At 39.7% G+C, this 144,179-nt stretch overlaps 1 protein-coding gene across 2 annotated transcripts; it reads left to right on the forward strand.

Moving 5' to 3' along the window:
- The first annotated feature begins 20,607 nt into the window (after window positions 1–20,607).
- On the forward strand, window positions 20,608–110,907 carry LOC100032849 (hexokinase-2). Of its 2 annotated transcripts, none has more exons than XM_007476316.3 (18): window positions 20,608–20,806; window positions 53,794–53,956; window positions 80,174–80,322; window positions 83,839–83,958; window positions 84,895–84,990; window positions 85,938–86,037; window positions 87,209–87,392; window positions 90,894–91,049; window positions 94,379–94,612; window positions 95,751–96,055; window positions 96,680–96,828; window positions 97,434–97,553; window positions 102,414–102,509; window positions 106,128–106,227; window positions 106,333–106,516; window positions 107,711–107,866; window positions 109,493–109,726; window positions 110,629–110,907. In XM_007476316.3, the coding sequence occupies exons 1-18, from the start codon at window positions 20,702–20,704 to the stop codon at window positions 110,771–110,773; spliced, it is 2,796 nt and encodes a 931-aa protein (XP_007476378.1). In that variant the 5' UTR covers window positions 20,608–20,701; the 3' UTR covers window positions 110,774–110,907. The 2 variants fall into 2 exon arrangements, with proteins under 2 accessions (XP_007476378.1, XP_001381777.1); XM_001381740.4 differs by lacking the exon at window positions 20,608–20,806 and adding an exon at window positions 34,596–34,727.
- The last annotated feature ends 33,272 nt before the right edge of the window (window positions 110,908–144,179 follow it).

Below are 144,179 nucleotides of genomic sequence, written 5' to 3' on the forward strand. Positions count from 1 at the left end.
AGATGGAAATGGTAAACCATTCTAATATGGTTACCCAGAAAACCCTAAAGTTTTCATGGAGTCATGAAAAATCTGACACAACTGAATAATAATGATATACTTTCTTTATTTTTTCCTTAAAAAACCAAAACAACTTTACCTTCTGTCTTAGAATCAATACTGTACATTGGTTCCAAGACAGAAGAGTGGTGAGGGGTAGGCAATGGGGGTTAAGTGACACAATACTACATACTTTCTTATCAACAGTTCTGAGAATTCAGTGATACAGATATTATCATCTCCAGTTTACAAAAAGTAAAATTCAGAAAAGTAGAGTAATTTGTTCACAGAGCTAGCAAGTTTCCAAAATGGGATTGGAACCCCAAATCTCCTGGTAATGAGTCCAAGGATCTTTCCATGATATCATGTCTCCCCAGGCAGGAGACTAAGGCTCTAACACTAGCTGGGTAACCTTGGGCTACTTCTATCTTCTCTCTGGGCCTCACTTTCCTCTCTGTAAATGGAGATAATAATAATAGTTCAAAACTGTATATAATCCCAGCAGAAGTTATGCAAATTAACCTGGAAGGTTTATAGGAATCCAGAGGGAGATCAGTAAGAGTAAAAAAATACAAGAAAACTTCTAGGAGGAGGAGAGGGAAAAGGAGAAGGAGGAAGAGTTAGAGGTGGAGGTGGAAGTAGAGGTAGAGGTGGAGGGAGAAGGATTTAAGGTTTTTATAGGGGAAGACTTTTTTTTTTAACCCTTACTTTCCATCTAGGAATCAATACTGTGTATTGGTTCCAAGGTAGAAGAGTGGAAAGGGCTAAAAGATGGGGGTTAAGTGACTTTCCCAGGGTCACACAGTTGGGAAGTGTCTAGTGCCAGGTTTGAATTTAGGACCTCCCATCTCTAGGCATGACTCTCAATCCACTGAGCTACCCAGCTGCCCCCTATAGGGGAAGGCTTTGAAAACAATTTGAATTCTTTTGCTACTTGAATTCTGCCCCCACCATTGCTTTCCAGGTGAACTATTCATGTATTGACTCATTCAATAATTGTTTATTTGTGTCTTTGGGGAAAAAAAAGTTTTAACTGAAACCTTTTGACATCACTTATTACTTAATCTAGTCCCTTTCCTCCAAGGGAGCCTTGCTTTACAAATAAATCAGTTAAGCAAAAGACCAAGACTATATCTACAATTCAACAATCCACACCCAGTCTCCAATTTTTCCAATTACAAAGGGAGATTCATTCCCTCTTTTGTTCTCCAGGGCTAAGATTTCTTATTATATTTTATTTACGTGTCTGAATTATCCCTATGATCTGTGAAGTCAAAGTCTATGTCTTTCATGAATTTTCTAATCTCTTTCCTAACAAACTACCACTCCCCCCATTCTTCCTAGTTACTAGATCAGATCTCTGAACATAATAAAGATTTCATAAATGTTGGCTTAAATGAAGTGAATCGAAAGTGAGTCAATAGATTTCACTTGATCATTCTAGTTTTGGCTTGTGGAAGTAAGGAAGCATTAACAACCCTGAAAATTATTTCCCAGGGAGCATGCTAGTTTGAAAAACAAAACTCTCTAGTAGGGCAAGCAAAGAGCTTTTTGGCAAGGCCTGGCAGACCTGAGGTGATAGGAGAAACAGAGGATATAGTACCCAGACGAATCTAGCCCATTCTTTACCTCTTTGGAAAAGTACTCTTCCCTCCCTCCCCCACATCCCATAGTTTCAAGATGAAATTAGCCCATAATTCTACAATCTCACAACACTCAGCTAGCTAGAAGCTTCGATGAAAGATAACAACTAATTGTATGGCCTATTTTCACTGAGGGGCTTTGATCTAGGTCTCAATACGGAGCTGGACAGATTGGAATAGAGATAAGGATGGAGGCTTTGTTATGTTTTTCCATTGGCCAATCTTACTATCTAGTTTCCAGGGGCCTATGGACAGGGTGGGGACTTCAGGGCCCCTGTGTGGGGAAATAGGTTTTTCTGGGTTCTTCATGTCCTCTCCTCCCATCTGTCCTCAGTAATATTTCTTTCCTTCTCAGGAACTTAGATCTCTCAAGGGTAAAATGAAGAATAATGACACCACTATCCTGCCTAGGAAACAAGTGCATGTGGGAGCATTGAAGGAAAAAGGGAAGCTGTGTGGGACACCCAATTAAACTCTTTAAATTAAATCACTCTGATCATCAGATAAATGATGCCATCATAATAAATCACATTTCATTAAGTGTTTTTTAAACCTCATGTTGACCAGTGAAATCAATTTTACCTTCTTTTGACAGATGAGGAAACTTGGTATCAGAAAGATAAAGAGAATTGTCTGTGGTCATATGGCTAGCAAATTTCATAACTGAGTCGGAACTCGCCTCTTCTGATTCAATTATACCATTTCCATTGTGCTAAATTTCCTCTGTAGCTTTTTCCAACTTGCCATATCCTAATAGTCCCAGGATTCTCTGTAGGCCTATATAACCAATCTACAGAAAAGAGGCAGAAAGACAGACATGTATCTATAGTTTCTCCTTGACACAGAAATAGAAAGGCTTCCTCAGGTTCACTGGCCATTTATCTCTTGGTCTGTGCCAAACTCTTGGATTTGCCTTTTATAAAGCACTTTTCCTGAGGGGTAAGGAAAAACACTTCCACCTAACCTCTGGGAACTTGGTGGAAACTATCCCTAGATAAAATCTAGTTTTCCTAGCAGTTTTTATCAAATAGTGACTGAGTCCTTCCCCTAATAACTCAAGTCTGAATTTGTCACAGATTTTTTCTATACATTGGGCACCTTATCTTTTCTACTGGTTGACATCTCTTAAAAAAGCAAAAAGCAAAAGAGTGTACAAAAAATTTTTTATACATTTTTTTAATTTAGAACATTTTTCCAAGGTTACATGATTCATGATTTCCTCCTGGCTCCCCTGGTCTTTCCTCCCACCCTCCTTAAGCTGACAAGCAATTCCATGGGTTATACATGTATCATTGTTCAAAACCCATTTCCATGTTTTTCATATTTGCAGCAGAGTGATACTTTAACACTAAAACCCTAATCATATCCCCACTGAACCACGATCGATCGTGTTTTTCTTCTGTGTTTCTGCTCTCGCAGTTCTTTCTCTGGATGTGGATAGTGTTCTTTCTCATAAATTCCTCTGGGATTGTCCTGGATCATTGCATTGCTGCTAGTAGAGGAGTCCCATTACATTCTATTGTGCCACAGTGTATCAGTCTCTGTGTACAGTGTTCTCCTGATTCTACTCCTTTCACTCTGCATTGTCAATATGGAATCTAGAAACCCCAAACTTGTAGCCTAGCAAGATCTGATGAACCCCAAGTTTTAGGACTAGCTTGTAAGTTGGAGACCCCAAAGCTTGTACTTGTTCCCTATTCCTGTGAGAATCCACCCTGAAGGGAATCTCAGACTAGCAGTTTCAGACTGAATCATGGACCCTAAGGTAAATTACAATCCACTTTAGGTGGGGGCTAAGCCCAAGTCCAGTGACTCTTCTTGTCTCCAGAAGTCTCTCCCAGTATATCATACCCTCCTTCCGAGGATCGAACTAGGGACCTTCAGCTTAATAGACTTCCTTACTTAAGGCTACCTACTGAGCTAAAGAGTCACTCCCCTTGGGCTTAGCCCCCACCTAACTGGGATTGTCATTCACCTTAGGGCACAAGATTCAGTCTGAAACTGCTAGCCTCAGATTCCCTTCAGGGTGGATTCTCGCAGGAAGAAGGAACAAGTACAAGCTTTGGGGTCTCCAATTTATAAGCTAGTCCTAAAACTTAGGTTCGTCAGATCTGACTAGGCTACAATTTTGGGGTTTCTAGATTCCATGTTGATAGCATCAATTCTTGGAAGTCTTTCCAGTTCACATGTGCCAAATATTGTTAATGATTATTGCTTACTAGACTGAGATCTGGTTCTGAAAGACCCCATTCCTTGCTATTTTTTGTCATATTACCCCAGAGGACTCTTGTTCTTTTCTTCCTACACATATGAATTTTTTTGAGCCTTATTATCTGACTAATTTATACAATACAAAAAATACAAATAGAATAAACATTTACCCAGTGCCTATTTTTGGTAGAACTCAGTGCTACCCTGGGGAAGACATAGAGTTTAGCTAAGATTCAGTCCTAGCCCTCTAGAAGATTAGAAACCAATAATGGGAATGAGACCTAAAAGACATACCCATAAGATATAACATGACCTAATAAGCATATTAAAGAATTCCAAAACAATACTTTCTAAGGTGAGATGGGACATTTGTCAGTAAAAGTAGTTATAAATATGTTATGAACCTATATCCACAGAATACCTTAATAAGCAAATACTTTCTGTTTTAAGGGTTTGAAGTCAGAATAACGACAACAGATCATATTTCAAAAGCTCTTTACTTTCTTAACAACTCTTAAGTATAAGTATTAGAGCAGCTAGGTAGCATATTGGATAGAGTTCTGGGCCTGGAGTCAGGAAGACTCATCGTCCTGTGTTCAAATCTGGCTCCAGACACTTACTAGCTATGTTGTATAACCATGGGCAAGTCACTTAACCCTGTCTGCCTCAGTTCCTGTGTCTGTAAAATAAGCTAGAGAAGGAATGGAAAACCACACCAATATCTTTGCTAAGAAAACCCTAAATGGGGTCATGAAGAATTAGACGCAACTGGATAACAACAAATGTAGATATAATAATTCCCATTTTGCAGAAATTGGAATTCAGAAGTAAAGTCACTTGTTAGAGGTCACAAAACTAGTAAATGGTCAAGTGGGAATTTGAACACAAATTAGGTGGCTTCAGGTCCAAAGCTCTTTCCCACACTTTTGATATAAATACAACATACCTGAGTAAGGCCATTAGAAGTACATAAAATAAAAACCTCCCCAGTCCATAAAATTAAATCCTTCCCAGTCCCAAGTTGAGTGACAACTTGTTATTTAAAGTTTCACAGACTTTGGTTTTATGATGCTTTCCATGAGAATCTGATTTCTTCCTGTACTGTTCAGATTTTTACCCAATAAAAGAACATGAGGCAAATTCTTTGAGGATAACAATTTATTAATGGGGGCATGCAATTCACACGGACAAAGAATGGATCCTTTTTGCTAGCCTCCTTCCTCAAAAAAGAGACCTGGTGAGCCCTGCCTCTTGCTTATAAAGGGTGTTGCATCTTCTAACTGGCTTGACAGCTCATCCTTAGGACCACCCCAGACAGTTTCCATTAGCTGATATTTCAAAAGAAGTGGGCTTAGAGACCTCAACTCCTCCCTCATTACTTTATTACAAGATAGGTATGTCCTTCTTAGGAAAGCTAGCACAAGCTTTCCCCAGCCATACAAATTGATCACTATTACAATTCAATATTAATTTCTCATATTTCTGACCCAAGAAGAGAATGGCATCTTCTTCTCCACAAGATTAGAGATTTAGAAGTAAAATGTAAAATGAGCCGTAGCCTAATCCAACTCTCTCATTTTGCATATGGAGAAACTAAAGCCAAGAGTGGGGAAGGAGTCTTCTCAAGATCACAGAATCAATATTCAACTAAAGTCCTCTGACCTCCTCAGTATCCTTCATACTGCTCTTCTGATTTGAGGACTAGAGGGTAGAACAAAGAACTCCTCCCCAAACCACCATTTAAAGAGGGCTCACAGTCTGGCCAGCTCCTCATTACAACTTGTTTACTAACTTGACCCAAGTCATACTAATGAAATAAAGGGATTGATATTAACTGAAAATAGATCTCTAATGGAGTGATATAGGGATTCATCATTGGCTCTGTACTGTTCAATCTTTTTATCATTGACTCAGTTCAGGAGTTCTTATCAGTTTTTTGTGTCATTAACCCCTTAAGCAAGCCAGTGAAGCCATGGAACCCTTCTCAAAAATAATGTTTCTTTCAATGCATAGAACAAAATATTTAAACTGCAAGGGAAATTAATATAAAAAATCGTTATATTTTAAAAAAAGTTTTAAAGTTCCCAGACTCCAAGTTTAGAATTCCATTCTTAAATGAAGACTAAAATGAAAGGCTTGTCAGATTTGTAGATGATAAGAAGTTAGAACCTGATAAGGACATTATAGTGGGAATTCTTGAAATAGTTAATTTTGTAACTTCCTAAGTACTTCAGAATACCTGCAGTCCCTTCAGCTGGGTACTTCCTCTGTTGCTGGTGGAGTGGAATATTAGTCCAACCACACTGGAAAATAATTTGGAACTATACCCTAAAAGTTACTAAACTGTGCATACTCTTTGTTCCAGCAATATCACTCCTATGCCTATACCCCAAAGAAATTAAAGAGAAAAGGGGACCCATATATGCAAAAATATAAATTTCAACTCCTTTTTTTTTATAGTATCAAAGAACTAGAAACTAAGGAGAAATCCATTAATTGGGAGTGGCTGAATTATGGTATATGAATGTCATCAAATACTATTGTGCCATAAGAAATTAATATTTGAAAAGATTTTTATAAACTGATACAGAGTCAAGTGAGCAGAATGAGGATAATTTATACAATAACCAACACCATAACAATGTAAAAACAACTTTGAAGAACTAATAAATACTGATCAATATAATGACCAACTATGATTTCTTGAGGACCAATGATGAAATATAATACCCACTTCTAATACAAAGGTAATGGAAATAGGGTACAGAACTACATGGCCAGTGTAGGAACTAGTTTTCCTTGACTATGCATATTTCTTACAAAGGCTTCCTTCCTTCCTTCTTCCCTTTCTCCCATCCTTTCTCTTTCCCTTCCTCCCTCCTTTTCTCCATCTCTTCCTTCCTTCCTTCTTTCCTTTCCTTCTCCAATTAGTGGGTGGGTATAAAGGAGAGAAAATACATTTTTGCCAACTAAAAAAATTAATTGAAAATATGATGTTGGTAGTCCATGATAAACAAATGAAGAAGATAAGTAAGTTTGAGGAAGGAATCCACTATCTAAGAAAGCAACTTTGGAGGTAGCTAAGTGGCTCAGTGGAGTGAGAGCCAGGCCTGGAAATGACAGATTCTGACTTCAAATCTGACATCAGATACTTCTTAGCTACTGTGTGACCCTGGCAAGTCACTTAACTCTCTTTGCCTCAGTTTCCTCATCTGTAAAATGTAGAAAAGGAAACAGCAAACCAGTCCAGCATCTTTGCCAAGAAATCCCCAAATGGGATCTTGGAGAGCCAGACACAACTGAAAAGGATGCAGCAAACTGACACAATGAGACTGGGCTTCAAGAGTATCAGTTTGATGGCTGTGTGGACAATAAGGGAGAGGAGAAAGCCTGTTGAGGCCATATAAAGACATAAGCTCTCTGAGGCTTTATTCTTTTATCAATAAAATAAGGAGTTAGAGGAAATCATCTTTAAGGTCTCTTCCAATTCTAATGCTTATTTATGTAATTAGAAATTGCAAAAGTAGGGCTTGGGATAGACCTTTTCACAGAGAGAAGAAATGCAAAACTATAACCCAACCATGTCACCTTGCAACCCTCTCTTTCCCTAGCCCCTTTCATATGACCAACTTTTCCTGGGTGATATATCCCAGTATCTAGTTGCTCAGGATCCTGGGTGTCTCTTGTCTCATTTCTGGAAATAGAAGCATTAATATATAACCTATATCATATTACCTGCCATCATGGGGAGGAGGAAGGGGAGAAAGGGAGGGAGAGAACATGAATTACAAAAGGTCATAAAACAATTTTGAAAAATTATGAAAGAAAGAAACAGAAGCATTAAGACAGGGACCTCTTCCCACCAAACAAGAGAGGATATTATTTTTAAAGGCCAGGACAAAAAACAGTCTTTGGATGGATGGGGTCCATGAGTCTTGTTCAAGTTAAGCTACTTTTTCCCAAGTAAAGAAAGCTGCCAGTCTTCACCTTCCTCAACCACCCGCAAAGCACTCCATGTACCTCTTAAAAGATGGACATTACAATCAGTCCTGTCCAGAACCTCAGAATGGGAACTTTATCTCTACGGCAGGCCCTGTTCACTGTTCCTTGCCCAATCTCCTGGAACAGGGCCTCCTCCTACCCATTCTCCTTGACAACTATAGTAGAGCCAAATTCCTCATAGTTTCATTTTAGATGATAATCTGTCTTCTGCTCTGTTATTCCCAGCAATGATGGACAAACTCCTCTAAACTAAGATTAGATTTGTCACTTCAAAAACAGCAGATTTGCCACTGCTTGGTATGTAGGACAATTCCAAATTTTCAAAGTTCCTTCAATTCATTATTCATGGCCTGATAAGAGTCCTTAAGAGAAAATCAGTGGGAAGACAATGACATTTCCCTTACAGGATACTGACTTCCAAAGGGTAGAGAGAGATCTTTAACTTCCCCATGATTCCCTATTATTAATATATGCTCAATATATTCTATTATGTGTATATAATAAAAGATATTTCAAATTAGTAATAAATCTATCAGAAGTTACCAGAAACAAGTGGAAAGAGTGAGTAGTAGTGAGTGACTTCCAGGGTTTTGACCTCCAAAGGTTACAGAAAGATCCTTAACTTTCCCTTAACTATCTATTCGCCCTGTGTCTTCTAAAATACTTCAATAGCCTAAATTTAGTATCCCCATATTATTGAAATTTTGGACCTCAGGCCAGATTAGTATCAGAGGTCCTTCTACAAATGAGGACCTTTTATCTGAAGAGCTTAGGGCTTCACTAATCATTAATTCAGATGATCTTCAACACGCAAAGGAGGTCCACCCATTTAAAGATGAAACAGTTGGTCCACTAAGAGAAGGAATTTAAGTAGTGGTCATCCAAAAGGCCCAGGATAACCTTCTTAATAATAATAGTAAGTGGCATTTATATAGCTCTTGGACAGTACCCTTATCCAGTCCCTCCTCCCATTTATTTACACATACAAACACATTATCTCATTTGATCTACACAATAAATGTTTGAGGTAAGTATGGTTATTATTTCCACTTTGCAGATAAGAAAATGAAGGCTCAGAGAGGTTAAATGATTACTTAGGGTTACATGGCTTGTTAGATAGGAGTAAGGTCAGAGGATTTAACCCAGGTCTTCAGCAATTCCAAATTCGACACTTTATTCACTACACCACACTTTCACTTTATGCCCTTAAATAGACCAGAAGGTCAAATAAGCCATCAGGACCTCTCTCCTGTTCAGTACTGTTTCTGTAAATTATCCTTGTAACTCCTACACCGAAGCTCTCAAAAATAGTGGGTGCTTCAAAAATGTTTGAATATCATTGGAATAGAATAGACTTTTTTTCAGCCGATTGTTCAGTCATGTCCAACTCTTCATGATCCCCACGTACCGCAGTTATCCATGGGCTTTGTCTGAGGCCAGATTCGGATTCAGATTTTCCTGATTCCAGGTCCAGCACTCTTAACCACTGAGCTCCAGCTGCCTCTATGCTAGTCCAGGCAAGGCTTAACTCGGAAGAGAACCAGAATGGGGTGAGAAAAGAACAGCCAGATGCTAGAGGAACTGAATGAAGACAAACTATTCAACTTAACTGGAAAAAGAGCATGAGATCCCCTAAACTGGGAGGAAGGGAAAGAGACACAAGACAGCCCTGGGGCTCAGAAGTACAGGAAGAAAGACAGAAAACATGGCTTGTGTGGAGGGTGAAAGATGAAATGACTGAGGTTCAAATCCCAGTGGACTCTAAGGACTAGGGAGATCAGAACAGGATTCACAAAACTGGTGGCATCTAAGCCTAGCTTCTAAACCAGCTGGGTGACCACTCAACTCTCTGAGCTTTTGTTCCCTAATCTGCAAAATAATGACAAGGACACCAGTATTACCTGTCCCACAGAGTGGCCATGAGGATATGATAATAGCAGCCACCATTTATAAAGCATCCACTGGGTGCCAGGCACTTTGCAAATAGTATCTCATTTGATCTTTACAACAACCTGGGGAGGTGGGTGTTGTTATTATTCTCACTTTACATCTGAAGAAACTGAGACAGACTCAGTGACTTGCTCAGGGTCATATAATTAGTATATATCTGAGGTCATATTTGAACTCTATTCTTCCTCATTCCAAGACCAGCACCCTCTCCACTGTACCACCTAGCTGCCTCTACATAAATAAATGAGCAAAGGATATACAGTATTTTAAGAGTTGTAAAGCATTACAAGAATATCTGTTTTTATCATTATCTTGGCCAATATCCTCATTTTATAGATGAGAAAACTGAGGACTAAAAAGGTTAAAGAACATGCCTAATGTCCACGAGCTAGTCAGAAGCATAGTTTAAAGGATGAATGCTAACCTCTGGGTCCAAAGACAATGTTCTTTCCTGCTTTAGAGAGCAAAAAACAACCATACAAAAACATTATGCCAGGTCTAAGGACTGGAATGATATACACTACCAATTATACCACTTTAGTTTTACTCCTGACTTTTGTTGTTGTTTAGTCATTTTTCAGTCTTGTCCAACTCTTTGTGACCCCTTTTGGTGTTTGCCATTTCTTTCTCCAGCTCATTTTACAAATGGGAAATGGAGGTAAACAGGGAGCCATCCCAATATAATAAATAATAATTTTAGATACCATAAAAGAAAGAAAATAAAGATCAGCAAAACTTATCAGTACGTTTAAAAAGTATGGAAATTTCAGTTTCATGTAATTGATTATTTGCTTTATCCTGTGTATTTAAATTCAAACCACTATCTCTTGATTGAATAAGGATATATCTCTGAAGTGCATCTGAGTGGTTCAGTAGATAGCCAGGCCTAGAGACAGTAAGTCTTGGGTCCAAATGTGGCCTCAAACACTACCTAACTAAAGCTTCCCGAGGCGAGAGAAGCTTTAAGGTAGGAAGATAGAGGAAGGATAGAAGTTTTGGATACCACGAGGGAGATGGCGGAGCCAAATTATAGATATGAGGTGGCAAGAATGAGTCAGAAATGCAGGCCTTATTAATTATCAATGAGCCACAGCAATACTCCAATAAGTGGACTACTCAGAAGGCTTGTACCGTCCAGTGATCCAAACTTAATACCACACAGGTCGGAGAGATGATAGAGAAAAGAAAGTGCCTGACCGAAGGCCAGGTCCCAGGTGAGAGAGATAGAGAAGGATTAAAGCAAGGACAGACATCAGTGGGAGCTGAGATCCAAGTGAGGAAGAGAGAGAGAAGAGAGGCGGAGCTTGCTGTGGCCTGGTATTTAATCTCTTTGATATGCAAATATACACAATACATAGGGATGATTATCATTGGTTAATGACAAGGTATAGGTGTGGTTTCTCTTAGCCAGGTGAACACAAAGAAACCTGTTTTCCCGCCTAACCTGGGGGAAGCTGGGGTCAAGGGTCAGAGGCTTTCCTAGCCATGAGCAAGACTGAGCATGCTCAAGACTGAGCATGCTCTCTTCTAAGCCACTCTGTACACACTGTTTCCCTTGCCCATAGCTAGTGGTGGACTGCTACACTAACTGTGTGTTCTGGGACAAGTCACAACCCCAAATGCCTACCTCTTACCGCTCTTCTGCCTTTGAATGGATACCTAGTCTTGATTCTAGACAGAAGGCAAAAATTAAATATATATATATATATACAAATATAATTTTATGAGCTACCCCCTCACTATTCAAGGTGTTTAATCTACTTCTCTTCTAATTATTTTTTTATAGTGTGATCTTTAATATTAAGGTCATGGGGACAGTTGGGTGGCTCAGTGGATTAAGAGTCAGGCCCAGAAACATAAGGTCCTAGGTTTAAATCTGGCCTCAGACACTTCCTAACTGGGTAACCCTGGGCAAGTCACCTAACCCCCATTGCCTACCCCTTACCACTCTCCTTCCTTGAAACCAATACACAGAACTGATTCTAAGACAGAAGGTAAGGGTTTATAAAAAGAAAGAATGTAATATTAATGTCATGTATCCATTTGGTATATATTTTGGATTACAGTATAAAGTGTTGGTATCTATGCCCAATTTCTGCCAGACTGTTTTCCAGTTTTCTCAGAAGTTATATCAAATGTGGAGTTCTTTCCTAAGTAATTGATATTTTCTGATTTATTGCACCCTGGGTTCTTGAGTTCCATTGTTTTTGATTCTCCCTTTTCTAGTCTATTCCACTGATCTATTGCTCTATTTTTAACCACTAGCTGATGGCTACCACAGATGACTTTGGAGTCCAGGTTGAAGTCTGAAAGAGTTATTTCCAACTTTGTCCCTTTTTTGATTATTCCCTTGATATTATTCTAAATCTCTTATTTTTCCAAATGAATTTTGTTATGATTTTGTCAAATATTACAAAGATCATTTGATCGATATGCATTAAAAGCATAAAATAACTTTGGAAGTAATAATTTTTATTGCATTAGCATGGCCTAGCCATGAGCACTGAATATTTCTCCATTTAAATTGTTCTTTATTAAGGGCAGCTAGGTGGTACAATGGATAGAGTGCTGGACCTGGAGTCATCTTCCTGACTTCAAATCTGGCCCAACACAGTTATTTTGTGACCCTGAGCAAGTCATTTAACTCTGTTTGCCTCAGTTTTCTCATCTGTAAAATAAGTTAGAAAAGGAAATGACAAATCATTTTGTTATCTTTGCAAAAAAAAAACCAAATAGGGTTATGAAGAGTTGGATAGGACTGAAAATATGACTGAATAACAATAATGTTATACTTAAATTGATACAAGTATTTTGTATGCTTTGATAGACTGATCCTTTGATATTTTATGTATTTTGTAGTTGTTTAGAATGACATTTCCCTTTTTATTATTATTCTTTGGATTTTGTTATCATTACATGGAAATGCTACTGATTTTTGAGGGTTTTAAGCTGCAACTTTATTGAAGCTAATATCTCAATTAGTATCTTTGCTGATTGCCCATGATTTTCTAAATAAACTATCTTGTCATCAGCAAATATTTTCTCTTTACCTGTCTTTATACCTTAAATTTCTTCTCTTGTCTTACTGCTAATGCTAACAATTCCAGAACTATTATAAAAAAATAGTAAGGAAAGTAGACATCCCTGATTAACTCCCATTTTTATTGGGAAAGCTTCTTCTGTATTGACATTGCATATGACACTTGCTTTTGATTTTAGGTAGTTTTATAGCATTAAAAAAAAGTCCCTCTATAGCTATACTTTGTAGAGTGTTTAGCATAAATTAAAAGATTTTTCTGCAAAAAAAATTATATGGTTTTAGATGTTTTGGTTTTTAATAAAAGTATGTTGATTGTTTTCCTAACACTGAACCATTTTTGGTTCCTTCATATAAATCAAACTTGATCATGATGAATGATTTCTTGGATGAATCTCTTTAGTCTGACAGAACTAAACATTTTCTGTCTTATTACCCTGTAGATCTTGCCCTCTGGCTCCCTTTTTCTCTTGTGCCTTACTCTTAAAAATATTCTTGCAGATTGTAGAGAGGATGTATATATTTCCCTCGGGCAGGAATTCTCTTACATTTCTGATTATTTTCTCCCCTTTGTCATGAAATCTCCACTCTGGATCAATGCCCTCCAACAGTTCTAAATATCCCTTCCCTCCAGGAGCTCTGATTCCATCTCTCCTAGGGCAGATGAGTTGTCTCTAAGCAACAAATCTCTACAGGTGATAAACATAAGGCCCTTACCTCCCATTATAGAATTCCACTGTTTTCCATGAGAGCTTTCATTAGTGGACCTCCATCCTTTTTTTCACATTGTTTCAATTCCTCCCATTATTTCTCCATCTATTCTCCTTTAGGTCCTCTTCTTCCAGAGAGACTAAAGTAGTCATTTTACATTCATTGTCAACCTTTAGTTTGATTAAATTATATATTTCCCTCTATCTTTCTTACTCCCTGCTCTCCTTTTAGATTCTCTCATTCTGCAAATTTAGTCCCCCACACACAAAAAAAGCATTGATTCACCTGTAGTCAGGTTATTATAAGCTTTAGCTCAGGAAGTTTCAGGCCTATTTGACTTCTACTCTCACCTTGCTTACTTTTAGAAAGAAATCTCTTAATGGTCTTTTTGTTGTGATGGTTATTTGTAAACTCATATGCATTTTTCTCTTTCACGTGTTGCCCCCTGCCCCCTGCCTTTTTAGGGTGAGGTGGTAATTTATTTTATTATCTGTGCTTTCCTTGGCTGTTATTTTTGTTTGCCTTTCTTGTATTTCTGTTTTCTGGGGAGTTTGCAAAGAAAATAATATGCCCAGGGCTGGTTTTCTTTGGAGGAATGCTTCAAATTCATTTTTTAAAATTGAAAATCTTTTATCATTAATGATTATTCTCAATCTGCTGGGCAAGTTACCTTGAGTTGTAGCATTGAGCTCTTTTGCTCTCCAGAATACATTATTCCTTTCCTTACTGAGGTTTCTGATAAACATAGAATATTAAATTTTAAATAAATTTTAAATTAAATTTTAAATTAATTCTTTAATTTATATTTGAAGCTCTTTTCCCTAGTCACTTGAATAAGTTATTGTTCGTAATTTGAAATGTTAAATTTAACCATGATATGCTTTGTTATTTGTAGCATATGGTTTTGTTTTAGGTTTTTCTTTGAGACAATCTATGTATTCTTTTGATTGGCACCCTATTTTCTGTGTTTGGAAGTTATAAGTAATTCTCTTATAATATTTTTTTCATTATAATGTTCGCTTTTTTAAACTTGTTTTTCTAGGAGGACTCAACAATCTCTCTTCCACCATTCACTATACTTTGTCAGTACTGCCCAAGCTAACCCACAGTCTTAAAGCAATTCTTCCCTTTGCACCTTTATCCTGGAAAAAAAAAAAAAGGCCAATCTGGCTCTGTGTAACCTATCTCCAAGATCAATATGTTTTGCTTGTATATCTTGCTTTCTTTTAATATTCTTACTTTTTGCTTTTCTTCTTCCAGATTGTCTTTTACTTCTACATGTTTGTATTTCCAATCTGTTGTCCTCTTTTTTATTTCTTGGTGAGATTTGCTAATGTAGATTCAAGTTTTTCTATTCTGCCAATTATTTCTGTTGTTCAGGCCATCATTTTTCCTTTCATAATTTTTATTTCTCTTTTGAACAATTTAGAAACATTTTGCTGTGGCTCCAGGCTCTCTTGGGAATCCACTATCTCATCAAGAGTTGATTCTTTTGCCCTTCAGTTTTTTTCATAGATGTTTCAACTTACTTAACTGATCTGGAAATTGTATTCCTTATTATTAATATAATTTTTTTATAAGTTTGTCTGCTTATTTTTAGGTAATTAAATGATCTTCTGAGATCTTTGGTAAATTCAGTCTTCTTTTCCTTATGTTTCCCTTTTTCCTACTTTGTGACTTTTTTTTTAAACCCTTACCTTCCATCTTGGAATCAGTTCTGTGTATTGGTTCCAAGGCAGAAGAATGGTAAGGGCTAGGCAATGGGGGTCAAGTGACTTGCCCAGGGTCACCTAGCTAGAAAGTGTCTATGAGGTCATATTTGAACCTAGGACCTCTGGTCTCTAGATCTGGCTCTCAATCTGTTGAGCTACCCAGCTGCCCTCTCTGACTTCCTTTTTGATGGTGGTTTCTCAAGGGGCTGAATCTGGGGATCACATTTTCACCAGCCTTGGTCTCTGCTGCAAGTGATTTCTTGTGGGAGATAGGCTGACCATAGCTAACTGTTAAGCCCCTTTTCTCCAGACCTCATGGAGGGTCACTCATGCACTGGCATCCTGCCCCAATTCCCTTTTCAGAAAATTATGAAGAGCCTAGGTTGCCAGGTAAAGAAATTTAGACTAGAGAACAATTGAAGGTTTTAGCAGTGGTATAAAGTGATCAAGAGCTGTATCCTTGGGTATCCAATATGGCAACAGCACACAGAATGGACTAAAAGTTAAGAAGCTAACCAGGTACATTATTGAAATAGTCTAGAGGAGATTATTTGGAGATTCAGAACCATATTTTATTGTTAAATAAAACTCCACAAGGATTTTATGTTAAACATCAAAGTACTATAAGATTTATTATTTATATTTCAATCCATTTGATTCTATGTTCTATTTCCCTTCTACCCCAAACATACCTTTGGTGATGCAATTTTCTCATCTAATATGTAGCACTCTTGGGGCAAGTCCATCTCTGGTCCCCTGGAAAGACCTGGATCCAAAGGAACTCAGTGGGTGTGAATTCCCTAAATAACGCAAGACCCAATTTTGTTTGTCTTTTAGGTAGTTAGTCAATTAACATTTGTTAGGTGCCTGTCACGTGCCAGGCACAATGCCAAGTGCTTGGGGTATAAAGAAAGGCAAAAGAAAGTCCTTGCCCTCCCTCCAGGATACATAAAAAGAAACCAAAGGAAGGAAGTCAGGCATGATGAAGTCTGCCCAGGGGTGGGCACCATCTGCTTAAATCGAATATCTCAGAAGAGTTCTCCAATGTCCACCCTCCATCTTCCCAGCCAAAGGGAGTAGCAGGAGGTACTGAGGTGGTGTGAATTTCAGAGCTGATGTTATCTTGCAGGAATGTGTGGTCTTCTGGGTTTCAGCCTCGGCTTCACCTGAAGCCTTTGGGTGGGATACTGGCAAATTCTTTCAAGAAGAACCAAAACTCTTACCCTAGGAAGGAGGGGAGAGGGGGTTGCCTTTTGGACTTCTACCTCCTCAGCATTAGTCCCTTCCCTTTTTAATAGGCAGTTAGCTCTCTTTTCCAAACATTCCTCCAGAGTGGGTCCCTTTTTAAATCCCTGAATACTACTCACTTCTAGGACACTACACTGACCCTGCAGAACCTGAAGCCTTTCCTTAGGTTTTCATATGCAAATGTAGGGCTCTTAAACTTCACGCCCTGCCACTTAAGGTAAAAAACTACTAAAGAGTCACTCAGTCTTGGGTCCTTACAGGAGCGTTGTGTAGATCATGTGATGGTGAAGCCCTCAGGATTTCTTTGAAGGAAGGTAATACAATCAAGCCTTACTCTTTTAGAGCTTGTGGTAATACATACGTCCACTGGGAATCTAGAAACCCCAAACTCTTCCTGTCTGCAGAAGCCTCTCCCAGCATATCACACCCTCCTTCCAAGGATTCAAGACCTTCAGCTTACAAGACTGATGCACTGCCTACTGGGCTAAGGAGTCACCCAGCTTGGGCTTAGCCCCCATCTAAAGTGGATTGTTATTTCCCTTAGGGTCCGTGATTCAGTCTGAAACTGCTAGCCTGAGATTCCCTTCAGGGTGGGTTCTCTTGGGAACCAGGAACAAGTACAAACTTTGGGGTCTCCAACTTACAAGCTAGTCCTAAAACTTGGGGTTCATCAGATCTTATTAGGTTACAAGCTTGGGGTTTCTAGATTCCGTGCCAACACATAAAATGTGCACATGATTTTCTTCCTTTGAAAACTGTATAAATTATAATTGGTAAAGTTTTATGCTTTCCAAAGTTTGCTTCTCATAATAACCCTATGAAGTGGCTGGGGTCCTGTGATAGTATCTTTAAATTTAGACATCTGAGAGGGACTACTGTAAAATCATAGAACAAGTGATTTGGAATCCAGCTCTCCAGACTTCTGCCTGCTCTTTCAACAGAATCCTGAAGTCTCAAATCTCCAATCAGAGACTTCTTCCAACCAAGAAATTAAGAAACAAAAGTTGCCTTTTCACAAGCCTTTAACTTCTGTAAAGCCTTCAAGTGCAATTGTGAAGTTGCTACACTAGAGGCCTTTCCTGTGGTTAGTATCCATTTATATCTTACTCTGTAATATGTACTGGACTAGAAAGTAAGAAGATGATATTTTCTTTCAAATGTTCCATAATGTACACTTTTAACAGGGTCAGGTTGGCCTCCCCCTCCCTTGCATGACACTCCTGTCTCACCCAACAAGCAAGTGTTTTGTTAGTAATACTTGTTTTCTCTGGGTGACTTCTACAGACTTTAGGAGGAGGTTGGACAAGCAGGCATCTAGATGGTACAGTTTGGTTAGGACACCCTGTTCCAAGACCTCCAACTAGGGTATAAGAGTAGCCACAAAAGTCCATTTCATGGTTTTATTGTATTTCTTTGCATTGTACTGTTGTCAACCTGGGAAAAACACAGAACCACTAAAATAATCAGTAAAGGAGGCAGCTGAGTAACTCAGTGAATTAAGAGCCAGGCTTAGGGATGGGAGGTCCTGGGTTCAAATTTGACCTTAGACACTTCTAGCTGTGTGACCCTGGGCAAGTCACTTCACCCCCATTGCCTAGTCCTTACGACTCTTCTGCCTTAGAACCAATACTCTAAGACAGAAGGTAAGAGTTTTAAAAAAAATAGTCATTAAACCCAGTCTTTAATCAAGAAGGAAATAGTGCTCAAGATCTCTTTCTTGATTAAAGGGATAGTGCCAGCACACAGAGTCAAGCACCTAAAAACCACACAGAGCCAAGGACTCTGGGACTCTAGGAATAGTATATCTGTGAGAATCACCAAGGGAGACGATTCCTCAAAGAACAATAGAACTTGGGGACTTATATGCATTTTGGGGAACTGAGGACAGGGAAGTATGACTGATTAGCTTTACAATGGCTATAAGGAAATTCAAAGTCCAAGGCAGTATTATCAGGAAAAGGCTGATGCTTTACAATGGATACTAAAAGAAAGGGTCCAGCCTAGAGCTGGGCTACCTGGGAGAGGAATTTGCTACAATGGGAGAAACTTCTAAGACAAGGGTACTTAACATTTGATTATATTCACTAATCTCACCTAAACTGGGATCATTCAAGGACACATGTAAAACCTAGTGAAATTACACTTTGACTACAGGACAGGGGTGGGAGGAGGGGACAGAAAGAACATGAATCATGCCATGGAAAAATATTCGAAATTAATTAATTAAATAAAATTTAAAAAATAAAAATAATAAAGTAAACTGGGATGATTAAGTACTTTAAGGTCTATTCAGTTTGCAACAAAGTCAGTCTGGGACTCCCTGAAGGCATTTTCCCAAGGGATTGGGGAAAACTTGGGGTTCCCAAAAACTCAATTGATCCCCAAACATTTATAACGTTCCTAGCACATTTAAAGCACAGGGGTTTTTTTGGTTCACATTGTCCCTTTAGGCTCTTATTGCAAGTGTTGTTTATTACTGTTATCTGTGTTGGTGTTGTAACTAGCAGGAATTTGTGGAGGACCAAGACCATGTGTTACTGAAATTTGTGAATTCCACAGTCCCTCAAACAGTGCTCTGCAGTATTAAATAAATGGTGTAATTAATTAGCAGCAAATACTTAGGGAAGAGGATCTCTAATGAAGTCACCAACTATTCACATGAATTAGTTTATCTTGGAATCCAGGTGAATTGGGAGTTGGAAGGAACTTCAAAAGTCATCTAGTCCAATGTCTTACCCAAATGGTAAATCCCCACTACAATATCCTTGAAAAGTAATCATTCATACCTTGCCTAAACCCTTTGGTGCCAGAGAAATCTGAAAGCAAAACAAAACAAAAACCCCATTCCCCATTCTTGGACAGCTGTGCTTGCTAGGAAGTTTTTCTTTTACATTTAAATGAAATCTACCTCTCTCTTCTTTCCACTGTCGGTTCTCTGGAGTTACAAGGAACAAGTATAATCTTGCTTCTAGCTGCTTGTTATTCAGGCATTTTAAAATAGACAGCTGGACCAAAAAAAGTCTCCAGGTTAAATGTTTTTTTTTGTTCCTTCTTCATATGACATAGTTTCACATTTCCTTACCATCTTGGCTGCCCTCTTCCCAATGCCCCCTCCTTTGCCACTATTTCTCTGATCCTGTGGAATCCAGATATGGACAACATGACCCACATTACCCTGTCCACTTATGCCACCACCTCATTCATCTTAGCCACTACACATCTATTCATATTGCCTAAATTTACATTATTATATTTATTATAGCTTTTGGTGCCTGATGAACAACACCATCGACTTTCACTAGAAGCCCAGACTATTTTCCTATAATTTCTTTTTTTTCCTTTTATTAAAACCCTTACCTTCTATCTTAGAATCAATACTAAGTTCCAAGACAGAAGATGGATGAGGGCTAAGCAACTGGGGTTAAATGACTTGCTCAGGGTCATACAGCTAGGAAGTATTTGAGGCCAGATTTTAACCCAAGTCCTCCTGGCTTCAGGCCTGGCTCTCAATCCACTGAACCACCTAACTGCTCCCCACAACCTATTTTCTAAGCAAATTTTCTCTACACTTCTCTGGATGAAAGAAGAAACTTGTCAACAGAAAAGAACCATGGATCTCAGCAAGAGAAACTGAGTCATGGACCACTGATTATAACGTTTAGAATTGGAGGGAAAATTAGAAATCATCAAGTCCAATAACCATAATTTACAAATGAGGAAACAGAAGGTAGAGTTATCTAAGGTCACACAGGTAGTAACTTTAGAGAATCTCTAAATGGAAAACAGTACTGATAGGAGAGTGGTGTTCCCCAAGACAAATTTTGGTTCACTTGGCCAAACAAGTTGGCTCTGGATATTTCTTTCAGTGTCCTATCAGAGATAAGAAGTATCTGTCTTAAACATTTTCAGAGAGTTTGCTGTGGCTTTGGATTTGACACTTTGTCTCAGCTTCCAAAAAAGGCACAAATCTCTGAGCTCATCCACATTGGCAGATTAAATCTTAAGAAGCCAAATCCTCTAGTTATCTTTCCAAATAAGCAGCCAGTGACCTCTGCTTGGTGGTCAGAGAGCCAGCCTCTTCAAGGCAGCACACATAGAGGGGAAGCTATTTTGATCCATTAGACAAATCTCCCAATCAGCCTTTGACCATGGACTCCAACAGCAAAACCAGCACTGACTTTGTCAACCCCAGAGATATCCCTGTGGCTGAGGAGCACTTTGATAGTTGGAAAGATGATCTTGACTTTACAAAGGTGAGGGGATTCTAAACTTGATTTGCTTGGTTGTGGGAAACTGGATTGTGAAGAGAGAAGAAAGACTGTATTCCTCCAGGTGTACATACTGGGCCCTTAATTAACTGGAGAGAAAGAGAAATAGAGATAATTAGAGCTAGGTGAAACCTTAAGACATAGAACATAGAATGGGCTTTAAAAAAAGAGATCTTTATTGATGTCTTTTGTTTCTACATCACCTAGTTTCCCCCATATCCCATGCTTCTCTCTTCTCAGAAAGCCAACCTTTCTGACAAATCTTTGTATGTGTATGTGTGTGTGTGTATACACACATATTTTTTAAGAGGACAAAGATCTGATTATTGCATGTAATATTCCAAGCCCATAGACCCCAAGTTCAAAAAAGGAAGGGGGATACTATGGGAAGTTATCTTCTAATTGCTCTTCTTCAAGACCAAGTATGTTCTCTGTAATTTTACAACACTCATCTGTTACTGAATGTTTTATAGTAGTTGTTCTTTCCATTTAAATTAGTGTAGATATTAGATATATTGTTTTCCTGGTGATGCTTACTTCGTTTTGCATCAGTTTGGTTAAGTTTTTTTCATGCTTCTCTGTCATCATGTTTTTTCATTTCATTTTTTAAAAGCTTATTTATTTTTCCATAGTTACATGCATCATGTTCTTTCCCTCCCCTCTCCTCCCCCATATGAGCATACCCCATAGCCAATGAGCAATTCCAATGAGTTTTACATGTGTCATTGATCAAGACCTATTTCCATATTATTGATATTTGCAATAGGGTGATCGTTTAGAGTCTACATCCCTGATCATATCCCCATCGAATTATGGGATCAAGCTTTTTTTCATGTATTACTGCATTGCAATATCCCCTTACATTCATGTACTATAATTTCTTTTAGCCATTCCTTCAATCAATGGCATCTGCTCTGTTTTCAGAAAAAGTACCAAAAAATATCCTCAAGTTAAATGTTCTGAGTTCTTCATTATTATATGGTTTTAAACCCCATGTTAACATGGGAAGAGAGAACATAGGATGTTAGAGCTAGAAGAGTCCTGTGACTGTCATGTACTTCTGAAAGTTAGAGGCTTAAGGAGCTGCAGTAATTCTCTTACCCATTACTCTCATTTTGCAGAGGGAGAAAGAGATGAAATAACTATGTTAGGATTCTTAGTTGGACCTTATTCTAAAAGTACAACTTGTCCATGAAAATAAGGCTAGTTATATATCCTTAGGGATCCAGAGACCTTATATTAATCACGACTATACAGCATCTAATATAGTTCTAGGCACATAGTAGGTACTCAATATTTGTTCAACATTTGCTTATGTTAGTTAAATATGTCTCAGTTATAGTTTCCCAGAACACAATGGATACTTTATACATGCTGACCAAATCAACGAAAGGATAGATACATGAATGAAAGGATGAATGGATGAAAAAGCATTTATTAAGTTTTTACTATGTTCCACGTATCATGCTAAGCACTGGGGATACAAATACAAAAATAAGAATGTAAGAATTAAAAAAAAACAAAAAAACCAGTTGTCCTCTTACACAAACTGCAGACCTCTTTCCACTACTCCATGCAGTAACCTAATTATTTTATGAGAGCTAATAGTAAGTGAATACATGAGGATCAGTTTTGAGATCCCTATCTCCTATATTTAGACGAGGACAACTAAGCCATATTCAGCAAAGGTTACATGCAATCATGATGATCATTGCCTTCATGTCTTTCCTGATTACTATTTGCAGAACTGAACTTGAGAGTTCAGAGAACAGTCCTAAGAGATAATGAAATATTGTTTGAATCCCTACTTTCTGCTATCTGTATGACTTGTAGCAAGTTATTTTCCATCTCTAGACCTCAGTTTCTTCAACTAAAAAATCAGGTTAGATTAGATGATAACTAAAGGCCCATCAGTTCTAAATCCTCTAATCTTACCTTTGAGAATTGAATTTAGATCTGCAAACAAGAATGAAAGGAACAAAGAAAGTGACAAGGGGTAAGATCCCTTCCATACTAGGAGGTAAGAAATCATTATTGCCCACAAGGAATGTATAATCTTATCTTTATCAGATCAAGGGTGGAGGAAGAGATCTTAGTAATCTTTTACTCTTATCTCTCTTATTTTGAAAATGAAGAAAGAGGCCCTAAAGGCAAAATAATTTGCCCAAAGTCAAAGTAAAAAATGGCAGTCAGGATTCAAACCCATCATCTTTACACTTTGCAAGCCAACACTAACACTTAAATAGTCAACAATACAAGTAATAAGTATACAATTAACTATGCAATGAATAACATAGGAAAATTATTAGAGGAGTTTAGAGGAAGGCGAAATCACTGTGAGCTTTGGTGGTCAAGAAAAGCTTCATGGAGAAGGGACTTGAAGAACAGGAAGACTCTAGAAATAGTCCAAGAAGGAAAAGGTCCTCAGGATGAGAGGAATGCTGTGAAGTGAGGCTCAGGATTAAGGGAAACATACTTAAGAAGACTAACTTGCTTGAAATAACAACTAAATATACAAGTTGGTAATTATTAAAACATAAAAAAATGGAAGAAACTTATTAGAAAGTTCTCCAACTCAAAGCATTCATGAGTAGAAGGAGGCACTGTCCTTTCTGAGCACTAATTTTATTGTATAAAGCACTGTGCTTAGTAATGATAGTTAATGGGGGAAAAAGCATAAAGATGAATGAGATCCAGTCTTTGGTCCCTAGGAGTTTGTAGTCAATGAAGACAAGACAATATAGACTATGCTACCCCTAAGCAAATAGTAATTTGTATTATTATGGTTTATTATTTTCATTTTATTCACCTAGTTATTATAATAATTATATTATTACCTTGGACTAGACGTGATTTTTTTTGGTATGGTATTCACTCTGGTGATCCCCATGCCTGGAAATGTTCTCCCTCTTCTTTTCCAACTGTAATCTCCTTGACTTCTTTTAAGTCCCAACTAAAATCTCATCTTCTTCAGGAAGACTTCCCAAACCCCTCTTATTTCCAAGTGCTTTCCTTTTCCCAACACCTTTTTTTCCTTATTTATTTTTGAAATTATCCTTACCTTCTGTTTTGGAATCACTACTGTGTTTTGATCCAAGGCAGGAGAGTGGTAAGGTAGGCAATGGGGGTTAAGTGACTTGCCCAGGGTCACACAGCTAGGAGGTATCTGAGGCCAGATTTGAGCCCAGGATCTCTTATCCCTAGCCTGGGTCTCAATCTACTGAGCCACCTAGCTGCTCTCTCAACACCTTTTAAAGCAAACAAACAAAAAATCCTTAGCTTCTGTCTTGGAAGTGATACTTGGTTTCTAGGCAGTATAGAGCAGTCAGGGCTAGGTGACTGGGGTTAAGTTACTTGCCCAGGGTCATACTGCTAGGGAGTGTCAGAGGTCAGTTTTGAATCCAGGACCTCCTGCCTCCAGGTATGGTGCTCTGTCTACTGTGCTACCTAGCTGCCTCAATATAACTACTTTTTGAGAGTGAATGAAAGGAAATTCTGTTAAAGAAAGGCCTCTCCTAATTCCTCATTATGACATAGAGATGACCTTTTCAAGGCTGGGGACAGGAAGGGAGAAGCAGCTCCTTTCTAGAAGCAAAAGCTTTAAGATCTTCAGTGGTAATGGTCAGAGACTGCTGATGTTGGACCAATCTAATGTTGCTCCAGTAATTCATAATGAGGATGGGCTGTGAATAGTGTTGGTAGAAAAAGTGACTGCATCATTGAAATTATGGGTCCTTGAGATGTTCAAGTAATAAAAAGAAATGAAATCTATACAGCTATGATTAAAATAAAGTGACTGCTAAGACCACATATATGCCTGTAATTGTCAGACTCTTTGTTTTAAAATTGCCAGTTCTTACAGCTTGGTTTAATAATGCGTTAACTGGTGCAATGTGAGACATATTTAGCCTAGAGAAGAAAGACTTGGGGCAGATTTAACAGGTATGTTCCACTTTTGTAAGGGTTGTCATGAAAAAAGAAGGATTAGACTCCGTCGTCTATTTGGCTCCAAAGGGTGAAAGCCAGAGGCAAATGGCAGCAGCTGCCAAAACAGAAGCTTGATTTCAGGAAAACTTCTTAATAACTCAAAATATCCATAAGTAGACTGGGAAGCCTTGAGGTGGCAGGCTTCCTTTCCTTGGAGGTCTTTAAACGGAGGATGAAAGGCCACTTTCAAGTAGGTCCTCGTAAAGATTCCTCTTGGATATGGAGTTGAACTAGATGGCTGTTGTAGTCTGTGCCAACACTCAAATTCTGTGAGATCTGAGATGATCTCACAGGAGGCAGTGAGGAAAGAGCAGCAGTCTCAGAGTTAGAATAGCAGGCTTTGAATCTGGATTTTAAGTTCAGCCATCTTCTCATTTGTTGCTTCTTTGCCTAGACCTGGGACACTGCCCTGAAGAACTTAACCCTTTAAACTCTGGAATTCCCCCTCTGGGATCCTTGCCATCCTGATTTCTAAGTGCCTTATGTGACCAACTATATCTAAGCTATCTCTAACTTCCATCTTCTTGCCAGCACCTTGCTACCTGCACCTCCATCCCACCATTCAAGTCTGTCTTTTTCTTATATATTCTACCCAGATATCAAAGTAATTTTCCTAAACCATTGGTCTGACCATGTCATTCTCATTGTCAGTAAGCTCCACTGGATTTCCTACTACCTCTGTGAGCAAATATAAACTCTTGTTATTCATTTAAAAAGTCCTTTGCAATTTGGGTCCATTCTACCTTTCTAGTCTTATTACATGTAGATAATTTCTCTTTAGGAACTCTAAGCATGAACTGGGCAAACTGGCCTGTATTTTCCTTATTTGATATTCCACATCTCCTTCTCATTGCCTTGTCACATTCACAGAGAGGCTATGAATACGTAGGTGTATACTGGACCTTTCTTTATGTCTTTGTCCTCCTTGAGGGAAAATATGCCAACCAGTTACCCCTTTTCTTCTCACCCAGAGGTGGTGGTATGTAGAAAGGGAGAAAATGGGGAACATTTTGAAATCTTTGCTCCTCTGGTAGGAATTCTAACTGATCTGTTTTCTATTAAATATATAAAACCGTGACACCCTATAATTATCACCCTGTAATTTTCTTTCCAGATGATATACTGAGAGGTGAAATCTTAAGCAAAAAAGATATTGAAAAACTTGTTCCTTAGATAAAATCCAACCAGAAAGATGCTCTCTTGTGCTATTTGATGAAGTTTTTTTCATATCAAGAAAAGTCAACAAAAGAGTATTTGTGTTCTCTTCTCCCCTGAAATCCATCCATTATGCATGCTCACTTACAGGTCTCTTTATAGCCAACTTAATTTTCTTCTATGCTGGAAACTCTAGACTTGACTCCTGGGTCACTAATGTATTATGATGGAAAAGACTCTGAACTGGAAGACAGGAAACCCATGACTTTTTCCAGATCTGCCATTTATTTGATGGGTGACCTGGGCCTCAGTTTCTACATTTGTAAACTAACAAAGCTGGGTGACCTGATGTTTAAGATCCTACATTATATTTAACATTTGGGGATAATCTTTTTACTGAAATAATTTTGGATTTATGCCCCAGAAATCCCATTATAGGTGTGATGAAGTAGAAGGAGCACTGGAATTAGAATGAATAAATTAAAAAACAAAAACAAAGCAAAACCATTTAATAAGTGTTTATTATGTGCAAAGGCATCTAGGTGGAGGCACAGGGAAAGATCTACCCAGCCTGGAATCAGGAACTGAGTTCAAATTTGACCTCAGACACTTCTCAGCTGTGTGACCCTGGGCAAGACACAACTCCTATTTGCCTCAGTTTTCTCATCTTTAAAATGAGATGAAGAAGGAAATATCAACTTACTCCAGTATCTTTGCCAAGAAAACCCTAAATGGGGTCAAGAAGAATCAGACACAACTGAACAACAGAAACAACACTATGTGTAAGGCACCATTCTAAGGCCTGGGAATCTAGAAACAAAAAGACAGTTCCTATCTTCAAGGAGCTGACACTGCAACAGAGGAGTGTGTGAAAATTGTATCTTGTTCTGGCCCCCTGACCATTTGCCCCTTCTAGACCGTGTAATAAATAAGTATATAAGCAGCCAGTATAAAATAACATTAGAAGGAAGTAAGCTTGCAAAGTGGAACCTGTCATGTATAGACTATGCCAAAGATCAAAGGAGTTCTTTTGCAAACTGTTATCATATATTAGCCAAAAACGTTATCCTGGTAATATGTGCTAAATCAAAGGAAGCCCTCTAGGCTATACCATCGGGGCCTTTTGGTCCACTGATAAGTAAATCTCTGAAAAGCTGCAGATATCTTCAGTAAGACCAGTAGAACATACTGGTAACTTTGAGATGAAATAGATATATTCACTTTCAAGTTTAAGTGACAACTTTGAGATGATTTGGATATGGTAATGAATTAACTACAAGGTGCCATGGATAAAAATTAGTCTGTTACCCCACAAAAATCCTATAAGAATGAAAACTCCTGCCCCCTCCCCCCCACCCCCCTCCAGCTTGCTTCCTTTTCCATCTTGGTCCATGCTGTCCAGTGCTCTGAACTCTAATCCATGTTTCTGTGAGTGATTTGCTATACCCCATCTTCTACCCATTCTCTTCCCCCCCCTTCTTTCCTTCACTATCCTGTCCCTATCCCCATACCAACTGCCACTGTACTATCTGTAACCCTTTCCACATCTTGCCTCTGTACTTTGGGACTATTTAGCCCCATTTGTATGTCTAATTAAATTGTAATATTTCATATTGTCTAGAAAAGGAGATATCATCTTGATGTGATCATTTTACAATGCTATGTGATATAATCTTTTCATAATTTGATCAAAGTTGGATTATCATGTTCTAGGTGTCACATTTTAGGAAGACAATTTTGACAGGGGTGTCCTCGAGGCAGGCTTTGGCAGCCAGTTGTTCAATTTTCAGTGTGAGCTTTTGGAAATGGTGAACCCCTTTGCCAAGAAAACCCTAAATGGGTTCCAAAGAGTTGGATACGATTGGAAAAACAACTGATTGTCTAAACTTAAGAAAGTGATGGGGAAAATGTTAAAACTATAGATTAAACTTGAAAATGTGTATAGTTCTCTCCTTCCACCCCCAGCTAGTTGTTAAACATTTGCCAGATCCCACCTACTGCACTCTGACAAACTACATTTTTAGAGGAAAATAGCCAGGATGGAGACAGACAAGAGACCATCGCCTTTTAGGATGGCTTAAGCGAATTAAGGATGTTTAATTTGGAGCAGAGATGACTTAAGGGGCGCGGGATACCCATCTTCAAATATTCAAAGGGATGTTACACCACAGAAGGATTAGACTTATTCTGCCTGACTCTAAAGGGTAGAAGAAACAGCAAGAGGGAAGAAATTTCAGAAAGACAAATCTTAACTTCTTATGGAACTGTATGAACACCCATCCCCGGGGAAGGGGAGATACTTTGTACCTATTTTGTATTTAACTTTCTATGTACGTGACGTTTTCCTTGCACAAAAGCTCCCATGAGAGTGGAGATTGTTTTGGTTTGGGTCTTTGTAATCTCAGAGTTGGCCACAATTCCTGGGACACAGGAGGTAGTTTTATGAATGCTGTTGAGTGAATTGAATTAAGGAGAAGCCACCTGGCACCTGGAACTGTTCACAGCAGGTTTCCCCAGATAGGAAGAAAGTTTTCTAGAAAGGTTGGTTATGACACTATTTGTCAGGGAGACTCAAGAGGGACATCTCAGTGTTCTAATTCTTTATCATCACAATGTTCTGTATAAATGGAAGCATATTATTTATGACCCAGGTGAGAAACATGTGTGCTCAGAGTCTATCTTCCATTAGTGGTGTCCTATCCATTTGCATTAACTTTGTGAATAATTTATTGGGTAGAGCCAGTAGAGATAGTGGCTCATTGCATTTAGGTTATACTGAATAATAAGCACATAATAGGTCTGTTTTCTCCTCTCCATATAACCAGTATGGCATAGTGGAAGTAGGGCTGGATTTAGTCAGACGACTGTATCAATTAATCAACCAATAAATATTCATTAAGGACCTACTATGTGCCAAGCAGTGTGAATACAAAGATGAAATATGACAATAATTTTACTCTAGAAGCTTACATTCTATTGGGGAGAAAAGAATAGACAGAATTCTGCATATTCTGTATATATAAAGAAGAATATACAAGATAATTTTTTGGGGGGGGAGGAGGAACAGGGTATTAGTGGCTGAGCTCTCTGGACCTGTTTCAGTGTCTCCCCCCCAAAAAAAAAGCCCAAATGGGGTCACAAAGATCAGACACAACTGAAAAACAATGGAACAACATGTGTATGCATGTATGTCTGTATAAACGTATGTATGTCTCTGGTATGTATAAATGCCCTCATTTGCTCTTACAGATTTTCTCTAGGTTCATCTGATTCCCATCTGCTAGAGGCGCTCTCTTTCCCTTTCAAAGACTTAGGTCACTCTCTTTAACCTTTCCTAAGTACTTAATCATTTTCTAACCCTGAAGCACCTGTGGCTTAGAAATAGAATTAGATTTCTCTGTGCTACTTAATAGTTGTTTGACCTTGAACAAGTGGTTTCTTCTCTTGAAGCCTCAATTTCTTACGAGAGTGCAACACTTAAAGTTAGGAAGACCTGGGCTCAAATCTTGCCTCATTTTTTTTACCATGTTAAAGATTTTATTTCTAAGAAAATATCTATAATCAATTAAAAAAAATTGGGGTTTCTTATATGTGAATGAAATTATAGGTTTATATAAATGTTAGGTTTCATTATATATTATATAGTTATATGTATCCCTGCCTCACTTCTGGCAGCAAACTACAAGCTCCTTGAGGGCTGTGAATGAGGAAGGGAATAAACATTTATATAGTGCCTACTATGGGCCAGGTACTGTATTAATCACTTTAAAATATTACCTTATTTGGGCCCCATAACAACTCTAGGAAAAAGGTGCTATTATTTCCATTTTATAGTTGAGAAAATGTAGGCAAAAAGAGGTAAGAGACTTGTCAGGTACCTAGATCTGAGGCTAGATTTGAACTTGGGGTCTTGACTCTAGACCCCGTACTCTTTCCACTGAGCCACCTAGTGACAGTTCCGTTTTTATGCTGACAGTGCCTCCAATACAAGAAGCACTTTAATCAGTTTTGGATAATGAGTGGATTGTATCATCTCACAAACAAAACACAGTTGGCACATAGCATCTTTATTTTCTAGTTGGAAAGAGAAGGCTCTGAAGTTTTCAAATGAATTGCCCTGGATTCACATATGCAGATGCACTGGTGAAAGATTTTGTCCCATCTTCAAAGGCTCCTGCTTTGTGTCTGAGAGTATAGAAAAAAAAAGTCAATTTGCAGCTCTAATCATCATCTAAAAAAGACAGAGCTTTCCCAAAAGGAACTTAATGAAGAAATTGAAAGAGAATTTCATGGGGCTTTCTGAATCTTGAATTTCCATCTTTAATGGGGTCAATAAACAATAGAGTCTTCTTGCATAGTTTGTGGCAGAGGCTACCAAGAAAGATTTAGCAAATCATCTGGCCAAATCCCAGGTGACTTTGGAACAGCTTACTCAGTTTGCATCTATGTTCACAGGCTCTTGTCAGGGGTCTATGCAGAGCTCAGTTACCACTCTGAATGTTCCTGTGTCAGAGAGCCTGGAGAATTCTATGTGTCCTATCCACTGGAAAGGGTATTGTTTTTTCCAACTGTAAATCACTTTGACAGTTCAAAATACAAGCAATTCTTCCCTTTATGCAATGGGAGCTCACAGGGTTTATAGCTGGAAGGGGCCTTTCCATCCTTTAGTCATTTTGTAGATGTGCTTTAAGACTTGCAAAGGGTTTTACAAATATTGTCTCATCTAATCCACACAACAATCCTGAGACATGAATACTATTATCCCCATTTTACAAGTGGGGAAACTGAGGCAGATAGCCTTTATGAAGCAGATAACAGTTAAGTGACTTGCTCAGGGTCACATAGTTATTAGATGTCTGAGGTTGCTTTTGAACTCAGGTCTTACTGTCTCCAAGCTATCAACTAGCTGGCTTTGTATACAGGGATTAATCTTCAAGGAGATTCTTGAAGTTGGCTAGGCTACATGGGTATTCTTTAGGTTAGCCCTAGGTAAAATAGGCTTTGATGTTCTCCACCCTCTCCTCAACCCTTACCCCCAGTGCTCCCTTGTCCTCACAGGAACACAGGTTTTCAAGCTCAGAGGATCTTGTTCCATAACTCAAGCCCTTAGAGATTATCTAGTTATAGCTTCACTGGGACCGGGATGTAGAGCTGGAAGGTACTTTTCAGGATCATCCAGCCCATCTTTATTTTATAATTGAGCAGCTTTGTACATGCTGAACCCAATAAAGGGAGATGGAATTTTTAAAATCATTTCAAACCCTTTCTGGGGCAATAATAGTGGCATAGCCAGAATCTGGGACCAGAGATTTAAATCTGGGTCTTAGAAGTCAAAAGTAGCAGAGATGGGATTCAAAACGACATCTTCCTAAAGATAATGTCCTTCCTCCAATATCATGCTGCTGCCCCAAACTACCCACTAAGGCCTTTCAGCTGAGGCTGCCCTTCCAAGCTACACTTTCTCCTGCTTAGCTCCAATCTCTCAACCCCATCAAAAGCTACCTGTTCTATAGACTACCCAGAGTCCTGTCTGCTAGCTGTCTCCTGGAAGGGAATCTAAGAAACAAATGTAGTTGTTGGTAGCCAATAATAACTTACTATGTTTTCTCCCACAAGGGTACCAGCATTTTAAAAAACACTTTCTGTCCTAGTGTCCTGGACAAGTCATTCAACTCCATTTTCCTAGCTGTTGTTTTTAAAAATGCGAACAGAGGAGAGAGGGGAGAGCAGCTAGGCTGGGCTAGAAAGAATGAGAGCTGGACCAGAAAAAAGGGTAAAAGCCCCAATTTCCTCTGGCAACATCTTATATGCCTCTTGGGACATCATCACCTAGTTCCTCTCCAGAACATCTGTGGAAAACAGACTCTAAGAAGGTGGGCTCAGAAACTGCAACTCTTCCCTCAATACTTCATCACAAGAAGTATGTCTCAGGAAAACACCAACATACCTTTTCCTCCTCATCACTTGGCTGGACAAGCAGCCATAGAGCCATGGCTGACTTCATTACCTAAGAGAGTTCTTGTTGCAGATAAATAAGGAGCAGGTCTCTACCTAGCCTATAACAGAAGCCAAGAGGCAAAAAATCTCCACAAAAGCAGGGAGGATGGTCCAACCCAATTTCATAGCCTGGGGAAAGACTGTAGTTTTAAAATCAAACTGTTCTTGGGGGCCAAAAGGGGGAACCAATTCAATATGAATCCTGTAAAAGTCCAGGGTGATGGTAGTAGAAGAGAAAAGAAGGGAGTGGGGGCAAATGGGAGACATGTCACAAAGGTAAAAGTGGATGATACATTGCACATGGGGGATGAGGGAATGAGTCAAGGATGACACCCAGGCTGGGAGCCTAAGGCAGGAAGCCAGTTTGTCAGGCTGCAAGGTGGACAATATAAAAGGTAGCCATTTCAGAACAAGAGAGGCATGAAATACCCAAGTAGCCACAAGAATATTTAAACCTATTTTGCTGACTCCCTCTGCTGCCCCCTCCCATTTTGGTCTATGTGTCATCTATTGTCAAACAAACACACCCTTGGGTAGGACGCCTGTAGTGACAACATACATAATATCTACCATATACACCTCTGGCAGGGGATCCAGAAGGCACTTGTGCCCCTCAGGATGAATGGGACCAAACCTCATCCCTGTTTATTTATGAAATGGCTGATCTCTTGTTATTGTCATTTACTGTAACCTTGGGCATCTACACATAACTCTGGGTTTACAATGGATGGGGTAGAGGAGAGGGGGACATAAACTCTCCTAAGGCTGTAGTAAATGTTCATGTCAATCTTTCACACATTTAATTAAATTCAGCAAATATTTATTAAGTGCCTGCAGAATACCATATTACTCATATGGGGAAATAGTTTATAAATCATAGTCTAGTAGGAGATAAGGAATTGACATTGATAATATGTGTGTATATTAGATAGATTCCCCCAAAAGTGTTATAAAGTGGGTTCTGAGGGAAAATGGGGGTCTCTAGATTTCAAGTTGACATTCAGATCTTGGCCCAGTAGTTTCACACAGTAGGTGCTTTTTAAAACTTTTTTTAAACCCTTACCTTCCATCTTGGAGTCAATACTGTGTATTGGCTCCAAGGCAGAAGAGTGGTAAGGGCTAGGCAATGGAGGTTAAGTGACTTGCCCAGGGTCACACAGCTGGGAAGTGTCTGAGGCCAGATTTGAACCTAGGACCTCCCATCTCTAGGCCTGACTCTCAATCCACTGAGCCACCCAGCTTCCCCCAGTAGGTGCTTTTAAAGGTCAACATCTTCACTTTAATTTACAATTTTATAAAGTTGCTTAAAGCACTGAGACAAATAACACAGCCAGTTTATGTCACTGGGAGAACTTGAACTCCAGTCTTCTTGGGTTTAAGTCCCTTACCTCTCTTGATTCTAAATTATATATACATACATGTGTAAATGTACACATATTTGTGTAAAATGGGCAACAATGTGGCTTCCTACTTTCCCAATTTTCTTACATCCCTTATAGCAATCACTGTACTCTGATATATATATAGTCTCTCCCTCTGATTAATTGTGCAAGGACGGCTCATCTTTGGGTACTTTTCCAGTCACCCACACTCCTTCCCCTTCACCTTCAACTTCAACCAGGATCTCCACTCACCTACCCAATATGCACTCCCCGCCCCCCCTTCCTTGCCCTACGCCCACAATTCACTAGCCTTACACCCCGGAACCACCAACTTTACTCACTCACCCCGACCGATGGACAATCACGTTCCTTCACACACACTCATACCTCACCACGTGTTCCGTCCCTCTTCTAGTCTCTCTGCCCAGAGGGATGCAGGCAACGGAGCAAGGCTAGGGGGCCCCCGCCGGGGTATCACATGAGGCTACCCGCCTTAGGCTAGAAGGAGGGGGCCCATGAAAGCCCGCCGACTGAGATTGGCTGCCGTAGAGATGCCGGCCGGCCTCAGGGAGCACACACCCTCCAGCAGCAGCCAATAGGAGGCGGGGAGGACGCGGGCGCGTCAGAGGAAGGCCGAGGGGCGGGCTCACCTCTCAATGAGCCACATTGTTGCGCGAAACTCCAGCGAGCAAGAGGACCTCCCGAACCCTCCGCCGTAGCCGCCGCCGCCACCGCCACGAGACTTGAGAAAGAGCCGAGCCGGGGAGTGAAGAGACTCGGGAAGCGCTAGGGGATCCAGGCACGCGGGGAACCTGGAGCGGCAGTTTTGCATTCGATGAATTAGTCGCGCCGCCCATCCTGAGTTTCACCATCTATCTGATCAGTTGCTTCCTACGGGCCGGTACTATAAGTTCGCTAATCGGAGGCGCTCAGTTTGAGCCTGGCTTTTGTCGAGATATTTGGTGTCAGCCGATTATTTATTACTGGAGTAATTTATCTGTTTAACGAACGCTGCCCATTCAGCTAAAACTTTTTTTTTTAGGTTGAGACCGCCAGACTTTAAACTTTTAACTCGTTCGCCTCCCGTTCCATCCGTTTGCTCCATCATCTTTGTTCTATCGAGTCTTCCTCGATTTGGGGCATTCTGAGAGTGGATTTTTGCCTCAGGTCCAGTTGCGGTTGGGCGCTTGGCACTTACCTGCCTCCACAATCGGTTTCATCCACGCGCAGCCCCTACCCGGCTAGACCCACGCCGCCTTCGTCTCCTCCCTACTTCTTGCCAAAACCAGGATCCGACAAGTCCCTTTGGGAACAGCTGGAACATGATAGCTTCACATCTGCTCGCTTATTTCTTCACAGAACTCAACCATGACCAAGTGCAGAAGGTAAGGCGGCATGACCCTTCCCTCCCCCCAAACTAGTAGAAGGATATTTCTCGATCTCATTCTCTCCGTTATGGACCCGTCAGTACCGAAGGATATCTCTTTTGCCCTTGGTTGCTAGGGGAGCGATGAGCCTTGTTCAGGACTCGTTTTCCTCGGGGCAATCATCCAATTCCGGGGATTTTGGCTGCAGCCCGACCCCTCCGGCTCTTCTCTTCCCCCGCCCTGCCCGGGGGAGCCGGAAAAGACTTCTTCACTGCTGGGAAACTCCTCCGCCGAAGCCACGTCCGCTTAACGAAGTCCGGGGGTGTGTGCGTGCACACTTGGGTGAATGGCAGGGAGCGCGTGTGTCTACGCTTTTTAGATTTAAAGCTGTGTGTGTGTGTGTTTTAGACTTACGGCCCTGTGGTTGGATGTGTGCGTATGGATACACGTACGTACACGACTGGGGTAAATTTTCCTCTGCATCCAGCCAGGAAAATCACACGCTCTTCCACATTTTTTTGGAGGTGCTATGTCTTTGCTGCGCACGTGGTTTAGGAACCGACTGCTGGAACTACAGTAGAGTTTAGGAAAGCTTCGGTTCCTCTACGGTTGTCCTGTAGCTAGTTGGAAAGTTTAGGGAAACCATTAAGTCTCCTAAGAATAGTAGGAATGAACGTCTATACCTGACCCAGTTCTGACTTGGGGGAAGAGCGGACTGCTTCGGCTAGTGGGGGGATGACGGAGACTCAGTCGTCTTATGTGTGGGGATTTGAGGAAAGGAGACTTCTCTTCTTTTAAGTTTCCCGAAGTGTCTTGTGCATTTTTCCTCTCCCAACCCCTAGGTGTTCCCCTCTACTCGACTGGAATGTCTTTCCAGTTTGGCATACCCAGTCAAATCATTTGGCATCATTTAAGTGCCCTTTACTTTATTTAAACTCTCAAGGAAAAGAAGGCTCTGTTGTTTTATGTTGTTCCCTGTAATGACTGTTGTAAGGTAAGGGGTTAGGAGTTGGGATTATACTGAAGGGAAATTTTTCCCATTGCCCCTTTCTGCCTTAATTGCCGAATTTCGGGAAAAGTCCCACCCCTCAGCTTCTCATCACTCCTTTTGTTTTTTCTCACCTCCTGTAATGGTGGAGAATGGGGTGGTGGGACATAAAAGAAACTCTGGTTTTAAAGTTACTTTTCAAACTTTCCTACGGAAGGCCTTAGCCCCAGGATTTGGTGATTGCGGTGATGAAATCCCTTATACCTTCTTGGCACCTCTTGCTGTCAGTCTTGGCTGCCCCAGCTGTGGATATGGTTAAAGCTCTTTAGAATTGACTTTGAACCCTCCTTTATAGGGGCTCGATGGATTTACATGAAAATAGACTAATCTCTTCTCTCTTGCTGGGCCTCCCCTCCTCCAGACTTTGCTGGAGTAACCATTACCTATTGTTCAGTAGTTCAAGAATCTTAAATGACCTAGACTCAATTGTACTCTATAGGGGGTCGGGGGGTGGGTAGAGGCTGGATTTTTTCTTTCTGGAGCTTGGATAGGGATGTGTGCTGGGACTGAAAGAAGAGGCCAGGCATTGGCTCAGAATTCGTTTAGTGACTGAGAACTCACTTTTTAGGGAGTAAAGACAAATTTTCCACATCAAATGATTTTTCTACCCAAGACAAATTCCTTTAGCATCAGTTAAAAAGATCCACTTGGGTTGGGGTGCCAGTTTTGGAGAGTCTGCAATTAATTGCACAGAAATCCTTAATCAGATATCTAGGACACCAGGTGAGTGAAGGCACTCGGCTAAGAGTATAAAAGCAAAATAAAGTGATCAGTTAAAATCTTGTTCTTGGAACTCTGACAAAATAACCCTGCAAATAAATAAACCACACTGTTACAGAGGCTTAGAAGAAAAGAGTGTTCTTGCTGAGTTTTACTCTGTTTTTATAAGTAGGACTTGACCACAACTCACTGTTGGAATGTGTAGCTTTAGGAAAACAATAATTCCACCCCTTGCTTGGCTCTTTTAATATCTTTTTATTGAAACAAAGTCTATGAGCAAACTTGCCTTTGCCAAGATCTCTAAGACTTATCTGTCTGCATAGGAAGGATAATAGCCATTTGAGCCATGATTTGGAGGAATAGTTGGAGGAATTTTTTTTTTAACTTTTATTTTGGGAAATCACAATGAATTGGTGAAGAGAAAGTAGAAAAAGAGAAGAAATCTTATCCACTTGGGGATCTTTCCAGTTTGAGGAATATTGCCAGAGTCCCAAAGCATTTGGCAATTTAGAGTGCCCTTTACTTTATTTAAATTCCTGCCCATTCGTTGGGAATAGAAATGAACTTGTATTCCTAATGGGAGATAGTGGAAAGAGCTTTGGAATGGGAGGTAAAAGAGACCTAACTTGAGAGACCAGGACTATGGCACTAAACTACTTCTGTGCACTTCCCTTCTAAACCTCAGTTTCTTATCCTGGCATAATGACTCCCTGTTAGGAATTTTGTGAAAATCAAATGATCATTATCTGATCTATGTGAAAGTATTAGGAAAACTAAAGCTTTATACCAATGTAAGGTGCTATCAGTGTATTTGGATTGCTCAAGTCATTCAGCCCCTCTGAACCTTTGTTTCCTCTTCGGTAAATTAAGCGGGGTTGGACTAGATGGCCTTTTGGAGGTCTCTTTAATTCCTAAATCTTTGATCTTCATCTTAAAAATGAGGACATTAAATCAAGTGATTTCTCAAGTCTCTTCCAAGTCTAGCTCTAAGTTTTGTGAACTTAGGGCTCCTTAGTGTTTGAAGTCCATTTCAGCCTCTTCTGGCCTTCTCTAGTCCCAGTGCCACTACTTCCATCATTAACACTTGGCTGGGCTAGGGCAATAGGATCCTTATTTTTTATTTCGTTAGGATCTGATCCTGTCACTCTTGAACCATCTTCCCTTGCTCCTCAGGGTTTAGCAAATAAAAGTTTAAATTGAAAGTCTAATATTCAAAGCCCCTTTAAAATATGCCACCAAACCCACCCCCCCTTGCACTTCTAAACCAAAGTCCAGGGAGGTCAAGTGATTTGCCCTGACTCTGGAAGCCTTAATTGGGTGTGGGGCCTGGAACCCTAATCACTTTGTAGTGGAAACTCCTTTGTATTTTGTTTTTATTTATTTGTCTTTGTGTTATTTCTCCCCAGGAGACTACAAGCTGTTTGAGGGCAGGGATTGTTTGTTTTCTTGTCTTTGTGTCTGTAGATCCTGTACTGCCTTAAATACTTGTTGCTTTCCAGACTTTTTAAATATTTTTTTCTTTAATAGACTCTTGCTCTACTGTACTGTGCTTCCAACCTTGTACTTATGTTTTTGCCCATGCTTTTTCTGAGCCTGGAATGTTCTTCCTTCCCTTATATTTCCTGCCATCCTTTAAATACAATTCATAAGTTCAGCCTTCAATTTTCCCTGATTTTCTCAGTTGGTATAATCTTCTTAAACTTTCGGCTTTCATTCATATATGTATGTGTGTGTATGTATTTATATAATACATGTATATAAAATAGTTTATCTGTGTGCAAATTGTATTTTCCCCAATAGCCAGCCACATATAGAGTATGCCATGCATCTGTGTATGCCCAGTGCCTAGCCATAGAATAGATACTTAATAAATGTTGGTAAATTGAATAAGGATAGGAGAGCCATCAAACTACTTTCAGGGCCTATCACAGTGCCCTATACACTACAGACTTAGAATGCATCTTTTGCTGAATTTGAATGTAAAAATCCTATGCATTTACTTGTACTACTTGTCAGTGAGAGAAAAAAAAAGTGTAATTTTAAAGGAAAAGAAGAGATTATTTTGTTTTTTGAGGATCAAAATCAGTCAGGCCACTAAGAGAGTCATTTTTCCCCAATAGAACTCTTCTTTCAGCCTGGGGGAAGGGGCTCCCTGTGTCCCATGGGCCCGGCTCCGGCTCTCCCAGTGCTTTCCAACAAGCCTTTATTTCAGCAGGCGTGTTATGTCGGGCTGCCTTCCCTGGGAACAGTAGTTGCAGGAGCTACATTTCACATGTGTTCAGGTGTTTCTCCCCTCCCCCCATTTCCCCAGAATAGCTTTTGCTTTCCTGACTAAAACTGCTTGAAAGTGCCTTTTTAAGCTTGAAACCCCATACATAAAAATTCTTCATCTATGCATACAGACACCCATGCACCCTGCAGGTCATTGGCTTGTGCTCCCTGAAATGTGGGCTGAGGTGGCTGTCTTCATCTCCCTCGAGTGGTGACCACCATTGCTCCGAGGGGGTCATACAATCAATAGCAATGGGGGGGCAGGGCTGGGCCCCAGGGGAGAATGGTTTTCTCTACACACACATACCTGAAAGCTCATTTCTAGTGTGCGCTTTAAAGTTTATACGACACGTTCCTAACGGCAACCCAAGTTGAAGCTAGGGGAACAGCTTTTATTAACCGTCGTCTATGAATGGGAAACTGAGGTTGGGAGTTTAAATACCTCAGTATTGGGGAGCAGAGTCCCCCAAGCCCTTTGTTCTCTCCCCACACCATTGTCTTCAGGGGTTCAGGAAAGGTCTGTTTGAATGAATGAATGGATCAAACATTCATTTAGCGCTTACCTGGTAGAGGTACTAGCTGAGCTTGGGGGCTGCAAATAGAAAAGGAAGACCGCCCACTCTGAAGAAGCTCCCATTCCAGTGGAGGTGACAGCCCAGAGGGAAGGGTGGCACGGCTCCAGAGTCCTAGGATGAAGGGATGTGGCTGTGGCCGGTGTAGGGATGGGCTGCCAGGCAGCATCTCCACATGGCTTGCTTCCTAGAAGGTGGCTTCTGTCCTCTGAACTGCTCTTCCCAAGACTTGAATTCAGAGTCCTGGGCTTTCTCCCTCAGGGTCTGAGGAAAGATGGTGGTTGGGGTTGCCTGGCACATGCAGTTTTGTGCCTTGCCCACAGGGTGCCCTGCCACTCTACCTAGTCTGGCCCACCTGCTTTGTTGGGTAGAAGTTGGTTAGGTATAGGTGGGGATGGCTGGCTCCTTTCTCCAATGATGTTGCCTTTCCAGATAATTGGCTGTAAGGGCAGGACTCCCTAGCAGTTCCTTCATTCGCCCTTAGCCTTGTACTAACTTAAAATTGCCACTTAGAATTTCTTTCTAAACCTTGACCTTCCGTCTTAGTATTAATCTAAGACAGAAGAGGGGCCAGGGCTGGGAAATCCAGATTCGGTGACTTCTCCAGGGGCACAAAGCTAGGAAGGATCTGAGGCTAGACTTGAACCTGAACTCCAGACCTGGTTCTCTCTCCTGTGCTACCTAGCTGCCTCTGTAACTTAGTCTTAAGAATCTTACTTTGATGCCCTGAGACGTGAAGTGGCTTTCCCAGTATGTTCCGAGGATTGGCAAGATCTCTAGTCCGGTCTCTTCTCTCTGGGCCTCAGTTTCTCCATCATAAAAACCATGAGGGATGGATGACTTGCCACCTCTGAGGCCACCTCTGTCTGCTGTAGTGTTCGGCTGCCCTTTGTCTGCCCTTCTGGATAGAGATAGGAAAGTCACTTGTACTTGTGGCAGATTTTCCCTTGACTTTTATCTCCAGAGCACAGATTTACAGCTCCAGGCTTCCCTTTGGCCACATCCTCTCTTGGGTCAGGTAGGTGTACAGAGCCTTCTGATTGGTTAATTCAGTCCAAATCCAACAACATTTAAATGCCAGCTTTGTACACTGTGCACAAGTCTTGCCCTCAAAGGAGTTTAGAAAGTAGGAGAAGGGGGAGACCTTGAACAAACAGCTTCATGTGCAGGAGTGGTTTGGAGCCTTTTGCTATTGGCCTTGCTCAGCCGGGGGCGGGATTCCCTTTTTTGACTTGCTTGATGTACAATCTGCACCCAAGTGGATCCTCAACCCCAGGGTTCTAGGTCACTCCTTCCTTACTCCTGGCCAGACAGCATTTATTTAGTTTGTGCAGTGAATGATTCGGGAATCTTGGCCTGGTTCCTAGGGGATTGGCAGACCGAGTCCTGGTTCACCTAAAGTGCTGCCCTAATTTAGGGGTGTTGAAGCTTTTTTCACTTATATCTGTGGAATTCCATCTCCTAAACACCTCACGGCCTCTTCCTGCAGGGAAGGTAGTCTAGTGGAATTATCAGAGGTCACTCAGTGGGCCATTGACTGGGCTGGGGAAACAAGGCAGCTGTTGTTTAATGTCCTGGGCCTCATCCAGCTAGTCGCCCCCACTGGAGCCACTGTTTTTCTAGGAGTGGTCCCTCACTCTGGGAGATTTATAGGAATTCTGTAGCTCAAACAAAAACTTTTTTTAATAGCCTTTCTTTTGAAATTGCCAGCTCAGCCGTTGGATAAAGGAAAGAAGATAAGTTATTGGACAAGTTAAGAAAAAAATTTACATTTTTTATTGATGAATTAATTTAGAATGTTTTTCCATGGCTACCATGATTCGTGTTCTTTCCCTCCCCTTCTCCTCCCCACTCCCGGAGCCCATGAGCAATTCCACTGGGTTTTATATGTATCATTTTCAAAACCTATTTCCATATTATTTGTAATAGAGCGGTTGTTTAGAGTCTATGTCCACAATCATATTCCCATCGAACCATGTGATCAAGCAGTTGTTTTTCTTCTGTGTTTCTGCTCCCACAGTTCTTCCTCTGGATGTGGATAGTGTTCTTTCTCCTAAGTCCCTCAGAATTGTCCTGGATCACTACATTGCCACTAGTAGAAAAGTCCATTACATTCTGTTATGCCACAGTGTATCTCTGAATACAGTGTTCTCCTGTTTCTGCTCCCTTCACTCTGCATCAGTTCCTGGATGGATAAGTCTTAATGAGGGAGGGGAAAACTAGGGACTTTAAAGCCATTTTCCTTTTTCCTGTTAAGGACCTCTATTGGGTATTTTCCCTTGTGAGTATTCTTCCTTCCAACTCTACTTGGGATTCAGCTCAATCAATAAGTTTTTCCTGATATGCCTCATCCAATTTATTCCAATAACTTCTTCTGTGCCCCCCCTTAATAACTAGGTGATTATATTTGTCTTTTCGAGTTTCACATTTAAGTTTATATCACCTAAACATAGAATATAAAGCTGGAAGGCGCCTTAAAGATCATTTCATCCATCCTCCCTGCCATTGAGGCCCAGAGAGGGGGAGAGACCTGTACTGAATATTATGTAGATAGTAAGTGGAAGAGGTGGGTTTATAGTTACAGATCAGCCCCCTCTTTTCTGTACTCTAAAGCATTCTTTGAATGCAGTAATAGTATTTGCCTGGCCCTCCTAGAGCCACTCATTTTTTTTTAAGGACATGTTATTCAGTTTATAGAGGGTGCCTTCTACTTAGACAAAAGAAGCATTGTGGTCTTAAACCCCTCTATCTTGGTCAGAAAACTGGGTCCAAATCCATGTGTCTCACTATCAATTCCTATCTCCAGACTCAATTCTTCAGAACTTGTACAATAGTGGCTTAGTTGGATGGAACATGCTTGACCTTTGCCTGTGCCCTTTTCTCTGTTAAACTAAAATGTGTTGGATTGTAAGCTCCTTGTGGGGAGGGGTTGTGACATACTTGTGTGTTTCTAAGTCTACCATCCCTCCCCCCATTCCTCAGTGCCTAGCACATTGTCTTCCTTGGACACAGTTCAATAAATATTTGTGGATGATTCAGAATAGCATTTCCTTTGAGTTGAGTCATTTTGGGAGCTGTGACAAGGAAAGAGCCCAAGTGGCTTTTTTTTTTTTTAAACTTCATACCCAGCCTGCCCATTGCTCTTTAACCCTTACTCAGATTGACTGACTATTCTGTTGCAATCCCATAAAATCCAATTAACTTGCTGGCAAGGTCACATGTGTGCTATCATTCAATTTTTTTAGTGTTTTATTTACTATGTAGTAGCTTAAGGTCTTTCTAATCAGGGCCATTCAGCCCACAGTAAAATAGACTGTCTGTTTAAGCCTCTGAGGTAGCCCCCATGTTTCAGGACTCACCAAACTATTCCATTCTAAACCCCTAACTTCTTATGGCACCGTATAAAATCTGTATGAAACATGACGCTGCAGACAGTGAGAACTGGAATTACAGGAAACTGTGTGACTCATGGTTGATTGTAATAGGATCTTGGAGAACTGCCCTACATTACAGTCTTGTCATCCCCACACCTAAACAGCCACCCTAGCTTAGCTTGTGACCTATACGGTATGTCCTGGAGCCCTGGAGATGAGGGAGGGATTAAAAAATACAGTGTTGCCATCTGAAGGAGATTGAGCCTAAAGTTAGGATTATTATACTGCTGGTGTCTTGGGTCAAGGGGCTTGAGAGAGAGAGAGAATATGAGAATTCCCCCCTTTATTATCAGAAGTTGGTCTTGGCAACTTTAAGTATGAAGTTATTGCTTTTTGCACAGCCCTATCTTTAAAGTCCAAGCTTGATGCTGTGTCATTGAAGAGAAAGGTACCTTGTTTCAGAACTGCCAGGCTTTATGCTGAATGGATGACCCCAGCCTTGCAATTAAAGTGGGCCATCTGGACTTGTCAGGGGGCTTCCCTTAGTTTCCCCATTCATTAAAAAAAGGGACATGTTGAGAGAATTCTACAAAAGCTTAGGCAGACCAGTCTCAGCAAAAAACAAATAAACTTCCCTTTTGCATATCAACTGGGGTTTCATTAGTAACTCATCAATCTCTTAAAAACTTAAGTAGGTTCCATGTTATCAAAATTTTTGGATCCTTTTCTCCTAAGTATTCAAGGGAATTAGGACTCTTAGGGTTATATATATCCAGTACCCTGAAATCACCTAATCTCACCTCTTCATTTTAAAGATGAGGTAGTTCTACCTTAGTTTAATGCGATTTATCCCAAGTCATGCAGCTACTGAATTGCAGAATCAGGACTCTATTTCTGACTGTGGAATTTCAAATTTAGTAGTCTTTCCATTGTATTATGGCTGCTTCATCAATTCTCAGATACCTGGCAATTATACTATATATAGCAATATATTTGTTACACTGTACAATAGTATATCTATTAAAATGTTATGTGTATTATTTAATACAATAGGATAGGACATATGGTATTATATTATACAGTCTAGTAAATTATATATTATTAAAATGCATATATGTTCTATACAATGTATATCTGTTAAAATGTTATATTATATATAAGATAACATAAATATTAGTGCAATTTTAGATAATTTTAATGTTTATAAACTATAACATGATTATATGTTATAATTATTTACATACATTTATATTCTCTGGAGAAAATATTTTCTTTTTATTTCAGGAACTTATGTCTTCCAGGAACTGTTCTCAGAGGGAGAATTCACTTCTGTTTTTAGCATCCACCTATAAATTGGGTTTTAAAACCAAACTGTAAATAAATGTGTGTGTAAGTTTCCTATGTGTTAACAATCAGTCTTTGTTTGTAGTTGGATTTAGTTTTAAATTATAAATCATTCTTCTTTATATGATCTCACTGTCAAGGTTTTTTTTTTGTTGTTGTTGTTGGGTTTTTTTCTTACCTAAACAGAAATTATAATTATGGTACTTGGGGTAGGAGACAGCAATATAGAAGAGCACTGAAGAGCATCTGTCTTGAGTCCCAGGAGAAATGAACCAGATGGTCCCCAGATTGAACCTTAGGAAACCCCTGAGCTACTGGATCATGAATAAGGGAGCTGAAAAGGGATCATAGAAATCTTTGAATTGATCTTTCATTTTACATTTAGGGAAAGCTTGAGAAATTGGTATTGGTAGGGAAATTTGGATTTAAATAGATAAGCATTCTTTCTGATTCATTTATAATTTCAGCTCCATGTGGATTTTCTTTCTTTTTTTAAAAGGCACATACAGAGTTCAGAAATATGAATTATTGACCCAGCATCACACAGGTAGTAATAAGTTGAAGAGGGAGGGAGGATTTGAATGCAGAATTTTTAATTCCAGATCCTGTGCTTTCTCCACTGCATCTGCAGGTTTTAGCAGAACTAAGGCTCCTGACCATTCATTCCTTCCTTGCTAAAATTTCAGCATTAGATGCAACCTTAATGGCCACCTACTCCAGCTAGGTTTCTTTATGTGTTGCAGAGAACAAATACTACCTTGAAAGCTGTTTTGAAATTGTAATAGTACTTTGGGTTGGAAGTCATTAGGCTTGAGTTTGAATCTACCCTGCCATTTATTAGCTATAGAACCTTGGACAAATCATTTTCTTTCTCTAGCCCATAGTTTCCTCATCTATGAACTGAGGGTTGTGGCCTAGGATGGTCTTCTCCACACTTGGAGCAGATGTTTTGAGATCTTAGTAAATGACAGCTGAAAGGCTGATAAAATAAACCCGCTTGAACAGTGCTGTGAGTTCTAAAGATTGTTGGCTTACACGCCAAGGGACTAGGAAAATCAGCCAAGAACACTGACATTCACTGTTCAGTCTTAGTTATTTAACACTCACAAAGGATTCTTAAGTTTTCGCTTTTTTAAAAGGGGGGAGGAAGAGAAGCAAGTGGGTGTGTGTTTAAAGTAAAAGCAGTCAGTCTGCACGAGATGACCATATTTGAATATTTTGAGAGAATTGCTGTTTGATTAGAGATTGGATAGGATTACCTCTAGGAATCCTTCCAACATGGAGTATCTATGATTCTGGGATCTGTTTTTGGTCCTTTCCTTGAATAATTACCCATAATTGTCCCATATTTTGGTTCATAGTATTTTGTGGGTCAAATGTTATGACTAGACATAGGCAATTATTGTATACTACCTTATGATGTCTTTGTTCCCATCAAGTTCTTTTAGGCCCTAAATATAGACTCTCTCGAGTGATAAAACATAGAGATGGATTCTCAGAGTTGAAAGAGATCTCAAAGGTCAACTCTTCTAAGTCATGCCCAAAGCATTTGTTCCTTCCACGGTGATAGATATTCCTTCTATCAGATGACCTGATGGCTGGCCATCTAGCCTCTGCTTTTAGACTTCCAAAGATGGGGAATTTACAACTTTTCCAGTGCAACCTGTTCTACTTGAAGGTTTGTGAAGCACTTAGATATATTATCTCAGTTAATCTTCACAACAACTGTGAGAGATAGGTGCTATTACCCCCCTTTCACAGATGAGGAAACAGGCAAAGTTGCCCTCTATGACATAGCTGGTGTCTGAGGCAGAATTTCATTTCAGGTGTTCTCTTTCTAAGTCTAGGTCTGAGTTTCTTTATACATAATATGAGGGGACTGGACTCAGTGGCTCCAGGTTCCTATATAATGTTATGATCTTTCAGTGGATCCTTCTGTGACACTGTTTTCAGACCCTTCCTTATCTCCTTCTCTGGACATACTCTAGAACTGACCCTTCCTTATCTCCTTCTCTGGACATGCTCTAGAACCTCTCTGTGCCTGGAGTTCTTGTAGGGGAAAAATTTACATCCTTATTTTCCTTTGTTTTGTACATTTTATAATATTTAAAATATCATATTTAAAACATTTTGAGAAGGGGTTCTATCCATCCAGAAAGTTCATGACACAAAAAAAGCTAAGAATCCTTGACTGTAGCTAATTTTCTTTCTAAAATGGGACACCAAAAAGTAGGCATACTAGTATGGACTTTGTCTGATCAGCATATGGTGGGATTAACACTGTCCCCTTTCTGATATAGTGGAAAGAACTTTAGAATTGGAATCAGGAAGATTAATGGGTTTAAATCCTACCTTTCATTCTCATTAGCAATGTGAATTTGGGAAAGACAATTAACCTCTGATCTTCAGTTTCTTCCTCTTTAATAGTAAGAATTATTAAATAATAATTATGGGGGTAATAATACCTATACTGCCTATATCGAACAGTGTTGATGTGAGGATCAAATGAGATAATGCATGTAAGGTTCCATTTAAGGAGAGGGAACAGGACCAGTTCTCATTATTTCCTTATCCCTTCCACCTTCTTTATAGCTTTTTTTTTTTCCAGTGTTGCCCTCTCCCTTAGATTGTAAGTTCTGTTAAGGCTTGGAGTCTTTCTTTTTCATATTTGTATCTCCAGCACTTAGCACAATGCCTGACAAAATAGTAAGGGCTTAATAAATGTTCATTGACTATTGACCATCTATGCCTCCCTCCAAGACAAGATAAAAACATTTAATAGAACCTAGATAAGGACAGAAACTTATAGGACTACACTAGAAACTTTCTACTAGGTTTACAGAGATTTGTTGATTATCAGCCTTTGAGTTTGGTCAACTTATTCTGAACTCTACCTAACTGTGCTACCATCTATGATTTCTCCATCTGTCCACCAAGATGTCAAATGCCTTTTTGAAATCTAGACATACTGTACATTTTATATTTCCCTGGTCTAGACCAATAATCCGGACTAAAAAAGGAAAGACATGTTCAAGGAATATATTAACTTCTACTGATCCCCCAGTCTCTTCTGTCACTAACTGCTAACTATCTCTTTAATCTGTTCTAGATAATGAGGAATTGATGTCTCACTCAGCAGTCTCTGTGTATATCCACCTTCTCATTTTTGAAAATTGAAACAGCTTTTTGTCTGTAGTCTAGTACCATTTTCCCCAGTTTCCTTTTTTTTTTGTCAAAAAACAGCATCATAGCAATAGAATTGTTTTTTTCAATCATCTTGGGATATAACTTGACTGGTCCTGGTGAAATAATTATACATTAAGGATAGCTAGATGCTTTCTTACTATCACATCACCAAGTAGGTTTTCAATTCCTTGGTGACTGTTTTTGTGCTGTTCTGCCAACTTCAAAAGTCATTCTCCTTATAGAAGAAAGCAGAAGCAAAAAAGGAGTTTGAATAGGTTAGCTTCTCTCCCTCAACCCACAGCTCATCTTGAAATTCCTGACAAAACAGTACTCCTCTTGTAATATGTCTTTTGATACTAGCCTTCTTGCTATTCCTCACCCAAGAAACGCCGCATCACCTGACTGGGCATTTTCATTGGCTATTCCCCAGGTCTGGGATGCTTCTCTGCCTCCTGGCTTCTCATTTCTTGTTTTGATTATCCTCCTAATTGTTGTCATTTCTATCCAACTTATCCTACATAATTTGATCTGTCTATTTGTATGCTGCTTCTCCTGTTAGACTGGGAGCTCCAACCCCTACCATCACCCACTTTTTAAGTCTTAGATCACAAAATTCTATAAATCTTATGCATGGAATCTGACATATGCTCTTTTAAGGTCTAGGACACATGCCAGTCTCTACTTGCTATTCTCCCTCATCACAGACTCTTCAGATTTTGTGGCCACTGCATTCCTAGGTTTTGGTTGTTCCTAGTTTGCTCACCACTTCTTTCTTATCAGAATCAGGTCTTATCTACAAGTAAAAATCTTCCTTGACTGTTCTGCTTTTAGAAAAAGTACTCTGGCAGATAACAGTTGAAAGGGTTTTTTTTTTTTTAAACACTTCTATCTACTAATCCACAGTGTTTTCTTATTTGCCATTAGGGCAGTTTTTCAATCACTCATTTTTTTCCTCTGGCCTATCTCCTATCTATTGAAAAGAGGAAGGAAGGAAGAAAAACAGAACCCCCTATATCACATAAGTATAGCAAGTCAAAACAAATTCCGAATTTGGACATATCAAAAAAAGCATTTATTTTTCTGCATATTATTAGTTCATTTCTTCATTATGAAATAGGCATTGTGTTTCTTTATTATTCCTGGGGAATCATGATTGATCATTTCATTGTTCAGACTTCTTAAGTCTTTAAAAATTATTCATTTTTTGTAATATTAACATTTTAAATTGTTTTCCTGGTTCTGCTCATCTTACTCTACATCATTTCACATAAGTCTTCCCATGTCTCTTTGAAACTATCTTTTCCTTACATTTCTTATAGCATAGTGAAGGGGAACATGTTCCATTTCCTTCCATGATGTAATGTATATATCCCATTCCCTTCACATGCTGCAAATTGTTCCTCATTCATATAATTTTTTAAAATCCTTTTTTAAAACAACTTTCTCTTTTGTCTTAGAATCATTACTGAGTATCAGTTCCAAGGCAGGAGAGAGGTAAGGGCTAGGCAATGGGGGTTAAGTGACTTGCTCAGGATCACACAGGGAGGAAGTGTCCAGCCAGATTTGAACCTAGGACCCCCCATCTCTGGCCATGGTGCTCAATCCACTGAGTCACATAGATGCTCCCTTATATAATGTTTAAACAAGTTTTCAAAGTATTTTATAATTGTAATATCACACAAGCTTCACTACAACTGGCATGTTCTAGTGTAAAGTGTTAAAGGACCTGAATTTCAATTCTTGCCTTGTGACCTTGGACAAGGCAACCTATCTGAGCCTCAGTTTACTCATCTGTAAAATGAGAGTCTTAGCCATACACTGACCCATTTCCTATAGCTCTAAATATTAGATACTCCTAGAATATCTTTAAGAGTTGGCAGAGTGAAGGTTTTGCTTAGCCATAGCATGGAAAGAATATTCAGCAAGAACACAGCGGTGGTTCCTTTGGGCCCAGCTTCCTTGCCTTTGGGTTGATCCTGTTAGTGCCAGAATCAGGAGCCTGAGGGAGGAGCCAGTCTTTTTATGGGCTAGCTTTTGCACTTAGGCCACCGGAAACTAAGTCAGTTGTACAGACAGATCTTAGTCCCCTGAACCAATTTAAGGCTAAAGGGTGGTTTCAAATAACTTTTAAGGAAAAAATGAGGCTGGCCTATAAAGAAAAAAACTAGGCTTGTCTGTGAGCCCAGAGTTAATCAGTCCTACCATACCAGCTAAGAACAATTCATTTCTGAATTAGATTTTCATTGGTTGGAATTGTCAAGTCTTATTCTCATTCATACACCATTTCTTTTCCTCGCCTTTCTTTAAACATAGATATTACTCTATAATTCACATAGTATTTATAGACTTCCTTATATTGTAGTCACATCTGCTTCATTTCACTAATTGGATTATTAATGTCTGGAGGGAAAGTCCCCAGTTTACAATTAAATATTTGCCTTGGCCAATGGTGCCTTGTACATAATAGGCACATAATAAGTCCTAGTTAAATGAAGATGGCTTGAATTTGTTCTTTAGAGCAGGCCTATGGTCATTGGAGAAGAAAGGTGCAGAAAGATGTACTTAAATTTGATGTAAATGAAAACATCCCGAAGTGGAATGGGCATCTTCATTAGTGATGAGCTCCCTATTGGAAGGATACTTTCTGTTTATGAATGGATTGGATCAGATGACCTCGTAGGTGCTTTACCAAACTAATTCTGTGAATGAATGACATGAAGCTAGATCAGAGTAGAGGCCAAGTATATTCTCTCCCTCATCATCCATCTTGAATCTCTGACGATCTCAAGGTACAGGATTTTAAAGATATTTCAGATCAGATTGAGCAAAGTGAACACAATAAATATGATCTTGGGTAGGTTAGGAGCCAGACTTGTGATTTCATTGACAGAAGGGACTCTAGTGAGGAAATCTGTCTCTTCCAACACCGGTTGGTCTTCTGTCATTTATAGTCAGAATTGTCTAGAGCAGAAGTATCAGTCCCCTGGGGTAACACTACTTCTAGTAGGCTCAAACCAGATTAACATGCAATTGGACATTTAACAAGATCAGTAAAAATACAATAGAATGTAGATGAAGCGACTGAACAGTTGCACTGCTAGCAGGTGTTTTTCTAAGTCTTGTGGTGCTGCTGGGATCCTTACTCAGAGTTTAGTGGGCCCCCTCCTTCCTATCAGAGCAGGACACCCCCAGTTTAGAGCACTGAGAGTTTCAGTGAGGGCCAGATCTTTCTGACCTGGAGACTTTCCATCCTCTCTGCCACATTGCCTCCCCAATGGGATCCAAAGAGATCATTTACATATCATTTACTTTTCCTATTCTTGGTGAAAATAGTTCTCATGCAAAAGAACATGGAAATTACTATTAACTTACCTGGTGTGAAAACCTAGATCTTTATGAAGTGGCTTTGCCCCAAGTCTTTTCTCTAGGTGATTCTGTCAGTGTCAGTACCTTCCCTTCCCCCATGAGAGAGGAAGGAAACTATTTGAAAAGGGGGAAGGGTATGGCTGTGGAAGGGAGTCTAGATTACTCAAGTAGGAAGTGCTTATCTGTTCCTGGTTGCTTAAGAGGAGGTTTCATCTAAGTAGCTTATATATATGTAGCTTCTGCTGCCACCCAGGTCTGAAGAAAAACTTCCTTCTTCCCTTTAGATGGATGATGACTCCTTGCTTTCCCTTTCTAGGGTATGAATTGAAAGCCTTGGAACTGGAAGTCTTGGCTATTTCCATTTTCTTCTTTGGCGCAGCAACCCAGTATGGATTGCTGCTGAGCACTGACATTGAGCTATTGTATATTATTGTGTGGTAGCCTGGTAAAGAGGGGAAGGGGCCCTGCAATGTATTTTGTGGGGTTTTTTGTTTTTAATATTTGGCCACAGAAACCAAAAAGCCTGGTATTGCAAATGGAGAATTTGTTTGGAGTTAGAAAGACCCAAGTGCTAATCCTGTTCCTGATATCTTTTTCTGACTCTTTTAACCTCTCAGTAATCCTTTGCAACACTTAAGACTTGAAGTTGCATTAGGAGAGGGAATTTCCTCTTTCAGAAATTCCCTCTCCTGATGAAATCACTGTACTTCACACAGTTGATGGTGAAGTTAAATGTGTGCAAAGAACTTTGCAAATTTAAAAAATTGCTTTGTTAAATGAATAATATACAAATGAATGAATGAAAAGATTGAGTGCTTCCTCTGCAACAAGCTGGGGCAAGAATAGAAAATTGAAGGAGCCAGCTCTCTTTCTAATGAGAAAGTCAATACTACTGGAGCTTTCAGCTCTCATACAGTTGAGTAAATACCCTGAATTCTTATTCAAAATGACACTGTGAGTTGATTGGATTTTAAAAAATAATTACAGTTAATAACACGTTACACAAGCATTGCAGTAGGGAAGCTGTGGGGTTTCTACTAAGCTTACTGCAGTGTTTAAGGATTTGAGAGTAATTTTAAGTGGGGCAGCCACTTATATTTATAAGTTCTTAGTACACAGTAGGCACTTCATAAAGGCTTCCTTCTTCCCTACCTCTCCCCCTTTTCTCTGGATGTTCTTCACCTTATCAGAGGGTCGTCCAGGTCTCCTCTCTGTCTTAAGGACTATTCATGGTCTGAAGGTTGATGTCCTCTGGTCTCTGAGGCCCTTTCCAGCTTTAACAAGCCAATGATTCTGGATGCCTTCTCTGTGCTCCTACTTTGCTTCTTCATTGCCCATTTATTATTTATGATGGAATCCTTTCCATTGGGTTTTGGATAAGAGAGTAGATTAGCTATTTCCTAACCTTCATTCTGCTGCTGTTATAACTCATACTGGGCAGTGAAGGCTCCTTAATGAGATTAAAGCAAGGGGTTGGTTTGGGCAATTTGATCCCAATTAATAAGTAACATTTAATTGGATAGGCATGATCTTAGGAGAGAGTGATGGATTCCAGCTGCAAAGGATTTTGATTTCCTGAACCAGACGAGAACTTAATAAGGAGAATTAGCTTTGTGCTGTTATTTCTTGGGTCCTGGTAGAATCTATTGCTGTTTAGAAAGGAGCCACTTATAAAATAAAAGAGAACTTCTTGTGATTTTAATTATAGCATCACTCTGATCCTTGTAGTTATGACTGTGATGAGTGGACCGCTTGGTTAGGATCTGGATCCGGATTACTTTTGAGGCTTAATAGCTTTTGAGACAGAGACAAAAAACCAAAAAAGTTAACTCTGAGCAATAGTTCATCCATTTCTAAAACCATACAGTAATATTTGCACTACCTCATAGAATTGTATCTTTAAAACACTATAGGAGGGGGTATCTAGGTGGCTCAGTGGATTGAGAGCCAGGCCTAGAGACAGAAAGTCCTGGGTTCAAATGTGACCTTAGACACTTCCTAGCTGTGTGATCCTGGGCAAGTCACTTAACCCTCATTGCCTAGCCTCACCACTCTTCTGCCTTGGAACCAATAACCAGTATTGATTCTAAGATGGAAGGTAAGGATTATTTAAAGAAAAAAACACTATAGGAAAAGGGGGTCAGCTAGGTGGCTCTTTAGATTGACAGCCAGGCCTAGGAATGGTGGGAAGGTCTTGGGTTCAAGTGTGGCCTCAGGCACTTCCTATAAGGCCCTGGGCACAAGTCACATAACTCCTTTTGCCCAGCCTCTTCTGTCTTCTGGGATAGAAGGTAAGGGTCAATGTATTATTATTGATTTGTTGAATCTCTGAGATTCTCCAAGTTGAATTCCTTTTCTGCAAAAATCTTCTGGTCCTTAATAAAGGATATGTCCTGGTTATGATGGAAGGAAGAAAGAGAGGGAGGGAGGGCCGTACTCTGTCCTGGGTACTATGCTAAGTGCTTTTCAAAAGTTATCTTATTTGATCCTCATGGGTCTGTGGCCCACAGAGGAGGAATGACTGCCCTATAGGATTTTGAATAAGTCACTTAGGCCTCACTTGCTAGATCAACCAAATATTGATGTTGGAGCCAATATCAATCAACCAAGATCCTTTGACAAGATCAGGAGGGAACAGGCATACTGCTTCATGTTCCACTTGGGGATATCGAGGGTTCATAGACACTGCAACAAGGGGACAAGGGATCCCCTCTGCAGCAATCCTGGCAAGGAAGACCTCCAAAAAAGGGAAAACCAGCCATTTCTTAATGTTGTTGGTTCTACTTTGGGATAATTCTTATTTTTGTGAGTCTTTTCCTTTCTTGGACCAGGCTTATAGGAGGTGCCTAAAGTTTTTTTCATTTGTTCATTCTCCAGTTCTTTTAGGATCAATTCTGTGAGCTTTATATGAGGCATGCATTTTATATGCAAAGCATGGGGAACTAAAGACAAAAATGTTAAGAAGATTTTCTTTTCCAAGCTCTGATTAGCCTGTGGACTTGAGGTGGGGGGGTAGGTTTGAGGGGAAGGGGTGGGCACCAGAAGAAGTTTTAAGACTGGGGGGCAAAGGGGAAGAAATTTAGAGAAAGAGAGAGAGATGTTTATTTCCTGGAAAGCAGAGAGAACATGGAGGATAGGAAATAATGAAAGGCATAGATGGGGCTACTTCCAAAGCCATCCTGATCATGCTTTTCTTCTTCTAGGTTGACCAGTATCTCTATCACATGCGTCTCTCAGATGAAACTCTTCAAGAGGTCTCTAAGCGGTTCCGAAAGGAGATGGAGAAAGGGCTTGGGGCTGACACTCACCCCACGGCCTCTGTGAAAATGCTGCCCACTTTTGTGAGGTCCACTCCCGATGGAACAGGTAAGGAAGGAGCTGAAGAATGGAAAGATGGGGCTGCTTCTTGTGTACTCTGTAATGGGGAATTAGTCTAGAGTGTTGTTTTTTTTTTCCTTGAGCAGATGAGTTAGGAATATCTTCTATAATAAGGAATTTTCCATTCAGTCAGTGTGGAGACTTTGGCTTTAGTCACTGGCTCACTAAGTGTGTTTATCCCTGGGTTTGCATAAAATGACATAAAGTTAATGAAATCTCTGAAGCATTACTTACACAAGAGGTTCATCTTGGATTCCATTCAAGGCTCAGAAGTAATTAAAAAGAACCTGCTTTTTCACAGGATAGACAGCTTGGTATGGTAGAAAGAGCATTGGATTTGGAGACCTGGGTTTGAATTTCCGTTTCCTCCAAAATGAGTAGGTTAGCCTGACAGATCTTTAAGTACCTTCACAATTCTGAAAGCTGCGATTCTGTCTCCAAGGCCATCTATAAAACTGTGCTTTGGGACATGACCTCTGCCGGCCCTTTCAGCTCTGAACCTGCTATCTTTATTTTGTTGATTTAACAAAAGCCATTTGTGGGCTCTGATCCTGGGGGAAAATAGTCTAGGAAGACGTGGTGTACTTTTCTTATTTGAAGGTATATTTCTACCAAGCATTCCTTAACCCTGCAGTGTTTGTTTAAGTCTCTGATGTCTGATTGTGTGCTTTTAAAGGATGGGGTTCTGTACTTTGTACAATGACATATGCAAGGAAGGGCTCTGAACGTCTTGACCTACAATATTTAATACTCACGAAATCACAAAGTTTAAAGCTAGGAAGGATGTTAGTTTTTTGTCTACCCTGTAAACTTCTCTTCATTTCTGTCTTCCCTCTTCTCTCAAAAAAATTACAGATGAGGAAGCTTCATTTAAGCCCATAGAATTTCAGTGAGCTTACTCAAAGTTTAGTTAAATAGCAGGGTCATCATTCTAACCTATGGTAGCAGAGTGGGTAGAATATGTGATTTGGGGGGATTGGAAGACCTAGATTTGATTCCCACCTTGAGAAACTTTATTAGCTGTGTAATCTGAGCCTATCACTTAATCTTGCACAATTTTCCCTACTGTAGAATAATGGGGAATAATAATAGCATCTAATGGGAATAGTAATAGTACCTAATCTCACTGGGTTATTGGGAGAATAAAATGAATGGTGCTTTTCAACTTCAAAACACTATTTAAATAAATAAATATTAAATACTCCACTTCCTTGTTCTTTCCGCAGATCATCTGTCTGGCTGCTTATCTTGTGCTTTCTCTGTCTCTTTCCTCCTTCCGTCTCCCATGTCCATTTTCTCTTGTCTCTCGCTCTCAGCTAGCATTTCTAGAGCACTTTAAGGTTTGCAAAGCAATATACTTTATCTCACTTTGCTGTCTGTCATCTGCTCCCCACTGTACCCACAAACTAGGAATTAACATCAGGACCTTGGGCTTAAACAGGGTGGGGAGCCAATCACCTCATTACTGAGCCTGTCCTTTCCCCTCCCACCAACACATGCTTTTTGCTTTCTCAGTCAGTGGGAGAGCAGGGCGCCTGAGGCTGCCTCCCACAGCCTTCTCAGACAGAAATTTCAAGGCTTTTCTGTCCGCTTCCTGCTCTTCCAGAAACTTGGGCATCGAATGTATGAACAGGTGGCTTCCAAGTTTCCTCTTTATAAATTCTGATTTGCACCTTTTAAATGAAGTGAGGTTTTCAAAGGGATATTATTTACTTTTGGCTGCTGGTTTACATCATCCATCTGGAGGACAATGTCACAAGAGAACACACTGGAGTCTGTCTGTGCCTGAAGTACAGCTATGTGGCAGGCCTCTTTTACTCCCTAGATCTGTTTCCTCACCTATAAAGGGAAACTGATTCTTTATTGTGTGGATTGGCCAATAATAGTATCTAGTTAGAGTGAGCAATTACAGGGGTTTGCAGTATTTTTTCTGGTTTCTTTGGGCCTCATGTCTGAAAGTAGTGATTTAAGACATTGTTTGTACTTAGAAGTATCATAAGAAGTTATTTGAAAAATGATAGTTACTTCTCTGAAAAACTTGTATTCTAATGGAATTATGTTCATTTATTATTTTTTCATTGTTTGAAAATCCTTTATGTATTGGTTCCTAGGCAGAAGAGGGTTAAGAGACTTGTCCAGAGTCACATAGGGGGGGAGTATTTGGGGCCAGATTTGAACCCAGGATCTTCTGTCTCCTGGACCTGGCTCTCCATCCACTGAGCCACCTCGTTGCCCCCTGATACTAAGGTTTGCAAAATTACTTACATTGATCCTCCCAATTACCTTGTAAAGAGGTAATCTTATTATCTCCATTTTACAAAGAAGGAAACTGAGGCAGAGAAGTTAAATGACTGCTCAGGGTCATACAGTAAGTATCTGAGGAAGGATTTGAATTCAGTTCTTCCTGCCTCCCAGTTGTATATCCTATCCACTATACCATGTAGCATTAAAGAAGATATTGAGGTTATTTGAGGAGGGAGAGGTTGGTGCCAGGTGGTTGGATTCTGGGAGACTTCATGAAAGAGGTGACACCTTACCTGAGACTTGAAGGAAAAGAAGTATTTCAATAGATAAATAAGGAAGATGGTATGTTTTAGGTATGAGGGATGGACTATCTGAATGTAGAAAAGTAGAAGATAATTACAAAATCATAGACCGAGAGCTGGAATGGACCATCTAGCTTAATCTTATTTTACAGGTGAGGAAATGAGGCTTAGAAAGAGGTATTGAGTGGGCAGGATGAAATTGAGGAATAGTTAGAAGTCCATCTTTACTAGAACATAAAGGAAGTGAAAGGAGAAATAGTATTAAATAGAGCTGGAAAATTAGACTGGAACCTGATTACCTGAGGCTTCACAATTCAGATTAAGAAGGAAACAGATTAAGTTAGAAAAATGACTCAGTAGATAAAGCGCCCAGTCTCCTGGAGTCAGGAAGATTTATCTTCCTGAGTTCAAATCTAGTCTTAGACATTTACTACCTGTATGACATCCTGGGCAAGTCACCTAACTAACCCTATTATTGGCCTCCTTTTCCTCATCTATATGGCATCTTTGCCAAGAAAACCCCTAAATGGAATCACAAAGAGTAGGACATGACAAAGGATTTTTCATCGGTGCAGTGCTGTGGCCAGACCTTTTTTTTCTCCCTGTGGAGGATAAATCCAGGAGACTAGCTAATTATGATAAAGCCTATAGAGGATGATGGCCTGAACTAGAGTGGTAGTGACCATATGAGTAGAGAGAAAGGGATAAGAGAGATGTAGGATTTGGCTACAGTGCGAAAGGAGTACGGGAAGAAGCAGATGGTAGCATAAATTATTTCTGATGGAAGTCATCCAGATGGAGAAATTTGTCTAGAGTTCACAGAAAGGTGAGACCAGAGGGAAAATTTTTTTAAAAATTGCAGATATTTAGGATCTTAAGATTGAGGGGAAGGATCTTAGGAAGTCATCTAGTCCAACTCATTCATTTTACAGTTAAGGAAACTTAAGGCTTAAAGAGATTCAGTGACTTGCTCATATTGGCAGAACTAGTAGAGAGAGGATTTATTTGGAGAGGAGCACATTTATTCTTACCACTATGTTCCTTGTTAGCTCTCAAAAGTACAATTTGCTTGTGCCATACTTTTTTGCAAAAAAAATCTTTTATTGATATATTGTTTTTGTATCACCTTCATTTCTAAATATTTACCTTCTCCCTTCCCAGCTAGTGAGATCCCTTACAAAAAAGATTAACCAAAAAAACAGACACACACACAGAGAGAGAGAGAGAGAGAGAGAGAGAGAGAGAGAGAGAGAGAGAGAGAGAGAGAGAGAGAGAGAGGCTTTCATCAAAAAAGAATTCATCAAAACTAGCAAAACTACTACTATACCTAACAGCATATGAAATAGTCTATGTGATGGGTCCCATACTTCTGCCCAAAAAAGAGAAGATAATTTTTCTCAACTTTTCTCAGAGGCTTTTTTTGTTGTTATTACACAGCATGTGGTTTTTGTCCATGTTTTTTTGTTCTTTCTGTTTACCTTATTGGAATCACTTTTCCTGGTTCTACTTTATTCTGCATCAATTCATATAGAAGGCTTCTGCCTCTGAGTTCTTTACATTATCCCAAAGGCACAATGATATTCAACTATTTTATATTAATATTAATCTAGACTTTTGATATTTATTTTAATTAATATTTTATTACTATCTAAGATCCTATATCCTATTCTAGTCATTTTTTTTTACAATTTGTTTACCTGTTACTCAAATCATTGGGCATCTTACTTTGTTTCCAGCTTTTTGTGGTTAATGTTTTAGTGTATACTGGCCTTTGGTCTATGACCTATAGGTCATACCTAGCAGAAGGATCTTTAGGTCAAAAGATCCATGTCTATTGACATTTTGTTCTGTCTTTTCTCTCTCTCTCTCTCTCTCTCTCTCTCTCTCTCTCTCTCTCTCTCTCTCTCTCTCTCTCTCTCTCTCTCTCTCTCTTTCTCTCTCTCTCTCTCTCTCTTCCCCTTTCCCTCCCTCCCTCTCTCCCTCCCTCCCTCCCCTTAAAATCACTACTGGGTATTGGTTCCAAGGCAAAACTGGTTAGGGCTAGGCAATGGGGGTTAAGTGACTTGCCCAGGGTCACCCAGCTCGGAAGTGTCTGAGGCCAGATTTGAACCTAGGATCTCTCAGTCTCTAGGTCTGGCTCTCAATTCACTGAGCCACCCAGCTGCCCCCTCTTTTTTTCTTTCATAAAGCAAATTGTTTTCCAGCATGGTAAGGTGGGCTCACAGTTCTACCAACAGTGTATTACTGTGCTTCTTTTCCTGCAGCCTTCCAATGTTGATTATTTCCATATTTTGTCATTTTTGCCACTCCTGGGCATGGTCTGGTAATTTCAAAAAGACTTCATCATTAACAAACTTTAGGCCTTTGAGATAGGTCCCATAAGAAGTAGTCTTAACCTCACTGAAATTTGCATCTGAAGACTAGCTAGTAGAGGGCAAGTCAGGACAGCAGCATTTTTCTGTTGCTTGGGGTGTTGGCTCTAAAAGAACATCAAATATCAAATAATCATAAATGATCAGTTCATGCCCTACTTTGCATATGTGTGGGGTCTGTGCCAACCCTGGAAATCTGTTTCCTGAGAGCAGCAAATCCTTCCTTAAACTAGAGGAGGGAGAGGGCTGTGTTTGTGCCAGTGCCAAAGGTCTCTATAGTCAGCAACCTGTAGTGAATTCAGTTCATAAATCTCCTGTGCAGGGGATGGGGAGCTCATTATTTTAGCCTGTTGCATTTCAGAATAGTAATTTATGGGAAGTTTTTCCTTGGAATCTACCTATCCCATCTCCTAAGATTAGATTTAGATAGGTAAAGACTTATTTTTCTGAGTCTAAATATAGCCTCAGCCATTTATTAGCTGTGTGATCTAGTGCACATCACTTGACTCCATTTGCCTCAGTTTCCTCTTCTGTCAAATGAAGTGGAGAAGGAAATGTCAAATCTCTTCAGTATTTGCCTATAAAACCCTCCAAAATGGCATGAATGGAGAGTTGGACGTGGCCAGATTCAAAACCTCTGCTTTGGATTGACTAGAAAATAGCTTCATAATATTAAAAGTTAGCGATTCTTGCTGACGGTACTCCGGTGGAACGAGTTTGGATAAAAATGACAAAATGTCAGAATTACGGAAGCAAGATTGATTTTTCCCTATGGAAGTAGGTTACCAAAAAATATCAGTTTTGTATCATTCCTCCATGAGAAGCACCACCATATAACATCAGTGAAAAATCTATCAGCGATCTAGTTGCTTGGTCAGGCTTGGAAACAAGAAGCTTCATGGTAGCTCACTCCTCAGCCAACGTTGCGCAGGTAACATCTCGTCGCATTTCGCGTCGCCCTGAAGGCTTGCTGTGCCACCATCTTGTTTTGTCCTCCTAAATCTCCTGAAGTCCCACACTGTAGCGTGGAAGCCTCAGGATGATGGATTTTGAACATTGTAACATTTCAAAGATCATCCCTGATGGCATTGTGATCTGTCTGTGTGGGGACGTGGCGTGGCATAGTGGAATGAATGCTCAAGCCTTCAAATCTCCACTTTTGGAAATTCCTTAGATGTTTGATGGTGGGCAGATTACTTAGTTTCTTTGAAACATAATTTCCCTCTTGTTAAAGTGGTGATAAAAATGTTAGTCATTATTATAATTATTAATATTGAGGAAGGATTGCTTATGCCAAGAAAACCCCAGGCTCTTGGAGGAGTATTGAAGTCTATCTCTCTAACCAGATTGTTAGGAAGGAGGCTACTTCCTAGTCTAGGGTTGTGGGGAATAGTTAAGTTAAAAGATGATGGTTAGAGAAATGAGAATCAAAGGGATTATAGCTGACACTTATATGGTGCTTTACTATTTACAAAGCATTATTATCCCAGTTGGGTTCTCACAGCAGTCCAGTTAGTTTGAGAAAGTTGGTCCCTAGAAGATGAATAACTTGCCCCAAGATCACACAGCTAAGAAAGTGACTGATAGGATTTAGGGAGTCCTTTCTGCCTTCCAGTCCCCCACTGAATTCCCAATGCTAGGCTGCTTCTAAGGGAGGATTGCTGGGGTACTTTGTGGCTGCTGGGGCAGCCGGAGAGGGGGACAATAAAAGAACGTAAAGTAAGGCCTTGGCCCCTGCCTTCAAGAGTTTTTCTGGTTACTGGGAAAATAAGACTTAAACAAATAAAACTGTCAGGACAAAACAGGATTGTTTGGTGCAAGTAATAGATGATGAAGTGAAACTAGGTACATATGGTCTGTTGTGGTTAGGGAAGCAATAAAATAGGTAATTGAAGAATGGACTTATCTTGGCTGCTACCCTTTAATTATGCCAACAAATCCCAATAAGGTTACTAAGATGATCTGTCAGGAGTTAGCCCCCATGTGTAACATAATTGTGAACCCAGGAATGAATCGACAAATAGCCACTTGTATTAAAAAAGAACCTAATATATGAGAGTAACACATTCTGGCCAACAGACCAAATAGAGTAAAAGCTGCATATATCCTGTATTATATCAATCAAAATGACAATTAATGGTTATAATGCTAACAAGGAAGAGATAACATTTATTTCAGTAGTGTGTTAGTGTTGTATGTTTTATGATACAGGGCTATCCCATATTTGCACCATATTTGAGAATTTGGTTGACTTTATTGTGGAAGCTCATCTCCTAATTATTATATTATACCTTAATTATAAGCTTCAGTGGACCCAGAAAGTTCACACTTGGTGGTCTTAATCTCTTGGTGATAAACCTGAACTTAGCCAGTTTTGTCCATGTAAACATGGGAAGTTTTTTTAGTTTGATGATGAGCCTATTAGAACATGGGGTCACTTCCACACCACAGCGAGGGGACTTTAGTTGATGGCACCCAAAGCCTGAACTCTGGAGGCAGAATACCCCCTTTTTTGACCAACCCAAATATTAAGATGCCTATTTTTAAGAAGATAACCCTATATGATGATACCTTTTTATATCTGGGATATTTCCCTTCTATGGCATAAAGTTAAATTTATATATAATTATATATATACATAATATATATACACGTATATATTATATACTATATATATACAATATATATACATAAAATTATATAAAGTTTAATATTTGGCTGATAGCTGAGTGGTTACAATGTGTAAGTGGGGGAGCTAGGTGGCTTAGTGGATAGAGCACTGGCCCTGGAATTAGGAAGACTCATCCTCCTGAGTTCAAATCCTGAGTTTAAATCTGGCCTCAGACACTTAGTCACTATGTAACCTTGGATAAGTCACTTAACCCTATTTGTCTTAATTTCCTCATCTGTTAACATGAGCTGGAGAAGGAAATAACCATTCCAGTATTTCTGCCAAGAAAACCCTAAATGGGGTCACAGTTGACACAATTGAAAATGACTAACCAACAACAAAAATAACATGTAAAGGCTAGATTGAGTTTGCAATTAATATAATGATTTGTATTGATCCTAAGGCAGAAGATACGGGTTTAAAAAAGTACTAGAAATACTTAGTGGCACGTTAAAGTGAAAAATTCCATTCAGTTCAACAAGCCTTTGTTAATTTGTGCTAAGGGAATGAGTCTACAAAGACAAATAAGACAGACTTTGCTCTCAAGGAGCTGATAATCTACTGAATCCTATGGCAAATGAGTCTCTGGGTCTTCTCTGGAAAAGGTTGATGTGGAACTGGAGAAGATGCCTAAAGATGGCCTTATTAAATTAGCTCAGAGCATTGTTCTAAGACCCTTTCTATGTTTAATGCCAGTGAGTAAAAAAAAATTTTAAACCCTTTCCTTCTGTCCTAGAACTAATATTGTATGTTGGTTCCAAGGCAGAAGAGTGGTAAGGACTAGGCAATGGGGGTTAAGTGACTTGCCCAGGGTCACCCAGCTGGGAAATGTCTGAGGTCCAATTTGAACCTAAGCCCACCCAATGCTAGGCCTGACTTTCAACTTACTGAGTTATCTTGCTGGCCTGCAGGGGTCTAGCCAGGCCTATTGATGATGCAAAGCAAACCTTGTTTGCATTTTTAAGCATCATAAGAATACTTATATATAGAACTAACTTGAGTTTCGTCTGGACTTGAGTTGTGAATTGCTTGAATTCTGATGATGTATCAATTGACTATCAACTCTTTGAGCTAGCAAATGCCATTTGAATGTTTGGTGGGTATGTAAACTCCCAGGAGTCCAGGGAAACTGAAACTACTTTATCTTTCTGACCTTGTGTCTCTGATAAGGTAGATATTGTAAATGGGAAGAAAATAGCAAATAAGAGTAGATAATCTCTCCTGGTGATAAACTTTTCTTCTGGAGAGTACAGTTTCTCAGATCCAAGTGTGAAGAGAGGGAGGGGAGCTTTAGTGCTTGTGGCCCAAATTCCTTTTCTTCCTGGTCCCTTGATCTGTCCCAAACACTCTTTGGAGTCAATGACTGGTAAATGGTCTCTTTTCAAGACAGGAGGCAACATAGTGAGCAGGGATGAGATCCTCTCCAGGCAGCAGGATGGAGTGGAATATCCCTTAGAATTGGAAACAGTTGGTTTCACATCTCAGCCCTTCTGCACTTTTCAGCTTGGACCTCTGCAAGTCTTGCAACTGTTTGCCACGAGCTAATAATCAGTATATTCATAGCACAATGATAATGGGCAAAATCAATACCCTTCCAGGCCTCTAGAAAGGGTAATTGACACAAAGATTGAATTCCTTCACTGTATTCTGAATTTTTGCTCCCTCCAAAAAAATTATATTTGAAATTACTCTCTTAAAAGGGCTTCAGTGACCAGCTAATTGTTAGATCCCATGACCACTTCCTCCTTTGAGGTTCTCCCTTGATTTTCAGATTTTTCACTGGTACTTCTCTTCCTGTACTTCTAATGGTTGTTTCTTGTGTTCTCCCATTACCCAGGTGTGTAGGCACTGTCCCAAGACCCTTTCTTTGCTCAGCTTTCCTCCCTCCTTACCTGTATGACTCACCAAACACTTTGTACTCAACAGGTTTAAAAGAGAACGCATTCAGTTTCCCTCCAGACCTATCCATCGTTCTAATTTTCCAATTGAAATGATCTGCCATTCATTCTTCCATGCACTCATGTTTAAAACCTTTGACCATGTTTAAAACATTTTTGACCAGCTTATGTTAAATTATTTGCATAGACTTGTCCTTCCTGCCTGGAATTGGTTCTGTCTTCTTCTCTAGCTCAGCATCCTTAGCTTCCTTTAGACATCTGATCAGTGGCATTTCTTCCTTATTTTTAGAGCACAGGTGCCTTGTTTTTATTTTCATGTAGGTTGAATGGAGAGCCTTTGACATTGGAAATGCCAAAAAAAGAATTTGGGATTACTTGCCAAATTGTGCCACTATAACCTAAAGTGTGCTCTCCAGACCCAGGCTTTCATCATGCCCCACCTTTACTATCAGTTTTCTCATAAGATAGGTATAACACAGCATAATTGCCCTGGCCAAGTTTGAACCCAAGAAGGAGATGAGAATGTGCCTCTCCTCTTCCTTCTTTGCAGCAGAGATGAGGGGAGAGAGAATTGTGGAAATGGAACATATCAAATACTGTCTGACTTGGTGGGCCTGTTAATTTGGCTGATTTTTTTTCTTATCTCATTCTTTATTAAAAGGAATAGCTTCCTGAGTGGTAGAGAGAATTGGCCAATGAGAAAAAAGGGAAAGACATATTATAAATATTAATATGAGACAAATAAAGCGGAGATAATACTTGCATTATCTTTGCAAATTTTAAGGGCCTTCTAACTGATCTCTATTTGCAGGCCCTTTGAGAATTATCTTTCCATTATAGAGCTGGTCTTGTCACTCCCTTGCCCAAATACACCCTAATTAGTGAGAGATTTATTGTTTTTTATATCTTGCACCTTTCAAAGTATCTGGTGCACAATAGAATTTTAATCTAAAAGATGAATTATAAAAAAGGTCTTGCCCAGGTTTTCCTTTTTTAATCCCTCTTCCCCCATCTTTGCTTGTCCCTCCCAGATGGTTCATGATAGATTCATGATAGATATTTCAAACATGGCCTCCTGTTGTAATATTGGCCCTTCTAAAAAGCTGCAGACAGTTCATTTTGCTTCCAGCCTGGATTACATCACCCCCATGCTATTTCTGTTTTTAGAGACTTCCTCTTCCTTTCCTCAAGGGGCCAAGCAGAAAGAATCAATGTGCTTTTCAATGTGTGAGCCCTGCAGAATTCGAAGATTGATGTCAAGGTCTCCTTAAATTTGCCCTGCAGGCTAAAACCACCTCACTTCTTTCACCCCTCCATATGGCATTAACTTGAGGTCTTTTTTTCCATACCCTTTGGTGCTGGCCAGCTTTTCAAATAAGATGTGGTGCTCAAGGGGGCAGCTGGGTAGCTCAGTGGATTGAGAACCAGGCCTAGAGAAGGGAGGTCCTAGATTCAAATCTGGCCTCAGGCACTTCCCAGCTGTGTGACCCTGGGCAAGTCACTTGACCCCCATTGCCTAGCCCTTACTGCTCTTCAGCCTTGGAGCCAATACACAGTATTGACTCCAAGATGGAAGGTAAGGGTTAAAAAAAAAAAAGATGTGGTGCTCAGAATTGAACTTGCTATTTTAAATGTAGCCCATCCATAGAAGATGGACAGGACTAATCTCTAGACCTTAGATGTGTCCTCTTATTGCATCCTAAGCTGACATTAACTTTCTTGGCAGCCATATGCTATTGGCCCATATTGACAAGCCACAGAAATATTTAGCTTCGCCTTCTTGTATCTTCTCTAGATGTGTTGCTGTCTGCATCTTGTCTTGGAAGCAGCTAAGTAGGTAAAGTGCTGAGTCTGGAGGCAGGAAGACCCAAGTTCAAATATGACTTCAGATACTTACTGCTGTGTGATCCTGGGCAAATCCCTTAATCTCTGCCTGCCTCATTTTCCTCAACTGTAAAATGGGAAGAAAAATAACACCTACTGTGCAGGGTTGCTGTGAGGATCAAATGAGATAATATTTGCAAAAACACTTGGTACAGTGCCTGGCACATAGTAGATGCTATATAAATAAATGCTTTTTCTCTTTCCATTGGTTACTCCTTCCCTATCTTCCATAATAATAGCTAACAGGATAAGTGCTTGCTAAAATTATCTTATTTGATCCTCATAACCATTCAGAGAGGTAAGTGCTATTCTTGTCCCCATTTTACAGAAGAATAATCTGAGGAAAGCAACTTGCAACTTGCCCACCTAGCTAGCTAAATGTCTGAGGCTGCATTTGAACTCAGGTCTTCTGCCTGCACACTCGATGCTTTATCCATTGCACTACCTAGCTTCCTGTTATTGAAGTAACTTTTCTCAGGCTGGTCTAAGGAAATCTTAATTTGGTCCTAAACCAAAAGTGTTAAATACAGCTCGGTGTGACCTGAACCAGATTAAAATGTAGTTGGGAAATATTTAACAAAATAAATAAAAATACAGTAGACCATAGATAATACATACATATATATATATATATATATATATACATACAATAGACCAAATAGACCAAAACTGCCCATGGGGTTTTCTGGGCAAGGTTATTCAAGTGGTTTGCATTTCCTTTTCCAGTGGATTCTTTTGTCCCAGGCAAACAGAGGTTATGAGACTTGCCCAGGGTCACACAGTTAGGAAGTGTCTGAGATTGAATTTGAACTCAGGTCTTCTTGATTCTAGGACCAGTGCTCTTAACCACCGAGCCATAACTGCTTCTTATGAAAGGTGTAGTGGCCCTACTTCTTTTGCTTGAAATCGCTATTCAAAGCCATCAGCATTTTCTTTTTCTTGATCCTGATGATTGCTCATTGTTTTAGCTTTGTGTCAGCCACACATTTGATATGCAGCCCATCTCTGCATTATTGATAAAAATGTTACTGGGCCAAGTATAGACTCCCGGGGCATTATACTAGAAACCTTCTACTTGGACTTTGAACCCCTAATGGATTTTTTAGAATAGTCTGGCTATGCAATCAATTCCAAATCTATCTAGTTTATTGCCTTTTAGCACCCATCTCTTCATCTTTGATGCTTAAGAATAGGTTGACTGACTGTCAAATTTTTTGACAAAATAGCCACAGAAGCCCTTCACAGTAGTGGTTTAGTAAGTCTGTCTAAAAAAGAAATATAGTTAGTGTTGGCATGAACTATTCTTAGATGAAGCTACACTGGTTCTTTTCTAATAGATTAACCATTCGTTAGTACTGTGTGTTTCAGAATTTTTTTTTTTGTAGTTGAAGTCAAGCTCACTGGCCTATGGTGTAAAGACTCCATTCTATTTTTTTTGTGAAAGTTAGGACAGTTTGCCTTTCTCTATTCCTCCAATTGTCTCCCTTATCTCAGAACTGTTTAAAGGTCAAAGATAGGAATTCAGCAATTGTATCCCATTAGTTTTTTCAGACTATAGTTCATCTAGGCCAGTGATGGCAAACCTATGGCACATGTGCTAAAGATGACTCACAGAGAGCTCTCTGAGTATGTGCCCTGTTGTGTCCCACTTCTCCCCACCAGAATCTTACTAGAAAGGCAGAGGGACTTGAGCAGAGATGCCCTCCTCCCCCACCTCCACCTCACCTGAAGACATTTTTTCACATTTCCCCACCTCTATGCCCAGCAGCCAGTGGGAGTGGAGTGCATAGGGGATAAGGTAGGTGGTTCACAGGTGGCAGAGCTGGAGGGGAGCAGAGTGCTCAGGCCACTCCCCTGTCCCTCTCCACACTCTCTGAGGACATTCCTCACTTTACTCACCCCTTTGCCCAGTAGCCCAATAAGAACACTTGCTTCCACCCCTGTGTGGAGTGGGGGTAGGGTGTATACAGTTTCTAAAAGGTTCACAGTCACTGGCCTAGGCCATCAAAGGCAGCCTGCTACCCCTTTAATATCTCTCCTTACTTATCTTGGATAGCAATTTTCTGTTAGTCATTTTTATTATGCCCTTTTAAATTATGAAGATCATTCCTCTTGTTACCCCCCCCCTTTTCTCTACTATCTATTATCATTTTTCCAAACAATGGGAGAGGTGCTGAATTTCTTCTTTTGTCCTTCTCTTCCCCGCCCTCTTTACTTATCTTATTCCTTTTGACTTTGGAATATGCAGTTCCAGTTATGCCCGATTCTAATCCCGTGGCCTATGCCATATGTCTTAGTGATACTTACTTGGCCAGATTTGACTTTTTGAATTAAGATTTCTCATCTCGCTTGCATACATATACCATTATACCATTCATTTGGGTTTAGACATATGAAGTTAGGGGTTTTATTATTGACTTTCTTGAATTTTATCTCTTATGAACCTCTGAATGTTTCCCACTCTTCCTGTAATGTTATCTACCCTCTGTGGTATCAAGAATGGTAGTAATATGCCCAGGCAGTTTTCTCCTTCCTTCTTTATTTTTAGTTTATAGCTCTTCCATCTTAGATTATATAGGCAAATAAACTCTTGCCAGCCTGTTAAGGGCTCCTGTATTTTATTTAAACCACGGTCCAAAAAAATCCAAATCCTGTTTTTGGACCTCATCTTCGTAACCAGCTCTAACAGGTCTCTTCCAGCTCTTATTCTATTTATCCCATACTTAAAAAAACAAACAAACAAAAAAACCCTTGCCTTCTTAAAATCAATACTATATATTGGTTTTAAGGCAGAAAAATGGTAAGGGTTAGGCAATGGAGACTAAGTAACTTGTTCAGGGTCACAGAGCTAGGAAAATACCTGAGGCCAGACTTGAACCCAGGTCCTCCTCCCTTGTACTCCAGGCCTGGCTCTCAATCCACTGCGTTTACCCAGCTGCACCCAATCAATCCCTTATTTTGAAGTGTAGTAACCCATTGGCTCAACAGAAAAGATAAGGAAGGTAGAATAAGTTGGGAGACGATTTTGAGGGGAAGACATAGAGAAAAGTGGTTGGGAAACATCACACCTCCATTTCTTACTTCACCTGCTTCCTGCCTCTCCTTGTCCCACCCCATGCTGCCTGCCGTTCTAAGTTCTAGGAGAGTCTGGCTGGTTCCCTGTTGACCAATGTGTTTCCTCTATATCTTTTCCTTATTACTTGGACTAGTGATGTAAGTACCAGAGGTTACTCATGATATAAAAATTCCCAGAAGTGGAGTACTCACTTCTTTTTTTTTTTTTTTTAAACCCTTACCTTCTGTCTTGGAGTCAATACTGTGTATTGGTTCCAAGGCAGAAGAGTGGTATGGGCTAGGCAAAGGGGGTTAAGTGACTTACCCAGGGTCACACAGCTGGGAAGGGTCTGAGGCCAGATTTGAACCCAGGACCTCCCATCTCTAGGCCTGGCTCTCAATCCACTGAGCTACCCAGCTGCCCCCGAGTACTCACTTCTTACAGATTTCAGCCCTTTCTATTAAAAGAAAGGAATTTTTAATTAAGAAAAAAAAATCCTAATCGTAGCCAATGAAGCTCTATATACCTCTTATATACTTTTGCCTTAAACATCTTATGTAGGTGTTCATTTCTGACTAATATTCTGGAGACTGTCGTAATCTGGGGCCCAACTGTTGTTAGAAGTAAGTCATTTATGTTTGCTGTCTACATATATAATATGTTGCTGCTGCTGCTGCAACAATGACTGTCTCAAGGATGTCCAATACTCTGCTCCCAAAAGGCACTTTTGAGTGAATCCAGTCCAGCCCTCACAGTTTACCCAAGGTCAAATAAGTGCAGATCCAGGATCGGAACTTAGATCTTCTGACTCCAAGGCTGGGAGAAGTAAGTGATTAGTCCATAATATGGATATAAATATTTGCTTGGCGCCACTTCTCAGAAAACTCCCATTATATCACCTCCACCTTACCTCTAATGAAAGTGGCATTGACTTTTTTTTTTTTACTAGAATGGAAGTTCAGGATAGGCAAAGTTTTTCTAGTATACAGCACAGGATGGTCTAATGGAAAGGGAGAGAGATTTGGAAGCAGAGGACCCAAGTTTGAATCCCTGGCTCTTTCATTAACTAGTTGCTTGTGTGATCTAGAGAAACAAGTGACTTCTACTCTTGGGGTCCCTAGTTTCCTCATCTGATAATAATAGGGTTAGATTATATGACATTTTTAAAAAGTTCCTTATAGCTCTTGAGCAGGAAATTGTAATTCTTTCCTGCAAGGCATCATAAGATTAATCTGGAAACTTTTTATGTGTAGATAAAGAAATTGTGGTCCAGAAAGGGAAAATGACTTAACTGATGAGATATATAAATGCCATTTGTTATTTTAAGCAAAATTGGAGCAGGTTGCAAATTAATGGCAAACTGTAGTTCTTAAAAAGAAAAGCTTTTTTCAGAGACCATTCAATATGCTGTATTTTTTAATTAATATTTTTCAGTAAGCAAAAATTGATTTTTTCCACTGTCAAACCTTTGAGAGGAAAATAAAGAAAAACAAAACCATATAAAAAAAATTCTAGCAAAAAAAAATTCTGGCATTGAATATGTTTAGAAAGTAACTCATTCTACGCTTAAAACAAAATATAAACCCTTACCTTCTCTCTCAGTAGTAATTCTAAGGCAGAAGAGTAGTAAGAGCCTGGCAGTTTAGGTTAAGCGACTTAATTGCCCAGGGTCACAGAGTTAGGAAGTATATGAAGTCATATTTGAACCCAGGTCCTTCTAACTCCAGGCCTGGCTCTCTTATCTCCTGAGCCATCTCACTTTCCCCCATTTGGTGAGTTCACTTTCTGTTCCAAGGTTAGTAACATTGTTGAACATCTTGGAGAGTCATGGTTGATTGAGTTGATCAGAAATTGGTGTTTTGATTTTCTAGTGTTGTTATTTGTATAAATTGTGTTTTGCTCATTTTATTTTTATCTTCATTTACTCTTTCCAGTTTTATCTAATTTGTCACTTTTCATTATTCTTATGGCACAATTATATTCCATTCCATTACCATGATTTATTCAGCTCTTCAGTTCAATAGATGAGTGCTCCCTTAATTTCTGGTCCTTTGCTACTATAAAACCTACTCTATTGTGTGTGTGTGTGTGTGTGTGTGTGTGTCTGTGTCTGTGTCTGTGTCTGTGTCTGTGTCTGTGTGTCTGTGTGTGTCTGTGTATGTGTGTGTTTGTCTGTGTGTATGTCTGTTTCCTCATTTTTTGATTAATTTTTTTAGGTATAGGAGTAACTGTAAATATTTGTTGGATTAAAAGGTATGCACAGTTTTAAGACGTTTTGCTACTCAATTTATATTATATATTACATCTTAAAACAACTACTGCATAGACATGGAGCCCTTATTCTCTATACTAAAACTCTTTCACATCCTTCCTTGTCTTTTCATTATTTTATTGCTCTAGTAATCCATATTTGAGTCAGGGAGGATGATTGAACTCTGTCCCAAGAAGGAAGACATTTATAATTTTGTAAGACACCAAGTCAGGAAATACATTTACTAGATCGTAGGTAGACTTTTAAGTCCTATGGAGAAATATTGCTTCATCTCTTGCCAATAGTTATTTAGTGATGACAGGAAATGAAGACATTTAGAGAATGTAACCTTGTCCTTGAGGGGTAGCTGACTCCTCCTACACTACTTTCCATTTCATCTCACTATCTCTGTTTAGCCCAGATCCAGGAAGGAATGTTTCAACTTGAGGTTATGGGGTTCAGAGGGTGGACAGAGTAAGGAAGATGAGATAGAATAACGTATTTATAATAATAATAGTTTAAAAAATTCTCTTTGGTGCTTGAAGATTTGCAACGTTCTTTGCTCATAATAGCTCTGTAAAATAAAAATTTCAAATTTTACTCTTCCTTTTTTTAAGAGACGAGGAAGCCAAGACTTAGCAATTTGCCCACTGTCACACAGCTCATGCCTTTGCCAGATTTCAAACCCCATTCTTCCAACCCCATATCCAGTCTTAACGTGCAAGTTTAAATTCTATGTTGGGAGTAATTGTTCATTGTTTTTTCTCGAAGGTAATTCAATAAAGGTCCGAGGCTTCCCCTTGCTCTTTGGCCTAGGTAGGTCAAGGAGATTGACCTCTGTCATGAAGATGACTTCTGATCAGAACCTGCTGGGGACTGTTCGACTCCAAATCAGCGCAGCCTTAGTTTAGTTTGGACCCCTGGCACAAAGGCAAGCCCAGCCACCTTAATCCCCACAGAGTAGCTAGCTCAGCGCATTGAATGTGTTCAGAAATTAAGAGTGCTGATCGAGGCAGTTTGTCTTTTATTTCTCATCCCCCATGACAGATATTTAATCAACCAGCATGCAGCTTTCCTAGAATCCTACTGAGGCCTGAGCTACCCAGAGAAACTCAGAACTGGAATACTCAGAAACTTTGCCTCCCGCCACTGGGGTGGGGGTAGGGGGGTGAGAAGAAGAAGAAAAAAGTCACAGGTTGAGTTCCAAGTTTTCCATAGCAAGACTGGGATTGCAAGGGCCTTATAAGGCATCTTAAAAATGCCAGAGCTGGGAGCAGACAGTTCACCGGAGGACAAGACCTGTGAGAAGTCAAATCTCAGCCACTGAGCAAAGTCTGTTGCATTTCTGAGAAGGATTTGTACATTCTTCTCTGTCCTTGTTTTTGTTTCCCAGCAACCCAAAATGCAGTCCTACTAGTCCTGCATGATGGGTGCAGGGTGACTTTTTCCTTATAGAAGGCAGTATGATGTAGTAGGAAGAGTTCAGATTTGGAGATGCAGAACTCTCTCTCATGAGGTGATTCCAAGCTTTCCTTTAACTCCCAAAGGCTAGTGTTCTTTGAAATCAAGGGTTTTAGCCCCAGTTTTTCTATCCGTTAGATAGGCAAGTCAATAAACCTCTCAACAGAAGTGAAAGGGCTGGACTTAAGAACCTCTGAAGTTATAAAATTCCTCAACACTAGCATGAGGAGATTAGGAGGGGCAGGTTGTTTTTTAAGGCTTTCCTCAATGTTAATAGCTACAGGAAGGCAGTGTTTGTTGGTTGATGGACATTTCTTATTTCCTGATTCTCTAAATCTATACAAATTCATCTTGTCACAGTTTTCTGTCATGAACTGAACTGAAGCTGATGTGCTACTTTGGGGAATTTCTTTACTATCCTTAGAGGACAGGAGCTGGCTATGAACACATCCATGCTGCTGGAGGGACCTGGATGGCCTGTAACACTGAGCTCTTCCCACTGTAAATTTCTCTTCTCATAAGACTCGGGTTTGAGTCGTGCTCCGTTGTTTTGGGACACTAAGCAAATCATACAACCTCGGTTTTCTTAACTGCAAAATGATAATACATATTCAGCCACCTTCTCAAGTCTTCTATATCCTTAACTCACTGTAGGAATGCTAACCCTTATGTAGTGTTAATTGCCATGACTCACCAGTAGACAGACAATGCATGGCATGTAGTGTGGGGAAAAGCTGGGGTCTAAGAGATGGGACAACTCGGGTTTGATTGAGTCTTGGCCTCTCCAGAGTTGTGAGACCTTGAGCCAGCATAAACAAAGTAAGGGGAAGTCATTTCAAGAGGGAGACACTGTTTATAACTGGGAGGCGGGGGAATCCAGAAAAGCCCCTGAAGGAGGAGGGTGGTTGCTGAGCTGTGCTTGGAGAGAAACTTGGGGATTCTTCCAGGCACAGAGGTGGAGGATGGAGAGTACCCTAGATGGGGGATGCTTGCACAAAACTCAGAGGCAGGATGGAATGTCATGGACAGAGAAGAGTTAGCCAGACTGGAATGAAGATCTTCTTCATTCACCTCCTGTGAGGGGAGCAAAAGGGAAAAACCCTGAAAAGGGTAGGTAAGTGGCTGGGAGCTGAATTGTGGATTGTCTTCCCATAGAGGACATTGGCAGGGGCTCCAGAGCAGAGAATAAAGCTGCCTCAAGGGTAGGCATAGTGAGAGCAGGAAGATTTTCAGTCAAGGGTGAATGAATGAGCTCTTGCTAGGGGTGTTGTAGACAGCATTTGTCATTTGGTAGAGTTGGACTGGCTGGCTCTGTAACTGAAAATATGGTTTTGCCAAGACTGTGAATTGCCAAAACTGTAAAGCTTTCAGCCAAACTGTAAAGATAATTTTTAGTGTCTTGATTTAAAAATCTAAAATTAAGTGGTCGCCATGGGAAAATTCCCAAATATGAAAATATCCAAGTCAGCTGGGTTTTATGGAGATTTTAATTAATACAAATGAAGGAATTAAGGGAAGAGAGAGAGAAAGAGAAAGAGAACATAGTAGAAAGAGCCTAGGGCTGAGCCTTAAGGGAGAGAGAGTCAGTCTTTTATTACTCATCACAAGATCGTCCCAAGCAAGCTCCAGTTCTTCTTTGAAATCCTCAACTCCTGAACTGAGTTCAGAGAGCTCTTTTTAAAGAAATTTTCTCTTGTGTCACCTCCCCTAAATTTTCACATCTACCAATCATAGTAGACCCTTTTTCCCAGGATTGCCCATTCTTAGTTCTCACCTTCTCTGGGTAGACTAAAACTTCACATCTCTTTTGTTAAGCTTGCCTTTTGTGAGTTGCTTGACCTTTTAGTGATTAATTTAACCTTTATAGGTACTTTATAGGTACATCCCTTTGTATTAGATCAAAAAATAGACCCAGCTTAAGGTTCTAGCTTTTCTATGAGTTAGCGACTTTTCATTGTTCAGTCCGGAGTTTGCAACTTTATCTTCCCCTAAGGCACTGTCTGAGTAGGGTGGAGTAATTTTAAAAGTTCCTAATACATTCCTGACCAAGTTACCCCCATTATGAATAGCTTAATCAAAACTTCTGAAGTAGAGTGAGCAGTTTTAAGATTCACACTCTGAGGTTTCTCTGACTCTCTGAGTTTCTTTAAAAAAGGATTTATTGAGAAGCTTCTGTGTTGTACTCAGCATTGTAAGGGCTCCTCCTTTGTATCTTCTCTAAATAGCATAGTCACTAATCAAATCATCAACAGGCAGTGAGGAGCAAGATGTCTATCCCTGGTGCCAGGAATGCATGTGGACCGCCTTACCTCTGCCTCATAGAGTCTGTCTCTTCCTTTAAGATGCAGTTCATATACCATATTTTGTCTGAAGCTGATCTTTCTGATCTCACCAACTATCAGTCAATATCCTACAATGCACAAGATACCATGCTAAGTGCTAGGAATACCTAGAAGGGCAAAAGACAGCCCATGTTCTCATGGGCATCCAGGCTAAGGGAGACCTCATACAAAAAAATTGTGTATAGGAGAAATTGGAGAGAATGAATCAACAGAGGGAAGGCACATGAAGGGGGACTGGGCTTCCTGTGGACGGTGAGATTTTATCTGGGGCTTGAAGTCAGGCAGTGGAGGTGAGGAGGGAGAACATTGCAGGCATATGGGAGGACCAGTGAAAAATGTAGATCTTACTGCATTGGTGGCAAGTCATTTAAATGTAAATACAGGGCAGTTTATGGAGGGTTTTAAATTCCAGAGCATTTTATATTTGCTTAGAAATGATAGAGAGCCTCTGAAGTTTGAATATAGATCACTTTGCTAGATGACGGCCCTCCCTCCAAAACTCCTCTGTACATATTTGTATTTATTAACTTCATATTCTCTTATATTTTTGCATGGATTTCAACTCCCCTATGAGAATGTAAAAACTGCAAAGGATTGTTTCATTCTTTGCATTTATGTCTCCAGCATTTGTCACAAAGAAGGAAGTTATTAATTACTTGTTCATCGGTCGATTTCATATGGAGGCAAATTGTGATTGCTCCCTAGTAATGGCATCAGAGTCGCTGGCATCCCCAGCAGGTACTCTAGGAATCTCTATTGTATTTTTAATCTAAATATAGTTACTCACTTTTACTTGTTCCTCTAGTTATTGTAAAAGCCACCAGGGTGTTTCTATATGACAGGATCTCCCTTCTGGAAGAAAAAAAGGTAGTGCAAGATGACTGACTCATTGTACAGCTCACACCCCCAAACAGTGACAGTCAGCACGTCTACATCTATCCTTTATTATCTTCCTGCTCTTTGAGAGGTAGAATTGCTCATGTGCTCGGGTTCAGAATTAGGACTATAATTACCCTGAATTGTTCCTGGAGTGGGGCTGGATTTGTTTAGCCATACACAGGCTCTCTTCCTTGTGTTTCCCCTTTCAACAAGCAGCATGCTCTTCAAAAGATCTGTCTGGACCACGTTTGCCTCTGGGAAGTTCTCTACTCTTAAGTAGTAGGGAATGGAGCCCTGGATCCTCAGTCTCTTTAGTTAGTCCTAAATTGCTCCTAGTTTTATTGTCTCTCAACCATGATTATCATAGCACATCATAAGTATAATAAGCAGCAGTTCCCTTCCAAGGTTATTGTGAGGATCAAATGAGATAACATTTGTATGTGCTTAGTTATAGTGCTTAGAATTAGAGGCACAAATAAATGCTTCTCACTTTCCCCTTTTTCCCTTAACTTCCTAAAACTCTAGTTGCACTATCTGGAGTATTTTTGGTTCAAAATCCGACTTTTAAATAGAAAAGAAATTTATTAACAAGTTGAAGAATGCCCAGAAAAAGGTGGGCAGGGTATTGAAGAAACTGGAGACTATGAACCAGTTGAAGAAACTCCTAAGGAAGAGAAAAATGTAAGAATATTATAGGATTGGCCTTGGCAAAGGAAAAAGTGCCACCTATTAATCTGTGAATGGGGCAGAAAAATGTCTCCGTGAATTTGAGATGAGGAGAGGAAAAGAAGGAACTCTTGGCAAATGGCCTTAATTTGGAAGCATGAAAGATTGTCTTCACCATTGACTCTTGTTTGTGTTATTTACATGTTATCTTTTATATTAGCTCTTTGGTGTTATCTTTCATATTAGAATGTGAGCTTTTTGAGGGCAAGGACAGTTTTTTAGTTTTGTTTTGGCCTTTGCTAATTTATGCTGAGGGACCCATGCAATATCCTATATGGCACTAGAGGACAGAACTGGAGCCTTTGTCTAGACTGTGCCTGGCACATGTTTGGGTGCACGTAGTGTCATTGGTGAGGGGTGGGTAACTACGTGTGAATATGCACATACTCACTTTCATGATAGAACCTCTGCTTGGGGAACTTAAAGTTTGAGGAAGAAGGGAGACATTTATCTAAGTACTCTGATACATGGATGAGGTGTCAGCTAAGTGTAAAGAGGAAGGTCTGTGCAAAATGCTAGAAGAAATTTGCTTTTACCTGGTAGCACTAGGGGTTGAAGAGTGAGAGGGTGCCATGGAAGGCTTCATGGTAGAGATCCTGTGGAGTATAAAGAGGAGCAAGTATCTCTCTTTTAGTACTGCCAAGGAGAGAGATATGTGTGTTTGGTTAACACATTTATTTGGGAATTTATGTTCCAGGGTAAATGTTTCCATGCTGACGTGGGTAAGATCAGAGGAATTCTATAGACATATAGTGCATTATAGTTTTGCAAAGTATTTGGCATTACTTCTGTTGACACAATGTGGACTGGGTGATATTGCAGTGATCCAAAGCCAGGTTGATTGATGGTCTCCAGAGAATTGATTTGCTGACATCTATCTGAAGAAGTTATCTGGGTGGGGATCTGGATTTGAGGTAGAAAAGGGAAGCCCTAAGGAATGTCCAGACCTTCAGGAGCTCTCACTGAAGTCTCTATCGACTGCCAAGTAACCACTCTGTTATAAGGGGTAGAATTTCTAAGGAGGTAGTCTGTGACTTGCTTCCTACAGCTAAACTATGTAGGTCGATTTCAGACATTGGTTAAAGGAGAGCACCTGGGAACTTTGTTTAGCAGATTTGCCAATTAGTTTATGATACAGAATTGAGAGGTATCACAGGATTTCCCCAGGCTGGTATTATGACCCAATTTAAAAGAAGAAATCTTATAATCAATGTGGCAATTAGAAATTCTGGAAGAACTGGCTTAAATGCGTAATCCTTTTGAAAAGGTCCTAGGAAGTTCATTGTGATAGGGCTGCTGTGTTGTTTAATACAAATATGGTGCCCCTATCAAGGGAGCTCCCATTGTATCCTGCACTTGCCAGTAGTCCTCTTTTAGAGTACTGTAGTCAGTTCTCTTACATTTTAAGAAACGTATAAAAAGAAACTAGATTGTGTCCTGAGGGCAGCAAACCAGGATGGCGGGAGGATCTTGATACCAGGTCCTGAGCACAGAGTTATAGTGGGCAAAGCCCTAGATTTGACATCAGAAAGACCCGGGTTCTTATTTATTTTAGATACTAGCTTTGTAATTTTAAATTCGGAGCCTTGGCTTCTTTATCTATAAAATGGGTATAATACTTTTTAATACCTAACTCACAGAGTTGTGAAGACTAGACAAAATAAAGTGCTTCATATACCTTTAGGTTTAAATAGATGTAAGCTATCATTAGTATTACAGTATCATAGGACCATAGATTAGAGGTGATTTGATTTAACTACCTAATTTTATAGATGAGGAACTTGAGACTTGACCATGAATCACACATCTAGGTACTGACTTTAGAGTCAGGAGGACTTGACTCAGATACTTACTAGCTATGTGACCCTAGGTAAATCAGTTAATTTTATTCCTGGCCTCAGTTTCTCAATCTGTAATATATGGGATAAAGGTAGCACCTACCTTCCAAAGTTATTTTATTTATTTATTTTTTTAAAGCCCTTACCTTCCGTCTTAGAGTCCATACTGTGTATTGGCTTCAAGGCAGAAGAGCAGTAAGGGCTAGGCAATGGGGGTTAAGGGACTTGCCCAGGGTCACATAGCTGGGAAGTGTCTGAGGCCAGATTTGAACCTAGAACCTCCCTTCTCTAGGCCTGACTCTCAATCCACTGAGCCACTCAGCTGCCGCCCTTCCAAAGTTATGAGTATAAAATGAGATATTTGTAATTGTTTTGTAAACCTTAAAAACACTATATAAAGCTTGCTATTATGATTGTTTCTAAATCAAGATTTGAACCCAGCCTTTTCTGACTCCATATTGAGCATTCCCCCCTACTCCCACCTCTAAGGAATTGGGGCTATTTACCAGAAGATGAGAACAGGGTCATTGTCTCCAAATATTTTAAGGATTGTCATTTAAAGCTGGATTAGCCTTTCTGAATTGGCTTGAATACTGGACAATGTCTGCAAGACAGCAAACAAGCAAAACTTTGACTATGATCCATAATTTTGTTATGTTTCAGTGAATGCCTGTAGATTTCTTTTCGGATTTCATTATAAAGTTGCTAATTTGGGGGCAGCTGGGTGGCTTAATGGATTGAGAGTCAGGCCCAGAGACTACCCCAGAGAGGGTAGGTCCCAGGTTCAAATCTAGACTTCCTAGCTGTGTGACCCTGGGCAAGTTACTTGACCCCCATTGCCTAGCCCTCACTGCTTTTCTGTCTTAGAATCAATACTTAGTATTGTTTCTAAGTACAGTATACAGTAGCCCATGTGACCTTAGAGGACAGAGCTGGAATCTTTGTCTGGAAATTACAGAAGACATCTGTCTGTATTTCATTATGCAGAAGTAATTTCTGATAACTAGAGCTGTTGTCCAACAAGGGGATGAATTGTTTGGGAGTCACTAAGCTCCATTCTTAGACATAGGCAAGCAGAAAGAAGCCAGACACCTAGTTTTCAGGGATAGTGTAGAAGCCTGACAAAGACTTTACCATTCTTCCCATCAGACAGTTAGGTGGTATGTTACTGAAGGCTTTGGTTCCTGAGACTTTCCTCATTAAATCAGGCAAGATGGGGTTCAAACTTTTACTCTTCTCCCCTCCTCCTTAAGCACACTGTATATAATCACACATTCATGTTTTTCTTTTTTAGTCTGTGGTGGGGTTTCCTTTTTCTAGATTATGTGGTTTTTCATGGTGCAGATTGTATGGACTCCATGTAGATTTTACTTTCTATTTTCTCCATATTTGCTAAAGCAATATTTCCCAATTATTGTGCCCTGGATGAATTTTGCTACTTCCTAAAATGTTTCTTTTAGACTATGGGTTCTTGGGGGCATCTAGGTGGTCCAGTGGATAGAGAGCCAGTCTGGAGATAGAAGACCCTGCATTCAAATCTGGTCTCAGACATTTCCTAGCTGTGTGGCCCTGGGCAAGTCACTCTCCCCTTCCCCCACCCATTTCCTAGTCTTGACTGCTCTTCTGCCTTAGAACCAATACATAATATTGATTTCTAAGATGGAGAGTAAGGGTCTGCAAAAATAAAAAAAAGGACTAAGGGTTCTTACTTTTAAAAACCTATTCTGATTCCTTCTCCCTTATCCATTCCCATTTCAGTTCCCTCCCTTTCTATTCCCAGTCCCTCACCCCTTTGAGCTTCTGAGACCTTGAGGTGGAGCCCTTTTAGAAGTAGAGGATTTATACAGCTCCGGATTCTTCATATTTGTAGTGGTTTCTCATATAGACTGGTTGGGAAACACTGCTCTAGAGATCCTTGGACAACTACCACTCTGACCCACTTAAAGCTATAAAACTCCCTTGACTTTGCTTCCTCTTCCTGCCATCTGGCTTGCCATTAAATGAAGAAACCAGAAAACCCAGAAAGTTGGAAGTGATAGCCTAAAGCCTACCCAGGTACTAAGGTATTTGATCTACATTTAAACCTAAACTTAATATAGGATTCTACCACCAGGAAAGCCACAAAAATGTTTGTTCAGTGGATGATTGTGTGTGTGTGTGTAGTGAGTCAAAAACATTTCTATCTAGTGTTGATTAGGTAATGGGAATCAAACAATCTAAAATACCTTTGATGGTCATTAGAGAAAGATGCCAGAAAATAACTTTTTTTTTTCTCTCTGCAGAAGATGGAGACTTCCTTGCTCTGGACCTTGGAGGAACCAACTTCCGTGTACTTCGAGTGAAAGTTACAGACAACGGCCTCCAGAAAGTGGAAATGGAGAACCAGATCTATGCCATTCCAGAGGACATCATGCGTGGCAGTGGGACTCAGGTAGGCCTCGTAGGGGAAGCCCCCACCTCCATGTTCTAAGGGTCACTGGAATTGCAGAAGAGGAGTCTAATGTTCTTTTCTTTGGGGAAAGCTAGAGTGTGTGTTTCAGGGCTGGGGGGGGGGGGGCGGGGGGAGTAGACCTCATCTGTATACTACTTGACCTTATATGCCAGAATCTCCTGTTTTCCTAAATATACTATTTTATAAAATAATACTTTCTGAAATGTATTATACTATATACAATACTTGTTGCTACTCATTCTAAATCTGGTACCCTTTTATACTCCAGCAGTCTGGCCACCTCTTCTAGGAGATGCCAATGGGGCAACTGGGTAGGCTGCCCAATTCTTAGTTGGAAAATGTTGTGTTGCAAATCTCTTCCTAGGAGGAGTGAGTGAATCTCTGAGCCAAACAGTAGTTATGTAGAGATTTTTTAAGTCTGTGGGGAAAAGGAGAATCATCAGATTTCTTAGAACAAGAAGAAATGGAAATGCTTTTAGTGGTATAAAATGGTGACTCCTGTTCCTTTTTGTTGGAAAGAAGGATTGAAGTTTCCTAAAAGGATCTCTTCCAGAACTTCCACATAAATAATTATTCCATATAATATTAATGGCTCCTTGAAGACAGTTATTAGAAATCTAGATCAATAAAAACCAAGGAAGCAAGTGGCCCTCTGCCCTCAGCTTTTGAAGAGATATACTCTTACTGCCCCTTCATTCCTTCTCTTCCTTCCAAAGCCTCCGACAGTCAACAAGTATTAAATAAGGTTCCTCCTCGGTGCCAGGCACTGTGCCAAGTTCTCAAGAATACAAAGAAGGACAAAAGACAGGGAGCTCTAAGTCTCATGGATGTGGGATAAATTGGAGATAATTTCAAAGGGAAGGAATTCGAACAAGGTGGGGATTATGAAATGCTTCTTATAGAAGGTGGGCTTTAGGCTAATCTACTAAAAACTATTTTACTTTCTCTTTCCTCCTTAGCACTAGTTATTTCACTTCCCTTTTTTAAAAACCTTTTTTAAAAAGTCAATTGTTTTTGTTAGATTTAGAATTGGAAGGGATTCCAGAAGTCATCTAGTTTAGTTCAGTCCCCCCTCATTTTATAGTTGAGGAAGCCAAAGCTTGCCTAGGGTAACACAGCTGGTGAATGGCAGAACTGATTTTCCATTTTTCTGTTCTAAGAGGCTGCTTGGTAAAGTGTATGGAGAATTTGCCTTGCCCTGGCATCAAGAATACCCAGATTCAAGCCCAGCCTCTAAAAACATGCTAGTTTTGTGGCCACAGAGCTCTCTAAGCAAAATTAGAAGCTTGATATCTATCATCTTCATGGTAGAGAGAATTTCCACATTCACCCTTTTCCCCTTCTTTGCCCAAGGGCAATGGGAGGTAGAAACTAGGGCTATATTGAGCTCTATTCATTTCCTTTCTTTTGTTGGAACTAAACTTTGTATATGCTTAAAATTATATAAAAAAGTTGATTTACACAAAGCACTTAAGGTTTGCAAGACACTTGAGTTGCCTCATTTGAACATTGCAACAACCTTGTTACTAGGTACTAAAGATACTATAAATCTCACTTTAGAGATGAGGAAACAAACTAATCTCTCTAGGTTAAATGACTTGCCCTTGAACACAGTTATTAAGTGGGATCCAGGACTTCCTGACTCCAAATCTAGCAGCTTATCTGCTGTATCCCAAAGCTTCCTAGTAAAGTTAATGCCATCTGGGCCATGATAACCTCTGATCTTTGTGGGTCAAATATAAGACTGATGATCAAATATAAACCACACACACTTATGCATATACATACATACATACACATAAGTATAAATATAATATAAATGTATCTATTTCAGGAAGGTATATAAAACTACATTTTGCCTCTTTTCCCAGCCCTAGCTTTTGAGATAGGTCTTCTTTCCCACTGTACTTAATCTTTTTCGTCTGTGTGTCTGTCTGTGTCTCTGTCCCTCTCTTCTTTCTTTTCTTCTCTCTTTCCCCCCTTCTTTTAAAGTGCATATGCTCTTGGGTGGGTTGGATCCTTAAGCTTCTTTCTTAAGGGATTTATGCCACTGTGTATGGAGGAAAGGAGGGGTGGCTGGAGCTGTGGGAGGAAGTTGCTGCTAGGAGAGAAAACTTCACAGTTCAGCCATAGCTTTCATTTGGGTGCTAACTTCATTTAAGTGCTTTCTACTTTGGGGTATCTGGGGAGTAGTGGGAAGGGCGGGACACTTCGTTTTGTCCTGTTTTCAGGCTCATAGATTTTCAGAGTTCAGTCTGTCATTCATCAGCTAGGTGATAGGCAGCGGAGGACACATAAAGCTTAGATATGACCATATTACTTACTTTTTGGAGCTTTGGTGTGACTGAGGAATAAGCAGAGATGATACACATCCAGTTTGGGGGTTCATGTGGTTTAGTGGAAAGAAGTCTGGATTTCTGCTCTTTGTTTACAGATTAGCCATTGGTCTATGTAGAGAAACGTCCCCTTTTTGAGTTTGGGTGGTAGGTAACTAGTAACTATTATAGTTATCTGAATGATTAAATGACTTGGTCATTATTCTATAGCATGTGTCCAAAGTAAGTCTTGAACTTAATTAAGCCTTGACATCTCAACCCAGGCCTCTCAGGACTACTCTGAAGTGATGATTGAAGAAAGAATAACCTGAACCCTTTCTCACCATCTCAATAGTCCCGTTGTATTTATCATGGAATTTTGGTATTGCAGTTACTTGTTTAGATCCTATTCCTTCTCCTGGACTAAGCTCTGAAATTGTCTAAACTCATTTCTTGACTTCAACCATAGTACTGTGCATATCAAAGGTACCATTTCCTCCCTGGGCCTCAGTTTTCTCATCTATAAAATGAGGCAGTTGGAATAGCCATCTATTTCTTAGTTTCTTTCTAGCACTAGATCTATGATCCTTTGATAAATGTTTGAATGAATCAATTGTGTATGCCACCATACTTATAGGACATGCTCAGAAGGACTGTGGCATTTTACACTTAAAGAATAAAGATTGCTTTTTGGTGAGCATACTTTTGAAATCATTTTCCTGGAACTAATGAGGTGAAAGCCCTGATTTTACTGTCTTCTAATGGGTTGCCAGAGCAGTGCCAGTGAAGAATGAGTCTTCCAGCAGCTGGGCAAAGGCAAGACTTTGCCCTAAATATTTCTTAGTGGCAGTAAGACAATTCAATGGATAGGGTAATAAGTTTAACAGAAGAAAAGGGCTGCCACAATGCATCACATCATTCTCCCTTCAAGCCAAGGTTAATTTTTGATAAGAGCACCAAGGGAAAGCTCAGATTAATTAAGACACTGTGCCAGAGTTTTCATTTGTAGAACATTGAGGTAAAGCTACCATTCCCTCTATCTCATCAGGATTGTTTGGATAGTTAAAAAGATAGAGGGGTTAGTGGAAAAAATACTGGGCTTCCAAGTCAAAAGACCAGAGTCTGCCATCCCTATGAACCTAAATAACCCTGTTTTGCTCTTATAACCATCTGTCCACAGCTATTTGACCACATTGCTGACTGCCTGGCCAACTTCATGGACAAACTACAGATCAAGAATAAGAAACTCCCTTTGGGATTTACCTTCTCATTTCCATGCCATCAGACCAAACTGGATGAGGTAACACAAACTCTGGAACATCTAACTTCTCAGTTTTTGGCACAAAGGGGATATGTCAGGGTGGAAAGGTTGGAACCAGAGTGGGAAAGGGAGAAGGACCATTGGGAAGGCCTTAAAGGAAAAGGAATAGGAGATTGTGGGGAGTGGGAGAAGGCAGCACCATCTCTCTGCCTGTAAAATACCCCAAATGTCCATTTTACCTGAATGCCTAGAAATTTCTGTTCTGGTTAATAGGAGAGAATTCTTTAGATTAGGCCCCCCAGATAAGGACAGCAGGAGTCACAGGAGGATTTCTTCTGTGTGGACACTCCCCTTCCCAGTTCATGATCTACCCCTACTTCCTCTACTTCCCCTAGTTTATGGTTTTATTGTGAAAGCAATAAGACTCAACCTTTTGGCATGTCTGACCTGGAAAAGGGAGTAGTCAGGCTTATCATCCAGGGAGAGCATTGGATGGCCTGAGTACTGTACTTGTATCCCCATAATATTGAAAGAGCCAGAGGAAGGCCTCCAGGGGTGGAGGTGGAGGATTCCTGGAAGAACAGGGATAGTAATCACACAGAATCCACAGAAGTGGATGCAATGTACTCTGCAGCAATGGAAGAGCGGTGCCTGCACCAGTGAGATCACAGATCCATCAAATTATGAAAGTAAATAAATAAGATATTAGTCACCTGCCCACTCTTTGAGTTCTATCAGTTGGAAAGATTGCCTTAAAGGCAGTGCCTCTCTGATCCCAGCATACTTGTCCTATGGAGGACATCATTCCTCGCAAAAGACATCCTTCTCGTTCTGGTTACTGAAAAGCATTAAGGACAAGCTTCTCTTGCCTCTTGCTTTTTTTTTTTTTGTTTGTTTGTTTGTTTTGAGGGCATTTGCCTTGGAGTCTTTATTTCTATGGCCTCATTTTCTCATTCATTTTTCTTTTTTCCCCAGAGTTTCTTGGTTTCATGGACTAAAGGGTTCAAATCCAGTGGTGTGGAAGGGAGAGATGTGGTGTCCCTTATCCGGAAAGCCATCCAAAGGCGAGGGGTGAGTTTAAGGTCGGTGGGGAGAAAGAGAGAGAGTGCCAAGTGCTCTCTGCAAGAGCTTTATAGTCAGAAAACAAAACAATGGAAGAGGATTAGAGGAAGAACTTATTTCAGTTAGCTTTTCCTTTGTTTCTTACACACACACACACACACACACACACACACACACACACACACGGCTCTCATGGAGAATTTTTGTCTCTAATCTTACTAAATAGAACATGCTTAAAACATAATAAATTGCTTTTGTATTTCTGGGTGAGCTGAAGTGATTACTTATTTATAGCCCCATCTCAGGTATAGGAAAATTCAGGACAGAATTGCCTTCATCTTGAAGACTTGATTATCATTTTAAATGGAGTAGGTAATAGTGATATTGATGCTCTTATGAAGGCATCTTGGTGTAAAGGAAAGACTGAAGTTCTAGCTCTGTTGTTTTAAACAAAGGTGACCATAGGCAAATCACTTAACCTAGAGTCTCAGGAGAGACAGAAAGACAGACATGCAGGGTTTTTCTCTCAGTGCAGTGGCAAGTCAGGGAAACAGCAGAGAGTTGGCAGCTAAAAATTAGGAAGAAGGGCAGAAGGGAAAGAGAAGAGTTAATGAGAACTGTGAAGAACATCTCAGTTTCATCACCTGTAAAACCAGATGCATGCATTCCTGGGAGGGGAGATCAGAGAAGGACCGGTTAAAAGAACAGTTATGAAAAGTTCCTCCTTACTAATGATCTTATGCCCATAGGCTCATAATCTAGACCTAGAAGTGACCAAAGGGTCCATTACCTTCTTATTTGAAGGCAAGAGAAATAGTGATGCCACAACCAGTGGTTGCACACTGGGGAAAAGGAAGAAAATTCTTTTCCTCCCACTTTAGCTCTTCTGCACTCATACAACACTGTCTCTCCATCTTTATAAGCTTAGTAAAAGCTGCCTATCTGTCTCTTTGCAGGACTTTGACATTGATATTGTAGCTGTGGTGAATGACACTGTGGGGACCATGATGACCTGTGGCTATGATGACCAAAACTGTGAGATCGGCCTCATTGTGGGTGAGTTCCCATTAGAGCACAGGAACAGTGATTAATAATTCTTCCCATCCAGTTCCTATAAACTTGCATTCATTATCCTTTGGAAGGATGGACTCAATTGGGTAAGGGACTGGAAACATCTCTCTTATTTCTCTCAGTCTCTTGAAAAATCCTCCTCATCTTCTTTGGTGTTTCAAACCCTGCCTTTGGGAAGAATGATAGAAGGAGAATACTTTTCTTTTTAACATATGTAAATGTCATGGACTAAGAACACTTCATGCTACACTTATTGGTGTTCTTAAAATTTGGGGACATTTAAAGTAGAACAAATGATCAATGACCAACCCTAGTAATGTACTGTGTTCAAAACACATTTTTTTAAAGCCCTTAATGTTCTGTCTTAGAATCAATACTATGTATTGGTTCGGATGTGGCAGAGTGGTAAGGGCTAGGCAGTGGGGGTTAAGTGACTTGCCCAGAGTCACACAGCTAGGAAGTGTCTGAGGCTAGATTTGATCCCAGAACCTCTGGTCTCTCAGCCTGGCTCTTAATCAACCAACTATCCCCACATTTTCTTTACACCCTGTGTATATATTCTGTCTTCCCGTTAATCAATCAAAAAAACCTTTATTAAGCATTTATTATATGCAAAGACCTTTCATTCTAATTGGGACCCAACATAACTTAGGTACACATAAGCTGTGTAGAGTAAATGGAAGTTAATCTCAGAGATTAATGTACTAGAAGCTATGGGGAGCAGAAAAGGTCTCCTGTGATAGACAATTGCTCTGCTTTTTCAATTTTTGAACTCAGTCCATTAGCAAGCACTTGAACTCAGGAAGTGGAGCCTTCCTGCCTCCAGGTCTGGCTCTCTCTCCACCTCAAGGCACCTGGCTGCCCCCAATAAACAGAGATAACTCGTAAGAATCTGAAGGGCTTCAAATGCTAAACAAAAGAGTTTGTATTTGATATTAGACATAATAGAGAGAACTACTCTTACCCAAGTGGCAGATATCATAGTTGGAGGTGATAGGAAAGTCAATGTGCCAAACACTCCTTCCTTCAGTTCTGCATTTACTCACTGTGTACCTTTGGGCAAGTTCTTCCCCTCTCCAGGCCCCAGTTTCTTACTCTTAAATGAGTTTGACTAGATGATCTCTCTGACACTAACATTCTATGGTTCTCTGCCCAGGAACTGGCACCAATGCTTGCTATATGGAGGAGATGAGATACATTGATGCAGTGGAAGGAGACGAAGGGAGGATGTGCATCAACATGGAATGGGGCGCCTTTGGAGATGATGGAGTGCTCGATGACATCCGCACAGAGTTTGACAGAGAGATTGATATGGGCTCACTCAATCCTGGCAAGCAACTGTGAGTAGATTTCTCTGCGTTCAGGTTGTTGTGGGGATGGAGGGAGTCACAACTGGGTCAATTAAGATCATTAATTGGTAACATTGTTTTGGATGATATGGAGTAAACTTTCAGCACATTTTACAAAGGAAACATGGTCCAAAAAACCTGTATTGCCCCATCATATATAAGTTTTTCATCAATGCCTGTTTGGCCAAGTTTTCTTCAGCCTTGGGGGGGATCCCTTTGTTTGGGGTGTCACTAAAGCCACTTGTAGAATGAATGAAGATTCTTGTCACATGAGAATGCCCTCTGTGTATTCCAACAAAGATGCTGGTTTTCAGTTTCATCTTTTTTGTTGATGCTTTTTGTTTTTGCACCACATTGATTTTTAATATGCTTTGTCCCTTTCTCCTGCCCCTACACATCTAATACAACAAGGATTAAAAGAGAAATAGGAGAAAAACGTAATTCTGATAGTGTGATATTCATCACTCCTAGTTTCTTAGCCATTAAATGAAGGGAGATGGTGCATTAAGAATTTTTTTTTTCCTATGGAGGTCGATGTAATCCAAGTTCTTATGAAGCTAGCTAGCTCTTTTTGGAATTACCTTGAGAGCCAAAACCCAGGTGAAAACCAGGCACATCTCTATGTATTTACTAATTTGTTTTTGACCAAATATTATCTTTTCCCAGCTGTGGTGGCAAACAACAATCACATTTGTATCAGATTATGAAATATGCCAAGCTTTTCCAACTCACTTTAGTCACCAAATTCCTTGAAAAGCTAAATATGCTATGAAGTAGGAATAATATGAGATGGAAAAGCAGAAGAGCATGAGATTGAGAATCAGAAGATTCCCAGGTTCAAATTTTAGTCTTCTGCCTTATTACTTCTGTGATCTCACCCTAGCAAATCATTTGTACTCTTCCCTTCAGTGTCTTATCTGTAAAACAATGAGGTTGGTCTAGCTGACCTTAGACCCATCTAACTCTGGATTCAGTGGTCACTTGACTATATCCAAAAAGCAAATCCACACTCAAATAAGTGAATTTTCCCATCTTTGAGTATATTCCAAGATATGTCCTGCAGTCTATGGAGGCAATTAATTAAATATGGGGAGTAATTATTTATTTTTAAAGTAAGTGCCATTTTGTTTTAATATTGTGGCCTCACATTTAACCTGTCCCTAATATTGCTCATATACTTGCTACCATTATTGCTTCAGACCATTATCTTTGTCGGCCTGAGAGAAACCTTCTGAGGAGGCTGGGATCTTGTTTTGAAGAAACCCATTATACAAATAAACTGAACAAATAGATACAACAGAGCGTGTTTGTCATGTTAATGGTTTCTCTTTTTATACAATACAATTTACTACATATTCCCTTCAAACACTAACCTTACCCACTATCAGATTTGTCTACTGGGATTTCATCAACACATCTGTCATAGAATCCTTGAATTTAGAAATGGGGAGAAGGGTCACTGGGAATCAGGTGGTACAGTGCCCTCATTTAACAAGTGAGAAAACAAGGAACTAGAGAAGGCAAGCGGCTCGTTTATTTAAGATCTTACAGGTAGCATATTGGCAGAGGCAGGCTTTGAATTAAGATCCTCGTCCTCCTCCCATTTCAATGCTATGTTCTTTCCCTCTTCTCAAAACAGCCCATCTTGATTTTTGTGAAAATCAGTAGTTACTGGTCCAGTGGAACCTGGAACATGAGGTGCTCAGAAGGGAGAAGGTGTAGAATCATACCTTTGGACAGTTCCCTCGCCCCTTCCCTCTCTCCTTCCTTGATGTTGCTCTCCTTGAGAAGCATCTGTAGGGGATTCTCTTTCAGTGTCTTCTCCACCATAAAACCCTGGACATCTTATGTCTTGTCTGAAGTTTCAGAAAGGTCATTTCTCAGAGTAGAATATTTTCTGAAGTATAGAAAACAGTGGCACCTAGTGTTGAGAAATTAAATTATCTTATTAGTTTTCTTGCTCAATGACTATTGTCTTGTAGCTTGAAAGGTTAAGTCAGTTTACACAAATATCAGGGATTTTAAAAGCCCCTCAGTGACATGACACAGTGACGTCCACAGAGCATTCAAGATGTTCCCCTATTTTATTGCATGGTTCAAAGGTCAATCTGTGATGGTAGCGTAGTTTGAGTGGAATGACATACATTAGAGCTAAGGAGAACAGTGGAGAAGGTCCTCAATTTAAAGGACCTGGGTTTTAATCCCAGCTTTGCTTCCTACTATTGGTATGACTATGTGCAGGTCACTTTGCCTCAGTCTCAGCTATAAAATGAAGTGGTTAGACTAGTTAATCTCTTAATGTCCTTCCAAGTCTAAATCCTCTGGCCTCATTCATAAATCTCATCCGTCCTCTTGTAGGCATGAGAGGAAGGACTGGCTAAAAATATGATTATCTCTGACCTGGATTCTTTCCTTGGGTTCTTGTCTCCTTCCTTGACTTTCATGGCCTTGGTTTATATTGGTTCTTAGATGTATCACTTTGTTTTTCTTTACTGACATCTTCTCATCCTCTATTCTAGGTCTTCTACTCTCCTCTCAATTTATGATGTCTTCCTTAAACACTATCCATTCTTAGGACTTAAACTTTTACCTCCTGAAATAATTTCCAAATCTGTATTTCCAGTCCAGCCCCCTTAATTTGTCCTGTAGGACATATCCAACTGGATGTTTCAGTGTCATCTCAAAATCAAGATGCCTGAGTTTATTATATTTTTTTTGTCAAGTTATCTCTCTCTTTCTCTCACAATTTGCCCCCTTTTTTTCTTTTCCCAGTCACTTAGGCTTGTTGCTTTTTACTTTGTTCTTTGTCAATTATCATAGCCAAACTCAGTCCCTGAGTCTTGTTAATTTTTTAGAATACTAATTTCTCTCACCTCCTTTCTATGTTTTCCATGCAGTCTCCCTTAATCCCTCCTCCTTCCCACATTGATCTCAACCTTTTCAGTACTAATGACACTTACTGTCAATAGTGGAATTTAAATTTTAGATCTCCTACTGCAACCATATTCCAGGCCCTTCTAGAAAGCCATCTTGATATGAAGAATTAAAAAGAGGAAGAAAGTTCAGTAATAAATTTACATATTAAAAAAGTCTGAAGTCTTATGCAATGTTTCATACCTTTGCAAAGAAGGGAAAAGAGGTATCTTTTCTTTGGGGCTAAACTTGACCATTAGAATTTCTACCATTCTGTTTCTGTTGTTTGGGTATTGTTGCTTTTGTTATTACTGTGCAATTTAATAATTAAATATCCTTTTGTTTTCAGCATGTCTTGTGTACTTAATAAATACTTACAGCAAGGTATAGTAGAAAGAGCACTAGGCAGGTACTGTGTGCTTTTGGGACAAATTACCTAACCTTTCTGGGTTTCAGTTCTCTCATCTGTGAAAATATGACCTTGTCTTTCAGATATTTATATATTTACAGGTAATATTAGAACTAGAATGCTATTATATGATTTTAATAAATTCACACTCTTGGGACAATATCTTGCAGATTTGAGAAGATGATCAGTGGCATGTACATGGGGGAACTTGTCAGGCTCATCCTGGTGAAAATGGCCAAGGAAGAAATGCTTTTTGGTGGGAAGCTTAGTCCGGACCTCCTCACTACTGGCCGCTTTGAGACCAAAGATGTATCTGATATTGAAGGGTAAGTATCCCCCACTCTGTATCCCATTTCTCTTCTGCTTTGTAGAGTAACTTCTTATCTTATAGTGGATAGACATAGAATGAAAACACAGAGCAAACTGAGAGCTGCCCAAACTAAGTTGAAACAATAGCCTTGCTGCTACTATTTATCATCTCTGTTATTCTCTTAAGATGTAGATTTAGGTCTTATAGCTGTCATTGGAGTACATACCATTCTCTGGGTTTTAGGCACAAATTTTCCAGAAACAATTATATTCCACTGACCATTATTTTAAATCTAGGCATTTATTTCTTAGAAATAGAAATGTCCAAACTAGTATAATCCAAACATTTCTCTCTCTACACCAAGAGAGTCTGAAGTATCATTTGTAGAAATCTTGAACAAAGCAAATACTGTATTGTATTAAAATACAGTTTGGGGTTAATATATCTAGTCACTACTTAATTCCTTCCTTGAGAGCTCTCCTCCCTCATCTCTTGCCTTGAAAGGATTGAAAGAAAAGACTTTCTTCCTGTTATCCCTTCTATATGATAGAACTAGTTATTTCCCTTGACTGATCATAGGCCATTAGGAAATGGGGAAGACAGATCTTGAAATAAGATAAGAAATGTGTGGTGATCACCCTTAGTCCAATGAATTAATCCTTGATTTGAAAGGCAGGCTTTAGGCTTATTTTTTAACCCACTTTCCCAAAGGGAAAAAGTTTGGAAAGGATTGTAGAATTGAGAAATGTTTGTTTCTTAATATTTTCATTTAAACTAAAATGAAGATTTTATATTTGCTTTCATACTGTAACAGGTAGGACAGGTAGGACTGCCTTCTTCACTTGTTCACCCCAAATTTTGTTGCTCTCAGTTTTTCCATAGGTGGTTAGAGGCTTTTTCTTAGAAATTCCTGACTCTGGTCAGACACCATCTGGAGAACTTATGATTTGTGCTGGGTCCCACATTCTAGAAAGGTCACTGACAATCTAGAAAAGGGTCTTTTGAAGGGTGTTATGGATGGTGACAGACTATGGAATCTGTTTAAGGAACTGGATATGTGTCTATTAGAAAAGAATTATTGAAACATGGAAAGTACTGTCTCTTTAAGAATTTGAAAACCTATCTTGTAGAAGAGGGATTGAACTCATTCACCTTGGCCCTAGGCAGCAGAAATAGGAGCAATGGTTAACAAGGTAGAGGATCATAAATTTATATCTGAAAGGATTTTTGGAAGCCATTTAAGCCAACCCTCATTTTATTGATGAGGAAACTGAGGCTCCAAAGTGAAAGGATTTGACCTATAGTCACACAGCTATTAATTTACTAGCTTAGTAAGATAAGGAAGAAATGACACTGTAATGGGTAGCCTCAAGATCACTGGAGGACTTTATAAGCAGAGGTGACCCATCAGAGATATTGCAGAAAGGATTTTTGCACATGTACAAATTGGACTAGGTGACCTCTGGGGTTCATTCTAGCTTGGAGATTCTATGCATTGACATTTTTTCCACTCGTCCCTCTCGCAGCTACTCTGGGTTGCAGCAAATGTATTGTGTGGCAAGAATTAACTTGTTCTTGGTGGAAAAGGTGGCATGTGCATCATAATTTCTTTAGTTTAGGTTCTGGGTTCGCAATTTTTATTCACACACTTTGGGTGAAATGCATATACTTTAATGAAAATTAGTAGCAAGCTTTAATTTTTATATTTGATGACTTTGGAGTGTCCCTCATTGGACTTCTTTCTGGTCACTATGTTCCCAGCAGTACTTAGTGACTATAATCCAGATTTGTGCCATTAGTCCATAGATTTGCCAGAGAACATACCCTATTTATATCATTTCTCCAGTTAAGAAGAATTATGGAGTTGGATCAGAATTAGGAGAACCTGACTTTTTTCTTCTTAAATTTCTCAGGAATTATTTGGATTTAGTTCCTCTGCTGATGAGTCTTGCACTTATAGACTTTGAGCTGCCTCTCTTTTTCCTCTGAGAATTATAAAAGGTGCTAGACAATTTTATCATGCCTTAATGGGAGAAAGAAGTTCGATTAATGAATTGGTTTAACATCAGCTGGTGTTAGTCTCTAAACCCATCCAGAGACCCTGAGGCAATGAAAGAATTTATTTGTTAAATATTTAACTCTTCTGAAAAAGTCTTGTGGGCTGAACAAGTAGCTAATAGCTCTGTAATCAAGTAGTTTCTGGGAAACATTTCCCTGAAGTGTGCCAGGCTACCAGTGAGCACCTCATATTTCTTGACATAAGTCTAACCAGGTTTTAGAGAAACATAGGATTTGTCTGTGGGAGCTTGGGCAAGTCTTAACCTCTCTGGACTCTGGTTTTCTAATCTATAAAATGAAAGGATTGGATCAGATATTCTCTGAGGGTCCCTTCTAGCTCTAGGTCTATGAATCTGTGGCCGTAGCATGACAGTACCCCAAGGCTTGTATCACTGGAGTATAATAAAGAAAGTCTTATAGTTTTCCCAAGCTAGGAAAGATTCAAGTATAGGTCTGGCTATATAGGAATCCCCCAAACTGTTTTATGTCTGTCTGTAAAAGTTAAAATTAATCTCAAATAAAATGATATTTTAGATTAATGATCATTAGAAATAAAGTAATAAAAGGCATACAAAATAAAACCATATATCCATGGTTAATCAGCCTATTTTAAACCTCCAAGCTTACCACCACCAAGGTCATGGATAGGACATCAAAAAGCGAGAGCAGGACCACCCACTGAATATTTATTCCCAGTCTACAGGAAGTACTTAATGACAGGAAGTCAGTGGGTTTCTGGGAAATGTAGTTCTTTTTTTAGGGTAACAGATTTTAAATTATACTTGTCTTACTGGAGAGCATCTCATTACCAGAGGGCACCCTCATCTACGTGTGTGTGTGTGTGAGAGAGAGAGAGAGAGAGAGAGAGAGAGAGAGAGAGAGAGAGAGAGAGAGAGAGAGAGAGAGAGAGAATAATGAAAGGACTCTATGGTCTAGAGAGAACTTGGAATCATTAACTGTGGGACCTTTTAGCAAATCCCTTCCCTTCTCTGGGCCTCAGCTTCTTCATCTGTGTAATGAAGCTGTTGTACTAGCTGACTTTTAAGGTCCCTTTAAATTTGTGTTCCGGGGGCACCTGGGTGGCTCAGTGGATTGGGAGGTCCTCAACTCAAATCTGGCCCGAGATACTTCCTAGCTATGTGACCTTGGGCAAGTCACTTAACTCCCATTGTCTAACCCTTCCTGCTTTTCTACCTTGTACCTTCTCCCTGGCTACCATTTGCTTTAGTCCTTTTTATACATAGGACATAGCAGCACCTTTACTTCCTTGCTTATTTATCCCTCCAGGGAAAAGGATGGCATTAAGAAAGCCCTCGACATTCTGACCAGATTGGGCCTGCAGCCGTCCCAGGAGGACTGTGTGGCCACACATCGCATCTGCCAGATTGTATCTACCCGCTCAGCCAACCTGTGTGCAGCTACTCTGGCTGCCGTCCTCCGACGCCTCAAGGAAAATAAAGGTGATGACCGGCTACGTTCCACTATTGGAGTAGATGGCTCTGTCTACAAGAAGCACCCACAGTAAGTGTGCCTGGGAACAAAGCACCAGAGCGGGGATAGTCAGCTTGAGGCCCAAGCCCTGGACCAATTCCAATCCTGACTCTGCCTCTCATTGTTTTTATGGCAAATCACCTTCTCCTGGGGGCCTCAGATTTTTCTACGAAGGGGGCAGCAAAATCCAAAGGTTGAATCCAGCATTTAAAAAATAAAATAAACTGAGGTTAGCTAGGTTGCTCAGTGGATTGAGAGCCAGGCCTAGAGCCAGGAGGTCCTGGATTCAAATCTACCCTCAGCCACTTCACAGCTGTGTGACCCTGGGCAAGTCACTCAACCCCCATTGCCTAGTCTTTACTACTCTTCTGCCTTGGAACCAATATGCAGGATTAATTTCAAGATGGAAGGTTTGGGTTTAAAAAAACAAAACAAAACTCCACAGGCAGTGGCTGGATTTAGTCATTGGGCCATAGTTTTCCTGCCCAGGACTAAGGGATTACAAAGTTCCCTTTAAGCTCTAATATTTTACCAATTTCTAAATTCCTAAGCATTTTTGCCATTATAGAGAAAAAAAAAACAGTGGTTTTACAATCAGAAGGTCTGGTTTTGAGTTCCAGTCTGGCTTTGGACTAGTTCCTTTCTTCTTCTTAGATGACCTCCCAGACCCCTCCCCAGTATGAATTCTTTGCCGCGTATGAGCAGCAGATAATTATAAGAAGAACTCCTGGTTCTATGTGCATTTATAATTTCTCTGGTTCACATTGATTTTGTGTCTTTAGAATCTGATGAATGCTCATTCCTAATGAAAAAATAGTTATTTAAGAAGGCATCATAGTATAGCTGAATGAATGCTGGATCTTTAGTCAAATCTGGCTGCTGCTCCAAGCACTGCCTACATGGTTAAGAGTTTTTGAAGATGACACCCACCTTCCTTTTGCATGTCATGGTGAATCCTGCATATGGGTCCCCCAAACAGGGCAGTTTGCCAGCTGCTGACTTTTGGGTTGTGGATGTCTTTTGTCATCTTTGCCATCTTTGGTCCCCATGTTAGCATTTGTCATTTCATTTTCCTAAACGTTTTCATAAGCACATTACAGTAAATCATTTCTAATCCCATTCCAAGAGACGGACCCCAAATCATTCTGACCTGTCTTTTTCTTGGCAGTTTCGCCACCCGTCTCCACAAGGCTGTCAGACGTCTGGTGCCAGATTGTGACGTCCGCTTTCTCCGCTCAGAAGATGGCAGTGGCAAGGGGGCTGCCATGGTGACAGCAGTAGCATACCGTCTGGCTGACCAACACCGGGCTCGACAGAAGACCCTGGAAGCTCTGAAGCTGAGCTATGATCAGCTGTTGGAAGTGAAGAAGAGGATGAAAAGAGAGATGGAGCGCGGCCTGAGCAAAGAGACACATGCTGCTGCTTCTGTCAAGATGCTGCCAACTTATGTGTGTGCAACACCCGATGGTACAGGTAGGGGACAAATAATCCATTTTTGCCAGGTAGGAGTGCATTGCCTTGGAGGCTAAAGGGCAGGTAGGATTTGGCTGCAGAAATAGTTCCTAGCCAAAAACATTTGAGAACCACTGCTTTAAATGAAGGCAGAGATGTGCCAGCTGCTTCTGCTCCCAGGCAGGACCAGTCCCTGCTGTGCTTCTCCACAAACAGGATATATCTCAGCGCTTCAGAATCTAGCTCTAAATGAACTTCTCCTTAAAGCCCTATCAGGTTCCTGGACTTATTTTCTATTTCCTTAGTGTCTGTATAGGCACTTATTCTAACAAGTTTCTACCACTGGTTATTGAATCATTCCAAACCTTTGGGGTTTTTTTGCCCATACACACCCCCTGCTCCCATTCTGGGATGGAGCTGGTGACACCCATGGGAATCCTGTTTGCTGCTTCTGAACCACCTCATTTGACTTGACTGTCCATTGATGGTCATTGGACTTGCTCTAGCTGCTTTGCAGGGCTGGTGTGAAAATGAAATACAAAGCTAGAGGTTAAAGTGCTCTTAAAAGGTCTCCTACCTCCAGTGGTCCATCTTTTATTTCTCTGCAAGGTTGTCATCAGCGTCATTTATTATTTTTTGTTTCAGAGAAAGGTGACTTCCTGGCCCTAGACCTTGGGGGGACAAACTTCCGAGTGCTACTTGTGCGTGTGAGAAATGGGATGAGACGAGGTGTAGAAATGCATAACAAGATCTACGCCATTCCTCAAGAAGTCATGCATGGCACTGGGGATGAGGTAAGAGAGCCCCTTCCTACTTAAAATGAGGCTTAGAGTAAACCTTATGCAAGCAGCCAGTTATTCTTCCCTAAATTCTGGTGCTGACTGGGCGGTGTTGTTTCCAGGAAGTGATTGCTCTGGAAATTGGGCTTCTAGATTGATTTTTTTCTTTTTCTTTTGTCTAGCAAGGTTGGCTTTCCCATGTAGAAGGTGTCCTCAGAAGGAGACTGATTTCTTAGGAGCTTCATCTGCAGCCTATTCTCAGTCCTAGAAAAGCATCTCTCTCTCTCTCTTTCTTTTTCTCTTGAGTCGTCTGTAATTCCAGTGCAGAGTGGTTCCCAAGCCCCTGAACCAGATCTTTTCTCTTCTGATCTGTAGGATAGTGGGAAAAAATGCACTAGGTTTGCATCTCAGTTCTACTGCATATTAGCTATGTGGCCAAGGACATGTCACTATGCCTTAGTAAACTTCAGTTTTTCTTGTCTGTAATATAAAAGGCTTAGACTAGCTGACCTCCAAGGTCCCTTCCAGCTCTAGATTTTCTATTTGGAAGGAACTTTAGGGACTTAAAATACAATAGCTATGACTCCTTTTCAACGTGCTCCTTCCTTTCTCACTTGCAGCTCTTTGATCACATTGTCCAATGCATTGCTGACTTCCTGGAATACATGGGAATGAAAGGAGTGTCTCTACCCTTGGGCTTCACCTTCTCCTTCCCTTGCCAGCAGAATAGCCTGGATGAGGTAACGTGTTCCCAAGTGATTTTTGTATGACCCATGGAAACTTTACTCTGCTTTCTTTATAAAGTTAATGAGAAACAATGTGGTGGAATGAGCTCTGGTCCTGGAAACAGGAGACTGGCATCTCAGTCCCAGCTGACACTTTTCCCCTTTCTGACCCTTTTATTTCCCCATCTCTAAACTGGGAATAATACTTGTGCTTCTTGCCCCCCAGGGTCATGAGAAAAGTGCTTTGTGTGAACTTTAAAGCTCAGAAGAATTGCAAGTTATTGTTATTACCTGCCAGCTATCGACACTGCTTTCTTGCACTGAAGATTTCTCTCTTCTTTTTCCTTTTCTCTGGGCTGGCTTGGCTTCTTCTGCAGTCTGTCCTCTCTTTGGATCTTATATCTTTTTATTTGGTTCCACAAGGAGATGTATGTATGTATGTCTGCATAAATGTGCTCATAGGTGTACACATATTATAGAATGGGGAAACTGAGGAGTGGAGACTCACTTACTTAAGCTATGTCAAGAATTGGAGCTCATGTCCAGAACGGATTGGTTAGATACTAAGTTAGATTTGAGTCAAATGTTTTACCAGATTCTAATAGACTGACTAGTCTGATCAAGTTCTGGGCAATCATTAACGGAGCACCTTCGATAGCCAAACCATTATACTAAATACCACAGAAGGAGATCCCAGGTGCAACGTGTGATTCCTGTTCTGAAGATGACCTAAAGATTAGTTAGAGAGATAAGATGATCAAAGAATCTTCTCTAGTAGAAAATAAGCTTGCAGAGGAACAGGGATTGTTTTGTTTTTATTTTCTTTGGATTTTCAGGAGCTAGTACATATAGTCATGCTAACATTGGTGAAGCAGATGAACTGTTATTACTCTGTTCCAGGCTAAGTGTGCACAGCCAGTGTTTGTTGAATTAAAGTGAACAAAGGCAGTACTGGATAAATTATTACTGTGGAAGCTGATGGAATGGAGAAAAGGAAGTAAATTAATCTGAGAAGGCTTTCCTAGGAAAGGTACATTGGAAGCTAGATTTTGAAGTACACAAGCTATAATGGAAAGTAACACTCAGCCAGGTGAAGGAAATGTCATCTATTGAGGCATGGAGATGAAAGCAAATTAGTCAGGAGCTTTTGCCAAAGTCATTTCCTCTCCAGGACTCAATTTTTCATTTGTGAGATGAGTTAGAGTTGTCCAGATGATTTATCTGAAGTCTCTTCTAGGTCTAATATTCTGGGATTCCATAAGTTGGGATTTTCAACAGATTAATTTAGGCTGTTGCAGAGTCAAAAATACTACCCTTCTCCGGACTTTACATTTGAAAAATAATAAAATAATAATAAAGTAATAATACTCAATCAAAAACATTTACTAAGAGCCTGCTGTGTGCCAGTTGCTGTACTAAGCACTGTGTAATACTTAGTATTTACTTTGGAAAAATATCTATATTGTGGGAAACTTTATTCTTTAATGTTTCCTGCCCCGCCCCACCCCCACTCCCCCCACTACCTCTATATAAGGACAATATATAAATAAGAACAAAACGAATAAAAAGAAGAGCATCCACTCTAAAGGGGGAGAGGCTACAGAAAAGGCCTGAACTGCTTAGAGAGAAGGAAGTGGAGAAACAAACACAAATCTGGTGTAGTAATGATAACAGTTTGATAAGAACAGGAATGCTCTTGGAATAATGAAGAGGAGATAAAGACAGAAGGTAGAAAAGTGTAGGTTGGGTAGGATCAGAGCCTAGATTTTATTTGGTAATTCAAGGAACCACAATAAATATTTTTTATCAATCCGTACAAACTTATTAACTTAATTAGGAAAAAGCCCCAGTTCAGTCTTCCTTCTGGTCCTCCTGGCTTCTTCGGGATACTTTTCTTAGCTGGGCCTGACAAGGAGCTCCTGAAAGTTGCAGAACTCTCCTGGGAAGGAGGATGGATTTGGTTGGCTTTCTGCCCTCAGCTCACAGGTGGCCTAGCGCAAGGCACTCAGTTCCTTCTCTGCCTACCGGGTTCCAACCTTTGTTAAATCAAGCAAAGAGAGGGCTGGGCTGGATGCATTAATTGAGGTTTGTAAAGGGCTTTGACATCCGGAGATGAAAGACTTTTAATTATCACCTGTTGGCTCCTACTCTTGCTTTCTTCCTTCGTGTCCCTCCCTGGAGAAGTCTGTTCATGGCTTAGACTCCCTCTGCCTTCACACCAGTGAATCATTTGCACTCCGTGCTCCTCACCTTACCAATGCAGCAGCACACCAAGTAATCTCCTGGCTCCTTTCAGTACGCCACATTCAAGGCCACAGTTGGGCCCTGCTTGCTCTCTGACCTCTTTGCTTTCAAATCCTTTTGCAACATTTTCATGAGTCTTTGGGAATTTCAAAGCCGTGTCTGTTTACAACCAAGTCTGTGGATGTGGCAGGCTTTAGAACATGGCAGGCCAACTGGGATCCATTCATACTGGCAGGATCTATACTCGGGTAACTTTGTGGTGAGGTAGCTTATGCACACTGATAGAATGGTTTCTGACAAGCAGTTCCCTGAAGGCTGTGGAGCAAACTTAATGAAGTCCTTTTCTACATTGGCTGGGTTTAATTGAATTCCCCAGATATTGTCTTTCTTCCAGATAGGCAATAAAAGTCATCAGCCTTTGGCTGTAGAAGTCCTAGTCCTCACTGGGGTCTTCACCCTAGTCTTGGTTATCCAGAGAGTTATAAGCCCTGCTGGTTATAAACCTCAAAGGTGGGCTTAGAGAAGCAAAAAGACCGGGCTTTCCAATGACTCGTCCTTCATGGGAAATTCAATTCCAGATGGACTTAAGAGGAAGAAGAATTCCTAAGGCTGAGTAGCATCAGTGACTAAGGCTGCTTTTGTTCCCATGTGTTTGCCTCTTTGGTAACTTAGGTTTTCTAAGACGTTTCTGTATTTCCAAAGATTTGTGTATTTCTTGGTGGTTCTGGTACTCGACGGGTTATTTCTTGGTGGTTCTGGTACTCAACTGGTTGCCTTAAAAGTTTCTTGATGAGCTGTTGTGGTTCAGAGCTTGTGGCCAGTTACCTGGTGATGAGCCTCCCCATTCTTTTAGCTAGACTTGGTTATTCAGTGATAGATACTTTCTGTTTGTTTGCTTTGCCCCAGCCAGTAGTCTAAGCTTTTCCTATTTCCTATTTACCCGGCAGAGCTTGTATCCCAGTGACATAAGCCTTTGAGAACGCAGAGCCGTGTCCACACCAAAGTGAAGCCTCAGAGGAGGAGGTCATCAGTGATGAAGCCTGGAAGAGAATCATGAATTCTCTGACTGGGCCCTCTGCTGTGTCTATCCATCGATGCAGAGAATGATCCCAAATGATTGCTTAGTATGAGGTTGCTTGAGGCAAGAATCAGAGAGGCAGCCATCAGTAATGGAAAGAATGTCCCAGTGCATTCATTCCCAAGTAGGGGAGCTAATATTTATATAGTTCTTTAAGGTTTGAAAAGTTATTTATATATACTATTTCATTTGACCCTCTCAACAATCCTGTACGGCAGGTGTTATTAATGTCATTTTACAGATAAGGAAACTGAGGCTGATAGAATTTAAATGAGACAGATTTGAACTCAGTCCTGAACTACCTGCCTTGAATTGAATTCATAGTGCTACTGAGGAAGGATATTGGCCAATTTCTTATAAACAGTAGCTTTCTACAGCAAGAGCTCTGGCACTTTTTTTTTCCATTTGGGTTAGGACCTTGATTTTACTGGTATAGCAAATGCCCATTGAGGAAACGCCCTCTGCTAATGCCACGTAGCTGATATCCTTGGCACTGAGAGGGTATGTGTCAAGTCAGATAACAAGCACTCATTACACACTGTACTGAACACTGAGAGTGCAGATGAACGGCAGAGACAGTCCCTGTGCTCAAGGAGCTTACTGTAATGAGGGCAGAAGAGAACACATAAAAGAGAGATGAAGATACTCATTTGGAAGGGGTGTGGGTATGGGGAGATACTGTAGAGAAAATCCAGAAGACAGAATTGAAGCCTGGAGAGGAATGAAAGCATGATTGACCCAGGCACCCTCCTTAAAATGGAGATTCTGGGAGTGATCAGAGGGAGAGACTGCAAGGGTGGGGGAATTTGGGGGCAGTGGAGAGGAGGTCTGGGAGAGGCAGGAGTAGAGCCTGGAGAAGAGCAGTATAGCTGAATCAGAGCAGAGCTGACCCAGGTCTTCCAGACTTGAACTGGCCAGATCTCTGCAACAGGCTGCCCCTGCAAAAGCTCTAATTGGGTATTAAATGTTTGGTCCAACTGAGTGGGAGTCTGGGATGTCTTTTCCTTTAGCCATTGTGCACCATCCCTCCCCTCAGCTCCTTCCCTGCTTCTGACAAGCCAAAAGGAATACTATTGATAAAGATCTAGGTAGTGGGAAGATTTCTACAGACAGAAAATACTGTCTCCCAAGCCAGGAGGTAAGAGGAGCGATGAAAAAGAACTTTTGGCTGAAGTTTTATGGTTAGAAAACATTTCATCGGGTGGCTTTAAATGTGCTTCCTGGTGTCTGGTCCTGAAGTTAAATAAAAATACTGCTTTATGTAGCAGCTTTGGGAAGCTACATCTGATTTTCTGAGTCAGTCTATGTTGAAAATATAGTATCAAGTAAAAGTTAAATATATGAATAGATAACTCATTATGGGTTACAAATGGAAACAAATCTATTTGAGACAAGTTATCCTCAGCTTTGAGGTTTAGGGCAAGAAGACTCACTCCTAATCGGTGTTTGTGTGCTTGTCAGAAACAACCTGTCCCGATGAGTCCCTGGGTCTGACTGATTAAGGCTATTCTCCTGTTCTAATTCGTGTTCATCTGTGATTTTTTTTTCCCTAGAGTATTCTCTTGAAATGGACAAAGGGCTTCAAAGCAACTGGCTGCGTGGGAGAGGATGTAGTCGGCCTACTGAAGGACGCAATTCATCGGCGAGAGGTAGGGCTAGGATCATAAATGTGGGTGCTTGTGGCCCTGCACTCGTGCAGACATGGATCTGGGCATTAGACTACATGAGCATCTTGATTCTGGAATTCCTAGGAAATTTTCTGTAAAGATCAGTGAAGGAAAAGCTATATCACATCAAAACATGGGTTTGTGAACCTTCAGGGTTTTTGTTGTCAGCTGATGGCAAGCACCTGGTTCCTTTGAGGAGCTCCGAGGTCTTTGTGTGGGGGTGACTCTTCCTGTCCAGGGACAGCGGAACCCAGAGGAGGACTTGGTTTAAGCTCCTGACTGGGTAACAGAAAACTAGGCACTGGGAAAGCATGCTGCTGCTATAAGAAGCTAAAGATTTGAGCTGGCAAAGTACATCATACAGATAGACATTTAGTTACATTTTCTATGATTGTCTTACTTTCAAGATTCCCTGGTTTCAATAGAAATTTCCACTCCAGCCACTGATTCCTTATTTCTGTATTAGTCCACTGGGTTTTGGAGTTCTGAGAAACCCTGACTCCTGCCTGACTTGGCTCAGCCTCTGCTTAATGCTCTCTTGGGAAACTGATTTGTACCTTTCCTCTCTTTCTTTTTCTTTAGGATGGGAATCTTCCTTAAACACAGGGATTTGATCCAGTTAATATCACATGTTGATAATTCCTGAGAAGTATGCCACAAGTTATATGTATGATTCCCATGACATCAAGTCTCATGCTATCAAATTTATGACTTTAAATAGGATGAGGAAGTAAGGACTAGGTCTTCACGTTCCTCCTTCCTATCTTAATTTTTGTAAAAAAAAAAATCAATAAAAATGAGCTTAAGACTTCATAGTTAGTTATAAGATATATAGTTACAAAAAGTTGCCACAATTCATTTGTCATCTCAAAAATATATGCCTCAGTTGCTTTGCATGAGTATGGAATATTGCCTATAATGTCATCCTTTATATATATATATTTGTTTTGCTGGATTTAAAAAAAAATTCTCTTAATGGTCTTTGGGTGGAGTAAGAAAATGTAGGCAGTAAGACAATAGAAGATAAAATAAATTTGTTTTTTCAGTTTTCAAAAAAAAATTAGAATTAGAATTCATTTGATATCTTTAGCACTTAATTTTAAGCTTCTATGCACTATTTAGTTTTTTAAAAGTTGTGTAGGTACCTTTTGTTCATATCACAGTCATCTATTTCTAGATGTACAGAGTTATATATCCTTTATCTCCCACCTTTGTACAAGGGAAGGGAGGAGTCCTGTGTTTTCATGATTCATTTTCTAAGACTCAAGGCATCTGAGTCATGAATTAATCAGAAAATGGTTGGTTTTAATTTTAATGATTGTAGACATTGTATATATTTTTGTCTTTGGCTTGCTTCGCTTTACATCAATTCATGCAAAACTTCTCATGTTTTTCTGAATTCCTAATTATTGTTATTTCTTACTTCATGATAGTATTAAATTATATTCATACACATTCGGCTTCTCAGTCGGTGGGCACCCAATTGGTGTCCCAATTGTTTTTCTATCACCAAAAGTCCTGCTAAGATTATTTCTGTTTAAAAGGGACCCTGCGAATTTGTTATGGCATGTTCATTTTCTGCAGGGTTGTTTACATCCTTTCTATAGCTTTTTACCTTTTATACTTAAGGGTCACTTTCCTTTTGCTGAACAGATTTTTGGTATTTTTCATTTTGTTTTATGCTTTTTGATCCTAGAAAGGTCCTGCTGTGCAAGAAGTAAATTTCAAAAAAAACCTTCCAGTTGGACTCATTTTTATAAGCATAGAACAAAGAATAGAACAAACTTCATCACTGCTTATGGGATTGGTAACATACAGTTAGGAAATTATGGTTGGTTATATAATAAGGAAAGAACAGAAAGCACAAATGGGTGTTAGACCTCCCTCTCTCTGTTTCTACAAAATGCCTTTGTGAATTTATGGGGTCCAGCTGCATTTTGAGGCCATTGATATTGAACAGGGGTGCCAGACTGGGTAAAAGATAAAAGCTGCCTGGAGTTTACTGTGATGGGTGCTTAGGGGGTGGGGCAAGGTCAACTTAGCCTGGTTCTCAAGGATGACACACAGATGTCATTCAGCTTATCAGAGACTGAAGTTCTGTGAAATCTTCCCTTGGCAGACATGATTTGCAGGCGTTGTTGAGATAACAATTCCTATGCTCTCAGTGCCTCCTTTGGATTAGCAGTGATTATGGGAGAGCTGTAGCTTGCTTGTACATCCAGCCTCAGAATAGGAGGCCAAACTTTTAAATTTGAGAGCTGCTTTTCCCAGAGACAAAGAGGAGGATTAGACTGTTACATAGAATACAGAATAGAATCACTTTACAGAGTGGAATAAAAGATAAAATGTGGAAAAGAATTTAATAATACTAATCAGTAATCACTTAAGGGTCACTGTATCATTCACTATGATAGGCTCTGGAGATGGATACAAAGACCAAAAAATAGCAGTCCCTGCCCTCAAGGAACTTCTGTTGGAGAAAACATGTTATATGTTATCGATGTAAATTGTGAAGCATGTAAAGCACTTTGTAGATTATCAAGTGCTATATATAAGATATCCCCAACATTTTAGTGCTTTTAAGCTATTAAGACTTAAAGATACACTAAAGGGACACCTTGTACATATAAACAGCACTTTAAAAAATTATAGTTGCTGTCATACCACATTCTTCTCAGTCTTTAAGACACTCAACATTGCAACAGGGAGAATCACCCTCATGAGACAGAATACAAGAAAGTATTTTTTAAAGTATCTATATTCTATAAGAATTAAGGAAGAGGTTATCGGAGTCTTCAGGGAAGCCAGAGAGGACTTGAACTGACCTCATTAGAACTAGAATTTAGACAGGCAGAAAATATGCAGGAGGACTAGAGGTGGATAAGAGAACATTCCATAATTAGAGTTAGTGAAGGTCAAAAAGACCTGGGTTGAATTCTAATCCTGCCATTTGTGACTATAATTATTTTATCTATAAAATGAAGATTTGGATGATTACTACTAATTACTCTTAATTACAATGGCCAGCATTTATATGGTGATTTAGGGTTTGCAAAATATTTACATACATGCATAACACTAGTGATGTCTTAGCTCTCATTCTGTCTTCTAAAGTGCCTTCTAGCTCTGACATTTCTGTGTTCTGAAGTTTCTTTTGACTTCCACATTTCGTGTTCTATTTACTGAAGGCCATATTGGCTTTCATGTTGTATATGTTCTAAAGTGGAATCTAGTATTTACATTCTGTTTTCTAAGGTTCCATTCAGAACTGACATTCTCCATTCTGTGATTCATGTTTCTTATTAATTTTATATTCTGTATATAAGTATAACCTTCCTTTTTGGTAGCATTCAGGTCAAAAGGGTAGTGAGTATAATTGAGTTATCATTGGTACTTGGAAAATTATAGTATATAAAATTATAGTTAGTGCAAGGCCTCTGTACTAATATCCTTAATGGTTGAAATTCCAGTGTATTCAAAAAGGAAGCAATATAGGTACAGCTCTATGATTTGATATTGCGCAAAAAAGATCTGACCATTTTGTTGGGAGGTAAATTTGGGAGGTCCTTTGGGTTTTAAAGTCTGACTGTGCTTCTGCAGGAATTTGATCTGGATGTCGTTGCTGTTGTGAATGACACTGTGGGCACCATGATGACTTGTGGCTATGAAGACCCTCACTGTGAAGTAGGACTCATAGTTGGTAAGATTCCAGATGCATAGACCCTTTTTATTAAGGGGAGTATGCAAGCCTAGGTGGGGAAGGCCAAGGAAAGAATTGCCTTCTTTCTGTTTTCTTCCTTTGTAGGCACTGGTAGTAATGCTTGTTACATGGAAGAGATGCGTAATGTGGAGCTGGTGGAAGGAGATGATGGGAGGATGTGTATCAACATGGAGTGGGGTGCTTTTGGGGATGAGGGCTGCCTGGATGATATCCGAACTGAGTTTGACTTGGCTGTAGATGAGCTTTCACTCAACCCAGGAAAACAGAGGTGGGTTCCTTCCTTCCTTCCTTCCTTCCTTTCTTCCTTCCTTCCTTCCTTCCTTCCTTCCTTCCTTCCTTCCTTCCTTCCTTCCTTCCTTCCTTCCTTCCTTCCTTCCTTCCTTCCTTCCTTCCTTCCTTCCTTCCTTCCTTCCTTCCTTCCTTATTTCCTTCCTTATTTCCTTCCTTCCTTCCTTCCTTCCTTCCTTCCTTCCTTCCTTCCTTCCTTCCTTCCTTCCTTCCTTCCTTCTTTCCTTCTTTCCTTCTTTCCTTCTTTCCTTCCTTCCTTCCTTCCTCCCTTCCTCCCTTCCTCCCTTCCTCCCTTCCTCCCTTCCTCCTTTCCTCCCTTCCTCCCTTCCTCCCTTCCTCCCTTCCTCCCTTCCTCCCTTCCTCCCTTCCTCCCTTCCTCCCTTCCTCCCTTCCTCCCTTCCTCCCTTCCTCCCTTCCTCCCTTCCTCCCTCCCCCAGATACTGTGTATTGGCTCCAAGGCAGAAGAGTGGTAAGACCTAGGCAATGGGGGTTAAGTGACTTGCCCACAGCTGAGAAGTGTCTGAGGCCAGATTTGAACCGAGGACCTCCCATCTCTAGGCGTGACTCTTAATCTACTAAGCCACCCAGCTGCCCCCCAGAATTGGGTTTCTTAAAGATAAGATTATCATGGTTATATAGCTGTGGTGATAGTCTTTAATGATGGTGTCCATGGAACACAGGATCTTACACTAATTCTGAATAATTTGACCCAACAAAAGAGGTTTTGAAGAATATGGGTGGATAGTTTTATGATAAAAGCCAAAGGAAATTCCATTCAATAGACATTTCTTTAAATTGCCCTGCTAGGGATACAAAGATGAACAATAACAAGGTATCTGCCATCTAAATATGTAGAAATATGTACAGGGAATCACGGTCATCTTCCTAGATGAGCTTGGGCTTTAGAACATCCAGAATGGCTATCAATTGAGTCCTAGGTATGTGGTGGTTATTATTTTCAAGAGAAATCCTGGTAGATATGATCCTGAGGTAGAAATTTAGCCCATGAAGTGAGGCAAATGGTGAAAACAGAGTATTATCTTTCACCCTAATCAGGCTTCTTAGCTACTGTCCCATATATTGAGACTAACTATCACTAGATAACTATACCTCCAACTCCCACTAAGCCTCTTCAAACCTCCAACCCCTCCCTCCCTTTTTTTTTTTTTTAAAGATTTGAGAAGATGATTAGTGGCATGTACCTAGGGGAGATTGTACGCAACATTCTCATCAACTTCACCAAACGTGGACTGCTGTTTCGTGGACGGATCTCAGAACGGCTGAAGACAAGGGGGATATTTGAAACCAAATTTTTATCTCAGATTGAGAGGTAAGAGTGGGGCCTGGGATGGGGCAGGGCTAAGTATCCATTTTCTAGCTTGGATAACTGTTGAGCAAATTATTTTCAAAAGAAGTAGAACTTAGAAAGGGCTTCGCTATATTCAGAGAACTATTCTAGGCATTAAGTAGAGATAAGCATGGTCCTCATTTCCATTTGATTTAGTGCAATTTTATTGAATACTTTCTGGGGATTCTAAGACAAAATGAAATATCTCCTTTTATCAAGGATTTGGTATCCTACCATGAGAAAGTGGTATAGTCCATAAGCAAATGGTAAAGGTAATTTGAGCAGGGAGATGGGGACTATAGGAAAAATATCTGGAAAAGGCCAGTGTGAAGCCAGTTTATTATGTGGTGATGGGGCACCACTGAAGATTTTTGAGCAGGGTAATGACACAGACAGAGGTCTAGTTGTGGCTTACTTTGGGGTTGAACCCTTAAGGGAATTGATTTTTATGGGTCTTCTAACCACAGGGACATACCAGCTATATATCTAGGTCTTCCAGCTAGGAGACATAACTTGAATTTTGTATCCCTGGAGCTCTGTCATAATGTGGTTTTGACTTGTGGGCCAACCAGAGTGGTGTCCTTGAACTTCACCTATGTGTCAAATCCTGAAAATAGGTGTATTGTGATTTAAATAGCCCAGGAGTGAAGAGTGAGGACAGATCACTTAGATAAGAGTTTATAAGTTGCTTTTTAAAAATGAGTCTAGGAATAACCCTGTGAAGTAGGAAATGCAGGTAATATTGCCTCCATTATAGATATGGAAACTGAAGTGCAGGGAAGTTGTAAGGTTCTCCTGGTCATACAGCCAGTAAATGTCACAGAAATAGGATTTAAAGTAAGGTGTTTCTAACTACATGTCCAGCATTTTACCCATCAGGTTTGAATTTTTAACTCTTAGCTTTGGTAATAAGAGTTGAGCATAAAACTATAGTAAAGAAAATCCACAGTGCAGCAAAATTTCCTTTAGTTTTTGAGGATGACATTAAAAAACTAGCTAGTTTGTAGGTTTCTAGCATGTTATTTAGCCTCAATAATTATTCAGAGTTTATAGGATCATAAAGCAGAAACTCGAAGGGATCTGAGAAAGAACTAGTACAACCCCTTCATTTTATAGATAGGAAACTGAGGCTTATACTGCTTAACTGACTTGCCCAAGGCCATACAAGGTAGTAAGCCTAAGAGGTAGAATTGAACCCAGGTCCACTGATCTAAGAGTTAGCAATGTTCAGACTGTACTGTGCTGCTCCTCTAGAAAACACTAAAAAGTCAGGGCAGTTGTGTTCAAATTCAACTTCAGATATTTATTGGCTCTGTGACCCTGGGCAAGTCATGTAGCCTCTATTTGCCTCAATTTTCTCATATTTAAAATTAAAATTCTTAAAAATTAAAAAAAAATTTTTAATTTCTCATACTAATCCCCTTCCCCAGGCTATTTGGAGGATCAAGGGCATTAAAATATGTAAAGGGATTTGCAAACCTACTATAGTAACTAGCTTTATTAATATAGCAAGTACTACATTATATTAATAAAGTAGCTATTAATTGCTATTTTTATTAATTTATTCATTAAATTGCTAAAACAGCATTCTTACTTTCCTATTCCTAGCGATTGCTTAGCCTTGCTTCAAGTCCGAACCATCCTGCGGCACTTGGGCCTGGAGAGCACCTGTGATGACAGTATCATCGTCAAAGAGGTCTGCACCGTAGTGGCAAGACGAGCAGCCCAGCTGTGTGGTGCTGGCATGGCAGCTGTAGTGGACAAAATACGGGAGAACCGCCAGCTGGATTCACTCAAAGTCACCATAGGGGTCGATGGCACTCTGTACAAGCTACATCCCCAGTAAGTCTCCTCTCCTCTCTATTCTTCTTAGATTTTCATCTTCTCCCTCCTCCTTTGTATCCCTCCAAGACCAAAGTTTCCTTCTAGTGTTTGGGCCTCCTGGTCCATGGTGGAAGTGTCAGCCCCTCTCCCCACTTAAGAACCTCAGCAGGCATGCATTTAGTCCCCACTCTGTGCTAAGGCCTTGGATACAAAGGCTGCCCTCCGAGAGCCCACATTTTAACAGGGATGTCTGCGTACAGAAATGGCTCTTGATTTGTGTTCCAAACCGGATCTTCATAGTCACTAAACCAAGGAGAAAAGGCTCCTTCTGGCTTGACTCACGCTCTCTTTGTTCCTTGGTGGGGTGGCGGCCGAGGGTCACACATGCACTTGGCTTCTTCCCTGTTGCCTAAAATCAGTCTATGAATGGAACTGGTTTCCCTTGCCCATTCCACCGGCACCATGGAGTGGCCTCTCCGAGGACATCCCCCCACACTGTTCATCTGTTTGGGTTAGAAGCCCGTCGGCTGCAGCCCAACTAAAGCCAATGCAACCTCCTTGGTTGGGAGGTGGGGCAGCCACTATCCCTTTCTAGACCTTCATTGTAGTCCTAATGGGTGCACATCACTGCTTAGAAATCATCTGGGCGTATGAGGCATTAGAGATTAAATTCAGGTCAGAGCCTGCTGGTATATCCTTAGGGAGATTATGAAATCGGTCTCTAGCTTTCTCCCAGAGGCCATCGGCGATTGGCATCACTGTAGCAGATTGACAGGATAAACCTGTTGCTTTCAGAGCTGTGTATCAAGAATTTAGAAGAATTTGGGCTCCGCTGCTTTTGGCCAGTGCACCGTTCATGGATCAGGGCCTACTTTCATGTGGTTTAAGATGTTATCCGGATGCCCTTTTTCCTTTTACAGCTTTGCAAAAGTCATGCATGAAACAGTGAAGGAGCTGGCTCCTAAATGCGACGTTTCCTTCTTGGAGTCTGAGGATGGCAGTGGGAAGGGAGCTGCTCTCATCACTGCTGTGGCCTGCAGGATCCGAGATGCTGGACAGCGATAGAGAAACCACCGAGCCCAGGGAAGAAGTATCAGGGGCTTTCTTGACTGCCTCTTTCCTTTCCTTTTTTTTTTTTAAAGAAGAAAAACATCCTCTGGTAAATTGTAAGTGAACTTATACCATGCTGAATCTCCATACCCTGGTGTCACAGACTGACTCCCTTGCCTTTTTTTCTTTTTTAAAAAAATGTAATAGGATGTCATGGTCCTACATTTTGTTCTGAGTTCTGTTGAGTGCCCAGAACCTGCACCTTCCCAGGTGTCATGTGGCTGTATTCACAAGTCCAGTCAGTTCTCATCTCCTCAAAAGCCAGCAATCTTTAGTCTTTGCTAACCTCTCCATCATCCAGTGAGAGGGAATAAGGAGGCTAATATTCATGCCCCGGAGTGCTCCCGGGTTTCTCTCCACTCTGCATGCAGGGCACATTTGTAGGATCTTTTACAACGGCATGTTTGATGATGCTAGCCTCTACAGCTTAGAGGCAGCAAAAGCTAGGAGATGCTAGGTCCTTCTCAACCCCCGGCCTGAGGTATCTCTGTGATCAGGGGTGCAGCAGAGCCTTCGCAAGATCTCGGGCATCTGCCTTTTTCCCCAAGTCTCCATAAAAGTGTAAAGGAGGACTGACTTCCAGACATGGGAGTGCAGAGGTGGCTGCCTCTCGTGGTATGGTTCTGTGCACTTAGCAGCTGCTGGCAAGCCATGAGCCTGTTTGCTGGCTGTCTTCCCCTTTTCTCTAGAAGTGAACACACTGTATTTTCCAGCTGTCTGTAGAGCAAGGTTTATTTAGTCTGCAAAGTCATCCTGATAGTGTAGGTAATGTGTGAAGTTTATATGTGTTATATTTATATATAGTTTCTTGTATGTACATAGTCACAAACTGCTCAGACTATCCATGGGAATAAAATTATGTAGTTTAAAGTCAGAAACACAAAGTTGCTGTGCTCCTTGCAGATGGTTTCTTACTATGCTATGAGAGGAGGAGGATTAAGGAAGGTGACTTACAGTGACTGTCTTAGCTTGTCTCCTCCCTCCTTCCTTGGGGCAGCGTGGATACTTGGGGGTAGCAAGGGCGGGTAGCACACTCAAAACAGCCATGGTAAGGGACAGCCTTGTCTTCTTTCCTGGGGGAACCAGCCATGAAGCTTGATCTCAGTGCTTTAGCTATGAATGCTTCCATGGATTTTTCATCTCATTGCCGTGGGCCCCCCTTCGTTTGTACTGTTCCTGTGTAGGAAGATCAGTCCACACATGACATCCAGCAGAGAGCAATGAGCCAAAGGGAAGGGAACACTTCAACCCTACTCATACCCCAGAGTCCTAACGCCCAACAGTTTTCTTGTGCAGTCTGCAGGAGGATGCGTCATAGCCCTTTGTCTTGGAGAGATAGGTCCAAAGACATAGTTCATACACTGGCCCATCAAAAACATTAAAAACAAAAACACCCACACCCAAAACTCTGGGGCAACCAGTTTGGCTGTTTGCTGCCAGCAAATTGTATTTGGGGTTTATTTTGTAAATATTTCACAGGAGATGGTGTCTGGCAATGTCTGTACCAGTGTGTGTGGCTCCCATTGGTCCAGCGTCCATCAATACTTTTGTGTGGTTTTATATAGTCTTTGTTTCAAGCTGCTGGGCACGATGAGGGTGCCAAGAGATGCTGCTCTGTGTGCTTTGCATTGCAAGAGCACAAATTCAGAAGCCTGTTTCTGGGGAGAATCTCTGAAATGCTTATTTTTTTTAATAAGCTTAAACATATATAAAATAGAGAATGACCTTGAGAAAATGCAACTTAGTAGATAGAAGAATCCCAATAGTGTAAATTTAAAAAAAAACTGATTTAGTGGCATTTTTAAGTTAACGAAATTAAAATATGGTAGGGTGGGATCATAGAATATATAGATCATGGGTGCTAGAAGGGAATGTTAGTATTTAGAAGGTAGAATGTGAGACCTGGAAAAGACCTTAAAATTTCAAAGTGTAACCGACCCCCTTATTTTAGAGAAAACAGGACCAGTGAAAAGGAGAAATGATTTGCCCAAAGTTAGGAAACAAGTTTAATAGTAGAACCAGGAAAGGAACCAGGGATTCTTACCCTTGAGCTTCCCATTTCAGTAGGTTGCCTCCCAAGATTAAACCAACTAGAAAATGACATATGTTGTGATTGTGTAAAATAGAAAAGCTCTTCTAGCAAGCTTGTTCTGGTAGGTGACCAGATAACTTTGGCCAGGACTGGCCAGTTTTAATGACTTTGATTGGGTAGATGGACATCCTGGGAAAGGCCCCTTGGCAAGCTCAGAAGGGCAACTGCATATAATTTTTGACCAAGTGTGAAGAGTATCCTTTGGCTTTGTGAATCACCATAGCTAGTCTCAGCTAGTGTTCCAGCTAGTTCATTTGCAGATCTTCACAACTCAGAATTTGACGTGGCCAAGAGAAAGGCACAATTTGAGGGATTCCCAACTCTCAGCTTGTTACGCCAGAAAGCCTTAGGCAAGGATTTCTCAGGGACCCCCCCCCCCCCCATCCCAGGAGCTCAGGATTGAAGTAGGGCTGCCTAAGAAGGAGCTGACTCTCGACCGCTCCTGGTAGTAAATCAAGAAATCATTTATAGAGTGCCAGGGATATGATTAGTACTATGCACGGATGAAGATACAAAGGTATTCTTAACACAGTTTCTCTGTAAGAAATATAAAACAATTGACTTTTTCATTGGTAAAGCCTGGGAGCTATGGAAAAGGGAGAGGGCCTGACTTGCATTATTTCCCTCAAATCCATCCTTTTTCACCTCGTCTGGCCGTTGTGCTCTTCCTCGTGCATTGCATAGTCATAAATGTGATCATTTAATATGTTTTTGCTAAAAAGATCACCCACAGGAGAGACTCTGTATTGATACAAATATAGGCTCACTTTCCCCCCAAATTAGTTATATTCAATCTGAGTGTGACCTATCAAATTGGTGTTAACTTTTTTAGTGTATACCTATGAATTTATTGCTTTTAAAAAAGATTTCATTTTTACAGGTGTAACCTGTGTTTGGGGGTTGGGGGAGAGGGCCAGTCTATGTTAAAAATTCTATTTTTTGGGGGCGGGATACAAGAACAGTCCACTGTGGCCTGCCTCAATCAACATTGAAAAGTGAAGTGATATCCTTAAATTCAGGACTCTTGGAAAGGCACTCTTGTTTTAAGGTTATTTCTGGTTCCGGTTGACAGCCTGCACTAATACTGCTTTGCTGATAGAGCTACAATGAATTGTGTTTGAATGAAGTATTCCATGTAACAGATGGGATCCCAAGGCCCTGTCTGTGTCACAGTCCATCCCAGAGAAGATGTCCGCTGTATAGTAACTATTTAAACTACCTACCTGTACATGTTAAGTATTCTTAATAAAATTTTGAAATTTTTCAGAATGCTTTGCTGGTTTATTTGAGATACAAAAAGAAACAAACTATATTGGGGGGGGGGGGGAAGATTGGGATTGGGGAAAGCATTGCCTCCTGGCCATCTAAAGAAAATCCAGGAGAGATGGAACTAATATTCCTCCTCCCCACCCCCAAGGCAAGCGGCACAAAAATGAACTCTGGGTGAAGGTGGTAATCTAGATATCTCTAAGTAAACTTAAAAATTCATGTGGAAGTGGGCCAGCACCCCAGTATGCCACTGGATGATGGGTGGCACCTGATAAGGAAACACTCTGAAGGCAAGAAATAGACTGAAAAGAGGGAGCTTCCTAATTTAGTGATTTATTCTGGTGTTCTGTTAAGGTCCTCAGACTAAGGAAGGCCCTCACACAACTTGGCCCTCTCCCCCTGCCCCCACTACATTACCACCATCACCAGCTTAATTTTAGGTAAGGCCCTAGCACAGTGAGGGTGAACTTTGTAGAGATAGAGTGCCAGACCCTGCCCCTCCTCTCCCTCCACATGCTGCCCTATTCTTTATCCCACATAGGGGCAGAGGGGTGGGGGAAGTGAGAAAAATGTCTTCAGGCATGGTGGAGAGGGAGAGGTGAACACTTCGCCCAAGTCCATCTGCCTTTCGACTAAGGGGTAGGGGTGGGGGGCTGCATGCCCACTGAGAGCTCTCTGTGTGCCATGGGTTTGCCATCACTGGACCATCACTTTTGAAGTTAGAAGGTAGCCGAGTTCATGTCCCAGGACCCCATTACTTACAGCAAAGAATTGAGCCAAGATTTTCCTAGAATTTAGAGACATGAAATTTAGGGGAGGTGACACAAGAGAAAGAGATCTATAAAAAGAGGACCAGAGGCCAGAAGAAGAGATTTGATCTTTGATTCAAGATTCTAGTTGGATGGAGGATTCTCTGACTTGGAGTTGGACTAGAGGAACTGAACCCCCCTGGAAGAACTTGTGCAGGAGACCTCAAACTGCTTTTCTGTTTTATTTTTATTTTTTATTTATTTTTTTAAAGCCCTTACCTTCCGTCTTAGAGTCCATACTGTGTATTGGCTCCAAGGCAGAAGAGTGGTAAGGGCTAGGCAATGGGGGTCAAGTGACTTGCCCGGGGTCACACAGCTGGGAGGTGTCTGAGGCCAGATTTGAACCTAGGACCTCCTAGGCCTAGCTCTCAATCTACTGAGTCACCCAGCTGCCCCCTGCTTTTCCATTTTAGACAGTCACCATTGGTGAGTGAAAGGCTGACTTAGTGACCCTGCCAATTCAAGTCCAACCACAATTAAATTTAACAATAGTATTCTCATCTAATATATGTGTGCACACATAAGAGTGATTTTATGTAGTATATACCCTGGCTTTACAAACATCTAATGTACAGGACAGTATATATATATGAGCACATACATCACACACATCTTAATATAGAGAGTATATACTCACCTGTGTGTACATTTATATAATCTGCTAATTTTATATAGCATATACATTGGTTTTATGAACTTTAAGTATGTATCTAACATGCAGGACAATATATATGCACATATCTGTATCTAATACATCGTTTTCCCACCTGTGTACATTATATATATAACATGGTATCTTCTAATTTTATATAGTATACACATTGGTTTTATAAATATATGCATATATAGTACAGTATGCATGTGTATATGCAGATATATACATACCATACCTATAGTGTGTATATCTAATATATGGTATTCTCATTTAATATGTGTATATATACATTTATAGAAATTTTGTATAGTGTACATGCTGGCTTTAGACACTACAGTATGTATGATGTATGCATGTGCATCTTGTGTTTGCACACACGTTTAACATACATATATACATATACACATGTGTGTATAAAGTGCACAAGCCAGCAGATGACACACAAAGGCTAGAAATGTAGAGATCTCAACATTGACCTACGTGTTGCCTATGACCAAATAATTCAAATTTTATAAGTACTGTATATATTCTATAAAAGAAAAAAACATTCAGACTTCTCTGGTGAGGAGGACCAAAAACTTTTATGATGATTTTCCAGATCTCGGGTACCACAATGTGGAAGAGATCTGTAGTATCATGTATGTATGTGGATATAATATCCTCATCTAATTCTATATAGTTTATATAGTCTGGCTTTACAAACACCTATAATGTGTATATATAACGTACAGTACAAATATAGTATCCCTATTTAATGTATATATAATATCTAATGTGTGTATAGTATCTAATTAGTATATACAAGTTGAATTTTACAAAATATAAATATAACATACATTTAATATATAGTATATACACACAAACACATCTTGTGTTATATCTGCATCTAATTTGTGTGTATGTGTGGTATCTTCATCTACTTATATGTTGCACACAATGACTATAAATAATACACGGGTGTGTGTAGATGCATAAGTACACATATAATGTAATAGACACGTATAGAACAGTGACACTAGACTCAATGGAGTAGAAAGCTAACTGGATTTGGAGTAGGAAAACCTGGTCTTGGACTTTGTTCTGCCATTTCTCCTCTGTGCCTGGGCCAGACCCTTCTCACCTTCTTTATCTGAGCCCCATTTCACATCCTCGGCTCTTCAGATAATTGAGAGCATGTCAAATCCAAAGCAATTTCCCCCAGAAACTCCAGGATAGCATTTCCCAATTGGGTACTTGGGTCCTCTTCCTGAGGAGTTGGAGATGCTTCTCCATTTTGCCACCTACGCAAATCCCAGGACTCGGGCCCTTCCATACTGACTCAAAGCATCTCAATCAGGAAGTGCCAAAATACACAATTCAATTGACTAAATTCTAAATGCACTGTAGGGAAAATGCTGGGTTTCAAGCCTAGGGATGTGTGGGTGGAAAAGAACATCAACCAATAAAATCTAACACATTAAAAAAATAATTCTTACACAAACTTGATAAAATGTTAATAAGCATGGATATTTCCATAGACAAAGAATAGGAAAAGATTATACATGAAACTACTAGTTTTTAAATATATATATACATATATGTGCATATTGAATTGAATAATAGTTCCAACACTTGTTTGTGTCTCCTTTGTTCTATTTTTCAAAATAGCATTTTGACAAATCCCAACTCCACTGGGCACTAGGGGTTATGCAAAATTTAAAAAGAGATACATCACTGCCCTTCATGATCTCACAGGCTAACAACGGTAAGACAGCATGGATCACATCATAATCCACAATTCCAAAGGATACATGCATCAAAAAATAATAAGAGGAACAGAAGTTATTGGTAATCTTGCCATGGATAAGGACATATGGGAATCAGGGAAGGCTTCTTGGAAAAGGAGACATTGAGATGGATTTTCAAAGATGAATAGGGATACAGTAATGCAGCTAGGTGGTACAGTAGATAGAACATTAGGCCTGGAATCAGGAAAATCAGAACTTAAATCTGGCCTCAGATGCTAGCTGTGTGAGCTTTGCCTCAGTTCATCTGTATAATGAGGCACACTGGAGAAGGACATGGTAAACCACTAGTACTTTTGCCAAGAAAACCCTGTGAACAAGTCCATGAGTTCATAAAGAGTTGGACGTGACTGAACAACAGGACACAGCTGGTAAAAGAGAGAAGTCATTTGTGTAAAAGGGAACAAGAGCAAAGCACAGAGGTGAAAGCACAGGATGTTTTCAGGAGATAAAAAAGGAGCCCAGTTCGTCTAGAACATCCCATGTGTAGAGGGGAGATTATTCCATCTGAATACCATTCCATCTGATGAAAACTAGAAAGGAAAAATGGCATCAGGTCATGGAGAATCTGGAATATCAAGCAGAGGTATTTTAAATTTTATTTAATAATGCTCAGAACTGGAATAGATCTTAGAAATCTAGTGATAAGGAAATGCTGGTGCAGGGAGGTGGAAAGTAAGGATCTCATTGAGGTGGGAAATCCCTCCAGCATTGAAGATCTTTGTACACCAATGACTGGCTATCCTCTGCATGATTCATCTTTGTATTTCTACACAGAAGGTTCTCCCAAGTCCCAACCCATTAGTAACTATACTGCATAAAAAATCAAATGACACTTGGAGTCAGATGGAACAAAAGATACATTGCCTAGCAAACTGCTTGCCTTCTGAAAGCCCTCCAGCCACCAGCTGCAGAGCTTTGAACTAGCTAGTCTTAAATTAGAAAAATTAAGAGGGAAAGTATGTGGTGGGGACACCAAATACAGCAAAAACAACAACAAAAAACAACAAAAAACAACAAAAAACAAACTTCCCCGAGTGAACTCTGCTTGCTGGAAGACATAATCTTGTACTTAGTACAGATCTTTCAATCAACCAAAGGCATTTTATTAAGTGCTTTCTATGTACCAGGCAGTGTGTTAGGTATTGAGGATGTAGTACAAATGCAAAAGAATGAAATAATCTTTCATCCCAAGTTGTTCCATATAAGCGGGGGAAAAAGGGCTTTTTTTTTAAAGGGTTGGATTTGATTATTGTGAATCTTAAAACTACTCAGACTCTACTTTAGAAGATTTGGTTAAGTAAATTCCCTTATTGTAACAATGAAGGTACTTGATCAGGAATGTATTGAGAACTTTTAAAATTACTCCACCCTACTCAGACAGTGCCTTAGGGGAAGATAAAGTTATAAACTCCTGATTGAACAATGAAAGTCCCCAACTCACACCTTATAGTAAAAGCCAAAACCTTAAGCTAGGTCTATTTTTAGATTAATACAAAAGGGTGCTAAGTACCTATAAAGGTTAAATTAATCACTAAAAGGTCAAGCAACTTACAAAAGACAAGCTTAACAAAAGAGGTGTGAAGTACTCAGAGGATTTAATCTAACCAGAGAAGGTGAGAACCAAAGAAGATGTGAACTAAGAATGGGCAGTCCTGGGAAAAAGAGTCTACTGTGATTGGTAGATGTGAAAATTTAGGGGAGGTGACATAAGAGAAAATTTCTTTAAAAGGAAGGGGTAAAAGTTAATTGAGTTGGTTGGAGTTCGGAGTTGAAGTGAGGACTGGAGCTTGCTTAGAGATGATCTTGTGGTGAGTGATAAAGACTGACTCGCTCTCCCTTAGGCTCAGGCCTAGGCCATTTTGGCCTAAGCTTTTTTCTACTGCTTGGCTATTCTCTCTCTCTCTCTCTCTCTCTCTCTCTCTCTCTCTCTCTCTCTCTCTCTCTCTCTCTCTCTCTCTCTCTCTCTCTTTCTCTCCTTCCCTTAATTCCTTCATTTATATTAATTAAAATCTCCATAAAATCCAGCTGACTTGGGTATTTTCATATTTGGGTATTTTCCATGGTGACCACTTATTTTTTATTTTAAATCAAAAGACACTAAAAATTATCCTTTACAATTTGGCCAAAACCTTTACTGTAGTTTGGCACTTACAGTTTTTAACATTCACAGTTTTGGCAACTACATTTTGGCAGTTACATTATTTAAGAGTCTGGTCACCAGGAATTTAATTCCAAAGAGATTTTATTTACAGTTTATTTAAAAATATAGAGTGAAGCAAAAAATCAGAGAGAGGATAAGGTAAGATATCTAGACTGAATACTAAGTAATTTACTCCCGGCCCCTGGCTCAAAACCAGGACTGGGAGAGTTGGTCCTTAGCTGGCCTCAGCAACGCCGAGGACCTGGGGAAGTCTCTCCTGAGGCTAGCCTCTTCAGAAAAATATTCAGGAAGAGTCAGCTTTTTCATGCAACACAAGTCAGTCCAGTCATCAGATCCTTCTGTCCCTCTTCACCAGCTTCAACTCAAAAGCATGAAAAATTGACTCCAACAGAAGTGGAAGTCCAAGTTGAACTCTGCTCCAAGAATCCCCCCAAACTCTGTGTAGCACTCTCTCTTTTAAAGGCATTTTCTCTTGCGTCACTACCCCTAAGTCCATGTCTACCAATCACAGCTGACATTCTTCTGTAGGACTGCCCAGAAGGCAGTTAGTTGATTCTGATTCATTACCCACTATCACACATGTGGGTCACAGACCTCCCACTTCATGATTAAGTGAGATATTTGCACTTTTGGTGATTAGATCTAAATGGGCAGATCTTCATACTTAACTTTTAAGTACCATGTTTGTACTTTTTGTGATTGAATCTAAAAATAGGCAGGTCTCCATAATTAACTTTTAAGTAGGGTATTTACATTGTGGGGATTAAAATCTAAAAATAGATATGAATTACAATTTAAATCTTCACAATCATGGAAGAGCTAAGTACCTTCATTGTTACAATCAGGAGAGAGCCAAATCCAATCTTCATATCCACAAAGGGGCTGCTCAGTAAATGCTGTGGTACAGTAGACATGTGCTGGGCCTGGAGGCAGGAAAACTCATCATCTTGAGTTTAAATCTGGCCTCAGACTCTAACTGTGTGACCCCAAAAGAGTCACTTAACCCTGTTTACCTCAGTTTCCTCATTGGTAGTATGAGTTAGAGAAGGAAATGACAAAACACTACAGTATCTTTGCCAAGAAAACCCCAAATGGGATCATCAAAATCTGACATGACTTTGTTAAACTGGAAAAAACACAGGACTATTAAATAGTGTGTAATTAGGATTTGCTCCCCAGGACTCTAAATCCCAGCTTCCCATGTTCCTTTTCACATTACATACTAATGTAGGAAAGATATAAGTTTTGTGTAGCTCTGCCCTTGATCTCTTTCTTCTCCTGGAAACGCAGCTGTAGAAGTGGGGTGAGGTGAGAGGCAGGAGAATTTTACTCAGATTTTATTTTTATTCTTTTTCATTTCTTCTACTTCAAGTGATTATTAATAAACTTTATAAAATATAATAGTTGGAGTTATTGGATATTAATTTTAATCTTACATTAGTCATAAAAAACACTTCTTTAATTAAGGAGAGCGGTTCGGAAATTTTCTCTTAGGCTTCCACACAGGGTTGCACACTACAAGTCTGGAGACTCTGGTTATCCTGACTTCTGACTCCTGGGAATGCCAATGGCAGTGGATTGACAGCTCTAAAGTGCCATAGAATTTGGGGGACTTATAAAATGTTTAAGGATATGAGAAGAGTATAGTTGATTGGCTTTACAATGGCTACAAAGAAGATGAGGATTATCAGAGACAGAGGCTGATACTTACAATGGACACAAAAGGGAAAGATTCAACCAAAGGCTGGGCTACCTTGGTAAAGGACTTTGACACAAAAGGAGAAAGTACTGGGACCCAAAAGGGTACTTAACACCTGATTGAATTAGCTAGCTCCACCTAAACTACTTTAAGGTCTATTGTTAAATTGAAACTTGTGAAGTTGAAGTTTCCATCAGGGAGAAGCTCTTATATGACAAGATCAAATTTGAGGTCTTCACCTTCAAGCTAACTAAATTGAGGGGGCTTTCAGATACCACATGGTAAAAGGTTTCTGGATTCCATGTTGACAGAGTGAAAAATAATTAAACAACAAGAACAATGAGAATAGTTATTTAAAGCCACTGGTCATCGAACAGAGACTTACAGCTTATTTCATACATACTTGCAAGTTTACTTGGGTATCCTGCTCAACACCCTTGCACTTTCAAAGGTAGAAGAGAGAATAGAATTTCTTTGATCTTTTCTTATTCCTAGGAAAGAGGATTATTGAAGTATTTATTTTATTTTATAATTACTGACTTGCTTGAATTATGAATCATGAATTATAAAATAGAATAAGTGATAAATAGATATGTAATTATTATATATAATTATTTGAGAATACATAATCATTATACACAACATAATAAAACATAAACATCAATAAAATAAAAATAATTATTTAAATTATTAAATGAAGAATTAAATAATCATAACTAGTATCAGCAACATGAAACCTCCTGATACTAAAGAGAATGCAAGCCCTCTATACTGTAATAGTACAGCTAAATGAGTTGCTGTTGTAAAAGGAAAAAACCAACTATCACTTGGTGGCCAATTTACCCAGGCTGTTCCTTGGATAACAGATACACATTCTAGCTTAGCCTTTGAAAACCAAGGTCACTTTCATGCTAGTACAAGGAGTTGAAGGATGACTTTAGAAAAGATTTAAGAGGGAAAAAAAAAGTTTGATGATCTCATCGATTTCTTAGGCTTTAGATCACTTGCCTATGTTTCCTAGATTATAAATAAAGTTTTTGAGGAGCATAAAGAATGCCTTCCTTCTGTGATATGGAAATCACTTTAAAAGACTAATATATATTAATTCACGGTCGCCAAGGATTTTACTTATGAAAATCCTAAATGAAACACTCAATTCAGAATGGAGTTTTATGGTAATTTAATTATAACGGGACTAAGAAAGAAGGAGAAGGAGAGAAGGAAAGAAGGGGAGAAGGAAAGAGGTTAACTCAACCTTCTGGCAGAGCCAAAGGGAGTTTAGCCTTGGAGGGGCCAAGGCAGGGAAGGGAATCAGTCCTTTCACTCACGTGTCTGATCTGAAGGAAAGCTGCCTGTGAGCCTCCTCCCACTCAAGCTCTAGACTTGAACTGGCGCCTAGCCCTGTCCACAGGAAGTGAGCAAACTCCAGAGGCTGTTCTCTACCTCACTTCCTGTACCCCACATGTGCCAATGGTGGCTCAAGCTTGGCTTAGGACAGCTGGGGGGGGGCAGTTAGTTATTTCTGATTTGTCATTAACTAGCACATGCCCGTGTAGTGTGGATGTGCACATTTTGAGTGCCAGACCAAGCAAGATGGAGGAAATTTAAAAATCACACTTCCACTCAAAAACATATACTAAGTACCTTACAATGGGCAAGATACTGTCCTAATCTAAAACAAGAATCCCTGACATTTTGCTGGAGAAGATGCTTGTAATAAGACAGAACATCATTGAATCATAGATATAGAGCTAGAAGGACTCTTATTCAGTCATTTCAGCTGTGCCAGACTTTTAGTGACCTCATTTGAACATTTCTAGGTAGAGATAGTGGAATGCCTTGCCATTTCCTTCTGTAGTTCATTTTATAGATGAGGAAACTGAGGCCAACAGGGTTAAGTGACTTGCCCAGGGTCTCACAACTAGTAAGGATCCGAGGCCAGATTTGAACTCAGGAAGATGTCTACTTTAGGCCTGGGACTCTATCCACTGCACCACTGAGCTGCCCTCTAAGAGCCCTTATAGATTATTACTTAGGACGTCTCATTTTACAGATAAAGAACTGAAGCCCAGAAAAGCCAAGGCAGGATTTGAATCAGATTCCATTTAATTCATATGGCACATTCTTTCCACTGTATTCTCAGTATGTATCCATATGTAAATGGAAGTCCATTCCAAGAAGGAGGGGACACTCACAAATGAGTCTGTTAGGAAAGGACTTGGAGTAGAGGTGGCACCCGAAATGAACATAGAATGAAGACAGGCAGGTTTGAGGTTAGGGAGGATACTGATTCCTCTTCTGTATCAGACATTGTTTGGGATACAACTAACTCTAGCCAATTCCTTTTTTTTTTTTGGGGGGGGGGGTTGGCTTTAAGTTCTGTGACTCAGACCTGTGTTTCTCAGAGATGTTATAAAGCAAACTTCTCTAACTGGAAGGAATTGATTATTTTAATGGACTGATTGAAGTCTTCCAAGATCAATAGTTCTGGATTGGAAACTGACCTGCAGGGAAACTCAAAAGAAGGCTTTTGGTCTTTATTTCACTTATTCATTCATTGTTTCCTCTTATTTCGTTGTCCAACCCATGGAGGCTGGTGTGGTGTGTTCCCATCTGACTGGCTCCAAACAAAGGAAAATTCTTTATGGTAATTTATCTAGATCTGTCTGAGAATGTCTTCGAGATACAAAGGAGTTGAAAAACAAATGAAGTCAATACTATAAAGATAGAAAAATCCCATTTTTCTGGTTTTCTTTTTTGTTAATATTGCAGTACCTAATTTCTTATTTTCACACTTTTCATACTATTTTCTGGGCATGGTATCTTGTGACTCCTCTTTATGGTATGAGATTCACTGTTGGGTTTATCTGACCTTGGTTTTGTGATTTATTATGTGCAGTCAAATTGGATTATTTTTGTTTTTGTTATTTTTTGGTTTGTTTGTGTTTTGGTAGAAGACTAGAAAGACCACACTTTATTTGGAGAGGTCTAGAACAGCACAATTCAGTAAAAAGAGGTCTGAAGTTATAGTAATTAGGCTCAAATTCTAATTCGGCTACTTACTACTGTAATAGTTAAAAAATTTGGTTTGGCAAATATAAGAATTTTAAAAATTGTGGTTGCTACTTATAATAAATATTAAGTCATGAGACTGTTAGTAGCTTTAATAGCTTTATTTACAGCAAGGTAGAGATATCAAAGTGGGAAATATAGAAAGGAGGTAGAAAATATCACCTAGCTAAAAATACTCTAAGTCCTAATCCTAGATCCTCCAAGACTATGAATTCGAATCTCATCAGAATCCAAAGTCTGGATCAGGAAGTCAAAATCCAAAGAGCCAAAGATGCTGAAAAACGGAGAACCTTCTATCCACACGAGGCCAAGACTGCCAAGAGTCTCACCAGAGCTCATGCTCCCTAGGCTAAGGGCAACCAAGAATAGCCTCCAGAGCTCACACTCTGCCAAGAATGAAGAGCTGAATTTTTCTAAGAATGAAGAGCTAAGACCCTGAATCTCTCTCAGGCTTCTGCTTATATACAATTTTCTCCACTCATTAGTTCTCCTCCTCACATTGCAGGAAACAATAACTTTCAATTTGTGGGGCACTGGGGGGAGTTGGGAGAGGGCAGGGCAGTATTGTGGCATTTTAGGGTATGAACTTTCTTTGTTAGTGACTTACTAAGTGTTAAGTAGGGGTGCTTTAAGTTCTTGATAGATTAACTTAAAATAGACAAAGGGAATAAAATTCTCTTTCACATTACCATGGTCAAGTCAATATATCTCAGATTGTGAACCAAATGAGATTTGGAACTAGAAGGGCCCTTATAAGCCAAAGATAACCATTTAATGCTTTTGTGACTATCTATAAGTGTATGTCTTATTGTACCGCCCTCTCCCACTTTATCTCTTGAATTTCTATCAATCCTCTAATACCCATCCAAGATATTAACTTCTCCTTGAATCCATTGTTAACTTTCCACTTGACAATGACCTTCCTTTGAGGACCACATATGGGACTGCTATTTATTTTATAGTTCTCTAATATACTTATCATGAGATATTTTGTACTACTATTATCCGTGTTTATATCATAGTCCATGTCATATAGATTCACATGTCTATATAACACACATGTACATATAGGTAGGTCAGAAGAAGCAATATAAGGACATTCTCAGGGTCTCTGTAGAACTTTGCTGTCCATTGGGAGGCATGGGAAGCACTGGCACAGAACCAGCGGCCAGCATGACATGCTCACAACAAAGAAGGTCCTGTGTTGCATGAGCAAAGCAGAAGTGCAGTTGCTTCAAAGAAACATGAGATGGGCAAACTTAGAGATATTTCCATCCCAAATATTCATATGGGCTATTAGTTCTGATCTGTGGGAGAGCCTTCTGAGCGTGTATGACACTGATTAGTCGGTCAAACACTGTATATTGATCCCGACAATAGTGATGTCATTTTGGATCTCTTCGAGTATAAAGGTCAATGACCAACCAACCATCTCTAAAATTCTGTGCTGTCAGTCACTCCCACTTCCAACGTTCTATGTTCGAAGTCCCTCTGCCAATGCTGGAATGTGTAATGTACATCCTAAGGTGCCTAGTCCCTCGGACATTTTCTGTTCTGTGTCCGAAAGACTTGTCTAGCTCATTCCCTTCGTTACAAATAATCGTTACCGTGTCCTCCCTGTTAACCACCAGGTGGTGGTGTGGGACAAGTTAGGACTGCTGTGGCAGCTTGTGTTTTTTTACACAGAAATGGCCAGCCTGTTCTCAGAGGAGCTGCATAGGTCAGGAGGACGTTGCAAAGGGCTTTGTGGTTGCTTGTCTCAAGATCTGACGCATTGTCTGGGGTTTGCAATGGCCCTGGCTGCCCCTTTGACAGGCAGAATAATCAAGGGTAACTCATTCATTCAGTGGCCGATTTATCCCAGGACTTGGTTCTGCTAGAGTATATCTGAACAAGGGAGCTGGCAATCACAGCCATATCACCATACACGGCCTTTGACAATTCACAAAGTGCTTTCATATATATAATTCCATTTGTGTGATCTGTTAGAAAGAGCCCTGAATTTAAAGAGTCAGAGGACCCGGGGGCCCTTCAGCAAATCATTTAATATTTTGAACTTATGATTTGTGTTCTTCAGAGTTCACCACGATCCTTTACATAATGTGGTGTACAGAAAAACGAAATGACTGTGCCTGAGTCATAGAGCAAGGTACTGCTTGGATACTCGATGTGGAACATTGGGTTCCTTACTGGGATTCAGTGAAAGAAAGATTTGGGTGAGTTTGGGTATAGTGATGATATTCTCCCAACCCAAAATCAAGATGTCTGGTCCTACAGAGGAGATTCCTTTTGTAAAGTCTTATGAAAAACTCACCCCATCCCCCTGAAACCATAGTGCAGAAATTTTGGATTATATGGAAAGATCATAAGATTTGGGGATTCGGAGGAACTAGGCGACTCAGTGGATTGAGAACCAGACTTAGAGACCGCAGGTCCAGCCTCAGATACTTCCTACGGGTGATCCTGGGAAGGTCACTTAACCTCCATTGCTTATCCCTTACTGCTCTTCTGCTTTGGAATCAATACATCGTATTGATTCGGAGATAGAAGATGAACATCTTAAAAAGAAGTTTGGGTTTAAAGAAATCTTTAAGGTCAACCTCCTGAGATTTAATAGGCTGAATTTGAAGCCCAAAGAGAAGTGACTTGCTTACAGTTACACAGAGAGTTAATACAGTAGCTTGGATTTGATCGCAGGTTTTCTGACTCCCATTTAAATGACTTCTCTATCATACCAGATTGTATGGCTGTGGAAGCTTTTCTTTTTCTTTTTTGGGGGGAGAAGTGGATGGGGGAGGGAGGAGGATGTCTGAAAGCTATATAGGTTTGAGATGTGGTCCAGAAGAAAGGAAAATGAGAGGGGAAATGTCACGTATTGCTCATCTCTCAGTCTTCTGACTTCTGCATCACCCAGTCTGTAGCTATAGCTAACCCCATGCCCTGTGCAAATCCTTCTTAGGAAATGAAATGACTTCATGGTAAAATCTAAAAAAAGCTGACTCCTAGCTTTGACAGTCATTGGAGCTTTACTTCCGCATCTAGATGTGGCCAGTGCTGCAATATTTGCCTCTTTCTCATCCCTTTCAAATTTGAGTAAAGAGGCAAAACAAAATGTGTGACTCAGAAATGTGGGACATGGTGAGTAGAGTCAGCAACTGGAAAGACTGAAGGGAGACGAGAAAAAGATCTAGGAAAAAGTGGGAGGTATGGTGGGCAAATGAGAGAGAAGGCAAAGACCCAGAAGATGATCTTGCCATTACTTTGCACACTGATAGATAGCTCTGAAGGACAGGAAGACTCTGTAAAGAATCATCTTACTTGTCCTGAGAAAATGAGTATTCAGTGTGGCCATGCTCTAAATCAATGAGGAGTACAAGGAAAGGGAAAGAGAGAGAGAGAGAGAGAGAGAGAGAGAGAGAGAGAGAGAGAGAGAGAGAGAGAGAGAGAGAGTTGAAGAGAGAGAGAGAGAGAGAGAGAGAGAGAGAGGAAGAGAGAGAGATAGAGATAGAGAGAGAGAGAGAGAGAGAGAGAGAGAGAGAGAGAGAGAGAGAGAGAGAGTTGAAGAGAGAGAGACAGTCAGAGAGATAGCAGGAGACAGAACAGAGAGGGACTGAGGGAGACTGAGGGACTGAGAGAGGAGAAAAAGAGACACACAGAAAGGCAAAGAGAGAAACAGAAAGAGATACACAGAGGTAGAAGTAGAGGCATATAAAGAGGAGAAAGTTATTTGTATCCTTTCCCCCATCTTCCCCTTTTAGTGGTAGGGAAGAGCCCAGGTTCAAAAGACTAAGACAGAACTTATGGGGTGGGGGTGTCTACCAAGAATGTTCTCATATTCAGAACTCTAAGTGAATCTGGAGATTTACATGTCTCTTTGGGACTAGTAGTTGCTCATTCTAGGATTTCTGCCTTAATTTTAATAAAACTTTTTTTCTGTAATCTTTTAGATAGTGGACTTGAAATTGGAGATGTTTCCTGGGAGGGAACCATGAGCCAAGACACTGAGAAAATTTCCTAATGCATACCTGAATTCTTTGTATCATGAGTCTCTGATGAGCCACTAACCTTCTACTGTCCCAGTTCAGATTATATCTTGTCACCTGATTTGATACCTTTAGTATCAAATATAAATGCCATGATAGCTTTTAAAGCTCTCACAACCTGTCCCCATCCTACCTTTTCAATCTAATTATACATCACACACTTCCACATCCTCCATGACTCAGTAATACAGGCTTTCTGATGTTCTCCATACGAGGCCTTCTATCTACTTGTCTCTGTTGAATTGGCTGTCCCTCATCCTTTTTGTATGTTCCCCCTCTCCAGGTCTTAGAATCCTTTGTTTTCTTTAAGACTCAAGCCAATTACCATCTTCTACATGATGTCTTTCTTGGTCCTCCCATCTGCTAACATCTTCCTCTGCTTCCATTATGTCCTTTTTTATTTGCTTTTATATACTTTGTATATCTCTCTCTTATATACATATATATATACACATATATGCCTGTGTGTATGTGTTTTGTCATCCATTATACTCCAAGCCCTTGGGGGGCAAGGACTATTCCATTTTTGGCATATCCCCAGCACTTATGGTAACTTGTACATAGAAGTCACTTAATAAGCTGGTTGGCTCAGTGGATTGAGAACCAGGCCTAGAGACGGGAGGTCCTAGGTTCAAATCTGGCCTCAGACACTTCCCAGCTGTGTGACCCTGGGCAAGTCACTTAACCCCCATTGCCTAGCCCTTACCACTCTTCTGCCTTGGAGCCAATACACAGTATTGACTCCAAAGACAGAAGATAAGAGTTAAAAAAAAAAAAGTATTTGTTGACTGATTATATTTTGGAGGCCATATTCTCCTCCCTACCATTAATTGCCCTAGTAGTTGCTTACAGTGTTACTTAGCATTGCTAAATTCATATAAAGGATTATAGGGATTTTTTTAAGAGTCAAAAAAGACCTTGGTTGTTAGCTTGTCTAATCTTGTTTTACAGATGAGAAAACTGAATTGATTGAACCAAAGTCAGAGAATAATACTCATTGCCATTAACTGTCTTCAGATTAATTTCAGGGAAAGAATTATCCTTAGCTTAGAATTCTGGGGCATCCAGGGGGCACAGTGGATAGAGTACTAGACCTGAAGTTAGCAAGACTCATCTTCCTAAGTTCAAATCTAGTTACAGACATGTCTAGCGTGTCTAGTGTGACACTGGGCAAGTTCCTTAATCCTGCTTGATTCAGTTTCGTCATCTGTAAAACAAGCTGGAGAAGGAAATGGCAAACCATTCTAGTATCCTTTGCAAAGAAAATCCCAATTCTTTTGCCAAGAAAATGGGTTCATAGAGAATTGGATATATACTGAAATGACTGAACAACAGCAGCAACAACAGAATCCTAGACTCTCAGGATTGGAAGAGACTTGAGCAATTATGTTTATAGGACTTTAGTTGGGTAGGTCAGTGTACTTAGGCGAGGTGCTCTCATCTTGGGAATTATCTGAATCTCCTACTGGAGATTTTTGCAACACTCTCCTCTCGCCAATCCCCCTATCATGGCAAAAATTGTTACCTAAAAAAGAGCATTTGCTTGATCCAATTTCCTTGAGCCTGAGCCAAGAGTTGTTGTTCAGTCATTTAATCATGTCTGGCTCTTTGTGGTCCCATGATTTCCAAGGAAAAGCAGAAAAAATGATTTTATGAAGCATATTAATGACTAGAAAGAGATGATCAAATGCACAAATATTTGCATGAGGAGGAGCAGAAACATCTAAAGGAATCAGAAAGAGACAAAATACAGACTTATCAAAATGTCAGAGAGAACATGATCCAAATGGCTGAACTGGTAAGCCTAAAAACAATGATCACAGAGCTGGAGGAAATATGCCAGAAACCAGATGTGGAGCTAATGCAGGATGTGAAAGGCACTTTGAGCAGGAGTGAGTCATTGTCGTTCTAGAGGCCTGAGCCTCTCATGGTGATCCCAGAGCTGTGGCAGTGCAGCATTACTGGGATGAGGGAAATGCTGGCACACATTCCAAGTGGACATCACCCTGGGTGCTGAAATAGCTCATCCCTATTCATCATCTCTGAGGATCTATATGCCCAATAGTCCTGAGAAAATTTCTTTCAGTTCAGAAATAGGGGTGCAGGCCTTCAAGTTCAAGCAAATATTATTGGGGGGTAGAAAGGTAGAAAGGACAATCTGAGTGAGTAGTGGGTTTCTGTAAGGAGTTCCTGATCAGGAGGAATGATAGCCATTGTTCCCCTTAAGAGATACTTCTGCTCAGCTACTATCAAGGAGCAAATTCTTCTCATTTTGTCCTGTTACCCATTTTCAAAGCAGCAAGTGAAGATGTCTGTCCACCAGCTAGGAGAGGTTTTGAATTGGTTTATGGCATTCTCAAGGGCACCATCCTATTTTCTTCAGCTTCTCTACACTTTTAGGAGCCTCTCAGACCTGTCTTTTTGCTTGACTACCCAATACAAGGGATAAATGCCCAAACCATGACCATCTGTCCTCTGGACACTAATGTGTGAGGGAAGAGCTGCTGCCCCTAAGTCTCCTCATGAAGAATTTCATAGAAGAATAGATACCATGAATACTGTTCAATAAGGTTTATATGGGAAAGGACAAAGCTCTCTTAGAGCTGAGGAAGAACTGCTCAGCTAATGAATATAATTAATATTTTTCTCTCCACAATGAAAACTTAAAGATGATAATCTCCCAATGGTTACCTTCCTTGGCCCCCAAAGGATGCAATTTGTCTATCATATTTTTATTGAAGTCCTTATAGAAATGAAATTTTAAAGTAAGTCAAGAGTATCTCTGAGAGAGACATCTTCAATTATATCCATCTTCTACAAGGAAGAATATGCAGACTTTGGAGCTCTTAGAAAAACACATATAATATTAATAAAAATAACTTAAAGGGTATATAGTTTTGCTATAGTAACACACATTGCCCTGAAACAATATTTCTCTATTGGTTTAAACAAAATATAGTCAAGAATCTTTGCAAAGAACAAGTGGTTGATTTTCAGTATGCTAAATTCTGAACCCAAATATAGGCAACTCCCAATTTCTGACAAAGGTCAATAGATAATATCAACGGTTCCTTCAAAACCAAATGTTTGTATTTCTTTGCTTCCTAGCATAATTACATAAGGATAAAGATTTTTTATTTTTATTTTTTAAAATTCAAAGGATGAGACAATTTCCCCTTATTATAATATAATTATAATTATAATAAACCTCAGTGATACAAAGGGATGGGCTTCATCAAGATAACACAAAGGATATAATATTAAAAACTTTTACATTTGTCTCTATACCCACAAGTCTCCTAATTTCCAGGTTTTAAAAACTCCTTACTATAATTCTAGAATATATCTTTATTCATTTTGAGTTTTTATTTGTTATGAATTCTTCCTTTGAAATTGACTACTAGGTAACATCATTTCTGTGCCCCAAATGATCCATAATAATAAGCTACAAAGATGATCCTTTAACAATATAAGCTATCAAGGTCAAACATGCCAGGCCATTCTATCCTCCACTATCTTCAAAGTCTATCCAAGCTCATATTCATTCCTTCTATGAAACCATCTATCTCATCCTCTGTTGTCCCCTTCTCCTTATGCCTTCAATCTTTTCTACCATGGTTTTTCAGGTGAGTCTTGTCTTCTCATTATGTGCCCAAAGTAGTTAAGCTTCAATATTTGACCTTCCAGTGAACAATCTAAATTAATTTATTTAAATATTGACTGATTTTATTTCTTTGCTGCCAAAATATCTGTCAAAAGTCGTCTCTAGCACCATAATTTGAAAATGTCAATTCCATGGCACTCAGCATTCCTTATGGTCCAACTCTCACAGTCATACATTACTACTAGAAAAACATGAGCTTTGACAATATAAACTTTAGTTGGAAAGGTGATGTCCCTGTTTTTTAGTATGCTCTCGAGATGGGCCATAACTTTAATTTCATAGCTGCAGTTGTTCACAGTAGTCTTTGAGCCCAAGAATATAAAATCTGACACCACTTCCATTTCTTCTTCCTCTATTTGCCAGGACATAATGGGACCAATTGCTATGATCTTAGGTTTTTTATGTTGCGCTTCAAGCCAGCTTTTATATTCTCCTTTTTTGCCCTCATCAAGAAGCTTCTTAATTCTTCATAACTTTCTTCTATCAGAGTGGCATTATCTGCATATATGAAATTGTTGACGTTTCTACCATCAACCTTAATTCCAGCTTTTGATTCATCCAATCTGACATTTTGCATGTTATATTCTGCATATAATTTAAATGAGGTGACAATATACTCTTGTCTTATGCCTTTCCAGATCTTAAACCAATCAATTGTTCTATGTTCAGTTCTAATTGTTGCTGCTTCTTTTTTTATATCCTTATTTTTTGTCTTAAGAATCAATACTATGTATTAGTTCCAGGGCAGAAAATTGGTAAGGGCTAGGCAATGGGGGGGTAAAGTAACTTGCCCAGGGTCACACTGCTAGGAAGTATCTGAGACCAGATTTGAACCTAGGACCTCCCATTGTAATATTTATTGAGAAAGATGGGGAGGATATGAAGAACAGGGGATAATGGAAGGTTTGTAGCAGGGTATGGAGGAGTTGAGGGGAGAGAGGGAATATAGCTCAGTGAGGCAAAGGAGAGAGATGTCTCCTGTCGAGAGGAAGCAGCAGGGGTCCAATAAGGACTGTTTGTCATTTAATGACTTATCTGATGTTCCCACTGTTGCTTGTTCCAACACAGTGGCAGAAAGTTCAGAAGTTCTTTCTAGTTTCCTTTCCACACCATCTCTAGGCCTAACTCTCAATCCACTGAACTACCTAGCTGCCCCCTAACTGTTGCTTCTTTTAAAAAAAATTATTTTAATTTAATTTTTTTGAAAATTTCATTTAATTAGGTAATTTAGAATGTTTTTCCATGGTTACAAGAATCATGTTCTTTTCCTCCCTTCCTCCCGCACCCTCCCTCCTATAGTTAATGGGCAATTCCAATGGGTTTTACATGTGTCATTGATCAAGACCTATTTCTATATTATTGATATTTGCACGAGGGTCATTGTTTAGAGTCTACATCCCCGATCATATCCCCATCAACCCATGTGATCAAGCAGTTGTTTTTCTTCTGTGTTTCTACTCCACAGCCTAACTGTTGCTTCTTGACCCACATATAGATCCTTCAGAAGGCAAGTAACAGGATCTGATACTCCCATCTCTTTGAAGAATTGCCATATTTTGTTGTGATCCATAGTCAAAAGCTTTAGTGTAGTAAGTAAATGAAGCAGAATTAGATTTTTTTTTTTTGCTTTCTCCATAAATCCAGTGATTGTTGGCAATTTGGTCTCTAGTTCATCTTCTTTAAAAAAAAAAACAAAAACAGTCTGTTCTTCTAGTTATTCTTGGTTTACATATTACAGTAGCCTAGCTTGTAGAATTTTAAATGTAACCTTGCTGGTGTGTGAAATGAGTAAAATTGTTTGATAATTTAAACATTTTTTTGGTGTCGTTCTTTAGAATGGGGACATAAACTGATCTTTTCCATTCCCAGGGCTACTATTGAACTTTCCAAATTTACTGGCTATTGAGTAATTTTTAAAAAACCTTTACCTTCTGTGTTAGAATCTATACAGGTGTCAGTTTCAAGGCAAAAGAGCATTAAGGGCTAGACAAGGGGAATTATATGACTTGCCTAAGATCACACAGCTAGGAAGTGTCTGAGGTCAGAATAGCATCATCTTTTAGAATTTTAAATAGTTTAAATGGAATTCTGTCATCTCCACTAGCCTTAATGTTAGCAATGCTCCCTAACACCCATTTGAGTTCGTTCTCCAGGATGTATCTCAGTAAACACACTATTGTGGTTATCAATGATTTTAAGATCTTTCTTGAATAGTTCTATATATTCTTGCTACCTGTTCAGTCCCTACCATTTTTGTCTTTTATCATGCCCATTTCCCCATGAAACATTGCCTTGATATCTCTAATTTTCTTGAAGATATCTCTCATCTTTCCTGTTCAATTATTTTCTTCTATTTCTTTGCATTATCTCTCCTTGCTATTCTCTAGATTTCTGCATTCAGTTGGGCACATTTTTCTCTTCCTCCTTCCCTTTTTGCTTTCCTTCTTTACTCAGCTAGTTGTAAAACTTCATCAGACAGTTATTTTGTTTTCTTGCTCCTCTTTTTCTTTGGAATATGTTTTTGTAGGTACCTCCAACACAATGTTTTTAACCTCTGTTCATAGCTCTGTGGGCACTCTATTCACCAGATTTAATCCCTTAAATCTATTTATCAATTCTACTTCATTTTCATCGTGGATATTATTTAGGTTATATCTATTTAATCTGATGATTTTCTCAACTTTCTTCAATTTAAGTTTAAATCTTGCAACAATGAGCTCATGATCTGAGACACAGTTAGCTCAAGGTATTGTTTTAACTTATTATATAGAACTTCTCAACCACTGGCTGCAAAATTATATATAATGAATCTAATTTTGATATTACCCATCTGTGTTGTTGAAAATGAGTGCTTGCTATGACCACTGTGTCCTCTGAGCACCAAAGTCTTTATACTGTGATTGGAGTGAGGCTATTCTAAACAAATAGCCATTGAAGGAATTAAAGATATTTAGTCTGGTGAAGAGAAGATTTTGATTATTTATATTTATATATTTGAAAGAAAGAACCAAGAACAATGGCTATGTTACAGGGAAGCAAACTATGTCTTTATGAAGAAAAACTTTCCCACCATCAGTTTGCTTGGGAAATATTGAGTCAGATAGAAAGTGGATGGATACTTGTCTCTGATTTTAAAAGATTCCTGTTCAGATACAGGTTGGACTACATAGTAGCTGAGTTCCCTCCATCATTAGTTTCTGGGATTCTGTGAGAAGACCTGACAAATCGAAGTGCACAATCAACTCTTATCTCAGCACCCACACCATTTCAGGCTCTGCATCCAAAGCAACACTTCTAAATAAAGTAACTCCAGGAGGGAAGGTTCAATTTGAGGAAGCCAATTGAGGCCGTAAACTTTCTCATTGCAATCAAAGCTGTCAGAGCCAGTTATCATGGAAGCCAGCTGGGTGCCCCCAACGTTGCTGTTGCCTAGGAAACCACTGTTGCCCTGCTGAAATCCTTCTTAGATCCGGAAGTGGTAATCAGCTTCTCCCCCTCTGCCCCACAAACAGGCAGAGCCTTGGCGGCTGCTTGGCTTCATCATCTCTGTGAAAAGGAGCTCAAGGACCTCAGTAAATTTAAATTTCAGATGGTGTGAAAAGGTCTTGTCTGTTTGGAAGATGGGACAGGCAGAAAGCAAAGCTCTCAGTGCCATCAACAGGAAAAACAGGATCAGGGCTACCTCCCAGGCAATAGTCCTTGGTGCTTTTCCCAGCTCCAGCAACAGAGGCAACCATAACAGTAACAATTTTACAATTCTATAGTTCTTCTTGGGAAACTTTTTTTCCCTTTTAAAGTGATTCATTGGGAAGCAACTAGGTAGCTCAGTGTATTGAGAGCCAAGCCTGGAGACAGAAGTCCTGGATTCAAATCTATAAGATGAGGGTTGAGAAAAGGGTTTTGGATTTGTCAATTGTGAGCAACTTTGGAGACAAGTAACTTTGAGAGAGGGCAACTTTGTTTAGATATAAATTTAGAAGCCAGACTGTAGAGAATTAGGAAGAAAGGGAAAGGAAGGGAAAGTAGAAGCATCTATTATACATGGCCATCTCAAGGACTTTAGCCATGAAATGTAGAAGACAGAGAAGATAATAGTGGGGATATCATGGATGAAGTATAGGGGTTTTTTTGATGATTGGGGAGACCTGAGCATGTTTGTAGGCAGCAGGGCATCAGATATTAGACAGGGAGAGACTGAAGATAAGGGAGGAAGAGGGATGATGGAGGTACCATTCTGTTGGAGAAAGCAGGGGGGAATGATATCATTTGTGTATAAGGTTAGCCTTCCTTAGCAAGGTGACTTTTCTTCCTGACTCTTCTTCTTCAGTTCAGATCCAGTCTCAGCTACTAGCTATGTGACCCTGGGCAAATCACTTAACCCTATTGGCTTCAGTTCTTCATCTGTAAAATGAGCTGGAGAAGGAAATGACAAACCATTCTAGTATCTTTGCCAAGAAAACCCCAAATGGGGTCTTGAATAGTTGGGCATGACTGGAATGACTAAGCAACAGCAAACTAAAACAGATGCCCTTAAATGAGATACCATTAGTCTCAAAGACATGTCTAAGTTTCTAGAGTCATCAACAGTCCTGAAAATGAAGGTTCCTCTGACAGGTCCAGCCCAATCCCATAAACTTTATTTTGGATTGATACTCTCTGGCAGCCAAAGGTTTGAGGGCAGGATGTCAATTATTTTTCTTTCTCTCATCTTATGCTATTTCTTAGTGATCTGTAGTATATTTTCCAGTCAAGTCATTACTTGGGCAGGGAGAGTGAGTCTAGAATTCTCCAGTCTTAGATTGTCTTCTCTTCCAGACAAGGACAAAAACTCCAACTTTTCTTCTCTCCTATTATCATTGTTCCTCACCTGGGTTACCATATTACCATTATCTTTTCTTTTTCATGTTCAAGGTATTCTGTGGGTCTGCAGTCTTAAAATTAAAATTCTAAGGTCTACTCCCTATTTGCAGGCACAGTGATAGCTTTATAGTTCATTGTCTTAGAGAAGAAAAATTTATTAACAAAGTAAACTAAAACAGGGGGCAGCTAGCTGGAGATAGCTTGGATTAGGAATTCTATATATTCTTCTTCCTAAATTCAAATCCAGCCTCAAACTCTAGATGTATGACCTTGGGCAAGTCATTAAACCTCTCATTGACCTGTTTACTTTAATAGTCAGGCAGAGGGCACAACTAGGTCAAAGCAAAGGTATTTACTGAGGTGACATCATAAGAACAGTAGCTACAAAACACTGCCCCCAATAAAACTGTGCCATACACTCTTAGAACTACACAAATATATGTGGTATCATTGGAAAGAGTGAATAGGCACATAAAGCACAATAATAGAGACACACACAGCCCAGGAAAGTAACATACAACCTTTAACACTGTAGAGTTCCAATATCCCTTTCCTTCTTTTGGGCATAGCATCTTTTAGGGCAGGTGGCACTTTTGATCTCCCTAAGCCTGTTCCTTTTGGCATCAACATGGCCTTTGTGACACCTCCCTTCTCCCAGTCCTACTTCCATAGTTGTTGTTTTTTTTTGCTCTGCTGGTAGAGGTTTTACTTCTCAGAACAGACTCCTACCACTATTCCTCCTTAGAAAGTGCATTTTGCTTTTTAAAGGCCACCACAAATGTGACTGGTCTTTTTCCACTCAATGTAACATCTTTTTAAAAAATTTACCCTTTTTTAAATAAGACTTGATAAGCATTAACAAATATGAACATTTTTATATTCGAAGAACAGAAAAAGGAGGTCCATACATGAAATTGTGAATCTCCATCACATGGAGGTTTTAAAACATATGCATTTTAAATTTGACATGGTAGTTCCAATATTTCGTTGTCTGGGTCCTATTCTGCGTTTTCTTTTGCTCTCTTATTTGTATTTTTAAATGATTCATTGATATTCTTTTCTTGTTTTTTGATGTGATTATCATTAATCTTACCTCTTTTTCAAAACTCTCCTCCTATTCAATAAGAAACTAATAAACTTAAAAATAATTTCTCTCCCTCCCATCTCTCCCCACCTCCTCAGGAAGGCAGGCTGACTTAATACCAACATTCTAATCATATTGCTATATGGCAGTGAGAAATGACATACAACAGTCTCTATAGAATTAAAAACAATACCATGAGTACAATAAACAGGCAAAATGGTAGCTGGAAGCACAGTGAAATACATAACCAGTGATGAGCTGTAAAGAAAACAGGGTTAAAAGAGGTCACCAAGGGGTAAATGTCCTCAACAAGATAGTATACAATAAACCCAAAGATTCCAACTTTTGGGACAAGAACCTACTGCTTGACAAAAACTGCTGGGAAAATTGGAAAATAGTATGGGAGAGATTAGGTCTAGATCAATATCTCACACCCTATTCTAAGATAAATTCATAATGGGTAAATGACTTAAATATAAAGAAGGAAACTATAAGTAAATTAGGTGAACATAGAATAGTATACCTGTCAGATCTGTGGGAAAGAAAAGAATTTAAGACCAAGGTAGAAATAGAGAATATCACAAAATGTAAAATGAATAAATTTGATTACATTAAATTAAAATTTTTTTGTACAAACAAAAACAATGCATCCAAAATTAGAAGGGAAGCAACAAATTGGGAAAAAATATTCATAACAAAAACCTCTGAAAAAGGTCTAATTTCTCAAATACATAAGGAACTAAACCAATTGTACAAAAAAATCAAGTCATTCCCAAATTGATAAGTGGGCAAGGGACACGAATAGGCAGTTTTCAGATAAAGAAATCAAAATTATCAATAAGAACATGAAAAAATGATCTAAACCTCTTATGATTAGAGAAATGCAAACCAAAACAACTCTGAGGTACCACCTCATACCTAGCAGACTGGCTAATATGACAGCAAAGGAAAGTAATAAATGTTGGAGAGGATGTGGCAAAATTGGGACACTAAGTCACTGCTGGTGGAGTTGTAAATTGATCCAACCATTCAGGAAGGCAATTTGGAACTATGCCCAAAGGGCTTTAAATGACTGCCTGCCCTTTGACCCAGCCAAACCACTGCTGGGTCTGTATCCCAGAGAGATAATGGGGAAAAAAATGTGTACAAAAATATTTATAGCCTCGCTCTTTGTGGTGGCAAAAAATTGGAAAATGAGGGGATGCCCTTTGATTGGGAAATAGCTGAACAAATTTTGATATCTGTTGGTGATGGAATACTATTGTGATAAAAGGAATAAGGAACTGGAGGAATTCCATGTGAACTGGAATGACCTCTAGGAATTGATGCAGAGCGAATGGAGCAGAACCAGGAGAACCCTGTTCACATACACTGTGGCACAATCAAACATAATGGACCTCTCTACTAGTAGCAATGCAATGATCCACGACAATTCTGAGGGACTTATAAGAAAGAATACTATCCACATTCAGAGAAAGAACTGTGAGAGTAGAAACACAGAAGAAAAACATTTCCTTGATCACATGCTTTGATGGGGATTATGATTGGGGATGTAGACTTTAAATGATCACTCCATTGCAAATATTAATAATATGGGAATAGTTCTTGATCAATAATATATGTAAAAACCTAGTTGAATTGCTCATTGGCTATGGGAAGGGGAAGGGAAAAGGGGAGGGAAAGAATATGAATCATGGAAACATGGAAAAAAATTATAAATAAATAAATAAATTAATTAAATTTAAAAATAAAAACAACACTAAAGACTCTTAAAAAGAGAAATATACTTTTAAAATGAATGTATTGATTCTTAAACAAAAAAATTAAAATAAAAATGTCCTCCCCCCAAAAGAGATCACCAAGGAACTATATAACAGGAAGAGAAGATGCTGACCATGTGGCAAGAGCAAGGGTTGACAGGTCAATAATCAAAATACTCTTCTTGTTACCTTGGGATGTCAGGAGAAAATGAGAAAGATCTCTATTATTTTAGGTCATTGTTAGGTATTGACGGGAAGACATGGACATGGACAAGAGTTGCCTCGGATAAGCAGGCATGGATGGATCGAGATCCACATTATTGGAAGGAAATTCCAAATTGATGAGATCATAGATCCATTTGAGTTGTGTATGTGTTTCATCTTTTCCTACTTCTCTCCTGGCCCCCATAAAATGTAATTACCATGAGGGTAAGTGGTCAACTTATTATGGAAGCCTTCCTTGCTGTCTTCCAACATTTCAAAAGGTACCAGCAGAGCAGTCAATTTATCTCTCTGTTATCCCTCACCTTTGCTACATGACCAAACCATCTTTTTTTTTTTCTCCAGTTAGTCGTCAGTCAATAAACATTATAAAACGCTAAGCTCTAAGGGTACAAAGAAAGGTAAAGGATAATTAATCCCTGCTCTCAAAGTGATCAGAATCTAATGAACCTTCTTCTTTAGAATTTCTCATCCAATAAGTTATTTTTGTATTTTTAAGTGCTTAATACAGTGCCTTGCTCATAGTAAGCGATGCTTTTATAACCAAATTGAACGGAGAATTCTTAACCTGGCATTTAAAGATCTTCACTATCTGGCTTTTACCTATCCTTCCAGATATTTCATAGTTTCTCTTCACATGCTCTATGTTTCATCCAAAATGAATTAGTAACTATTTCCTAAATTTGACACTACTTCTTTTATACTACTGTCCCTCATACTTAGAATACACTTCTTCCTCAGAAATGACTAGCTGTGTGATCCTGGGAAAGTCACTTAACCCTACTTGCCTCAGTTCCATCCTCTGTCAAAGGAGTTGGAGAAGGAAATGGCAAACCACTCCAGTATCTGTGCTAAGAAAACTTCAAATGGTGAGGTCATGGAGTCAGATATACCCGAAAAGCTACTGTATAATGAAAACATGTTGTACATAAAAGATGTTTTTTCCTTGTTAAATGTGAAATAGAATACATTTTACAATAATTTTGTTTACAACTTATGTTTTTGTATAACATATTTCCCAGTATATCTTTTTCCATTCCCCCTTTCAGAGAGCCATTTTTTAAAAGAGGAAGAGGCAGGGAAAAGTTACATAAAACTAATTACCATGTTCAAAAAGTCTGATGTTAAATATAGTATTGTACAGTTATTTTTCCCCACTTCTGTAGAGAAATGGGAAGAGATACTGTCTTGCATCTCTTCTTTGGGACCAAGCTTGGTCCCATTTTTCATCATTCAGTCTTGTTTGCTCTACTATTGTTGTTCTTTTTATTTACCTTATTATAGGCATTGTGTATATTCTTTTCCGAGTTCTTTTTGTTTCACTTTGCATCAATTCATATATATTTTCCATGCTTCTATTTATCATGTTCATTATTTCTTACAGCACAGAAATATTTCAATACATTCATATAGCTAATCCATTTAGTTATTATCCAATTGATAAGCATCTATTTTGTTTCTAATCTTTTGCTTCTGAAAAGAATGCAGCTTTAAATATTTTGGACATATATAAGGCCTTTCTTTTTTCCTCATTGATCTCTTTGGGGTCTATATTTAGTAATGGAATCACTGAGCTAAAGGATATAGACAATTTAATATATATTTTTTTATGCTTAAAATTGTTTCCCTGGGGGGGGGGTAGGAAAAGAAAATGATCTTTGTCTCCAATAAATAATATTCGGAAATGACCAAATAAAATAATGTTAAAAAAATAAAATAAAAATAAAATTGTTTCCCATGATGGTTGTATTAATGCATAGTTCTGCCAACATCGTATTAGTGTGTTTATCTTTCCACAAGTCTTCCAACATAGAGTATTTTAATCTTAAATGATTTGTTCTTGTATCTGTTATATTCCTGATTGGATTAGGGAATTCTCTGGAAAATTCCCAAATCATAATACAGTATAGGTAGTATAGGTAGTAAGCTAGAGCTTTGGACTTGGTGCTAGAAGACCTAGGTTCAAATCTTGCCTTAGACACTTAATAGCTATGTGACTTTAGGCAAGCTGCTTAACTACTTTGTGGCTCAGTTTCCTTATTTAAAAGGAGATCATTAGACCTGGATGGCCTTTAAAGTCTCTTCCAGATCTAAATGCATGATCTTATAAAGTTGCCTAAAAGGCGGTGAAAGCAGGTCTCCCATTTCCATGAGGTATAAGAAAAACTTGTAAGCTCTGTCATGGAATGCACTCAATCCTTTTTATCTTCTCAATTATAATTCCCCAAAGTTCCAAGATATAGATTTGGAAACAAGAACAAAATATAGCACTTTGTCTCCCCACTAGTTGAAATTCTGGAGAACTTAAAGCAAAGTTCAGAACTAGCACTTGAAAAGTAAATATAACAACAGAAATGGGCAATTACGCTTGCACTTTTGCTTTGCCCTATGAGTCTCACACAGATGTCAGTGCTTGCACCAGCATGTGACCACAGATTCTTGTGGTTAGGATTGAACATGCCCATATTGGTCCAGGTCCTTCAGCAGCTGTGTCTGTGTACTTGTCATTTGTCCAAGATCCATCAGGCTGTATAAAATCCCTGAATATCCGTGAATAAAATCTCTTTATTTTATCTATATATGGCGCATAGTCGGTTTGCTTAATAGAGATTTACTGCCTGCCTGACTGATGATGGTACCTTACACATAGAAAATATTTTAAAAAATGTTTCCCGAATTGAAATGGAAAAAAAAAGAGCAGTCACACAGAAGAGAACTTAGATTTATTCTGTATAACTGAGAGGGAAGAATTAGAGCTAATGAGTAGAATTTACCTCCCTGGAGATATATGCAAAATGCCACATGGGAGTTCTACATGCCACACAGACCTTCCAAGTTTAGAGTACTAAAAATTTCCTTGGCATATGGTCAGTTTTTAAGCATAATTTACTGAGAGGAAGATTTAAATTTAGCTTATGAAAGGCCTTTGGAACAATTAAAACAATTCTAAATTAGATGCTCCACTTTCTAAGAGGGAGAATTTTCTGCCAATGAAAAAATTTACGTAAAGATTGGATGAACCTGGTCAAGATTGTTGACTAGAGGGGATTCCTTCACTGAATTCCAGGGTGGCCTAGATTTCTAAGTTGTTTTCTGACATTAAGATTTTATGAATTGCACAACACTTTTAAAATTCACTGATTTGTCTTTTTTCAAATCTTAAAATTATCCAATCTTGCTTTTGATTAGCTTTGTGATTCATAATGCCATCTGCTGCTTAAATATCAATTTACACATTAAGGAGAAACCAAGATAGAAAGCACAGAAATAGTCTCAATTTTGAACGTTAAATGATTTTTATTAGAGGCTGTTACCTCATTAAGGAAGCCAGCATAGCTGAGCAGAGGGGCCAACAAGTGGGAGCTGTGGGTAAAGATCATGAACACTGCCAAAACCCTTGCTCCCATTCCGTTTTGTTTACAGGCAGAAGCAGACTGGGTTGCTGTTTTTGTTTGTTTGTTTGTTTTTGTTTGTTTGTTTTGTTTAGTCTACTATATTGTGGTCACACAAATGATTGTCTTAGAAAGAGGAACAGAAGAAGGGAGAATGGTTACTTGGTTGAGAGTCAATTGGGACCAAAGTTGCCAAATGATTAGTATTTGGCTTAGGCAGAAGCCAGTTTTTTCTTATTGACGTGATTTGTTATGGACAGTATTTTTATTTTGGTACCTACCCCTAAGTGAAATTTGTGCAAGGTAATTACTGAGGCTCTGTCCTCAGCAGACATTTCTCCTGTGGTTCTGTGCTGATATTCTCTCTTGTATTTTGTGTGTAGGCAACAGCTGAATCACTGACAACACTTTTTAAGCTTGATGGTGCCTGTTGAGGAAATTGAGGGAATTGAGGGAATTGGGACAGCAAGTGGTTAATTGTGGGAACTGAGTGAACCACACTGGATTTCAATTCTCTGGCTATTTCAATTCCCTTTCTAGTCAATTGTGGGTCTAATCCAAATTCTGTTTTGTGAGAAAACTTTATTCAGTGGTGAGAATTGGGAGAAAACTTTATTGAATTGTCTGAACTTAGCCCTTTTTGGCTGGTATGGTAGACCACCTCTACCTGCTGCTTAGAAATTTCCAACTAAGAACCTAGGTTATGCTGACTAGAAACTCAGTCAGATCCAGACCGAAGCAAGAATTCTCACAATTATATATCCCAAGCAGCCCATGCCTATCTGAAAACTG

The sequence above is a fragment of the Monodelphis domestica genome, chromosome 1 (genome assembly GCF_027887165.1).
Source record: "Monodelphis domestica isolate mMonDom1 chromosome 1, mMonDom1.pri, whole genome shotgun sequence".
NCBI lineage: Eukaryota > Metazoa > Chordata > Mammalia > Didelphimorphia > Didelphidae > Monodelphis > Monodelphis domestica.

Coding starts and splice junctions, on each gene's coding strand:
- LOC100032849 (XM_007476316.3), top strand. CDS start 20,702: ATGGACTCCAACAGCAAAACCAGCACTGACTTTGTCAACCCCAGAGAT. Junction 80,323..83,838: donor TGCGTGGCAGTGGGACTCAG/GTAGGCCTCGTA, acceptor ATCTGTCCACAG/CTATTTGACCACATTGCTGA. Junction 84,991..85,937: donor AAGCCATCCAAAGGCGAGGG/GTGAGTTTAAGG, acceptor GTCTCTTTGCAG/GACTTTGACATTGATATTGT.